We start from the raw sequence: 144,179 nt of genomic DNA on the forward strand, positions 1-144,179 counted from the left end.
CATGGACAATATCTAATCTTGCAATTGGAAATGTTTGGCATTCATATGCAGTTCCAGAGCTCCCCTAAGACTTTGGTATGAAAATTAACACATGTCCCAACTATAGGTTTCAGTGGTGTTAAATGATGGAGCGGAGGGCTGATAGCATCACAGATCTTTATCTGATGGGTTCCAGCATCCCCTCACTGCATGTGGTAGAATTAGGTTCTTATACAATACCATCTACTAAGGCCAGGATTCCTAATCTCTGGGGCTGGCTATCACATCCCTTGGAGTGAGTTACACTTCCCTCCATCCAAGGAAGGCAACTAGAAGATAGATCCCTCGAATTATATAGAGAAGAACCAAAAAAAGGGAAATTGAACTGTGCAGGCACGGCCTATCTGTAACCGTAATAGATATTAGAACAGTACAAGCCAGTTGCTAACAGCAAGATTTGCTCTCGCAGTAAATTCTCAACTATCAGTCTGTCCCTAGCCTTCAATTGCCAAGTTAAAAGTGGAATTCTCTAGGAGAGATAATTGAACACAAACTTTTCTACATCTCCTGACAAAGGTTGGCATTTGGCCATGTTGCTGACTGAGGCTACACCCACACTGCAGAAATAATGCAGTTTGGCACTGCTTTTACTATCATGGCTCCATCCTATGGAAATCTTGGGATTTGTAATTTGTTGTGGCACCAGAGCTCTCTGACAGAAAAGGCTAAATATCTCACAAAGCTACAAATTCCAGTATTCCATAACATTGAGCCATGGCAGTTAAAATGGTGTCAAATTGCATTAATTTTGCCCTGTAGATGCAGTCAAGCATTCTAGAAGCCATACGCCTGGTGTTGTGGCCATAGCCACTACAAGCTCTTTCCTTGATGGCAGTATATTCAGCATTTGTTAATACAGTGCGCCCGCATTATATGCGGGCATGCTTTACGTGGACTTGAGAGTACACGCTCAAGCCGCAGGGGGTGCGCGGGGCGGAACATTCCATTCAAATGACCCATGGCGCCCTGCACACTCCTGCATTGCTGCGCCACTGCGCACGAGCCCCATTCAAATGAATGGGGCTCGAGCATATGCAAAATTAGCCTTACGCATGTTCAATCCTGGATAAAGGTGGAATTGTGACTGAAACCATCAAGAGTCCCTGACACTCAATGTAGACATTTCTGAACTACGGGAACTAGGCTGTCTTGCCATGTGAGATGTGAGGGTTGGTGGAAACTGCTGGAAACGGTCTGTGTAGACATTCCCCTGGATTGCTGTTGCCATCTTTCCTTGCCAAGGTTGGGAAAAGTTACCTTTTTGACTTTTAACTCCCAGAATCTCTGAGGCAGCATGATCATAGCTCAAAGAAGCATCATTGCCAAGCTTTGTTCCATGCACCTTCTCCACAAATGTGCACCAACCCTTGGACTTCCAGTCTCACTAAGAAGTTGGACCACTAGAGGACCACAGAACAGAGCAAAGATACTATTGCCTAGAAGAAAGGCTTGAAATGGAGCAGACGGCATCTTAATTTATAAGTGACCTTTACAATCCCTCTTAATGGGTATGGAAACAATCTCAGCTCACAAGGCTCATATGGACAGCTGGCACTGTGTATATTGTCTAGGTTCTGAAGAATCCGAGATGCCAAAAGATTCAAACATACAGATCAGGAAAAATAGTTTTCAAAATGATAATTGATCAAAGTAGAATCCTCCTGAAACCCAAAGCAGATGTGCAGCATGATTAACGATTCCATCTGACATGTTGGAGAGATTATGAATAAGACTGATGTTGGAAAAGAAGAGAATAATCTTCTGAGAGAATCCAGAGCGATTAAGAATTTTTTTTGCAGATGAAGTATATCAGAAGAGAGGCTTTTAATTTCCTTTTCACATTGCTTCAATGCCTTGTACATGTCACACAACAGAAATCTAAAAGTCAGAGGAATCCTGCTCATGGTTGCAAGGGTGCCGTTCTGTGCCAGACCACGATTTGCTTTAGCCCAGCTATCACAGTGCAGTCAATGAAAAAGGTGGGGGAGAGTATCTCAGTTTCCTTCCATTCACCCTAGCATAAAGAGGGGAATGAGCTAATTTTGCAGACCTATCAGGAGTCTTTTGACCCTCAAAATCCCCAGTTATTCCCAGTACACCCCTACACTGCCTTGTTTTGACAGACAATGCTGGCAAAAGATGTGTACAAAAGCTTGCCACTACTATATTCTGGAACATCCAGCACTGCAGGGCTTTCATTGGTTCATCTCCTTCCCCCCTAAAGATACATAGAGGGAGAACCATGGTGAATGGAGAGAAGAAAGGTGTTTCAAAGAGGATGTGCCACTACTGAAAAGGCCCTGGTTTTGGATGCCAGTCTAACCACCTCATTTTAGAAAGTGGGCCGTATATCTACTTGAAACAGGAGATATCACCCTATTTGTAGCTCAGCTGAGCCTGATGCTTAGTGAAATATGTGACCACCTTCCCCTCACCCGCAGGTGCCTTTCAGCAAGGTCACTTTTTCTGGAATCTTATTGGTGTCTTACACATGTATATATTTCGCTATGGAGTTGTTCATACAATCCTATTATGCATGATGCACATGTTCATGGCACATAGTTATACATTGCATGTGGATGCACATTACACGTGGATGTGCATTACTCATTGTGTGTAGATGTACATATGGTTGTGCATTCCATTGTACATTTGGTTTCTAAGATCAGTTGCACAATATTGCCATTTAACATAAGGTCTGTGTAGCACAATTAATGTGTAACTCCACCTGCAGAGATTTACTCTATGCAACTGCAGTGTAGAATCTTGGTCATTGTTGACAGTACCAGCAACCAAGCCAGCTCTGCAGTCTCTCTGGCATCTGTCCTAGAAGGCATTGCACTCCTACTGAAGGAGTAGGTCCATAGCTTATGAGTATTCTTAGATCCATCCCTGTCACTGGAGGCCCAGTGTGCTTGGCACCAATTTCAACTAGTGTGCCAGCTATGGCCTTTTCAGGACAGAGATAACCCAGCCACAATAGACCATGCACTGGTAACCTCCTGATTAGACTACTGCAATGTGCTCTATGTGGGGCTGCCCTTGAAGAAGACCTTGAAGCTGCAGCTAGTGCAAAGTGCAGCAGACTAACTGTTGAATGGAATACCATATAGAACACATATAATGCCAGTCTTAAGAGAATTGCACTGGTTGCCAATATATTCCCTATCTGAATTCAAGGCAGTTTGATAACATTTTACACTCTAAGCAGCTTGGGACCTTGATGCTTGAGGGAGCACCGCTGTTGCAATTCACACTGGGAAGTGCGAAATTGTGTAACTGATTAGCAGTCCAGAGGTCGAGAGCCAGCTATCAACCAAAAGCTGGGAAAGTGGTACATTTTAAAAGCATCTGAGAAAGTGGGATGGCAGAGGGTTAACTGGGGCCATTCCTGCCAATCTGTAAGAGCTGAAGCATGTGTAATTCTCACCTTGAGATTCTTCCCCCTTGCCTGAATGAGACCGGCCAGGCTATAAGAACTGGGAACACAAGTCCTGATCCCTTCATCCCAGGTTTGTTACTCTCTGTCAATGGGCAGAACTGCTGCTGTTGTGTGCCTTCATGTCATTTCTGACTAATGGAGACCCCAAGGTGAACATATCATGGGGTTTTCTTGGCAAGATTTGTTCACAAGATGTTTGCCATTGCCTTCCCCTGAGGTTGAGAGAGTGTGACTTGCCCAGGGTCACCTAGTGGGTTTCCATAGCTCAGCAGGATAGTTTCAAAAAGAGGTTAAAAGTCTCTCTCCCTCTGGAAGTGCCTTACTGACTCAGGAAGCATTCCTGCCCCAGCTTAACACTGTGGCTACCCATGAGTTGCTGGTTAATGGAAAACCAAGGAGAGGTAAAGAATGTTGTGCATTCTCTCTCACACACACACCCTGGTCTGTCTGAGTTGGAGCTGCAGGAAACAGATTTTCAGTCAAACTGTTGAGAAACCATCCTGGGGGAATCCCAAAATGAGTTATTCCTACTGAACGGCTGTTCCTGTTTTTAAAAATTATACTCCTTTTCTGAATGCAAGGTCCTTAGTCTAACGTTAAGCAAGTCTGGATCTGGTAATTGTCTGGATGAGAATGTGGAAGAACTGCCTAGAGTTCTATGACTGCAAGTTGCTTCTCATCCTCCCCCGCGCGCCCCCCCCCCCCATGCTTCATTTTCTTTCCTACCTCAATTTTCACTACATAGTTGTATTTAAGTTGCACTGGAATACCCTGGATCCCTAAGTCATTAACTTTGTTATCCCTTTGTTCCCTGTAAGCTATTTCTTCCCTGTACCATGATGGAGGAAAAGTGAGATATAAAAGTAGTAGTACTTGTTGTTGTGTGCCTTCAAGTCATTTCCAATTTATGGTGACCCTAAGACAAAATTATCAAAGGGTTTTTTTGGCAAGATTTGTTCAGAGGAAGTTTGCCATTCCCCTGAGCCTCACCCTGAGGCTGAGAGCCCACTCAATTTGTACATTGGTAAATAGGGTTTCCCCCCTCCAGAAATAGGACAGGCCATGTTAGTCCATAAGAGCAAAAACAACAAAGGTAGCTAGCCTCTGTCCCCTTAAAGACTAAGCAGTTTAGGATAGCATAAGCTTACCTGGACTTGAGTTCACTTTGTCAGAGGTAATACAAAACCAAACCAAGCAAGGAATAATTGCTCCTCACGGAGAAATAAAGCTTGCAAGTGACTGTCATGGAACATCATAGGGTGGATCTACACTGCAGAAATAATGTAGTTTGACACCACTTTAAATGCTGTAGATCCAGCGTATGGAAACCTGGTATTTGATGTTTTACAAGGTCTTTGGCCTTCTCTGCTCAAGCATGCTAGTGCCTCATAAAACTAGAAATCCCAGGATTCTGTAAGATGGAGACAGGGCAGTGAAAGTGATATCAAATTGCACAATTGCTACGGTATAGATGCACTCTTAGTGTTCCAGAAACGGAAGAACATTAAGGTATAGGCAATTGTTAGATGTAACCATGGTGGCTGGTGGCTTCCGTATCACTAGAGCAGCGAATTCACTCCAGGTTTTAGTCCCAAATGTAAAGGTATTCCCAAGAGGCTGATCCCTAACATCCAAATAAGTTCAGAACCTTGGACAGCTCCTTTAAAGTTCAACTGGCAAGGGAGAAACCACCCACAAGTAGTTGTGGCTACAGCAAAGCTACTGAATGACTGGAACTTAAATCACTGTTGACTAACCACGTTCCCACTGATTTGATGGATCTAGTCCAACTGAAATTAACAATTAGAGTGGAGTGGCAATCATGCAGACCTCCACATGGACTGCAAGCCTTCTATTTCTAACAACCCTGACCAGCAGAGCCAGTAGTGACAGATGGTGGTGCATGATTCCCATCAGTGAATTCATGAGATATTTCATGTGGACACTATATTTTACTTCTGGAGTTATCTACCTGTGATGTTCTCCCTGTCCATTACATAGGAATGTGACATTGTGAACCAGCAACTTGGAAAGCTATTGGTTGTTTATGCCTTCAAGTAGTTTCCAGCTTATGGTGACCCTATGTAGTCCACCATACTGGCTTGAACTAAAATTACCATAAAACCTGATATTGCTCAGGTTGTTGGCTGGCTCTTATGTGAGTTATAGGCCAACACATCTGAAGAGCTCCAAGTTTCTCAAACCTGGTCTAAGCAATAAATTTTTCTATAGAGTGATCCTTCCCACTTCTCTTTCTTCCCTCGACACACTCCGACACATGCAAAGTTTTTGAAATGTAGGGTGTTCCTGCTCTCTAAAAGTCTGTTCATTGTACCTTTCCAAATCTCTTCTGGAGAGGCTGAGTAGATACTGCTATTTTCATTCTATCCCTTCCTCATCCAAAAAGAAATGTGCATGTTTAACTATAGGGCATACATATATCACTTGGGTCTAGTAAGACCTAATATCCAAGCATTATTCTACATTCTGAGCCCCAAAGCCTCAATTTCGATTCCTGCTTTGATGGGCTTCCAACTGCAACCATCTGCCAAATTGATTCAGCATATTATAATCAGACTTAAGGAACTGCCTTCGAGGATCAATAAACTCTGAGGAAGAAGAAACTAGTTAACATATAATAAGGACAGACACAGTTTTATAGAGTAGTTGGACTGATTTGGAACTGCTACTACCACAGTTAATTTACCCCCTCTCTCTTCCGTCCTACTGTCTTTGTAAGAAAGGCCATACGAAACCTTGACTTTGGGCAGACTTACTAAAAGATTGTTTTATCACAACTCAAAGAAATTAAAATCAGATGTAGGCAGAATTTGGGAAAGGTTTTTTTAAAAAAACTGTCCATGCTGTTTGGGGGATTTTGAGAGTTGTAGTGCAATCTCCATCTCTGCATCTTTTCCCTCCAATGTCTTTCCTAACCAAAGTAAAAAACAATTTTTAACAACACAGGAGCAGAGTGACCAGATAGTCTTCTTTACTAGGACCTTTCCTATATTTCAACCTTGTGTCCAGGAGGAATTCCAAAATGTCATTCATTTTGAGCATGGATGATTCTGGAGGCCAGGGTTCGATTCCCTGCTTGGTTATGAAACCCACTGAGTGATGGGCAAGTCACATGCTCTCAGCCTCAGGAGAAAGCTGAGAGCATGTGACTTGCCCATGTGACTCTTCTGGACAAATCTTGTAAGAAAACCTCATGATAGTTTTGCCTTAGGGTCGCCATGTCAGAAATAACCTGAAGGCACACAACAACGGCAACAAAGAGGCCCACTGAGTAATACCATATTTTTTGTGCCCCTTTGAGAAATGCATCTACTTGACAGCCTGCCAACATGGCAAATAGGGGAACAGGATGGATCTTGTCTGCAATAGCATATAAGACTTTCCCCCAGAGTTCAGAGTGCATTTGTTTTCCAGAGGGGAAAAAGAACAGCAACATATCAGGCAATGGGCTGCTTGAGGACACAGTGCAAATGTGGAAAGGGTTTTTCCCCTTAATTTCGGCACAACGGACCAATGAAAGGAATAATTTAAACGTAGATTCAGTCTAGGGTTTGTTGCTAGTAAAGAACAATTTTAAGCATTTGTCTTGATTAGAGTTCTGTAAGTACAGTCAGCCCTCCACATTTGCAGGTTTCATACTTGCGGTTTTGATTATTCACGACTTTGTAACTGCTGATTAATAAAGTCAACCTCTTCACCTCCCCTCCTCCTTACCTTTCCTCCCAGCCAACCAAAGCCAATACCATGTATTCTCCAGCTTTGCCAAACTTTGCATCCTCCTCATTTCCAAAAACCTTCCATTTGAATCCAAAGTTTGCAGCCACCCTGGGAGGACCCAACTTCTCTCCCTTCCTCCCCTCCTCCTGGCCAAACAAAAACAACACCATACCTTCCCTTTGTGGTAATGGCTGCAAACATCGGATTCAAAGTGGAAAGACTTTAGAAATAAGGAGGATGAAAAGTTTGTCAAAGTGGAAAATATACAGTGTTGCTTTTATCTGGCTGGGAGAAGGTGGGTTCTTTGCAGCTGTGGCTGCTAACATCAGATTGAAAGTGGAAGCACTTTGGAAATGTGGGGAAGGCTATGTGTTTCATGGTTGCAAAGAGAGTCATGGTTGGTGCTCTTGGTGAGAGAGGATTCTATCATTCATGTTGGGGGGTAACATATTCATGTTTTTTCCACTTTTGCAGGGGTCCTTGGCCCCTAACCCCCAAAGATGTGGAGGGGTGACTGTATATTGTAAGCCAACGTGGCATTTTTAACAAAGGTAAGTTCATCAGAAAAGTACAGGTGAGTACATAATAAAATGCAGTATAGGTAACATAGCTGTAAATGAACCATATGAAATGAATTTATATTTATTTTGGGATGTCCTACGTTTTTCTCGAATGGCCTACATTTTGTGGTGCCTTGGCCTCCTTTGCAGTTATAACATCTGGTCACCCTGTATGGGAGCCTTGTCCTCTTTGGCATGGAGCCACCCTACTTTCAAGTTAACGGATATAGCTGGAGTAGGCAATTTTGGCCTGAATGATGCTAGGTTATGGCTCTCATCAGCCCTAGATAGCACAGCTGGTGGTGAGGGGAGTTGCAGTCCAACATCTGGCGAGCCCCAAGCGGCCTGACCCTGAAGTGTAGGCCTGCCTTGTTGAATACCGAATTCTGAAAAGGTTGAACCAGCCAGGGATACTCAACAGCTGCTATGATCATGTGCCGTGGCTCTAACATGACCTCACTTAGCTTGATAAATTAACACAGTCTTCTGAGGCTTTCTTAAGAGAGCAGCACCAGCAGGAGGATACTTATGAGTGATGTAAGTACACTTTATTCCACACGCTTATTTATGTAGGCAGCGGATTCTGAGAGTGTATTTATGGCGTGGACAAATTTGGCTTAGCCACTTGGAACTTTGCACTTTCTTTCAAATAATCACTGGAATTATCACATTAGTTTTGGAAGATGATATGAGTGAAACTGACAGATTGAAGTCCAGAGGGCTTAGGCGGCTTAATATTATCCCAAAACTTATCCCTACCAAATGTTTTCAAATTGACATCACAGGCTTCTGGATTGTGCACTATTGGCACTTAGTTGTAAGCAGAGTTTTAGAAATGGAAAATCAAACCAACAGTTACCTAACCGTTTGACTTGATCTATGCAATAAATTTTAAACTTTTTTTTTCAAGGCTCTCGTAAAAACAACTTACTCAGTTCAGTTGTTGCATACTCGGTTGTTGTTTTTCTCCTGCAACAAGACACACTTCTCTGCAAATTAAATGGAGCATCAGCTTCACCATTTCTCCTCTAAAAAATCAAAGTGTGATTTTTTTTTAAAAAAAAAACATTGTCCTGGGACTAATCTACACATAAATGTATTATGTGAACTGTTGATTTTCACACATTTGCATTGGCGCTTAATTGTCTTCACTTTCCTGTGCAAATTCACATCTATTCCCCTTACCACCGAAAATGCACAGCCATGCATACTGATACGAAACGGACAGATGGTCACGTTTGATAGTACGCCTTCTCGTGAATACATTGGTAAAAATCACGATATCTTTTTCTGCAGTTTGAGGAGTTTTTCGCTTTCCGCCCCAGCAAAAAGCCTAAATTCCTCCAAATCACATGTGGAGGGATCACAGTTTTTAATTGTGTAGACAAGCCACTACAGTTTGACCATTGTAGAAATACAACACTGGACTAGTTGAGACTTTGGAGTGATCCAAAGGTTGGACAGGTCTCAGAGGCTAGGGGTTCTTCCCCCATACTCAAGGTGTGGGGGAGATATCACGATAAGAGCACTGCCTTGAAAGGCAAAGAATATGGCTCAGGTCCAGGCTATTTGGCAGCCCATATCTCTCTGTATGAGCTGGCCCAGGCTTTGAGATCATTAGGAGAGACCCTTCTCTCAGTCCCACTACCATCACAAGCATGATTGCTGGGGTCACCAAGGAGGGCTTTCTTGGTGGCTGCTCCTTTGGAACTCCCTACTCAGGAATGCCAGAATGGTCCCCACCTTGTTGTCAGAGCCCCAAAGAGACAGCGACAAGGTGGCCACCATGTTCCCACCACCACTGTCACTCCTTTTTTAAGGGGCTGGGGTGCCCTGAAGAGACGAGTAGTGGTGGCAGTGGGTGTGTGTGGAGGAGTGGAGCTCTCTTGACAGAGGTGGATAAATATCTCACAAAGCTACAGATCCCAGAATTCCACAGCATTAAGCCATGGCAGTTAAAGCAGTGTCAAACTGCATTACAGTGGGTCATTGGTATCTGCTAGAGTTTGGTTCCAGGACACCCCAGGGATACCAAAAGCCATGGGTGTTCAAGCCTCATTAAATACAATGGAGAATAAAATGGTGTTTCCTCATAAAATAGTAAAATAAAAGTGTTTTTTTAAAATTATAATTAAAAAAAATTTTTTTCAGGCCCTGGATGCTTGATTCTGGATATAGAGGGCTGAATCAGTTTCTGCAATGCAGGCTGGATCTGAGTTTCTCTCTTCCTCATTTTTACCACCGCTGCTACTACATCATCCACCTGGCCTACTTAAGTCTTCACCACCCCTGCCAAACAGAAGTTCCCTTCATGAGGAACCACCTGGGCTGGTGGTAGTCTAGCTCTGGCCCAGCCCTGCACCACTTCCCCAGCCAGGCAATGAGTTGGTGGAGGATCAACACAGCACTTAAGCAGGGCTTGGAGGGAGCAAGATGAGATGGTGGCAATAAATATGAGCCATCAGGGTAGGGGTGGCTACACTGAGGGGAGCCCACCACAATTAGGAGGATGGTCCTAGTTTTCCTCTTGGAAATGTTGAAGAGTATGTGTTCCATCTAATAACCAACAGCAAAATCTCTCTGGGCACCTTCTATGAAAAATCCAGTCTACTTTCATGATAGAGTAGCTCAGGCAGTGGAAGAAATAGGTCCTCATTTAATTCATTATAAGAACTGTGGAGCCCTGAAAATTTCACAGCATGTGAACTTTTAATTGCCGCCCCGCATTTTTACAACCAGAGGGCTGACACTCTTCAAATCCAAGTACCCCTTATTTGTGTCTCTCGAGTGAGTGGACCAAAAATGTAGTACTGCAAAGGAAACCCCTCACTGCACAATTGTCTGATATTATCTTTTGGGAAACCAGATCCAAACATCTGTGACATTCTTCAAAGGAGATTTCATCTCAACATGCTGATTTGGATGCAGGAACTGGAGTTGGACTCTACAGCAGATTATTACTCAGTGTTTGCCAGAGACTGTCCTCTTTATAGCTTCAGTGTAAGGGGCGTAGGCATGTGAAGTGGGGAGAGATTTTAATATTTATACTTTTGCAGGCAGGGTTCTCCTAATATTCAACTTTTTAGAGATGAAAATGCAAACATGCCTACCAATCTGAAGAAGTTGTGCCTCTCAGCACAAGTTAATCAGTAGAAGCCTTGATTGTTTGAGGCTGTATCTGCATTGCAGAAATAATCCAGTTTAACACCACTTTGGCTGCCATGGCTCAAAGCTATGGAATTCTGGGAATTGTAGTTTTGTAAGAAATTTAGTCTTCTGTGTCAGAGAGCTCTGGTGTCACAACAAACAATTTCCAAAATTCCACAGAATTGTGCCATGGCAGTTAAAGTGGTATCAAACTGGATTCTTTCTGCAGTGCTGACACAAGCTATGACTCTGGGAGACCAGGTGTGAATCTCCACTTGGATGTGGAAACCCACTGGGTGACGTTGGGCAAGTCACACTGTCTCAGAGTCAGAGGAAAGCAAAGATTTCTGAAAAAAGCTTGCCTAGAAAACCCTATGGTTAGGGTCACCTTAGGATCACTGTTAATTGGAAACAACTTGAAGACACTCAACAATAAGAACATGGCAAACATTTGTACAAGTTTAAACTTTGGCTTCTTTTAGGAAATTGTTGTTTTTGGTCTATTTTGCATGGAAATGGATATGAAACAAACTTTTAAATATTATAGGTACTCTTTGTTAAATGTTTGTTTCATTTGAATAGTGAGCAAAATCATCAATATTTTGCTCTCTTTCAATATGGTACCTCTATTGCCATGTTTGAAATTCATCCATTCTGGTGAAAGAAATACTTAAAATCTACTCTGCTTTTCATAGATTTTATTCTAACATGTTGTACCCTGCATAGATCCTTAAGGAGAAGTGGGAAAGAAATAATAATAATAATAATAATAATAATAATGGCTTTCAGAACTATAATGCTAAACTTAAGAGCCTTTAGTCCTCAATTTTTTGAACTGTTGGCACCTCAAATAATTGGACCCCGCTGCAAATGCTTTCTGTTCAAAATCTGTTTAAGTTAAATACTTAATTTTTAAGAACTTTATTTCTACTTATTTGTTGCTTCTTTGATTTTAAAAATTGTACCTTGACACCTGAGGGAACATGCTACAAAAGAGCAAAGCATGGCATGTGTATAACGTTTTACCAAACTTAACACTAAGTTGACTGGACTCCCAACAGGTGAACATCCCTCACTACAGTACTTTTTGGCTCTGTCATTTTGTCCAAATCCCCCATTTCGGTTTTCAAAACGTTCAACAGCGTCCGAGAACTTTCCAAGATCTTCTCATACGCTAGTTCTGTTTCAGCAAGAATTTTATCAAGTTCCTTCTGGGCAGTGATTTTCCACGCTAAGCGTTCACAAACACAGGCCAATTGTTTTGTCAGCATCTCAAGTTCCTCCTGGACTTTCTTCTTCTCCTCTTCCTCTTCCTGGATTTGCTTGTTTAGTTCTTCTCTTTGCAAGTACATCTCCTCTACAAATTTCACAAGCTCGTTATTATAGCTTTGCAGAACAGCCCCTTGGTGGGTCATCTTCTTGGCTCCTTCCTTCCAAGGAAGAGGAAATGTCTTTTCTTTGACTAGATGTGATCCTCACCACTCAAAAGTCCTGTTTATAATTTAAAGAAGAAAAGAACCATCCTTTAGCAATGCCATGTTACGCCAGAAGAGGCACAATGGTGGCTACATCTATACTGCAGAATTAAAACAGTTTGCACCGCTTTAACTGCCATAGAATTTTGGGATTTGTAGTTGTATGAACTATTTACCCTTCTCTGTCAGAGAACTTTGGTGTCACAACAAATTACAAATCCCAATATTCCATAGAATGGAGCCATGGCAATTAAAGCAGTGTTATTGATGTTGTTGTGTGCCTTCAAGTCATTTCCAACTTATAGTGACCCAAAGGCAAACCTATTATGTGGTTTTCTTGGCAAGTTTCTTTGGGGAGGGGGGGTTTGCCACTGCCACCTTCTGAGACCGAGAGACTATGACTTGCCCAAGGTCACCCAGTGGGTTTCATGGCTGAGCCAGGATTTGAACCCTGGTTTCCAGAGTCTTCGTCCAACATGCAAACTACTGCACCAAAATTTCATTAATTCTGTAGTGTGGCAGCAGCCGGAAACACAGCTCAATAAGTGAGGATTGCAATGCAGTTAAGAGAACTGCAGGCATGCCTCAGTTAGCAAAGCATCAGCTACCTTCACCATGCGAAAAAAAGTCATAGATGTTTGTCGGGCTATCCAAATGGAAATCTTAAGAAAGAAAATTTCATCCCTGGGTACATTTTGGAAGAAGCCTCCAAGTGCTCGCTAAGAGATTTAAATTTTATTGTTTTACTTATGCAAAGCTCACGTGACCTGGTTGTTTCATTTCACATGTGCATATCATTAGATTTGAATAAAACATTTGCTGAAACATGTTGGGGTTGTGTTCTTTTTTAAATGGTGCATCTCTATTCTCTGCATGTTATTTCTGCCTCTAGGACTGAATTTCCTATTAAAATAGTCCCAGAAACATGTGGTTCATTCTGTAGTCTGAGACACATCCAAGAATCGGATTTTATCACTGCTTGAATTTTGTTTAGTTCAACGTGAGAAAGATTGTGGTCTCTTAATGACAAGGCTTTAGCTGCTGATATTTTAAGCAGGGGTGGGCCCCATGACCTCACAAAAGAGGGGGAATCTAGTCCCCAAACATTTCAGTAGCATGCCTTGCATTGCTGTCCCTAGGCAGCGTTCAGAGCAAAAACCTGGTATGCATCTGTCTGTATAAAACAGTTGGTCACACCTCCTTTTGCCCCACATCACCCAACCCACTAAACCTACAGCAAATGCTAGGAATGTGCGCCAAAAATAATGTTGCTGTCTTTTCTTGCTTCGCCTGTTCCCAGAAAATCTATGGGCTGTTACAGGAGGGGAGGGAATTGCTCCTCAAATGAATTTTTTCTTCTGTCCCCAAATGTTTAGCATTACAGAAAAGAGACAGTGAACATTGCTCATATCTAGAGCTGTTATATTTGTTGTGTTTGCATTCCCTTGGTAACTTTGTCTGTCCCTTTTCTTTGGGTGCATAAACTTTTATTTAAATGCCATTAGTTTTATATTACAGTGGGCTCTTGGTATCTGACCCCCTGTGGATACCCAAATCCATGGGTACTGAGTTCCTATGGAATACAATGGCATATTAAAATGGTGTCCTTTATATAAAATGGCAAAACCAAGATCTCCTTTTTGGAATATATATCTTTTTGGAATATTTTCAAGCTGTGGATGCTTGATTCTGAGGAAGGTGGATCAATGGATAACTGTACTGCAATGCAAGAAATTTGGGAACTGAAAGGAAATTTCATGGTGGAGGAGGGCATAAATCCTATTTGGTGGGGCAATGCCTTCATTTTGTCACTCCATGTGAGAATCTGCCAAGTCTTCTTCCCATTACATTTCAATATAACATGCAAACCATGTGCCTTCAAGTCATTCACTTTCCATTCTTATTTTTCTTGCCTGCTTTCTTGCAACACCTTTGCGCGACCAAGGGAGCTGACCAAATGGCTCAATAAAGACACTATAACTATATGGCTTTGGGAAAGGATGCAAAGGATATGCATGAGTGGACAAAAGAATGTGTACATATGCAGTTGCAGCGATGAAAGTACCTATTTTTGAAATCCACTGAAAACAACTTGCCTTCTTGATCCTTGCCCTTCGTGGCTGGCCGTCCGGGGGGGCGGGGGCAGGAGGCGATGACTTGAGGATATTCTAGAGATATCGTCAATGCATCCCTTAGGGAAGGACATGTTCCATCCTGTTTGAAGGAAGCAGCGGTCAGGCCACTCCTGAAAAGACCTTCCCTTGACCCCCTGGAAATGAACAGCTATAGGCCAGTTTCCTATCTACCTTTTTGAGCAAAGTGATTGAGAGGGCAGTTGCTCTTCAGCTCCAGGTTGTCTTGGAGGAAACCATTTATCTAGATCCCTTTCAAACTGGCTTTAGGACAGGATATGGAGTTGAGACTGCCATGATTGCCTTAGCTGATGACCTTCGGCTGGGCATTGACAGGGGCAGTGTGACCTGGTTGGTGTTACTGGACCTCTCAGCAGCCTTTGACACAATAGGCCATGACATCCTCTTGGAACGCCTGAGAAAGTGAGGAACTGGAGGCAATGCACTGCAAAGGTTCCGTTTCTTCCTCTTGGGCAGATTCCAGAGGGTGATGCTCGGGGACAGTGACTCAGGTAAAAAAGGAGCTCTGCTATAACCACTGCCTGCTTTTAATGCTTATTTTAAAGTATGTTTTAATTCTGTACTGTTTATGTGTTGTTTTGGGGGTAGGGGTGAGAAATTGGGATATGAGTTTGTACTGTTTTAACTTGTAAGTTGACCCAATTGTGTTGCACAGAAAGGATTATTATTATTATTATTATTCACGTATGCACATCTATAAGGAATGCAAAAGTGTGTGTACACATGTATCGGAGCTGTTGGTATGTGTGTGCAAATGAAGAATTTTGTTTAAGAGCAAATAAATGTATGTATGTGAATGTGGGTGAAACAGGTGCACTAAACAGGTAAAGGATGGACTCTTTGTTTCTGTTCATTGAATCTGTTCTGTGATAGAGCCATCAATCTCTGCATTTATATGCTAACTTGCAGCTGGAAATACACCTATCTCATCTGACGCTGGAAAACAAATCTGGTCAGACTCTCAAGTGTGAATCACATAGCCAATATGAATGCAGTCTGAGGCTGCTACCACACTACAGAATTAATGCAGTTTGACACTGTTTTCACTGCCATCACTCCATCCTATAATATCCTGGGTTTTGTAGTTTGTTGTGGAACCAGAACAAACAGAGAAGGCTAAACATCTCACAAAACTACAAGTTCTAAAAGTCCATAGCACTGGGCCATGGCAGTCAAAGTGGTGTCAAACTTGATTATTTCTGCAATGCGGAGGCACCCATTGAAAACCCTTCATGCGTAGAACTCTGACGCTTGCTGTTTGCATTCCCTTGGTCCCTTTGCTGGCTCCTCCTCTTTGGGGGCCTGAGCTCTATTTCTGAATGCTCATCTGAAGTTTTAGCAATGCATTTAGTTCTGGGACTGAAGGGAAATTCCACAGAGAGGCATAATTCTTATTTTTTGGGGAGGGGGCAATGCTTTTGTCTAAATACTAAAAATATTCATAGAAATACAAATCCATGCTTCTTAATCATGCACAAAATGGAGGACCTTTTGGGATTCTTCCTGGAGAGAAGGTTGAAATGGAGGGCATGTGGAGAAGAGAGGGAGAGAAAGGGGGGGAAGCAAGTGTGGCTAGCAAGAGCATGGCGAAGACTAGGAGGAGGACATCTCCCACAACACCAGCACCACCAGCACCACCAGGTCCTTCCAGGCAGAAAGGCCCTGCTTCGGGTGGGAGGAAGCCTTGGGCGACCCCAGCAAGCCAGCCCTCCAAAGGGGCTGCAAAGAAGCAGCAGCAGCAGCAGCAGCTGTCTCCACTGCCTCCTCCTTCCAAAAGGAAGGCGGTGGAAAGTGGGGCTGGAGCAGCCCCGAAAGGCAATGGTGCTGGAGGTGGGGAAGAGTGGTGCCCCCTGGCACTGGGGTCCCAGAGGGAGCGTTGGATCCAGTTCCAGAAGCGCCAAGGGGTCAGCTGCGAGGAGGCGGCCAAACTCTTGCTGGACACTTTTGAATACCGAGGGCTGGTGAAACACACAGGTGGCTGCCACTGCGGAGCCGTCCGCTTCGAGGTTTGGGCTTCGGATACCCTCCATATCTTTGACTGCAACTGCAGCATTTGTGTCAAGAAGCAAAATAAGCATTTCATTGTTCCTGCCTCACATTTCAAGCTGCTGAAGGGTGCTGACAATCTCACCACTTACGCCTTCAACACCCGCCGTGCCCAGCATACCTTTTGCAAGACCTGTGGCGTCCAGAGCTTTTACACGCCCCGCTCTAATCCAGACGGCTATGGAATTGCTCCGCACTGCCTGGACGAGGGCACCGTGAGCAGCGCCACTGTGGAGACCTTCGATGGCAAAGAGTGGGAAAAGGCTGTGAACGCTCATCCTACAATCAAGAACATGTCGAAACCAAGAGACACCTGATCCCAGCATCGTAGGTACTCCAAGATATCCATCTGGAAAGCAAATTTCTGTTCCAGACATGTTTAGGAAATAAAGGCTGTATTTTTGTAAGATTAAAAAAAAAAAAAAAAGAAAAAAAAGAAAAAAAAGAAATGGAGGGCATGTCTTGGAAAAGGCAGGTGGCCAGACATCCTCCTTTTCCAGGACATAGCCTACATTTAGCCTTCTTGTTCAGAAGGAATTCCAAAATGTCCTCCATGTGGCACTTGACTAAGGAGCATGGATTTACATCTGAGTGTTCTTAGCTTTTCTTTTCTGCCCAGTTGGATTCCAAAACATCCTCCATTTTGAGCATGACTTAAAAATCATGGACTTACGTTTTTATGGGTGTTTTTAGGGTTTTATCATTTTATCCGCACTTTTTCTTGAAGGTCCTCCATTTTGCGGTGCCTTGTTCTCCTTGGTGGTTATTAGGACCATCTGGGCTGGGAAAGTGTGCATGAAAGGAAGGAGGACAGCGTGTACAGGAAAAAGCAGGGTGACCCGGTGCCCTCCTTTTCCAGGACGTGTCCTACATTTCAAGCTTTCTCTCCCGGAGGAAATCCCCAAACGTCCTCCATTTGGAGCATCCCTTATTATTATGATTGAGTTTCATTTATATAGCGCTGTAAATTTACACAGCGCTGTACATGCAGTCAGTTAAAATAGATAAAACAAACCTGCCTGTGGCATACATTCTACGAAGATAATTAAATATAATATAATACATATTAATTCATGTCAACATTCAAACAATAAAAAATAGCAGATAAAAATTAAAACAACAAATTAAAATAACACTGGATAACAATCATGTGATGTTTGGGAATTTATATGAGTGTTTTCAGGTCTTAATTTTTGGAATGTCCTCCATTTTGTTCCTCGAAGGTCCTCCACTTTGCGGTGTCTTGTCCTTCCCTCCTTGGCAGTTAATAGGGACTTTCGTCAGCTTGCCCTGGACAGAAGGTGGAAATGTAGGACATGTCCTGGAAAAGGAGGACCCCTGGTCACACTGTCTCAGCTTTACTCTCCCAATGCAAGGTGAGAGAGGGAGGGAAAAAGGGCTCTTTGACAGCCCCAGAATAGCCTTCTCCTCCTTCCAAGTGACTCCCAGAATAGCTGCCTTGTTGCCACCCTTCACTTAGAAGTTGGAACTGGGGGCGGGCCTAGAGGGGGCGTGGCCCCGACCAGCCATTCAACGCCGTCGGGGGAGACTGCAGAAACACAATCAGGCACAGCTGGAAGAAAGGGGCGGGGCATATCCTGCGCCTGCGCAGTGCCAAAACTGAGGCCGCCCTCATGGTCGTTGCCCTTCTTTCCGCCCTTATAGCCATCCCAAGCCTGCGCACTCCTTACCGACCCACTCTCCACCCCTGTGGGATGCTGGGATTTGTAGTCTTGAGAGGTATTTCCCCCTAGGTGAGCACTGAACCTAGGTTGCAACAGCAATGCAGGATTAATCCAGTTTTACACGGTTTTAAATGCCATGGCTAAAGGTTAGGGAATGCTGGGATTTGTATCCAGGGCTGCAGTCACACTGGAGAGATAACCCGGTTTGGGACCGCTTTAACTCTTTGTCTGGTTCTGTGCTATGGAATTCTGGGAGTTGGAGTTTGTTGTGGGGCCCAGAGCGGAGCTCCGCTCCGCTCTGGGCCCACAACAATCTCCAACTCCCAGAATTCCATAGATTTAAGCAAGAAAAAGAGTTAAAGCGGTCCCAAACCGGGTTATCTCTCCAGTGTGGATGCAGTCTATAACTCTAAACCGCCGTCCATACCGAAACCTTCACTCCTCCATCCTCACTCTTCCTTAATTCGTCTCTCGCTTCGGGAAGCTGCGGCTTCGTCGGCGTCAGAACGGGTTCGAACCGGAACGAGATCCGAAGAGAAGCCTCTCCGTCGACCAATCAGAACAGAGGAACCGCCCCCTCCATTCGGCGAGCCTTTTTTTTTCCGTTACGGAAATGGCCGACGGTGCTCGCGCGGTTCTCATTCTCTGCCTCCGGATCTAACCGAAGCTGAGGAGGTCTGTTTCGGAGAGAGCCGATGTTTCTCCGAAAGCGAGGCGGAAACCACCGATGTTTGCCGAAGGTTGGAGCCTCGCACGAAACATACGAAATCCTCCGCGACAGGAAAAGGTTGGTTTCCGTCAAGTAACGGAAATTGCCGATGTTTACCGAAGAATGGTGCTTCGGAAGAAGTATCCTCGGCAAGTGACGGAAGTCGCCGATGTTTGCCGAAGATTGGCGCCTCAGAAGAAGGGCTTATAAATAAATCCCCAGAGGGAGGTTTCCGTCGAGTGACGGAAATCACCGATATTTCCCGAAGATTGGTCCCAGAAGAAAAGCTATAAATCCCCAGAGAAAGGGAGTTAGGTAGGTTTCCGGCGAGTGACGGAAACCGCCGATGTTCCCCGAAGAATGTTCCCTCAGAATAAGGGCTTATAAATCTCGAGAAAGGGAGAGAGGTTATTTTCCGGCGAGTGACGGAAATTACCGATGTTTTCCGAAGGTTGGTCCCTCAGAAGAAGGGCTTATGAATCCCCTACAAAAGGGGAGGGGCGAGTGACGGAAACCGCCGATCTCCCCCGAAGCGTCGTGGAGGCAAAAGGCGGGACGCCGTCGTCGTCGATAGCGCTGGGAAAGAGGAAGGAGGTGATTTGCTTCTCTTCCCTTTTTTTTCTCGTCTCCAGAAAAAGTGGGCGGAGCTTCGACGGAAAGAGCCGAGAGGAGCCGAAGCCTAGCGAACGCCGCCTGAGTTGCCCGGATGTAGTTGGACGGCGGTGGTAGTATTGGGAGCAGCGACTGTGAGGGAGAAGGAGAGGAAGAGGAAGAGGAGGAGGAGGAGGCGGCAGCGGAGGGAGGGAGGGAGGGAAGGAAGGAGGGACGCCGCCGCCGTCGTCGGTGCTAGGCTCTGTGTGCGAGTCCTGCGGCGGTTCGTCGTTTGCGGGGCGGCGATGGGCCCGTGAGCGCCGCCGCTTCCCCTCAGAGCCGAGCCGCCCCGCCTCCTCCTCCTCCTCTTCCTCCCCTTCCCCGTCCCTTCGGCGGCTCCCGTGCCCCGGCCGCGCCCTCCTCCTCCTCCTCCTCCTCCTGGTCCCCTCAGTCTCCCTCTCACAGGCCGGGCATTGATGGTAATGTATGCGAGGAAACAGCAAAGACTCAACGATGGGTAAATAGAGCCCCCTCCCTCCCCCCCTCCCTCTCCCCCAACGGCCGGTAACGGCCTCTCGGCAACGCCTGTCTCAACCCTCTCTTCTCTTTTCTCCTCCTCAGCTGTCACGACCGCAAGGGGGACTCGCAGCCCTACCAGGTATAACCACCACGGAGGCAGCGGCGGCGGCGGCGGCGGAGGAGAGTGGGAGGAGGAGGAGGAGGAGGAGGGCCAACAGAGCTACGCGAGCGCAGGCTCCGGCCGACGCTGTAGGCCGCGCAGGGCCCGAACGCTTCCTAAGACTCGGCCGAAGGAAGGAGGGGGCGCCGGCGGCCCTTTCTCTTCCTCCTCCTTCTCTTCCTCCTTGTTCTTGGCCCCGAAGCCTAAACGGAGCCAAGGCTCGGAGGAAGCCAGAGGCCTAGGCCTCAGATTGGGCCTCGGTCGTTGGAGGGGAGGAACGGCCGCGGCATTGTTGTTTTCGCTTCACATTTAGGCTGCGTCCACTCTGGGGAGATAACTCGGTTTGGAATCGCTTTAACTTGTTGTCTGGCTCATTGCTGTGGAATTCTGGGAGTTGGAGTTTGTTGTGGGGCCCACAACAAACTCCAACTCCCAGAATTCCACAGCAAAGAGCCAGAAAAAGAGTCAAAAGCAGTTTTAGGGTCCCATGATATTAGGGTCTCCCTCCCTGTGATAGAGGCCTTAGGTTCATCCTAAGTCAGGAAGGACTTGGAGGCACACAAAAGACACACACACACACACAAAACGTGCTGGAAAGGATCCCACACACACAAAAAATGCTTCTTGGCTCCCCCTTTTTAAGAGAGGAAACATAAGCCGGATCAGATCACGGCCATGGCTTGCAGTGAACAAGTCTGGAAGAGAATTGGTTCTTCGATCCCCTTCCTGTCTTAAATTGGGAGTAAAAATAATAAAAAACCAGGTACCTGTGAAGATAATTGGGAACAGTGGGAGGAGGTGCAAAAAATCGAACAAGCAAACTAAATTGGGGTTGTTTGACTATTGAATTCTTAGCCCTAAGTGAGTATATAAAGGGGATTTTTGACAGTCCATCGAATGTAAACACGCACCACACAGAGGCTGGTGTCCTGAAGTCGAGGAGGTGAGAATAGCTGCTGGCCAATATGCTTACAGAGTGGTGTTTTCCGTAGGACACAGGGGCTGTTGCTGTTAAATAAATGCACAGCGGTTGTAAGACATGCACGTTGCATCCCCATGACTCTTGGGCAACTGTTAGTCCCTCTTAGGAATTGGTAGTTTCAGGAAAAATACACCACAGCTAGCCTTGTTTCACAGAGGTCCTACTGAGTAAAATCCTGACACCTCTGTGCTTTGTGTAAGATAGCACACAGTGGGAGGTGATTATATGGTCTCTGGAACCAGTATAAAACTCCCCATGCACTTTGCATTTTTGTTTACACACTTTAGTGTAACACTGAGGCATTTTTCATAGCAACTTTTGCTTTTTTTGCAAAGGAAGGAATGCTATTGTACTGCATTTGTATTGTATAATGCCTTCTAAAATAATAAATAGCCGTTACCCAACAGGCACCTACACAGGGCAATTGCCATTAACACTGATACTGGTAATAGTATTTAGATACTTTAGAAGGTAATTGGAGTTGAAGAAAAGCATGTTCAGCTAATTATATTTTGAGTAAGTCCCAGTGTTAGTGTATGGATGAAAGGCTCACTGTTGCCATTGTGTGTGCTCATTCATTTCCAGCGTATGGTGACCCTTAGGTGAACTTACCATGGGGTTTGCTTGACAAGAATTGTTCAGAGAGGGTTGGCTTTTGCCCTTTTGAGGCTGAGAGAATGTAACTTGCCCACGGTCACCCAGTGGGTTTCCATGGCCAAAAGGGGAATTGGACCCTGGCCTCCAGAACTGAGTCTAAGGCTGAAACTGCTACATGAGTGGTTCCCAGCTGCTGCAGTACACCATTGCTGGCTTTCTGAAAGAGCTGCCTGTTATTCAGTTGGTAAAATGGTATCACATTAGATTGGCTCTGTACAGTTGGGAAACTGGTAATGAGGTGGTGGTTTACAGGTTGTTTTGAACTGCAGCTCTGCCATGCTGCAGTTTTGAAACAGATATTTCAAAAGCAATTGGGAATAATAATAATAATAATAATAGATTTATTTCTAGCCGGCCCAATCATGAAGAATCCGGGCGGGAATAGTTTGGTATACAGTTGTTCAAGTGGTGGTGAGCGTTAAAAATTTGATGAGGCTGACATAGTCCCTTTGCAGTTGCCAAAGTAGTTTTTTGGGTATAAGTGGTAGTTTATTTAACTGACATTATAGGAATAAAAATCTGTAGATGAAAAATATTGGTTATACATTCTTGTCTGCTCCCAGGACACAGCTTAAATTTCTGTATTTGTCTTGTACTTTCTTGCAGGCTCTTAAATACTCATCAAAGAGTCACCCCAGTGGTGGTGATCATCGGCATGAGAAGATGCGAGACACCACAGATCCTTCACCACCAAATAAAATGTTGCGGCGCTCTGATAGTCCTGAAAACAAATATGGTGACAGCACTGGACACAGTAAAGCTAAAAGCATGCATACTCACAGAGTTAGAGAGAGGGATGGTGGTGAGTTAATCTTAACTGAATTTTATTCAAAATACTACTAGCTTGCAATGCATGCTTCAGAATAAAGCACATCATTCCCCAACAGTATTTCAGTCATTACACTGCCAAAAGGAAATACATGGATAACATTTTTTGTTCATTTGTTCTATTTTCTTAGATCGCTGTAACTAGATGTTTGGCTTTTTCGTATGTTACAAATAGAAGACCTCCTAAATAATTAGCCCAGGATTAAACAAGTCATAGTGTTTTCTTTCAATTCTCCATGTCATTTTGTTGTGTGTAACGTATTTCATTTACACATACTTCTTTGCAAAAGTTGGAATCACTAGTGATTATCTAAATTCATTAATGGTAATGATCAGTTACTTTCTACTGTTAGCTGATCAGTTACACAGAGGTCATACCAACATGGGCCATTCTAAAACTATTAGCATTCTTTAAAATTTATTGAAGGTAGGTTTAAAAATATTTCTTTTTTGAAAGTGGAAAGCTGTGATTTTAACTACCTTACAATCTCCAATTTTTTGTTGCTAACTTTTACTGAAATCTGGTTAAGTTTGCTCAAATCTGTTTTAACCTTTACATAGAAAGTGTTGTAGCTTTCCCTTTCTGCACTAGTGTGCGACATGACATAAACCAATATACAGCACATGAGATCCCATCATCCTTATTGGGTTGAGCAGTGGTGGTTCATGAATTGTGCTGCAGGGCTGTCTCTGAAATAGTGGTGGAAACCCCATTCTTAGCTTGGTCCATGAACTGCTTGTACATTTGGGCCTGATATCTGTCCACCTATTTGGAAAGAAAGGGTCTGGAATTAGATGCCTCTTCAATCACTTGACATCGTGGTAGGATTTGTGGGTAAATAGATCCTCTTATCTAGAACAGTGGTCCCCAAACTGTACCCTTTAAGAGATTTTAGACTTCAGCTCCCAGAAGCCTCAGTCATGTTGGCCAATAGTCTAGGATTTTGGGAGCTGAAGTCCAAAATCCTTTAAAGAGCACAGATTGGGGACCACTGATCTAGAAGATGCAAGTGTTGTAACTAGTGTTTTGTAGATTGGGCACTCCATTCTTATTAACATCTCTGCCTAAATTTGCTTGATTTCTCAATTTTTTTGTGAGAAGGAGGACAATCAGTTTTCAGACTTTTCATTGATAACAAGATTTATTTTTTAAAGTATATCCTGCATTTATTGTAAGTAACCACAGTATAGTGTGAATCTGATTTCATTTCAGGCATATGTATTTTAAAACACAACACTCATTTTGTTCCTTTGGTTAGAAAAGCAATCAGACATTTTGAACATATGTTCAGTTTTGTAATAGAACTGCAGTAAATCTTTTAAAAGTGTTTGGTCAGACTAAGGGCCTGAATAGATGGGCCAAAAAAGCCGGCTTCCATGCAGTTCGGGGGCATGGTGATTAGATGCCGCACGCCCCCAAGACACACAGAAGACTAGCTGAAGCGTTCAGCTTTTAGGTTATTTTACAGCCTAATATAAAACACTTTAGAGATGGCACCAATACTTCTCATTTTTTTGCCCTCCAGGTGTTGTGGACCCAGCTCCTAGAATCTTTGACCCTCAGCTATGCTAAGGGTTTCAGGAAGTGAAGAAAAAACATCTGAAGGGTCAGAGCTGAAGAACTAACATAGGGGCAATCCAGACCGCCCCAAAGGGACAGGCTGGAGGCGCCCAGTTTCCCTCCGGAGGGACTGCAGCAGCCAAAGTGCGTGGCATCCCTCTGGACCAAAAAGAACCCGGAAAAAACGGTTTCTTTTTGGCACATCGGGACAACATCACCAGTGCCCCATTGGTGCACTGTGATGCTTCCAAGATGCAAGCGTGGCACCTGGCGGTGTGGATGTGGTGCCTCGCTTTCACCACGCACGCAAACCACGTGTGGACAGGACCATGTAAAGAGGGCGCTGTCCATACATATTAGGGTAGAGTGTGCGGTTGCCACACGCTCTGGAACCCTAATTTTGGTGCCAGCACGGTGCCTTCGGCCCGTCAGTTTCGGGCCATAATATTGTAGATTAGGGTTGAGGCTGCTAGGTTCAGTGTGTTGTAAATTTGGAAACTTCTTAATGGTGCAGGATGAAAACACTGCTTTCTATTTTGGATGTGCGTTTCTGTTTATATAGTGCAGTTGCAGAAATCACGTGCCCTTCAGATTTTGTCAGGCTACAAGTCCCAGCAGCCTTGGAAGCATTGCCAGTGGTGAGAAATGCTGGGAATTATAATTCAAGAAGGACTCATGATTCTCACCCTGATGTAGTACAGTCAGCTCTCTATATCCACAGATCCTTTAGCCGTGGATTCAACTGCCCACAGCTTGAACATATTTATAAATATATAAATTCCAAAAAGCAAACCTTGATTTTGTTATTTTATGTGGGGACACTATTTTACCATGCCATTGCATTTAATAGGATTTGAGCATCCATGGGACGTGTCTTGAAACAAAAGCCTGGCAGGTACCAAGAGCCCCCTGTGACATCCATATATACATAGTATTTTGCAAAGAATGATAAGATAATTGCCTATTTTAAGGGATTTACATTCTAGACAGCAGACACAAGAGACAAAATGGGGAAGGAAGTGGGAAATTGAGGTAGGGCTAATACAGGAGAAATATAAATCTGTATGTTCTGGGGCTTGTAGTAGTGTGTGAGACCAGAAGTTGTTCTACAAGAGACAATGTAATAACCAAAAAACCTGATCACATTCTACTTCTGAGACTGTTCACAACAATTCTCTTTAGGTAAGATCATGGAATAGTGATGTTTGGCACCTGTATTTACACTACTGGAAGTGTATTATTGGAACCTTAAAGTAGTAATGTGTTATTACTTTGAGAAGGCAGTATACTGCTATTAGCCTGCAAATAGAGTAATTATCCCTTCTTATATGTTGGGAAATTTGAGGAAAATCTGCTGGTCTGCAAAAGAGCTTTGTAAACCTGGGGTCATTTTAGAAATTATAGGAAAGTTTGGTGCCCTCCATGTCTCCACCCTAATGTTAGCTTTAGCTGATCAGAACAAAGTTACTGTAGCTTGTAGTGAACTATGACTTAAGGGTCCAAAATCACTGCAGAAACAATCCAGTTTGAGACCTCTTTAAGTGCCCTGGCTCAGTGCTAGGGAATTCCAGGAAATGTAGTTTGTTGTGACACCAAAGCTCTCTGTGTCTCACAAAACTACAGTTCACAGAATTCCCTAGCATTGAGCCAGGGCAGTTAAAGTGGTCTCAATCTAGATTATTTCTGCAGTGTGTTTTGGACCCAAATTGCTGGAATAAAAATATTTGTCAAATTCTTTTTAAAATAAGAGCAGCTTACTTGAGCGGCATTATAATACAATAGAATATAAAACTGGGGAGATGGATTTTAGAACGTCTACAGTTGTCTTGTACCTTGCTGGGCTAAATAACTTCTTAGGAAGTTATTTATCATTGATGCCAAACCCAACATTCAGGACTGTTGCGCTTGAAAAAAACAGGTATGCTGCCATGCCTTACTTGATGGAAGAGTGAGGTAAAATGGATTTAAAAAATTAAAGTACACTTTTAATAGAAGTAACCATCATATTAACAAAGGTCTGTGAAGTAGCAGGTGTCTGACATGTTTTGCTATACTTACTGAAGTATTCTACAGATAATTGGCTAATGAATGTTTCATAAGGTGGGCTACTTAAGTTTGGTATTTTTCCCCTCAAAAAGATAATTTGTTGTCTTTACTGAAAGGACAAGAAGCCTTTCTTTTTTCCCCCTTTTTAAAAAAATATATTTTATTTCATTATCTGCATCCTCCTTAGTTGTCTTTGTATTTACAATCTGTTACATCATAATATCTTTAAACCTATCTAATACATTGTCTTATCCTAACTAAATTCTTTCTTCTTGTATAGTCCCCTTACTCTTTTCTTTTCATTTCTTTCTTTCTTTTTTTCCGGTTCATGACACATGTTCTTCCCTTCTTATTATCTTCTTCTTTCTTCTTTTATTTCTTTCTCTTTTTTCTATATAAAAGTTACAATTAGAAATATGTAGACTTGGATTATAACCAGAAAAAAGGGTCCTAGATTGAGAGAAAAAATAGGGAAAGCAGTAGAGGAGAGGGAAAGAAAAATAGCTAGAAAAAGGAAGGAGGGGGAGGAAAAGGTAAGAAGTCTCTTTCAACCAGGGGGCTGAATTCAGTTTTTGGATAAATTTTTGGCTTTGTGTATATGATTTCCATCTTTTAGAAAAAGGTAAAATACATATAAAAAGTGGGAAGCCACTAAAGAGTGGTGTGGGGAAAACAGTCATGTAGGGAGGCCTAGTAGAGCAGAATTCAGACCCTAAGGTCCCCTGCCTTTGTTTTACTAAGCGTTGTCATGGGGCTGATTTTAGGGCTCCCGAGGGCTGGGCATCCATACACGCCCAGCCTTTCTAGCGGAGCCTGTGTGCCATCTTGCCAGCACCCCACCGCATGGGGTGGGCAATGATGACGTGCGGGTGTCTGCATGCCCAAATGGAAGTAGTGGCGGTGGCAATGCGTGCAAGCGCCATTATAGTTTTTCTAAAAAGGAGCCACTCTAGGCGGCTTTTTAGGGCGCGTGTTGATGCTGTGCTATGGGGTAGGCGTGGCGCCGACAAGGGACAGAAAGGAGTGCCATGGAGGTGCCCGTCTTTTTCGACCCAAAGTTGTATTATAGTACAGCTGAACCTGTTTTCGCTTTCTGTATTTCGTACACTTTGCAGATAATGATAGTCAACCTAATCTAATTATTTTCCAGCTGTTCTGATGAAGAATCAATTAGAATGGGGATGTATTTGAGATATATGTGCCTCTCAAAGGTCACATTTGGCTGTTTCACCAGCAAAGGTCTATCTTACTGTAGGGGAATAGTGTTATTTTCTCAGTGGTATGGTGCCACGGTTCAGTTTTGGGTTCCATGTGTGTCCACCTGCACCTTCCTCTAAAGCTGCTGCTTTTCATAGCAGAGCTGTCAGGCTCTTTAATACTGGAATAGCACAGATGAGAGGATAAGCTATCTGTACCTGCTATCACTTCTGCTGTGGTGCATTTCTATCACATGCCAGCAGAGTCATGGACCCCTAGTATTGGCTCTTACAGATATCTTTTCACACAGATCTACATTTTATTGGTCATCCAAAACATTAGTGACATCTCCTGTTTTTTTATTAAAAGAAAAAAAACACAAGATAGCCAAGAGTTCAATACAAGAAAATGCCAGTATATCGTATCACCTTAATGTTTGTACTTCTCTCCTAATGCTCACTTTGAGAAAAAATTAATGTATTGTGTGAGGCTAGGCTAGTGTCATCTTGCTTCCATAATTGATACATAAATAAGTGCAAAGAAAAACATGTCCATCTTGATAAATTCAGTAGAAGTTATGGAGAGTCAATTCATTTTAGTTTTTGAAAAAAATACTAGGAACAAGTGGGTTTTGATTTACATTAGGGTTGCCTTCCTGGACTTCCAGTGTAAATTGAGTTTGACATAAATGTGGTGAGCCAGTTCCATAAAAAGTCATTGGAGACCAGGGGGATATGTTCTGACAGAGGCGAAGTACAACAGTTAGTGGCTTTACTCAGTCCATCACCATTCTAAAAAAGGACTGAAGGATAAAACATCAGAACTTACTGTATATACTCATGTATAAGTCTAGAAATTTTGATCAAAAAACTGACCCAAAAAGCCTAGATTGACTTACCCATAGGTCAAAGTACTGTATTTTAACACTTACTTTAAAAAAGGAACCATCCCTTGGTGAAAGGCAAGAGTGTCATCTGTCCTGGAGGCACTGACCCCATTTTATTCTCTATCCATCCAGCCTTTAGGATGAGCACAAACAGTTATGCTTGCTGGAATTTTCTAAGTTCTTTGGCATCGATGTCCTTTGCTTCATCCTTTACATCTTTTGTTACATACCTCTAACTTCTACCCTCTACTTATCCATGCATCATATCAAAAGCCATAATTTTGGCCCTAAAACCTGTCTTGAGGTCATGAGGTCGACTCATTGTTGAGTATATACGGTAACCTTTTCCAGGTTAGAGAAATGTGCAGGTGTTGTCCAGAGCACCAGAGGAGGCAGGGATTTCTGATCCCAGGAGGGTTTGGCTGGGATGAGTTGGCTTGCCATTAGTTGACAGGTCTTCTTCACAGGAGCACACAGATGGAAAACAACTAGTAAGAATGGTCTTCTTCTGCTGTGCCTTCTCCAGCATGCTTCCAAGGTTGAGGAAGTACATAAGGAGAGAAAAGGGGGCAGCACATCTCCTGCTGTGTCTTTTGCAGCAGGTGCAGAAGACATAAGGGGAAGAGAGCTCATTTGTTGCTGTGTTCTTTCCAGCAGGCTTTCCACATAAAAAAAGCAGTTGCTTCTCCCCACCCCCAAAACCAAAAACTCTTAAGATTCCAGTTTCTTCCTGCCCCTCACACACCTTCTAAACAGGCAAATAAAACCTTTCAGCAACACCAAGATTGCAGTTGCTTTCTTTCTCCACCTTCTCCAACCTAGGCAGGTGAAAGAGAAGCAGCCACCTTTACATAATGCTCAGAACTCATATGTCAAAACTCTAAAAAGCTTTGCTTTCTTGCCTCATCCTTCTCATTCTCTTTCCTCTTTCTCTTTGCTTTTTTGCCTTGCTCAACTCCACAGGCATGCTCAAAGACCTGTGCATTGTGGGTGCGGCATTTATTTACTGGTTTGTTTATTTCAGGGAAAAGGTGAAATTGAATTGCCATCAATCAAGGCAACATAAATTGAGAGACTCCTGTAGAAGGAATACAATATAAGGGACACTCATGCCTTCCAAGAAAATTCCGTAGCCTACGGATTTTATCCTAATAATTTTTTAAAAATTGCAATCATTCAGTAATGTGATTTAAACAGTTTGCATATTAGTTGAACCTCATTTAGAATTGAGACATTTGTGACAGATTTCTGAAATTTTCTTATAATAAATTGTTAAACCTTCTCCCAGCCCTAGAGGTATGTCCAGTGGGATCTGCAGCAGGTCTTGATAACTTTTGTGGGCTTTTTATTGTTCAGTAATTAGAAAAGACATCCTTGATCTTTTTCTAAGAGTGCTGTTTGTGACTGCAACTACAACTGCTACTGAGATATTTAGGGGGTCTTTGAAAGGGCTATACAATTAAGAAACGCAAAAGAAATTAATAGAATGGCTGATCATGAGGGGAGGTGCACAGGCACATGGGATGCTATATTTAGAGCATGGGTGGTAATTATGCAGACTGGGCTGTGTGTACCTCTCTAAAATCTGCTTTTGTGGACCCTTCACCTCACCTTTCTTTTTGAGGTGAAAAATGGGGGGGGGGGACAGCTTCAGTAAGGCATGGGGACTCTCTCCCCACCCTCATACTTGCCTAATTTTCTTTTGCTAGATGGGCCGTTCTGGCTCCTAGAGGGACCTGAAACCAGAAAAAATAGTCCCCAGATTTATTCATTCATGTTTCAGAGCTTGAATACTGTACTTTATGAAAAATCTTAATTACAATTCTTGACCCATATAACTAGGAGGGATGCTCACCTCATTTTCCCTGGTTATTTTTTCATGATAATGTATATGTACTAAACTTGATACATCTGGAAATACTTTTGTCAGAATGTGGCCATTCTTTATCAATTTTTTTAAGGAATTGCAGCTACAACCATATACCTGTTTATCTTTTCCTAAGCCTCGTTGCACTCAGTAGGACTTAATATAATCCTGAACATTCAAAAGTTACCAGTGATTTGACTTTGCTCTTGCTGGAATATTTTAAACTATATTTTTCTATCAGGAAATGCTTTCAACACTTTCAGTTGAAACACTTAGTTACCAGATCAGCTGACAAATTTAGAGTAGAAGCTAATCTCATGAAAAGGCTAAAAGCATTGAATCTAGGGAATCACCCTGTCACTGAAAATTGCAATGTAGATATTAGGGAGTTGATACACATGAGATTGAATTTCTGAGGCAGCTAATGCTCTCATATTTTCCTTATCAAAGTATTTGTAGAAACGGAATTTAAAGGGCCCTTTGTAACAGTAACTATTTTTTTCTGATCTTGGAAAATACTAAAACCTGGTATTCATCTGTTCCAAACCTATTTTTCTGGATTTAGTCTAGCACAAACGCTTGTTCGCTTGAGCCCCTCTTTTAACTAGCAGGACCCCTTAAAGTTTGATCCTGCAGGACTCCAGGTTGAAAAGTGTTAGATACTTGAGTTTTTCACTAGCCTCAGGGCAACAGCCTGTATTGAGTGCCTGTGCCTGGATTATTGCCCATGCAAGCTAGGGGCTACCTCCCCTATACTGGAAGCAATGGGCTCACTAGGAACTTGCTAGGATGGGTCTGAGGACTTGGGCTTCAGTAAAGTTGCTGGTTCAAACTAAAGTAGCCCCACTGAATCTGTTGAAATGAAGTGTTGATTTACAAAGTTCCCATTGATTGAGAGAGTGGGTCTACTCTGGGTGGGGTGAACAATTTGATTTAGGCCATAGACCTCAGAAGTAGTGAATTCTTCATTGAGAGAAGGAATGATTCATAGTTCCCTTGATAATGCAGTAGTGTGGCCTTTGATAAAGAAGTTAACACAGATTCTCTTTCAGATTCTTGCCCTTTTTAATGGAGATAATCCTGGTTATAGTGATGATGTGCACTAGGAAAAAGGGTGCAGTCTTACTAGTTCAAATGGCTCTCACAGTGGCTTTTGATACCGTGGCATCTTTCTGGACCACATCCATTTTAGGTTTAAAAGTGACTATTTTGTAATACAGTGGGAACTCTCCTTATGTGGGGGATCCGTTCCGGATCCCCCCGCATAAGGGAAAATCCACCTATGCTCAAGCCCCATAGGAAATAATGGGGTGTGTGCATGTGATGGTGTGGTATGCACGCACCATTGTTGTACTCCCTGCGCGGTTTCCGCATAAGCTGGAAGCTGCAGAAAATGTGTCCGCGCATAGCATGGGTGCACTATAGTTCTAATAATTCATGGATGTATGGTCCCATAGACTGTATTGCAGCTTTTTCTTTTGCTCACAGTGTATTTCAGAATTGTATCTTGGCTCCAATGCAGTTTAACTTCTCCCTGAAACCATTGGGAGACGTCATCTGAAGTTTTGGGATGCGCTATGAAGATCTAGGGAAGGGGGAAAGTCCAGCAAATCTTCTCTCCCTTGGAGGCCTGGACCATGGCAGATGGACAGGAGGGAGGACCATTCTTCTTACTCTGATTAGGTTTGATGGAGCTGGCCTGCCCTTATCTCCCTCTGGATGATGGATGGAGGGAAGGCCTTCTATTCAGGCAAGGCCTAATGGAGCTGGCTTGCCTTTCTCTCACTCTGGCCTGCCAGCAGCCCCAACTGCCTGCCCCTCTTGGCTGTGCTGAGGGCCCTCAGGCAGCTCTTGACCTGGGCTCTCAAGGCTCCCTTGGCTGCATGGTGGGAGGCAGATGCCATTTTGCCTGGGCTCCCCTCCTCCCCAGCATCTCCCCTGCCTTCCATGAACAAAAGTAGCAGGAGGAGGAGAAGAGAGGCTGGGAAAGGACTTGAAGGCACCCAAAAACGACAAGAAAGTGGCCAGCCTCGGGACCACAACGTCTGTTCCAAGCAGTTTCTCTGCTCGAGGCCTAGTTTAATTAGATCTATTGATATTACTGGTAAATATGCAGAAGGAGACCCGCTGTAGCTGTTAGAATACTTCAGTTCAGTTAAACAGAATTGATTACTGTGCTTGATCTCAGATGTACCTCTAACTATATGGAAAACATATTTGGTTTACATTTAAAGGACACAGCATTCTATATCCTTTGATCTTTTTGATTTAATCTTTTTGAAACGTGAAAGTCACAGCAAATTTTGCCAGTCCAGTTTTTGAAGTAAATTTCATAGTATAAAGATTCTTGTTTGACAGAGGTTTGCTGCTACGTATACTGTAAAGTGATGTGAATGTCTGCAATCTAAATTAATCTACTTTGGTAGTTTGGGCTTTTAGCAATATGAGTGACAATATTCATCCTGTTCTGGACAGGATCTTCCTCTGAAGAAGTAGGTGTGTAGGTTGGGGTATACTTGGTCTTACGTTTTCCTTAGATGTGCATATATCAGTTAACACAGTTACTCATTCACCTGCTGAGACATTTCCCATTGAAGGTAGACACGGTGCTTCCAGACTTGATTATTTTAATGCTGTCTGCATTGTTTTGCATTTGAAAACAATCGGGGGAAAAATCACTCAGAATGAAATAATGTTGTCAGTCTGGTATTTAGCATCTGAACATCAATGAATGTGTCCTTAGTCTTATTTGTTGTTGTTAACTTCCCTCAAGTTGATCTTGATCCATGGCGACCCTGCTGATGAGACATCTCCAAGACCCTCTGTCCTCCACTGCTGTGCTCAACTGTGCCCATTCTGCTTCTCCAGAATTCTGTTCTGTTTTGTTCTGACAGTAGTCTCTTGTCCTGAGTACAGATTCTTCATCAAGAACCAGATTCCTCAGTCATGCTTGCACTAGATTGGGGCACTCTTTTGCAAGTGCTGGTGCTAACCTTCCACAATTTGATGCCCCCAAATGTTTAAGACAACAACATACATTAGCCAGGAAATATGGATACTTGTGGGAGGATGGAATTAGGGATGAACAATTTCCTCCCCTAAGGACAGGTTTTAGGTTTTTGCAGTGGATAAATTGGAAATTTGTAGGGGGAGGGCATTGAAAAGAAACTTGAATCTAAATTCTTGGGTTTTTTTAGTGCGTGTAAGGTTTTATGTGTTTGGAATGCCAGAAAATGTATAGTGTGAAGGCTTGTATATGACTTTCTACAGAGTTAGAGAACGATAACATACTGTAGACATGTACAACACTCAAATCCAAGATGTATTTCTGCAACTAGTGGATTCTGCTATGATCATGTGAGGAAGTTACTGGTGTGGATACGGGAGGTTAATTGCTTGTGGTAATAATACACTGTTAGAGTTCAATGTATTCAGTGCTATATATGGCATCCAAATACACTGATAGATTTGGTCTTAGGAATACACTGTACTTTGTTACAAAATTGTGCTTTCTGTTTTCATTTCCCTCTATTTTTTTAGTAGATTTGCTTGTCCCAAACTAAGGATCTTATAATTTTAAATTTCATAAATACACAAAATAGCACAATTGGCTATGATAACTGAGTTATGAACAAAGGATTTTATGTTGCTAAAATTATTATAAGCTCTTGGTATCCATAGATTCTTTATCCATGGATTCAGCTGGATTCTTTATCCACGGCTTGAAAATATTTAAAAATATATATAAATGACAAAAAGTAAGGAACACCACTTTACTCTGCTATTGTATTTAATGGGACTTCAGTATCCACAGAGTTTGGTATCCACACAGGGTCCTGGAACCAAACCCCAAGGATACTGAGGGTCCACTGTTATTTAGGTTTATATGAAAATAAACTTTGCCTACATTTTAATTTCCCCCAAAAGTTTTTTTCCCCCTGGAGAAACAGGAAATGGTTTTTCCTCTGAGTTCATCTTTTTGGAAAGTTTCACATCTCTATGTAAGCCTAGTCAATCTAACTTTTAAACAGAAAAAGTTGTCAGGATTTGGGACTGAGACTGACTTGGTCAGATTGTTAGATAACCGGTACTTGAGACTGGATGGGGGAATCATGCTACCATGAATTCTGTTGACCATTTGACAAATTTTGATGTCATTGTCTGAATAAAAAAAAAAAAATGATCCTCATTTTTTCAGCAATCCTGGACCACTTGGTTTGATTGGGCATTGCAGTGCTTCAGACCTTTTCTGTTGGGTTATATCCAGAAAGTGGTGCTTAAGGAATTCCTGTTCAACACCATGACTTTTAGATATAATGTTTGACATCATGACCATGACTTTTGGCATACAGTATCCCAAAAGGTTCCATTTTGTCAAGCAGATTGTACAGTATCCACATGAAGCTATTAGGAGACTTTGGCGGGATGCAGACCGCCCTTTTCCCCAACGGACCGGGGCCTTAGCTGCCACAATGGCAGCCCTGGAGGCCCCGATCCACTGCTTTTCCAGGCCTTGGGGAAGTGGCAAAAGGCTTCCAGAATTTAAACTATTCTTTCCCAGCATGCATTAAAATGTTTGAATAGATGTCAATATACTCCTGTAAGCTTTAATAGAATTAACTATGAAATCTGCCTTTTGTTGGGTGATAGTATTGGAACTTACTTACATTTATGATTAAAATGTCCAACTGTGAATGAAGACTGGATAATGGTGTTCGACCCTATTGGCTGAGTGAGTTGTCGGTATATTAAATTCTGTGGAAAACTTTTATTATCTGTCTATACCAATAAAACTAAGAATCTGCAATAGCAAACATTTCATTTCTACTAAAGGCAGCTCATATAGATACTGTTGTGAAGTAGAAGTTCTGAAAAAGCCTGTATATTGACTCAAGGCAGGTTGCTTGGATAGAGAATTTAACTTGCATTTTAAAAAAGGCAAGGATCTGGACAAGAGGGTACATTCTGGGAAACATGGCTTCATTTTAGTCTGTTTGTAAAGATAAATAGTCAGTCTTCTGGCAGGATTTTTTTAAAAATAAATTGTCCAACTTATAATACCTGTTTTGAGGGGGAAAATGAGATTACTATGTAATACCTTAAAAGATACTGAGAATATATTTTAGAATAATTTTGGGCCTATACAGACCGGCACTTTTGTGTCGGACTGTGGGCGGAGTTGGGGCACAGCGTCTACTTGGCTTGCGCCATCATGACTCCTGTCTGGTGCTGTATCCACATGATGCAGCACCGAAGAGGTATCATAAAGCCGTGCCACCACGGCTATGGCACCCCTTGGAGGGCACAAAAAGGAGCAGTTTTTTGTGGCTCCTTTTTGCACTCTCCAGAGGCCGGATTGGGGCCACACAGTGAGGTTTCTGTGGCCCCGATCAAGCCAGTAAAGGGGCGGCTGCATGCTATCCATCTGTACAGCCTCTTTATGTCTTCTCTGTGGACATGGTTTCTTTTGTTAATGTGTCATTGTAAAATTAAATAAAATTAATTTAAAAAACAGAAGTAAAGTATTGCTGGTAATTCAGTAAGTGAAGCATATGGGAACTGACCTTATTGAAGTTGTGCTATCTTAATCCTGAAATAGCTGCATATTCCTTTCTGGGACCAATTAAAGGTGTTGGTTTTAATTTTTAAAGTGTTAAAATAGCATGAGGTCCCTCTGTCCAAGGGAATGCCCATCTCATTTTGAAAATTTCTGGACATTAGCTTTTTCAGGAGAGGTCCTCTTAAGAGAACCATCAACTACAGAGTCCTGCTTGATGAGCATGAAAAAAGGCTGTTGCAGGATGCTAAAAAAGATGGTCTTTTATTAGGTAAGAATAACCAGGCCTCTTAAGAAATATGCAGGAGAACAGCTTTGCAATGTAGGAAACATTTTTTAAAAATCAGAGCTTAAATAAAGAAATGGCCTATTTTCTATTCTAATACATATTTTAGTGTTTTCAGGAGTTCCTTTCCCTTTAACCTAGATATACCTATATGCCCTTGAAGGTTATCTCTACCCTTTCTACTATCTACTTAGAAGATTTTAAAAAACCTTCTGGTCATTATTCATGTACTTTAATTCTGTTTGCAAGTGATTTAGAGTTTGGCTCAGAAATTTCTGTAGCTTTGATTAAAAGTGAGTATGTACCAGCAACAAGCAATATAGAAATAAATTAATGCAGTTAGGTAATTAGATGTTAAATATTTATGTATTGTCCTCCTGTGGTTGTTATATGAAGAAGGCCTTTAGAGCATCTCCAAGCCAAACTTGTAAAAAGAGCTTCTTAGCAAATAAAAGATAGTATTTTCAGCATCCTTAGATGTGATTCCTTTTTCTTCATGGATTTTAATTGAACCCTTTCTAGCCTTTGCACTTTTTTCTTGCCTGATAGGCACACAGAAGGCTTTTCTCCTTTTTGCTCCCAGACTGTAGAATGTACTTCCACAGAGTCACCTCCTACTTGCTGCTTTTAGCAAGTGAGAGGATACATCATTTCAAAGTACCATATATACTCAACTATGTTGCCCTCATGTATAAGTTGAGAGGACATTTGGATTTTCCATTTTATTATAGATTTTGATATGACCCATGTATAAGTCAAGGGTGAAATTTAGAGGATGTAACAAAGGAAGTAAAGGATGAGGGAAACGAAAATGAAGCCAAAGCACACTGCTGTTTTCCTACCCAGACATTCAAAAAGGCTAGAAGTGCAGGGGAAAGAGTAGAGGGGTTTGGTGCTTCTTTTAGGTTTTCCAAGGATGGACTATGCTCTTACCTTTTGCCACTCTATTCAGAAAAGGGGATGGTTCCTTTTTAAATAAGAGATAAGGTACATTGACACGTGGATAAGTCGACCCAAGTTTTTTGGATCTATTTTTTACTAAAATTTCTGGACATATACATGAATATATAAAGTAGCCTGTTAAAATTGTTTTGATGGTTACTGATTGTTACAATGATCTTATTGCTTCATTTGCTTTTAATCAGTTTTAATTATGTTTATTAACTGAATAATTTTTCAGTGATTAAAAATAAAAATAATTCCATATCATGCCCATGTATATATTGGGAAAACAATTAGGGAATTGTGGGATAATAGTGGGTGCTGAAGAAGTTAAGCAGCCTTTAGTTAAGGCTGCTATCAGCAATGGGTAGCCGTTTTGTCTAGTATTTGAATCTTCACCAGGCAAGGTGATAACTGCTTTGTGAGGCTTGCAGCATGATCTTGTTCAGAGCTGGCTACATTTAAATGGTTTTATGCAACTGAACATGTTGAAGAATTGAGCTATTAGTATAGCCCATGCATGTTGGCAGCCCTTGCTTGTTAGATATGTATGTGAAGAGTGTTTGAACCTTGAACTTATTGCAGCAGTAGTAAAACAGAAGAGAGCAGTAAAACATTCCAACTCATGGGATGTGTTTACAGGAGAGGATGTGCTCATCTTTTTATGCTGAGGCACTATTTATTTATTTTTCAAATATTATTTTATTACAATTCAGGAAGTGTATAAAATGTCAACATAAAAACAGCAATGATTGTTTAACAGATTAATAACAAAATAAGAAATCAATAATGATATGGATATGATAATGCTGAAGATGGGTATTGATCTGCCTTCAAAGCAGATAAAAAGTACTTGGAGGAAATCTTGAAATATTATCAATTAATAATTTGCTCAAAATTTGGGTCTTCTGCACTTCTTTAACTACACAAATCAATAATTTACCCATGAAATTGTAATTTTGACATATTTTTTACATTTCCATTGAGTCATTTTTATTTCTGTATTTTAGAAGCCATTTGAGGGTAACTCTCACAAAGTGTAGTCTTTGAATGTTGATTCAGCTCTGTTTAGTGGAACTTATTGTGAAGAGAACTAAAATAGGATTTCGTCCTCAGTGAGACAACCGCCTTAATTCTGAACAGACAAAATTATGAATACATCGATTACTAGAGATCCGAAAACTGCTGTCCCCAGAAATGGTACATGGAAAGCATTTTTTCAAAGTAAAGGATAGGAGTGGATTGATAGCAAGCCCTTTATATCTGCTGGAGTTTCATTCCATGACCCTCCGTGGAAACCACAGATCGTGGATGCTTAAGTCCTGTCATATACAATAGGGTAGTAAAATGATGTCCCTTATATAAAAGGGAACAATCAAGGTGTGCTTTGGGAATGGTTTGTTTGAATATTTTCATGATATGGATGGTGGAATCTGAGGATGCACAATCCATGGACAGGAAGGGTTAACTGTATTTGGATAGAATCAGTGAAACAGCAAATTAAGGATTGGCAGCATGTTTGTATATAAAGTAACACTTGCACAGGAACTATACTTTTTCAGTGACACAGATTAACTTGACATAAATTGTATAGTGCCAATTTTAAGTTAGTTGCTGGTCAAATCACTGTTTTCTGCTGTTAAGTTTTCTTTCAGCGTAAAGTAAAGGAGCATATACCAACAGTTGTGTTCCAGATTTTCTTAAATGAAGCTAGTTTGGCTTTTGAAATTGAGCCGATATAGTTGCTTTGATGGATTGTCTTTGCTGGGTTATAGAAAGTGGGTCTGAAATTCTCTTGAATTTCCAGGACTTCTAAAAAAGGAAAACTCTTAGGATCATGGAAAACAATGTAATCATTGGATATTATTCTGTGTTATCTTTTCAAGTTAATAAAAGGAACCCTTTTTTTAAAAGTAGCTTAGATTATATGTAAAAGATTCTGCTAGTAGATTTCTGCTTTGTTCTATGGCCTGCTGGAAGGTCTCATTTCTTCTTCTATACATCCTAATACCTATGTGAAATAGCTAGAAGTGGCTGTTTGGAAGATGTTAATGTATATAGATTGATGCACAGTTCCAGTTTATTAGTAACTCCCAGTCTCAGGAAGAAGTGGAAGTTCTGAACTGTTAGGTAGCAGTTTAGGTTACATGAGGATAAAGGATGAAGCATACTCCAAAGTTGAAGGGAACATTGTTTTGAAATGCTTGATGATTTAGCCCATTTTGGGGAGGGGGATGGCATTTCCATTGAAGGTAGCTGGGTACTCTCAAGTCTTGTCTCAAAGGATGCCTGAAATATAACAAAAATCATGGAAGGATCACATGGCAGAATGTTTCCCCACCACTTGGGGAAATTTGAAACTGCTGCTATCACAGTACCATACTGGCCCATAAATAAGTTGACTTGGGACTTTGGAGTCAATTTGGGGGCATAATTTTTTAGATTTATAGACGAACATATATGGTAAGCCTACTTACTCATACTACTGTGCTAGTATAGGTGTTGTGAACAGTACTGTTCCTTCTTGCGATGTAGAATAACTTGAAGATCCCATGCTGTGGCTACTCCAAATGCTAGTGCCAGCTTTTGGGTTCACTGGTTAAACAGTTTCTCACATGTAGGTGAAGAAAACAGATTTGGCATGCTCACGGCTGCACTTCCATTAAGTTCTATCGTCTTTAACATGGCCACTCTGTCACTGGGGACAAAGAGGGCTGTCCCTAATGGCAGTGTGGCCATGTGTGCGCACCATCCATTGTCCCTAATGGTGGTGCGGCTGCGTGCATGCATTGCCATTGGGGAAAACAGAACTTGAGCATTTGCGGATTTTGATATCCATGGGGGGCGAGTACTGACTGTACTTATTTCTAGATAAAAAATTATTTACTTTGTAATATTGTCAGTTCTGTTAGTATATTTTGAAAAGAAGCTAGATTTGTTGATATTAAAAGATTATATAGGAAACGTTCTTTGCATTGAGAGAAATCAATACCAATCATTTGAGAAAAATCATTTCTCTCACAAGTGGATATTTTAAAAATAGAAGAGAAGCACTTCTTGTTATTGCTTTTAATTGTCCTTGAGTTAACAACTCATGGCGACCCTGTGGATAAGGTATCCCTGACCCTGTATCTTCCACTGCTCTGCTTAGGTACTGCAGATTCAGGCCCTTGAGCTCTCTGCCATCTAATGTATAGCCTACTACCTTTCCTAGCATTTAATTGTCTTTCCTAATGAGTTATGCCTTGTCATCATGTATCCAATGTACAAAATTCTCACCTTCGCCATTTTGGCTTCCAGGAAGAGTTTAGGCTTAATCTGTTCTAGAAACCATTTGTTTTGTCATTTTGGCCATTATCCCCAGCATCGTTTTCAGCACCACATTTCAAATGAGTTGACTTTCTTCCTATCCACTTTCTTCACTTCTACATACATATTTGGTATTTTAAAAGACCTGAATGTATTTGTGAGGTTTAATGGATATTTAGAGGGTTTTGTAAATGTATGTTATTTCCCTGGATTTTGGATATTGATTATTACAATACTACAGTTACTTGAATAAAAATACTAGTTTTAGGATGTGATCAAGTTTTGTACAGCAGAGAATATTGTGAATGCAAGTAGCTGGAATTGGGTTAAAAATAGTAATCTAGAATTGAGAAAGGTCATTTATTATGTCACTTGTTCTTGTTTTGATGACTCAGCATATGCTTTAGTGTTGGTGAATAGTTCAGACCAGTAATAGTGCTATAAATCCAGTAATAGTGCTGCAGTGTGAGTTTACTGTGTTTGTTTGCTTCTGTTACTGTGCTTAATTGTTTAGTAGTTTTTTTTAATCAGAATGATGACTGTTCAGTTCAATATTGAAGAGGAAAAATAAGGAATAAGTTACTTACAGTAAATATATATTTGTCATAGCTTACTTATCAAAAGATTCTGCTAGCTCTTAAGAAATGAACTCTTAAGTTGTATTTAAGGGCAAGCCCATTGACATTAAAGTGACTTAAATCAGCCAGCTGACTTGAGTGAGCCTACTCTTAAGTACGAGTAAGTCTTGATCCAGTTCAGAGTTGATAAATATTGCAATGCATGTAGACCTTTACCTAGTACAATCTCTTCTAATTGTTGCTATGCTTCATAGGTGCTGCATTCATACTATAGAAACAATTCAGTTCCACACTGCTTTAACTGACCTGGCTCAATGCTGTGGAATTCTGGTCTTGGTAGTTTTGTGAGACATTTAGCCTCCTCTGTCAGAGAGAGCTCTGGTGCCACAACAAACTACAAACCCTGAACCCCCCATAGCATGGAGCCATGACAATTAAAGTGGGGCCAAACTTGATTATTTGTGCAGTGCAGATGCAGCTGGAGTCAATGCAAATCTGCCCATATTAACTTGGAAGCAAGTTCAGTTGTGTTTGATGTTTTTAACTCTCTAGTAAGAAAAGTGGGGAGACAAGCTCCACAAGCTTTGAAATGCTCATTTGTTCATTTGTTTTAAAAAGCCCAGCATGTTTCGTCCTCAATGAGGTAAGGCCTTCTTTGGGGCCTTCAGCAGAATACATTGGAGTTGAGAAGTCTCCAAAACTCAGGACCATTTGTTTTATAGTTAGTGGTCCTGTGTTTTGGAGAGCGTTTTCTGCTTTTAATATCCTTTTCAGTACTCTCTTCTTTACTTCTCTAGTAAGCATATTTAGGATTGCAGATGATATGCAATAAAATATTCAGAACAGTACTAATTTGAGTTGAAACTGATGAACATTTTGTCAGTTACTGCTTAAATATAGCTTGATTTATTTGATAACGTTGCTGGACATGTTTACAACTAGTAAGGTATTTGTCAGAATTTGTTTTTTTATATGCATTGTGAAAATCCTTTGTCTTTTTGATGGATCAGAAAAAACACCCACGTGGGTGGTGATCTTTAAAGGCTAATAGGAGACCAACTGTTGATGTTGTTGGCTCTAGCATAGAGCCATTGAATCAATGAGATTTACCCATTTGTTGACTCACCATCCAACAGTTGATTGAAATTGCTTGACTTATTGGGACTAATAGTATGCTAGCCTGTATCTTTTGTTTCTTTGCAAATGTACTTGTAAGTACTGTATTTTCTGGCGTATAAGACTACTTTTTAACCCAGGAAAATCTTTTCAAAAGTTGGGGGTCATCTTATACTCCGGGTGTCATCTTATAGGGCAGATGCTGAAACATCTGAGCTGGACTGGAGAATCTGCAGTCGCCGCATATGGAACTGAAGGGCGTGGAGCAAGCTGCAGGCATCCGGGACGCCCGGGATATGGGGGGGGGGGGGGAAGCCATGTTTGCAATACTGCTCTTGAAGACAAGGGGGGCTAGGCAGGCAGGGAGAGCTAACCAATCCAAGCAGGCTTTGTATACAACAAGTTTTCCTGCTAAGTATCTGCATGTCATAAGCATTTGAATTAAAATTACCATATTGAAATCAAATCTGATGTTTTTTTAATTTTTATTTGGTGTGTGTTGGAAGAGGGGTAGTCTTATACGGCGAGTATATCCCAAACTCTATATTTTAACTGGAAAAGTTGGGGGTCGTCTTATACGCCCAGTCGTCTTATACGCCAGAAAATACGGTATTCATTCTTTTTTAATTTTACTCATACTTGCATGCAATGCAGACAAGCAGAATTGATAAAAATCAGTGATTTTTTAAAATTAAAAACTGGGTTTTTTTTAAAGCAGCTTATAAATTTTCTTGAAGCAATTGGAAAAGAAATACCTTGATCAAAGATACCATAATGAATACAGTGGGTTCATGGTATCCACTGGGGTTTCGTTACAGGTTTACTCCCCACCCCCTGGTAGATACCAGAAGCTGTGAATGCTTAAGTCCTATTAAATACAGTGGCATAGCAAAATGGTGTCCCTTATATAAACTGGTAACGTCAAGGTTTGCTTTTTTGAATTTATATATATTTTTAATATTTGCAAACTGTGGATGGTTGACTACTTGGATAAAGGGACCATGGATACAGAGGGTCAACTCTATTATGTATACAACTTATAATTATATTTTATTAAAATTTTAACAGTTTATGAAAATACTGTATATACTCATGTATACGTCTAGAAATTTTAGTCAAACAAATTGACCCCAAAAACACGGGTTGACTTATCCACAGATTAATGTTAAGTACTGTACTTTAACATCTATCAAAAAGGAATCATCCCCTTTTTCTGAGTAGAGTGGTAAAAGGCAAGAACTTAGTCCATCCTGTGAGCGCCTAAAAGATGCACCAGCCCCCTCTACTCTTTCTACTGTGACACCACTTCTGGCCTTTTTGAATGTGTGGGTGGGAAAACAGTGGCCATGGAAGCACTTTTGCACTTCCCCTCAAAGGAGTGCCAAGAGGAATTGGGCTTTGAAGGATATGAATGAGATATTTGTTTATGTATGTAAGCTTTTCTGGGTTAAAATCAGGCAAAGTACTTACCACATTAAAGTTAAAGGCTATAATCACTGCTAACTTAGTTGCCATTTTCTTTGCTTTGCCTTTTCATCCTTTTTGATGTGTATATTTTCTTAGCCGAGCACATGACTCGTTTCTTTGCCCACACCTCACACAGCCACCATTTACTGTAGTTTCCTCCTCATCCATCCAGCCTTTAGGGTGAGCACAAACAGTTATGCCTGCCGGAATTTTGTAAGTTCTTTTGCATTGTTTTCCTTTTCTTAATCCTTTACACCCTTGGTTACATGTGCTTAAGTTTTACTATTTACTTATCCATGGGTTATATCAAAATCTATCATTCTGGTCTTAAAACCTGACCTTGAGATCGATTTATAGTTGAATATATACGGTAGATTATTAGCTGATCAGTCCTATTCTGTAGGTGGTGTGCTCTCTCTCTCTCTCTCTCTCTCTTTCCTTCTCTTGTCTGTAAGTGAAAAGATAAAGTAGGTCAATGAATAGTCAATTTGAATAAGTGGAGTACATTGAAAAGCAAGGAAGAGTCTGAATGTAAATGGAAGGGGTTCACATTTTTGATGAATTGAAAATTAATCGGAAAACAATTCAGAATAATTAGTATGTCCTTCTAATGGAACCTCTAATTCTGAATATATACTAAGGCTATATTAAACAATTATGTACTTCGGCTAAAAATGATTCCTAATTATCCATTCCTCACTAGTGATTTAAAATGATTTAGTTCATTAAAACTGAGCTCTTCAGGAAAGTGATTTAAATCAATTTGATTTAAAGCAGACCAACCCTGTCAATAATCCTCATTTTTTTGTCAGGGCTATAGAGTTGGTACACCAAGGTCCTAAACCCACTGCAGAAATAATCCAGGTTGAGACCACTTCAACTGCCTTGACTCAGTGCTAGGGAATTCTGGGAACTGTAGTTTGTAGTGGCACCACAGCTCTCTCTGACAGACAAGGCTAAATGTCTCACAAAACTACAGTTTCCAGAATTGCCTTGCATTTACCATAGTTAAGTTATAGCACAGGATATTTTATCACCAAATCATGAATAATAAGGCTAGATTGATAAAACATAAATATATTTATTATAAGTTTTTATTTGTGAAGCCAGAGTCAGTATTTTTCTGCTGACTCCAACTCTACCCAGAATTGCTTCTGACTCTGCAGCCCTGCCCTTTTTTTACTCTGTTTGAAATCTTACATTGTTCCCTTAGTTTTATTTAATCGTGGCTATAGATTTCTGTCCCAAACTACCATGACAGTTTTGATTTTTTGAAAGACTTTGGATGATTGCAGTTTTTCTGTTGCAGTCAAAGTTTTCTGGTATCAGTTCTGTTTTACTACTTGGGGCATTTGATATTTAAACTTCTTAGTTATTTATTAAAATATTTATACCCTGCCCTATATTAAAAAACTGAGGGTGACATACAAAAAAGATTTAAAACAAGTTACTAAATTTAAAAATGAAATAAATATATTAAAAATATGTAAAACTGCAGTAATAAGTGAAAAACAGATTTGAATTATTATTTGGGATGTGTTATTGAGGCCAAATGCTTTGAAGTATAACTTCATAGGATTGTTTCAGCAAAATTGTGTCAGCTGAGATGATGTGCACATGTACATCTTAGAAAATTAAGTGTACACCTTGCTGAGTTTTAGTCTAATTTAGGAGTTTATCTCATGGCTTAAAAACCCAACTTACCCCTGCCACATTGAAGTCTCTTTCGGGATAAAGTTGGGTATCATCATACGCAAAATTCCACCAATGCCACTGCCTGGCTGAATCCTAGCTAACGTCTGGCTAGAAGCCAAGCTCAACCAGCCTCTTTTCAAACCCAGGAAGCTCCCGGCTTTGCAAATTGGCCAGCTGAGTACAGCTTTTAGACGGGATTCAGCTGGATGGTGGTAGCAGTGGCATTTTGCACGATACCTGGCTTTATCCCAAAAGAGACTTCATCCTGGCAGGGGTAAGTAGGGAGTTTTAAGCCATGCGATAAACTCCCTAATACTGTAATAATGGGAGGAGCACTGTTACAAGTAGGTGGTCTTTTCACAGTTGACTATGTGATGATATTGGGAAAGGTATTTCTCTCTCCTTTCTTTCCATGTCCAACTCTAAACACACATGATAGTGTGTACAATTTACACTGCTGCATCTATTAAAGCTGCAAAATTTAATAATGCAGATGTCCTGCTTCATTCTTCATGTGTGAATTGTACACTTCATACAGATTAATGAGAAGTCAAGACTAGAAAGAAGCTTGATAGAAATTTAATGTATAAAGGAAGAAAGTTTCTTTTATATATTGGTACGTGCTGCTTTGAAACATCTGAAGTTTATATTTTTAGTTGAAACCGGAGAGCTCCAAGTTCGTAATGATGTTTTTCTGGAATTGTAACAGTTATGGGACTTTCCTCTTATCCTCAAAATAAAGAACATTGTGTGTTTCAAAAGTGGTGAAGGTGGAGTATGTAAATAGAAATACTAGTTTGTGGTTGTGGCGGACAGACACATTTCTACCTGAATTATATTTTAAAACCAAGAGCTGTATTTCATGATCCTGCTAACCAGTGTCTTAACACTGAATAATACCCAGAATCTTCAGCTATGTAACAGTACACAACGTCATCTGTCTGGACTTCAAGTTCAGACATAGACAACTGTACACAGCATGGATGTCTCTTAAATATATTTTCTAAAGCAGCTCAAAAATTTTGTAGATATGTCATACTGATGCTCTCATTCCTTAACTTATTTTTAAAATACCTGCCACCTTTAAAGCCCTACATGGCCTGAGTTACTTACGGGGACGCATCTCCCGATATAATCCGCTCCGCACTCTTAGAACAAGGGAGAAGAATTTGCTAGAGCTAACAACAACTAAATTTACTTTGACTTCCCAAAGAGCATTTAGCATAGCTGCCCCAAGATTGTGGAATGGTCTCCCGGAAGAGATCCCGTCTTACCACCTCCCTGGAAACTTTCAAGGGGGCAGTTAAGATGGAGCTCTTCCGGCGAGCATACCCACCTGATCTCATGTGAAACTTAGATCCACTTCCCTGTACAGGATGAGAGTATTCCGCCCCACCATTGCTTGTGAAATCCTGGTTTTATTGCAATGTTAATTGCTATTTTTGCATTTTATGAACCTGTTTGTATTATTTGCATAACTGTATTATACTTTATATTATGCTGTAATCCTGCCTTGATCCACCCTGGAGAGGCAGAAAATTATAAATAAATTATTATTATTATTATTATTATTATTAAAATGTCTAAAAGGAATCATTTAAAAAAACATTTACTACAAAGTTGGAGAGTGTAATAGAGATGGGATTACACTAAGTATGAATAACAGAGAATAAATGACAAAGAAAATGACAGCTTGTCTGGTATGTGGTGCATCTGACTAGTCCTGAATCAAATTCAGTTTAGATTAAGTGGGCATGGATTCACTTTTTTGAGATTTGTAAATGAAAGCTTTATTTTAATGTTTGGCTACTTTTATTTTGAACAAGGGTGCTTTTTTTTTTAAGGAGTATTGTAGAATTGCAGTAAGGATCTAGTGAAATGATTGCTGTTTCTATCCCTTTAAAATGTGCTTTAGTTTACAACAGTTACAAGGGAATGTGCTAGTGTTAGATTTTTCTGTCCCAGAAAAAAAATTGCCAGTAACATTTATTCACTGAACTTTTCAGAACTGGGAGGGAAAGTTTGATATACACTTGTCCCTCCACATTCACTGGGGTTACGGGCACAGGATTCCCATGAATATGGAAAAAATGCAAATAACAAAAACACTGTGGTTTTACCTGAGAGAACACCTCTCAAGGAATCACTAGGTCCTCCTGTGCAACTCTGTGGTCAACATCTGAGAGACATTGACAATATAAGTGCTCTGGAGGAGCTACAAATGCCTAGTGGAATGTTCTCTCTAGGAATAAATAAATATAAAAGTGAGAAAAAGACTAAAAAAATACTTTTAGATACATGTGCCACTTAAAAAGCGAGATTATCCTTACACATCATCTATAATACACATTTATTGCTATTTTATTTATTTAGTGTAATTATATACTGCTCTTCAGCCACAAAGGTTCTCAGAGCAGTTTACAGATTGTTAACTTGACAGTTCCCTGCCCTTAGATTTATAGTCTAAAAAGACATGACATAAAAGGAGAAGGGGATCAAGTCCTACAGATACTGCTGGTTCATCTCCCCTCCAAGGTGACAGTTGGAATGGAGGGAGGGCCATTCATCTGTCAAAGACATGTTACCCCAATATCTAAAAGCTTTGGGAAGGAATAAGAAATTCCACTTTAGTTGCTATATGTACAACTCTGCTAGGTCTATACATATGTACATATAAGGAGTTACATTTGTGTATGGTACAACTGATGTAGTCAATCAATCTTCTTTATATCCTTTATAAAGTAGCCTTTGTAAAGGGAACTCTTGAAAATAGCACTTGTAATTCTTGGTATTTAGCCCCTTTTCCAGGCCTTTATTGCTTTGACTTCATGATCCAAGTTGTCTTGGTTGTTGCATTTCCACCAGTTGTTCCTCAGCAAAACTGGAGACTACTGATCCTGTTATATAGGCCCAAAACACACTGCACACTAGGGAATCCTGGGAATTGTAGTTTATTGTGGCACTAGAGCTCTGACAGAGAAGGCTAAATGTCTCCCAAATCTACAGTTCGCAGAATTCCCTAGCACTGAGCCAGAGCGCTTAAAGCGGTCTCAAACTGGATTATTTCTGCAGTGTGTTTTGGACCATAGTAAGCTTCATGAAGGAAAACACAGGCCTGTTACAGACTGCCAAAATAAAGCTGCTTCTGGTCTCTTTGGAGGTATGCTGTTTAAATGATGCATGCATCCAAAGAATCCGGAAGCTGCACCAAAGCTGCACTCCAGTGCTTAGGAATGGAGTGTGGCTTTGGCATGACCTCTGGACTCTTAGGACCCATGCATCATTTAAATAACATACCTCCAAAGAGACCCGAAGCAGCTTTATTTTGGCAGTCTGTAACAGGCCACAGTTCACATTTAGATGCAATATTCATGTCTGAAGTCTTCAATATGATCTTCAGTCTGATAGCAGACTTACCAAAATGGCACATAGGTTTCAGACAATAACAGTTGAAAGCTACTGGGAGAGGAAAGTAATCTGAGGGATGGAGTTAAAGGGCTGCCCCTCCCACCTATTAATGGGGTTGTTGGGGGGCATCATAGCAAAGAGGTGCCTGAGGCACCAGTGATTGCAACCTCACGCATATGGGAAGGCCACAGTAGTCTGAGCCTTATAGTTTCTCAGCTGGAGTAGAATGTTGAACGAAAAGTCAACACATAGGTAGCCCCCACTGATTTTATTTATTTTTATTTAGGTATTTATATCCCGCCCTTCAGCCCTAATGGCTATCAGGGCGGCTTACATTTATTATTATTTTTAACCAGACAGTCCCCTGCCCGCAGGCTTACAATCTAAAAGACACGACACAAAAGGAGAAGGGAATGGTGAGGGGGGAGGGGATCAGGTCCAGCATTCTTCTCTCCCTCTGAGGCCCGGACCAAGGCAGATGGACCGAAGGGAGGACTCTGCTTCTTCCAGGCAGGACTGGTGGAGCTAGCCTGCCTCTCTCCCCTTCAAGATGGTGGCTGAAGGGAGGGCTTGTCTTCTTCCAGGCAAGGCAGTTGGACCTCGCCTGCCCCTCTCTCTCCCTTCAAGATGGTGGCTGAAGGGAGGGCTTGTCTTCTTCCAGGCAAGGCAGTTGGACCTCGCCTGCCCCTCTCTCTCCCTTCAAGATGGTGGCTGAAGGGAGGGCTTGTCTTCTTCCAGGCAAGGCAGTTGGACCTCGCCTGCCCCTCTCTCTCCCTTCAAGATGGTGGCTGAAGGGAGGGCTTGTCTTCTTCCAGGCAAGGCAGTTGGACCTTGCCTGCCCCTCTCTCTCCCTTCAAGAAAACAATGAAACAGATTACAGATTCAGTGGGTCTGCTCTAGTTGAGACTAATAAGATAATTTAGGTCAGTATCTCAAGTTCTGACAGATATGCAGATTTGCTTTGAAGGCTGTTTTTGCATATCAGAAAAGGGGCAAGTCCAGCATATTCGAAGCTGTGCACTTCTGTTTCTAGTAGTAAGTATCTTGTCACATTAATTGTTAATAGATAAGGTTAGCCATCCATTTTACTAGATGTATGTGTGTATCTTGCCAGGATATAATACATCATTGATATATAAAACTGTAAACTATAAAACTAAGCTGTAGTCATGCTTTTGTTAGAATCAATATCTGTAAGATCTGTTATTCCTCAAATAGTGAATTTGCTTCCAGATGGGTGGGGGGTAGAGGGTGTAAAGCAAGAGTAGGTAGATTTCAGATGTGGGACTACTTTGTACTACAAACTTGAAACTCTCCAGCCAGATTGTTAGGCACAAGGGCATATGTCAAACACCAAGACACAAGGTACCTTTCAGGAATATGTGATCCGTACCAAAACTAAGTGTTTTACTCAAAAATCTACTCCTGGTCCCACTACCCCCATGTGTTCTGTTTTGGGTGGGTGGAGGCTTTTTAGGTTGTTGCGGCTGTTAGACATTTGAAAGTTAGAAACTTGCAAATCACCCAGGGATCTAACAGTGGATTCTCATCTGTTTTCTGTCCATCCCTGGCCTAAAGGGGCCAGACATTTGTCCCTATGTGGATGTCACCTGAGAAAGGGAAGAAAATGGAGTACAAGTTGAGAGAACTTGAAGCACACAATTTTAGAGCTTTTTGAGAAGAAATTGTACGGTTCTGAGGGAAAAGAGGGGGGAAATTGTCTACTTGTGAATCTAATAGTTTATAGTGAATATTCTGGAAGGGAGATATAATGGCTTGATATGATAATAAAAAAGACTACGTTATATGTGTCTTTTTCTTGAAGCTGGGGGAAAAACACTTCAGACTTAGGATACTAAATATGGAGCAAAAGTTAAGTCTTTTTAATGCAGGACAAGAGGTGGGAACCCCATATCGGTTCTTGGCAATATGAAAACAGGCCAGAACCAATTCCAAATTTTGGGCCTAAGTATTGTAAACAGCATACAAGAAGCCCAGGGGGAACTGGGATTTATAAGTAATGTAGACAAGCATCTTGAGAGTCCAGAACAGTACTAGAAGTATTCTGTCCTATGCTAACAAGAGCACTGAACAAGAGCATTCCTGGGAACTGAGACATAGATATACAATACAGTATAACATTTGCTGGCCGTTTCCGATTCTTAACATTAACTTGGAACTTAACAGTTTGGGGTGGGGGTGAGTTTACCTAACTTGAAAATTACTGACTTATTTTCACATTATAGTGCTTCCTGGACTATGCATCTGCCTGCAGATTGTTCCACAATTTATTTTGTTTAATTCGGAAGATGAATGGATCTGAGTCAGGTGTATTCGAATCTTGGCCTTTTGAGTGTCATCAATTTGTTATCCAGTGTTTTGATACTTAGATGTAATGATTATTTGGTTCAGCTTTTTGTAGCTCTTCTTCTTCTTAGGGTCTTATTGAGTTTTTTTATTAGGGTTTGCTGACATGATTATCTAACAAATTCAGGCTTTTGAAATGAACTGAAAAGAACTTACTGTTTTCCCATTTTGAGGGGCATGTATAAAAATTTCAACTTTGTATATTTCTGCTTCAACAGAATTTTTTAATAATTAACATTTCTTGAACTGTTCTAGTTTAACTTACAAGATGTTATAAAATAATAGATGGTGTCCTCTGGGATAGCATATGTTTTAGAAGTCTTCCTGTTTTAAGAAAGGCAAATGAAAACAAAAGGCAGATTTTTATAGCAACTGAATAGCCTCTTTTGTAATCTGCTTAATTAACCTCACCTGTCCTTGTATTAAATATTAGTGCATTACATGCATAGGATCGTAATGCAAGTCAGCTTGGAAGAGAGTTTTGTTTAGTCCACTGTTACTTACTCTCATATAAATGTATGTAGTCGTAGCTATAGGATGATCCTAAATACCCTAGTCCAGATATATATTAACAATTACTTGCTTTGGTCACTTGTAAAGGTCTGTGGCTTATATTTAGTTAGCCTATCTCCTTTTCAATGAGTATCAGCTTTCTAAGCTAATTTTTCTTCCATTGAAAGTTATTCATGGTTGTGTTACTTCATGATCTCAGCAGAAGATTATGAAAATTAATACATGGCTTTCTCCCCCAGGGACCAGTTACTCTCCACAAGAAAATTCTCATAACCACAGTGCTCTTCATAGCTCAAATTCACACTCTTCAAATCCTAGCAATAATCCAAGCAAAACATCTGATGCAGTAAGTATAGATGCTGAATTTACCAGTTCTTCTAACCTTAATGTGCTATTATACAGACAGTGTCTGTACATTTCTAAAAATCAGAAGTTTCACTTCTGTCTAGTTGTGGGTAATAGATCTCTATAGAGCTTTGATGGTGAACCTATGGCACGTGACACCATTTTGCCAGTTATGGGCCAGGGATAACCTGTGGCATGTGATGCCATTTTGCCAGGCACAGGTCAGGGAGAAGGAGGAACAGGAACACACATGCCTTTTCCTCTGCCTCCCTGCTGTTTCCTGGCCTCCAGCTGTTTCTCCAAGACAGCTGGAAGCTGGAAAGTGGCGCTAGGGAGAAGGAGCCACAGGTGAGTACCTCTGGCTCCTCCCGGCCTTTAGCTGCCTCTCAGAGACAGCTGGAGGCCTTAAAAGGGGTGGGGGGAGCAGGGGTCACCAGCACGTGCCAGTTGCTCCATCCCAGAGACCTTTCCCGGCCTCCAGCTCCCTCTGGGGGAACAGCTGGGCATCAGGAAAGGTCTGGGAAGAGGAGTTCCGGGTGTCTGTTCTCCTCTCCATGGACCTTTCCTGACCCCCAGCTGTCTCTTAGAGACAGCTGGAGGCTGGGGGAAGGGGAGGAGGAGGAGGAGTAACTGGTAACCACCTGTTGCCTCCTCCTGGACCTTCCCTGGCTTTTAGCTGTCTCTTGGAGACAGCTGGAGGCTGTGAAAAGGGAGGGGGAGGGGGAGAGGAGTGACTGGTGCATGCCAGTTGCTCCTTCTCAGAGACCTTTCCCTGCCTGCAGCTCCCTCTGGAGGGACAGCTGGGGCTCAGGAAAGGTATGGGGGGAGGAGGACCAGGTGCATTCCCACTCCTCCTCCTCCCCATGGACCTTTCCTGACCCCCAGCTCCCTCCAGAGGGGCAGCTGGAGGTCAGGAAAGGTCCAGGAGGAGGACCGGGAGCATGCCCACTCCCCCTCCTCCCCATGGACCTTTCCTGACTCCCAGCTGTCTCTCAGAGACGGCTGGAGGTCAGGCAAAGGGGGGAAGAAGTCCCACCCCAGAAGCCCCAACTTTGGAGGGTGAAAGCTCTGCCCCCAGCACACAGCCCCACCTCCAGAGGGCAGAAGCCCTGCCCCGGTATGCTGTCCAAAAAAGGTCTGCCATCACTGCAATAGAGCAAGATTGTTCATGATGTGTTCCAGGGAACTTGCACTGTTCAGTATTGAATTTCAAATGTTACTGTATGTGGGCCCAAAACAGACAGGCCAAAATGAACAGTTTCTGGCCGCTTTGGGAGTGTGGTGATGCAGTTGGATGCCACTGACAAAAGGAGTGACAAATCCATTCCTTGCCAGCAGCTCGTTTGGGACTGCAGCAGTGGCCTGCTTTTAGAGTGGCCCATCCAGTTTCCGCGGTCCTGGGTCATTCAGGGCCTGATTGTGACTGAAGAGGCCAGAGGCCACTCCCAGCCACTTGTCAGTTTCACCCTGTGGGCCACATATGTTGCATGAAGTTGCAATCTCACATAGCATTGTTAACTCATTATGAAAATGTTAACACAATGTATGCATTGTACGCTACTAAATTGCTTTGATGATAATGTTTTCAGTGAAATGTACGTTAACGTTGAATATTCAGGATATATTTTTTTAATCTGTTGATTCTATCACTGTTATTTTTTTTCTCTTAAGTCTTATGATTCTGCAGATGACTGGTCTGAGCACATTAGTTCTTCTGGCAAAAAATATTACTATAATTGCCGAACAGAAGTTTCACAGTGGGAAAAACCAAAAGAATGGCTTGAAAGGTAATTATTGAGTACCATAGGTATAATGTACTATGGTGCATTGGTATGATTTTAACTGTTTGCTTGTTTCCTCACTCTAGAGAGCAGAGACAAAAAGAAGCAAGTAAAATGTCTGTCAACAGTTTCCCAAAAGACAGAGACTACAGAAGAGAGGTGATGCAGGCAACTGCTGCTAGTGGGTTTTCTAGTGGAAGTATGTATGCTTTTATAAATCACCTTGTTGCCTACCCGTTTTGATTCCCTATCCCCCAGTGCTTTTACTTCAAACAAGCATTCCAAATACATAGGCCTCCCCCCCCCCCCATTCAGCTCTGATTATTGCATACCGTAGATACTAAATAACTCTTGTGATTTCTTTTTTTTACCATGAATTGCATGCTACCTAGCATCTTCTTTTGCTCTTTTTACTTTTAAATGTGTTAAAGCTAGAGGTTTTACACATGTAATCTGTATTTTGTAGGTTTGCTAAATAGAATATGCATAAAACATAATAAACTACTTTTTAAGCTTGAATGTGCAAACAGATGTATGATAAAGGATTGATTTTCAGTTCTCTTTTCTAAGCATGGGTTAAGACCCTGGATTGTTTTTGATATTTTATTTTATCCCTTTTAAACTGCAAGTTTCAATTTTTTTTGTATAATTTTGTCTAATTCATTTTCTGTGAATCACTAGCATGTTAGCCTCGTTAAAGAATACTGAACACTAAATCTTTCTTTCTTTCTTTCTTTCTTTCTTTCTTTCTTTCTTTCTTTCATCCTGTGGTCCTTTACTGCATTTGTGTTGTTATAGTAGTTGCAGTGTATTTTAAGTTAGAACACAAATTATGTTGACTTTTGCAAGTTTAAGTACAGGGTGTATTTGAATTTTGTGTTCTGTCGTTACCTTCTTTACTAAACAATTTTTTAAAAAGTACAGAACCAAGCACTGAAATTCTTTGACTTACCTATATGATGATGCTAGATATATTTGAGAATATAAGGATGTCAGAAAAGTTCATTTTGGTGGAAGCATTGCAACATCAAAATACTTTTTTGGGGGGGAAATTGTAGCTAGATAGAAAAGGTTTTATTTGAATGGTATTGGCAATTGGTCAATGTTAGATGTCTAACTTGGTCTTTTCTGTTTCTTATTGCAACATTGTGAATGATAAACAAAAGTGGAAGAGAAGCATTCCAGTGATGCCGCTAATATGCTCCCACAGAATATTTTGTCTCAGACAAGCAGACACAACGACAGAGACTACAGACTGCCAAGAACAGAGACTCACAGTAGTTCTACTCCAGTACAGCATCCCATTAAAACTGTGGTACATCCATCTGCTACCCCAAGTTCTGTTCCTCCTAGCCCATTTCCTCTACAGTCTGATCACCAGCCAAAGAAATCGTTCGATGCAAATGGGGCATCTTCCTTATCAAAACTGCCTACACCCACCTCTTCCATCCCTTCACAGAAAACAGAGAGAAAAGGTTTGTCAGCTAAATACTACTCTGCTGGTTCTTCTTTCATGTTGTTGAAGTAATTGGATTATGTAATTTTTAACCATGAATTTACTGCTAGAGTCAGCCCTCCACATTTGTGGGAGTTGTGGGGAGCAGGACCCAGTTACAATAGAAAAACCACAAATATCTCTGGATGGGGCACCACCACCACTGCTGCTGCTGCCATGGTCCCCAGGAATCTTTTTCTGGCCCCAACGCAGGGCCTTCCACCTGCCCATCCTCCTTGCTGCTCTCTTCTGTGGCCTGGGCACATGCGGAAGCATTGTGTGCAGCAGTGGAAGGTGCCCACGAGGGTGACAGGGAGGCCACTAGGGGCTCAAAAGGAGCTCCTATTCTGTCAGGCGCCACTTCCCCTTTCCCCCTCCAGGGTGTCTGATAGAAGGGAGAGACCAGAACTAGATGGTTGGGTGGCCAGGCGGAGCACAGCAGTGCTGAGGGTAGTGTAAGGACAGATGGATAAAATTTAGATTTAGGCTTACTGGCTAGTGGTAACAGGAAGGTGGGCTCACCTAGCAGGAGAGTGGTGGCAGCCTGGAGTAGGCTGTTTGTTTAGTAGCTGGGCAGCAGCAGCAACAAAGAGCTCTCAGGCATCTCCTGCATTATGTATCCAGCTACCCACCCATCTATCAATTCATTCACTGTCCTCAGCCAAACTATTAAATAATCAAATCCACATTAATTAAATAGCTGCCTTTTATTGTTGAATTATTTATTCTCATCTCTTCGCTGAGACCCATAGATCTTATTGAAAGTGACTTGTTCAAGGCAGTACAACTAAATTTTTCTAATTTCTCAACTTTCTGGTTCCTCATTACTTGTGCCCTCTCAGATACTGTTTCAGAGAACCCTTTGACACTCAGGATTGGCTTTAGTGGGTATTGAGCCTGTGTTGTATTGAGGAGCCAGGAAATCTAGTTATGCAGCATCAGTTCTGTTTTTCTATCACTGGATCCTGTAATAAGTGTCTATAGGAAGACAGTGGTGGACACTTGAAATCATGATATGGAGACAATACAATAAACAGAGGTCTATAGGAGGTTTGGCTGGTGTGCATGGCTTAAACACTCCTGCTCACAGCATCAGCAGGTAAATAATAGATCTTTCCCTTTATGGTTTATTATGTCGTTTGAACATGTGCTTTTTTATGACTGCATGTATCTCCCCATGTTAAACACATGCTGTTGACAGACAGTAGGAAATAGTTATCTCCCAAGGTTTCTTTTAAACAGTAGTAGAACATTTAAACAAGTGAAGAGATCTGTATTGTGCTGGTTCACTTAACTTTTTTACATCACAGTTTTTAATCTTTCAGTCCAGTAATGGCTAAAGGTGCAATTACCAACAGAAATGTATGTCTAAATGGTTCAAATGTTTTGACAGCCCCTTGTGTCTGTTTGTTTTTGCATAGAGGTGCAAAGTTTTGGGAGGAAGAATTCTATCAGTTTTTTTAAGTCCTGAAATTAGGAAAAAACTACAACATGCAAATGTTGGAAGAAAATGAATTAAAATTTGTTAAACAGCCTTCCCCAGCATGGTCAATGGCCAGTGGGAAATGTGGGGAGCAGACTGCGTTTGATAAAGCTGTACTTCCTTTCAGAATGATAATAAAGCTATAAAGCAGATTAAAAAAATTGAATATGTTACAAGCAGTCTCTTGGTTCTATCCAGCAACGTCCTTCCCTTAGTAGAATAGTAACATTGGCAGATTGAATTCCATCTGCTTCCCTTCACCCCGTAGACCCTGAATGTCCCCAGAACTGCTCAAGGGTTGGGCATTTCCTGAATAACTTGAAACTCAGGTAAAAGTTCAGAAACAGAATATGTGGATATTTGTGGTATTGATTGAAGAGAGCTTAATGGAGTTGCACTATTTCAGTAATAAGCGTTATTTACTGTGATACTGCAAGATATTTCTAACAAAGATGGACAGCTAACTTTTTCTATCTACAATTAACTTTCCTAAAAATAATAGAACAATGTGAATGTAACTACTATATATACAGTCATCCCTCCATATTTGCGGATTTGATTATTCACGGATTTCATTAATACGTTCTCTCTAGGACTGTCTAAGTCCTCCAGTGCAACTCTGTGGTCAACTTTAACTAAAAGTTGCACTGAAAGGCCATTTGTAGCCACTCTAGTGCCATTCTATGGTCAGTGTATGTTGCACATTGACCACAGAGTTGCACTGGAGGACCTAGAGTCTCCTAGAGAGGTGTCCTCTCAGGTAAAAACAGTGTTTTTGTTTTTGCGGTTTTTCCATATTCACGGGGGTCTTGTTCCCCTAACCCTAGCGAATATGGAGGGACAACGGTATACGCAACTATAAGTCGACTGCATGTATAAGTTGAGGGCAGGTTAAGTGGCCAAAATTGTGGATTTTGATATGACCCGTAGATAAGTTGAGGGTAAAGTGTAAGGATATGTAACAAAGGATATAAAGGATGAAGCAAAGAAAAACAGTGCTAAAGAACTTAACCAAATTCCAGCAAACATACCTGTGCTCACCCTAAAAGCTGGGTGGATGAAGAGGGAACTACTACTGCTGTTTTCCCACCCAGGTGTTCAACAGCCAGAAATGATGCCCTGGCAAAGAGTGTAGAGAGGGACAGTGCTTGTCTTAGGTTCTCCTGGGATGGACTAAGTTCTCACCTTTTGCCACTCAACTCAGAGAAGGGAATGTTTCCTCTTTTTGATAAGAATTAAATGACAGTACTTTTATTGACCCATGAATAAGTTAACCCAGGTTTTGGGGGTCAATTTTTGACTAAAATTTCTAGACTTATACGTGAATATATACAGTAATACCCTTTCCTTGTTTTGCTGATTAAGTATATTAAGAACATGGTATGCTTATTTCTGAATTTGGACTTTAAATAAAAGTTTGTATGTGGTAATGCTGAAACATACATACAGTGCGCCCCGTCATACGCGATCGCGCTTTAGCGGCTTTCAGCATATGCTGAAGACTGGGGAGGAACGGGCGGCGCATCCCATAGGGATTAATAGGGCGCATGCCTATGGCGTGCGCCACCACACCACCTCGTGCACGAGCCCCATTCATTTAAATGAGGCTCGAGCATAGGTGGTATTTGTTTTACGCGGGTGAGTCTGGAATGGATCCCCTGCGTAAACAAAGGGCGTGCTGTACACTTCCTAAACTTAGATAAGGAAGTTTTGTTTTATTACTACACTGTTGATAGCTTTTATTTTCAGATGTTATTGTTTATATTTTCCAAACTAGCAAAAACTTTATGTTTCAGCATTACCACATACAAACATTTATTTAAAGTCTAAATTCTGCTCCATTAATAAATGTTTTATCTTTTTAGGATGACTACAAAGAAGTTTAGCAAGATGTTTTTGTCTAAATCCAGGATCTACATTACCAGATATACTAGTGTATAGGTCAAAGGCACTAGAATTAGGGATTTTAATATGACTCATGGATAAGTTGAGTATCAAACATAGTGGCACGTAACAAAGGATGTAAAGGACAAAACAAGGAAACAATGCCAAAGAACTTAGATAATTCTAGTAGGCATAACTGTGCTCACCCTAAAGCAGTGATGGCATATCTTTTAGGGATGAGTGTCCAAACTCAAAGGTGTTCAGGTATCTGGGTGGGACTTCCACCTTCCGGGGGCAGGACATCTGGGGGTGGGACTTCCCCAGAGAAGCTAATTGCCAGTTGGGGGGGGGGGAGAAGAGGAATGTGCACCTGTTCCTCCTCTTCCCCCACTGTCCTGGGAAGGCACAGGAGGGTGGAGGAAGAGGAGGAACACGTACATGCCCTTTCCTCCTCCTGCCCTCCCCTCTCTCTGTATGCTCTCCAAAATGGCTTCGCATGCCCTCTCTGGCACATGTGCCATAGGTTCGCCATCATTCCCCTAAAGGCTGGATAGATAGAGGGAACTACGGTGAACAGTGGTTGTGGGGGAAGCAACCAAGGGCATGTGGGACTATGAAAACGCACACATGCTTAAAAGGATGAAAAGACAAAGCAAAAAAAGTGGTGACTACATGAGCAGTGATTATAATGTAAAGTTGAAGACTTTCATGGCTGGCATCCAAAGTTTTTTGTGGGTTTTTCGGGCTATGTGGCCATGTAGAAGAGTTTTTTCCTGATGTTTCGCCAGCATCTGTGGCATCTTTTGCAGACCTTCCCACCTTGAGGCCTGCCATTAGCAACAGAACAATAGACATGCAAATCACTCCTGCCTTTCCAGGTCACACAATATATATATGTGTGTGTGTATATATATATATATATATATGTGTGTGTGTGTGTGTGTGTGTGTGTGTGTGTGTGTGTGTATATATATCCAACTCCTTTCCAGGCAAGCATTCTCTGAAGATGCCAGCCACAGATGCTGGCAAAATGTCAGGAAGAAACTTCTAGAACATGGCCACATAGCCTGAAAAATCCACAAAAACTAGTGATTATAACCTTTAATTTTAATGTGACTTTGCCTGATTTTAACCCAGGAAAGCTGAAAAATATACACAAATGTTCTACTCAAATCCTCCAAAGCCTGATTCCTCTAAATGGTCCTTTGAAAGAAAGCTCCAAGGAGCTGCCACCACTGTCATTTTCCTGCTAAAAATTCAAAAGGGCTAGAAGTCACGTCACGACAGAAAGAGTAGAGGGAAATTTGTTCTTTTATGTTCTCAGGATGGACTAAGGTCTTTCCTTTTGCCACTACTCAGAGAAGGGGGTGGTTCCTTTTTTGATAAAGTACTGTAGTTGCATTGACCCATGGATAAGTCAACAAAGGTTGTTTGGCGTCAATTTTTGACTAAAATTTCTGGGCTTATACTTGAGTATATATAGTAATTTTAAATTATTTTATTAAATATTGTTTATGTTGAATTTTAGTGTTTTGTTTTTATTATTGCTTTTTTATTTTCAGCTAAAATTGCACTCTGTGATATTTTATTAGATGCTTTGATTGCTAAGAAGGCAATAATGGAAAGTATAAAAACAAGTTATTTTAAAATAAACATGGGAAGGAAAACAGTTTGTCACAGTGTCTTGTACTAAAATGTATTTATTATTGATAAAAGATTAGTGAATGGATTATATTAAAAAGGAGGTAGCACAAATCTTTCATTGTTTCAGAATCTGTGTCTATGGACAAGTCTGTATCCCACTCATGCACAACACCTTCCACATCGTCTGCTTCTGGGCTGAATCCAGGTTGTGCACCAACTTCATCTGCTTCTGCAGTCCCTGTTTCGCCTGTTTCACAGTCACCAATTCCTCCGCTTCTTCAGGATCCAAACCTCCTTCGACAGTTAATACCTGCCCTACAAGCCACCTTGCAGCTTAATAATTCTAGTGTAGATACATCCAAAATAAATGAAGGTAAATAAAGTGTCCTATCTGTCATATCAAAATATTACAGTGAGTGTGCTTCATACGTGGCTTCCAGCATATGCTGGAAGCCGCGCTGGAAGAAGCTGCGCCGCGCCCCGGAAGAAGCAGTAGCGCATGTCCACAAGCCCCATTATCTTTAATAAGGCTTGAGCATCTGCGTAATTTCCCTTACGTGAGGGGGGAGTCTGGAATAGATCCCCCACATAAGGGAAGGGACCACTGTATATTAAGTAAAGAGGCTTAGTGCCTTCTATATGGGGGCAATTTTTAAAAGATTGAATCAAGTCAGTAAATCAGCATATAAGATTGAATCTAAGTGCCAGTTTAACTAAATTATTTTGTGTTGTGCTCACTTCCTATTGTTATTTGCAAGCATATACTGTATAACCATTTATGAAGTGGTGTGGGAAAGTCAGCTATCCAAATGAGAAGTAGCAAATGTGTTAGGGTGCATAGGGTGTCCCCATGTTCTGATTTCCTTGGAAATGCTACCTGTCTCTTCTCTTTTCCTCCTGGTTTATTACCAGTCATGGAGAGCAACTGGCTTCCCGGGCCATTTATCTTTTATCTTCTTCCAGAGTAGAATCTATTAACAGTCAACTGCACAAAAGGTGACATAAGGAGAGGAAGAAAGAATTGTGTTAGTGTGTTGAGTGGTTATGTGGCAATATTATATTGGCTGCTAAAAAGTTGCATAGATATACAATATATTGTTGCTTCAGTTTCAGAGAATGAGATTGATAACCTTAATATATCATTAGTTCTTACAGCTGCTGTAACACAAGCTTCTCTGCAATCTATACTCCATAAAATTCTCACTGCTGGACCATCTGCTTTTAATATAACTTCCCTGATTTCTCAAGCAGCACAACTTTCCACACAAGGTATTTTGGAAGTTTCTTGTTGCAATCTAGAATTTTTTAAAGAGTCCTGTGGTGGTGGGTTGCTGATATCTGATGAGTCTGTAGTATTTATTTTTATTTATATCCCACCTTTCTCCCAAAATGAGATTCGAGGCAGCAGAATGCTTCAAGACATTCAAGGCAAGAAGTAAATGCTTTTAGACCAACATAGCATAAACAATATCACGCCAATGAAATTGGGGTGGAATTTGTGGAATGAACTGTTCAGTAAACAAAGCCCTTGCTGTTAATTTACTGAAGCCATTTTTTTTACACTAGATACATTTTGTTAGATTAACCTACATGCATGAGCATATGTTTGACCTTAATACTTCTATTCACTGTCCACATTCAGAGCCTGAATATATTGTAATAACACAGTTAATAGTTATGTAATTAAGGCTATTTTTTTTAACCTCTGGAAAGGTAAAATAGACCATTTAGATCTCTACTTGCAGTGTGCTCAGGTAATTAGAATTCAGTGGAGACACCTAGAAAGTAGTCATGAGCAGAAAATCATTCTGATGGAAATTTAGTGTTTTGTGTTTTCTGTCTCAGAAACATGTAAGGTACCATGGTTGGTATATCTTGGAGTTAATTTTTTATGAACTGCTGTCTTTATGATACGCTTGTTGGACATATATATTTGCCAATATCGTATCCACCTGGAGACCTATATTCACTTCTGTCTGTTGTTTTATTCCTTGTTGAAGAGAGGACTCAAACCACCTGTTCTGTTGCATGTGCAACTTGACTGTTCAGGTTTTTTAATATATCTCGGACTGTTTGTTAGTGCTAAACCTCAATTTTACTCATGTAAAAGCTCGACTCAGGCTTGCATCCTTCTGAGGTCGCTAAAATGAGTACCCAGACTGTTGGGGGCAAATTAGCTTACTTGCTAATTAGCTTATTTGCTGTTCACCGCTATGTTCTTTGGAATAGCGGTATATAAATAAAACATATTATTATTATTATTATTATTATTTAGCAATACCATTTTGATATTACTGTCAGTCACTGTGAGACCCAAGTATATATCTGCTTATACGGATTCTACTCATACAGATAGTTATCTTGTATACAGGGTCAGATTTACATTGTGCCAAGTGAAACATTTTAATCATTGCAGCTGAGTAGATGTTATTTAGACTAACCCCTATGGTTAGTTAAAGACACTCCATGGCAGTTAAAGTTTTTATCCCTCAGCTTTCACAGACAATATTGGTACTGTAAAATATTTTTTTCTATTTTGCTGATGCTATGTATGCTGTCTCTTCATTCCTTTCAGACTTCCTTTCATAAAAGTGTTTTATGTAGATTTAGGTAGATTCATTAAAAATCTATAATGGTTTTATTCACAGCTCAGCCATCTAATCAGTCCCCAATGTCTTTAACATCGGATGCTTCATCACCAAGGTCATATGTATCTCCAAGGATAAGCACGCCTCAGACTAACACAGTTCCTCTGAAACCTTTGATAAATACACCCCCTGTATCATCACAGCCAAAGGTAAGTTTTTAATTCGTTTTGATGATAGTCACAACACTATATTTCTATTGAATGTTAACATACTGTATATACTCATGTATAAGTCTAGAAATTTTAGTAAAAAAATTGACCCAAAAAATCCTAGGTCGACTTATCCATGGGTCAAATGTAAATATTAGACTTTACAAGAGATCATGTGTTGATTTGGAAGTAATTCATCTTAGATCCCAAGCTGCTTAGTTTGTTCCCAAGCTGAGAAAAAGAGAGACAGAGAAGATCCTTGTAGTCTTGAATGCAGCTAGATATCTTGTTTATTTGCATATTCATGGACATTCATCACTGCACATGTACCTCAGTGCCCATTTGTAATTCAAAGCCTTGTCTTGGGGATCTCGGGTATTCACCAAGGTGATGATTCCCCTTGTGGCTCACCTCAGATTTCAGGGCACCTGTATCTTCCCATACCTAATTGATACCCTCCTAAAATCTCACACACTTTCAGGGGCTCAACAAGTCTTGACAGTTACACTGACAGTGCTCCAGAACCACACCTTTGTGTTCGATGAACAAAAGCGTAATCTTGTTCCAGTCCAGAGGCTAGTCTGTTTAGGTGCCCTCATAGACAGAGGAAAAGGGTGCATTGCTTCCTCTCCAGAGAGAATAGAAAAGATCATAAAGGAAGTTGTCCTTTTTTGAAAAAGATGTCAGAAGACTTTATGGCACTGACACATTTTCTAGGCCTGATGGTCTTTTGATGATCTTTAACTCACACCACTGCAGTGGCTCCTCTGACCCTTTTAGATATTCATAGCAGCACTTCATCACATTAAAGTTTATCTAACTGTGGAGGTTTGGGGGCTCTTCCTCAGGTAGACAGACACTCTCAGCCTCTCCCTTGGAGTCCCCCTCCAAGACAAATACCAGCCTCCTGAGTTAGGGGCTCATTTCAAAGGCCTCTCAGCTCAGGGGTTTGAACTCAAGCAGATGAGACACACAGCATAATAATAATAATAATAATAATAATAATAATTATTATTATTATTATTATTATTATTATTTATAACCCGCCTCTCCCTGTGTTGGATCAAGGTGGGTAACAGCATATAAAAGAGAAAACAGTAAAATCAGTTGGCTAGAGTTTCATGTCATCAGGTTGGCTTTCTTTCACTTTCAGCAAGACTTCAAAGGGTGGCATGTACTTGTACACATGGAGAAGATAGCAAAATCTTACCTGTCAAGACAGGATGGTGGTTGTTCCCCTTCCCTTTACACTGAATATCACCAAATCCTTTCCTGGGTACAGAGAAGTGTCTAGCTTCCAGGCATAGTTCTTCTGTCAGGATATATGAGTCCACTTGGAAAGCTTTTCTCAGATGGACTTGGAGGAATTCAATTTCTCTTTGCATTGCAGGAGTGAAGGAGGTCCTAGACTTCTTACAAGTGGATCTTAACCTAGGACTCAATCCCAGCACCTTACGATGGCAAATTGCAGCCATAGCCTACACTTTATCAACCAACCAGAACCATCCTTCCTCTGATGACCCACATGTAAAGAGGCTTTTAAGAGGAGCTTTGTTCCTTAGCCCTTCAATCATCTTGGGATCTCTAAAAGTTGTTAGAAACCCTTTCCAGATTGTCGTTAGAACCCTTAAAGACTGCTCCACTTCCAGTCCTGTCCATCAAGATGGTTTTCCTTGTAGCAGTCATATCAGCAAGAAGGGTCTCAGAATTGGCAGCCTTTTCAATGGACCCCTCCTACTGTAAATTTGATTCTTATTCAGTCTCTCTGGCTTGATAGTTAAGGTAAATTGCACCTTTTCACCATATGCAGCCGGTAGAGTTACCCTCCTTCTGGCCTCACCCAGTTTTCCCTCTAGAAAGGCAATGGCACAGCCTGGATGTTAGGATGGCCCTGAAGCTGAACATCAGATGTACTAGGTCCTTTAGGAAAATTGAATCATTGTCTCTTTTTTGCCTACTTCCTTGGGCAAGAAAGTTACCTCATCTACTCTAACTCAGTGGTTCAAGGCTTGTATCTTCTTAGCCTATGAATACTTTGACCTCTTTAAACCTCAAAATGTGACTAGCTAGCAGGTCAGCCCCCACCTCGGGTGCATTCTCAACTTATGCCTCCTTGGAGGACATTCCCCAACATGTTCCTGATGATGATGAACCAAGAGGAAGCCTTCCCCCGAAGATCTTAAAACTTGGGCGGCAGGTTCATCTAGGGAAGTACAGTCTTTCTCACCTCTCCAAGGATCCTGCCCATATTCCTAGGCTGTAGAAATTGAAATATATCCAATAACACAGGATAAGTAAGAGGCAAGATTAAATCCAACTGGATCTGTATTGATCACAGCATCCAAGTTGTAGTCAAATCGAGTTATTTTATCTGCAAAGTGTCATGCAGATTCTTCACGTTGAGCTTCTAGGTGGTCTGTCTGCTGCTCTTGTTGGGCTGAGCATGAAAGATGCCTGACCACTCAAGACAGCTCTGCCAGGTGACACTGCAGATGCAATTGTATCTTAAAAGGCTTTCTTTGCTGCCCTCATCACCATGGCTTAGGTTTTCCAGTGGGCTCTAGCCAGTGTTTGGTTGGACTCACTCTTGAGTTTTCCACCATTGGTATTCTAGTCTCTGACCCATTTATTTCACCACCAGCTCCTTAGTAAACGAGGGAGCACACTTGGCTCTACTTAATGGGAGGGGATCGTGTCCATTGTTCTGGCCACTCCTTGTCGAGAAATCAGCAAAGGCTTTAACAGGATTTTAGTAATTTATGGGGGAAAAGCAGTGGCTTTAATTTTTGGTGTTTTTTTTTACTGAGATTAGTTTGATTATGTAAAAATGGGTAAGATGTAATCCTACAGCTGGTATTTGCTCACCTGAAGGGGTGTATAAAGTGGTATAAATGCTGTTCTCAAGGGAGAGAGATCTACTACGGGGCTCCACAGTGCACCACCCAAGTTCCTCTCCCCTAGTACACCTACAAATGGCTACATGCCTGTAAATCCCTGACAGGCAGAGGGGCCAAAATAGGGCATTTTGGATGCGTTTGAATAATATGCATGATTATAAAATCTGTAATTCTGCCACTTCAAATAAAGGGTCCCGAACTGCCAATTCTGGTTCTGACATAGTAATTTTCCTTTTATTAGAGTCACCAGGAGGATTTTTAACTTTGACTTCTGGAGGGAAATAAGATAGGAGATGGTCATGGTTCCACTACAAAATCTTACCACCATCACTATGAAAGGCTGGTTGTGTGATTGTGTGAGCCAGTAGTCTTCATTCAGATTTTAGTCGTGAACTCAGTGGGTAATCTGGCCTCTTTTCAGCCTGGTAGCACTGACCTGCTTTACAGCATTGTTGGAAGCATTTCTTTTATTTATAGAAATTAGTGATGGAATGTGTGCTGGGTTAACGTTTGTACAACATGTTAATTATAGTCAAAGTGCTGCATACATGCTTTGGATTCCTGTATTATTACTTTCTTCTTTTTCTGGTATCATATGTGAGAGGTACAAGAAATATCCCAGTTTTGATCCTAATTGATAAGGACGTTAGTTTATCTTGAGTAATACAATAATCTATTCAAATTTTGAAATTTTAGGTTACTACTTCAGGTGTTAAGCAAGGACCAGTTTCACAGTCAGCATCTCAGCAGCCAGTGATTGCTGACAAACAGCAAGGTCATGAACCTGCTTCTCCTCGAAGTCTTCAGCGTTCTGGGTAAGTGTTAAATTGCTTTTGAGTTTTGATTGTACTGTACACTGTTAGCAAATGTTGATTTTTTTTAGTGACTCAATTTGAATTGCATGCTCTTTCATCTACAAATAGATCTAACCTAGGATTTTTCCTTTCAAAGTGGCAAGTGCATTGCAGTCTCATGATTTGATCTAGGGTCAGAGTGGGATTTTTCCTTTCTTCCCTCTGTCCTTCAGCCCTCTACTTAGAATCATAGAATCATAGAATCGTAGAGTTGGAAGAGACCACTAGGGCCATCCAGTCCAACCCCCCTGCCATGCAGGAAATCCAAATCAAAGCATCCCTGACAGATGGCCATCCAGCCTCTGTTTAAAGACCTCCAAGGAAGGAGACTCTATCACCTTCCGAGGAAGTGCATTCCACTGTCGAACAGCCCTTACTGTCAGGAAGTTCCTCCTAATGTTCAGGTGGAATCTCTTTTCCTGTAGCTTGCATCCATTGTTCCGGGTCCTGTTCTCTGGAGCAGCAGAGAACAAGCTTGCTCCCTCCTCAATATGACATCCTTTCAAATATTTAAACAGGGCTATCATATCACCTCTTAACCTTCTTTTCTCCAGGCTAAACATCCCCAGCTCCCTAAGTCGTTCCTCATAGGGCATGGTTTCCAGACCCTTCACCATTTTTGTCGCCCTCCTTTGGACACGCTCCAGTTTCTCAATGTCCTTTCTGAATTGTGGCGCCCAGAACTGGACACAATATTCTAGGTGGGGCCTGACCAAAGCAGAATACAGTGGCACTATTACTTCTCTTGATCTAGACAATATACTTCTATTGATGCAGCCTAAAATAGCATTGGCCTTTTTAGCTGCCGCATCACACTGTTCACTCATGTTCAACTTGTGGTCCACTTGGACTCCTAGATCCCTTTCACACGTAGTTTCATTCAGCCAGGTGTCACCCATCCTATATCTGTGCATTTTGTTTTTCCGCCCCAAGTGCAATACCTTACATTTCTCTGTGTTGAATTTCATTTTGTTAGCCTTGGCCCAGCTTTCTAGTCTATTCAGGTCATTTTGAATGTTGATCCTGTCCTCTGGGGTATTAGCTATTCCCCCTAATTTGGTGTCATCTGCAAATTTCATAAGTATGCTCCCAATTCTGTCATCCAGGTCATTGATAAAGATGTTGAATAACACTGGGCCCAGGACAGAGCCCTGTGGGACTCCACTGGTCACTTCTCTCCAGGATGAAAAGGAGCCATTGTTGAGCACCCTTTGGGTTCGGCCGGTCAACCAATTACAGATCCATTTAACAGTTCCTTTGTCTAGCCCACATTTTACAAGCTTGTTTGCAAGAATGTCATGGGAAACCTTGTCAAAGGCCTTACTGAAATCAAGATATACTATATCCACAGCATTCCCTTCATCTACCAGCTGGTAATTTTATCAAAGAAAGAGATTAGATTTGTCTGGCATGACTTGTTTCTCTGAAACCCATGTTGACTTTTTGTGATTATGGCATTGCCTTCTAGATGTTCACAGACTCTCTGTTTAATGATCTGCTCCAGAATCTTTCCTAGAACTGATGTCAGACTAACTGGACGATAATTGTTGGGATCCTCTTTTTTCCCCTTTTTGAAGATGGGGACAACGTTTGCCCTTCGCCAGTCTGCTGGGATCTCTCCTGTTCTCCAGGAGTTCTCAAATATGATTGCCAATGGCTCCGATATTACTTTTGCCAGTTCCTTTAATACCCTTGGATGGAGTTCATCTGGTCCCGGAGACTTAAATTCATTTAGATTAACAAGGTGTTCCTCTACTTTGCCATCTTCTCCACGCAGTGGCACTACCGTTTCCTTCTTCTTCCTCTTGCTGCGGACATATCCAAAAAAGCCCTTTTTATTGTTCTTAACCTCTCTAGCAAGCCTGAGTTCATTCTGCGCTTTAGCTTTTCTGACTTTACCCCTACACATGCCTGCTATTTCTTTGAATTCCTTTTTCGTGATTTCCCCTTTTTCCATTTCTTATACATGTTCCGTTTCAAACTTAGCTCGGTTGAAAGTTCCTTAGTCATCCATCCTGGTTTCTTGAGACACCTCCCGTTTTTCTTTCTCACTGGAACTGTTTGAAATTGTGCCTTCAGGATCTCCCTTTTGAGAAAGTCCCATCCGTCCTGAACTCCTTTATCTTTTAGTATTTCTGACCATGGAATCGCCCTCAATACTTGAGGATGTATATGGTTTATGAATTCAGTGCAACCTATTGAGCCTAAAATGCCTCAAAAGTGCTGGTAAACATAAAGCTGAATCATTATGTACAATTAAGACATGGTATTGTGACACACTTTGTAAAATTCCTTACATTGTTCTGAAAGCTGTATGTTAACATTTGCAATGATCAGATTGAATGTGCGGTTTTACAAATGCTGTTTCAGAAATATGCCTGATGCTGTTTAAGATGAAATTTAAGAGCAGCTTCCTTGATTGTGAAATCATTCTAAATTTTGAATGGAAGGATATCTGTATTTTTGTTAAGACCTGTTCGTCAAGCTTGACATATGATTTGGGTTGGCATGGTTCTGGATTATTCTTCAGGTACCATTGATCTTAAATATTGATCAGCATTTTGTCAAACATTACATGTTATTTCTTACAACTTTTTAGAAGTACCGTATATACTCGACTATAAGTTGAAACATTTATGCCCCAAAATCATGGGTAGACTTATGTACGGGGCAATGAGTTAATGCTAATAAATTTCTTGAAAGAAAAAGTGCCCACCTTTCTCTGTAGCCTTGTAATGGATTCCTGTTTGAAGCCTCGGCACACACTCCTCCTCTCTCCCTCTGTGTGTGCGTCTATTTCCCTCTCAGCTAACAAAGTGCTGCTGAGGAAAGGAACACACAGAAAGTATGCCCTGGCTTGTACCCCATTTTGCCTGGAAGTCCTGGGGGAGAAAAGCAGAGAGAGAGAAAGGTCTATCCTCTATTTTTGCAAGCCCTGAACCTTGGAGTCCTGGGGGTGAAAAGCAGAGAGAGAGAAAGTTCTGTCCTCTATTTTTGCAAGCTCTGAACCTTGGAGTCCTGGGGGTGAAAGGCAGAGAGAGAGAAAAGTCTGTCCTCCTTTTCGCAAGCCATGAGCCTTGGAGATGCTCCTGGTAAGGGGAAGTGTGCGTGTGTGCGTGCGTGCTGAGGTATGTTTCCCCTTTTCCATGCTGAGACTGATGCTTGGGAGAGGTCCAGAGAAGGCGATATAGGGAGGGAAGTGGTGCTTTGATTCCCCCCCCCCCCCTCTTTAGATCTTTTGTAACATCCTCCAGCGTTTGCCTCTCAACTTATCCACGGGTCATATCAAAGTCCATCCAAAAACTGCCCTCGACTTATACATGCGGTTGACTTATACATGAGTATATATGCTAGTTGTTGGCATGAAAATTAACATTCAAGTGAAACAAAGATGATGCTAAAATTGAAATCGAAATTCTTCTTAGCCTGGCTAGTCAAAACTAAGACACTGTACTGTCCTTAGAATTATTTGTTCTTCTTCGTACTCTGTGACTCACACAAATGTGTTGTTTTACACCTACTCAGTGCATCATTTGGAAGCTTCTACAGAATTACCTGAGCTTTTTGCTGGTAGCCCTGCCCACCTCCAGCAGCCCTATATTGGGACTTTCCCACTGAAATTGCCAGTTCCTTTTTGTCCACCTTTTAAGCATCGATAGGAACCAGATTCTTCAATCTATTTCTCGTCAGGTCTTCTTCATCCCATTTGTCCTGCGGATATTATCTGTTAGTATGGTGGTGGTTGTTAAATTGGTGTTCAAGGCCACAGTCACTCTCAGGGCTATTGTCTCTTGCTGGCATATTTTAAAAAGTGCATATCCTGTAGTGCTGAGATCCCAGAATAGTATGGACACTTGAAGTGTCTCCCCTACCTTGATGAAGCTCATGTGGTTGCCTCTTGTGCCCATTGTACAATATGTATGCCTCAAGCAAGAGTGAATAGAGTTGCTTTTGAAAGCCTCCTTGTATGAACAGGCCCCAAGATTGCAGGTGCCACTTAGTTGCCCCTCCACATTGATTATTATGGCATCTTCAGAGAGAGCTTCTAAGTCCACTTCTGCTGTAGTACCTATGGCTGTCTCCTCCATATGCATCGCTGTTGCCATTTCATCACCTGTGATGTAAAGCCTTATTAAAATGTAATTCCAAGAAGGTGTTGTCTTTGTATTGTGGGTGTGAGTGTATATATATGTGCGTGTATTTAAAAAGGTACATTTTGTATGCAAATGATAAATAAAGAAGAGTATTTTAAGTATTTTTCAATAAATCTTAATACTTCATGTTTTTGTGCAAATTGTTCAGCATAGAACACTGTTTCTTTAACGTGCAGTTTCGCAGTGCATAGTTAGGAATATATGTTGTTATTACAGCATATACTTGACTGTAAATTGAGAAATTTTAGTCTAAAAGTTACAGTATATACTTGTGTATACGTCAAAAAATGTAGGGCAAAAATTAACCCCAGAAACAGTCAACTTATACATGGGTCAATATGATAGGAAGAAGGGCGAGCCTTCATTCTCCTTGAGCCTCTTCCCAGCCAAGCTGCCTCCACAGGGAAAGCCCAGCTGTAGAGACGCTGAGAAGGGCGCCAGGCTGCCTCCTGAAGTCTGACTCTTGACTTATTCACAGATCATACCAATATCCATAATTTTGGGCCCAAAAGCTGACCTCAACTTACAGATGAGGTCAACTTATAGTCAAGTATATATGATGATCTTAAAAACTTGGGCTGACTTATCCATGGGTCATTGCTGGAATAGGAGTCAAGGGCAGCCTGTTCAGATGGGAAGGGGGGCGGGAGGAAGGGAGGAAGCCAAGACTGCTGAAAAGGCCCTAGAGCTTCCCTTTACACATGTCAAGCCAGAAGGTGTTTTCTGATTTGCTTTTGGATGTTTCGTTCCCTCAGGTCCCTCCCTCACAGCCCACCATGGGGCAATCGCTCAGGATGTTAAAGAAGCAACTTATACAGTGCATTTCTTATCCCAGTGTTAAAAATTTCCTTTACATCCTCTTGTTTCATGCCCCTAAGTTTTAAACTTGACTTATCTATGGGTCATAGCCAATTCCTTAGTTTTGAGCCCAAAATCTGGCCTTGATTTACTCATGAGATTGACTTATGCTCAAGTATATACAGTTGTTGCCACATCCAAACATGGAAGGTTTTTTGTTTCTGAGGCCTGTTCCAGACTGCCAAAATAAAGCTGCTTTGGGTCTCTTTGGAGGTATGCTGTTTAAATGATGCATGCATCCTAAGAATCCGGAAGCTGCACCAAAGCTGCACTCCAGTGCTTAGGAATGGAGTGTGGCTTTGGCGCGACCTCTGGACTCTTAGGACCCATGCATCATTTAAATAGCATACCTCCAAAGAGACCCGAAGCAGCTTTATTTTGGCAGTCTGTAACAGGCCTTAATTTTGTAGTGAATTTTACGAGGATGATTACAAAGGAAGGGGGAAGTACATATTATTATAAAGGTTACCCTGCACTGCTACAGCATCAAGCAAAACGTGTGTCAGTTCTGGAATTGACCACTACAGTAGTCATGTGAATTCGGTGTGTTCTAAAATCTGCTGTTGTTTGCTCCTTCCTGCTGTTTTTGTCCACTTTCTTTCTTGCTGTGTGCCTTAGAGTCATTCCTGACCTGTCGCAACTCCAAGGTCTATCACAGGGGTTTCTTGACAAGAGTTGTTCAGAGGGGCTGTCCTTTGCCTTTCTCTGAGTCTGAGAGAGTTGGACTTGCCCAGTGGGTTTCAATGACTGAGCGAGGATTTGAACCCTTGCTTCCAGAGTTGTAGTCCAATGCTCAAACTACAGTGCTGGCTCTTTGTTTATTACTGTGATTGAGTTATGATAATTAGTGGCTTAATAATACCTGGTTTAGTAAGTCCTAGTTTGCACAAGCTTTATGTATTGTACCCTCAAATCCAAGCCCTTACCTCCTCTTAAAAAAACTCTTGTCTACAGTAGGTAGTTTCTTATACTGTATTGTTTTCATCCATTATCCTCAGTGGAAGCAATCACTTCCCTTTGGCTGAACAGTATGTTATGTGTTGGTGGTTTGTGTGTACAGCGTAAAAACTAAGAGAACTTGGAGGACAGAGAGTAGATACTGAACCCTTTTCCACACAATTTCTTCTTGCCACAATATACCAATGAATGAATAATACAAATAGACCCTTTTCTCTTAGTTGCAATTATTCCCTGTCTGTATTTTATTGAAAAATCATAGAATCATAGAATCGTAGAGTTGGAAGAGACCGCAAGGGCCATCCAGTCCAACCGCCTGCAATGCAGGAAATCTGAATCAAAGCATCCCCGACAGATGGCCATAAGAGACTCTTACTGAGGGTATCTCTGCTGACGGTGCTCTGATTGTAGCTTAATTTTGGAATTTGGGTTAAATGCAAGGATATGCAAAAAATACTTTTGATAGAGTGGGTCCTTGATATCCACGGGGGCTTGGTTCCAGGATTCCCTCCTGGATCCAAAACCCTGTGAACACACAAGTTCCATTATATACAATAGCATAGTAAAATGATGTCCATTATGTAAAATGACAAAATCAAGATTTGCTTTTTGGAAGGGGGGGCATTTTCCAGCTGTGGGTAGGTTTTTATATATTTAAATCAAGGTAGGCAGCTCAGACTATTTTCAGTTTATGTCAGTTTTATATGCCTTCATTTGTATGCTGATTTTATCTAATTTCTGCAAAATTGGCTGAGTTTTAAAACAATCTGCACCAAAATCATATTTATCTTCACATTTTATGGCAAGACATGAAAGTTTGTACATTTTAAAAACAAGGAACAGCGTTGTAAAATTTAGAGATTTGCTGAATCAGGATTGCCCCATTCTGATGCGCATATTAGTTCAGTTACAAGAGTGTAGTTTGTGGAAGTTTTTATTCACAAGAGAAATGGAAGCTGTAGAGCCAAATTGTTGCACATCCATGGATTTGGAAATGAGATTTTAAAAATGCCTGGACTTCACATTTTAAAAAGGGCTTGTTCAGCAGCCATTAACCATAGTTTTCCAATTTGATCCTCCACATTTGCAGTCTTGACTTTTGTGGGTTTGATTATTTGCGTAATATGTCCTCTCTAGGAATCTCTCCAGTACAACTCTGCCAGAAGTTGACCATAGAGTTGTGCTGGAGAACCTAGAAGTTCCTAGAGAAAGCACTTGTCTAGGCATTTGTAGGTCCTCCAGCCTGATTCTGTGATCAACCTCTGGCAGGTGTTGACTGTAGTGCTGCAGAAGAGGACCTGGAGATTCCTAGAGAGGTGTTCTTTTAGGTAAAGAGAATAGTGGTTTTTTTAATTTGTGGTTTTTCCACATTCACTGGTCTTTCACCCCTAACCCCAGAGAATGTGAAGTGACCACTGTACAGTCAGCCCTCTGTTTTCGCAGGGGATCTTTTCCGGGACAAACCCCCCCACACATGTGAAAACAAACTCACAGATGAATGGGGACATGTGCCTGTGTGCAGCTGTGCGCCTTGGGCGTGCACCCCATTTTAACCCGTTTGCTTCTTGCGAGTAATCAAGGGTTGGGGATCTGAAGTCCACGAAAACGGAGGGGCAACTGTAATTAGATATTCTGTTAGCTATTCGAGGCTTCTGGATTGTTAATTCATGGAAAGAGACTATGTGTGCATGCAGTACTGCTTGGCTTATTAAACCAGGTTTTAACTGTCTATCTGAACAAAACCAATGAATGTTTTCCCATCTGATTCAGTGTTATTTACTTTTGTTTGTTCTTACATACTTGTTTCTTTGTTAACTTGCATTGTGAATTGTCATGATATTTTGAAAGCTTGTTGATTGAGCTGCTCTCAGTTTTGTTCTGTTAAGTATGTGTCCAATCTTTGCATCAAATGGTACACAAGGTAGAATTGTACCATTTGTTATTTCTTGAGAGGAATACTCATTTTCAAGACAATTTTTATTTGGCATAGGTGTCTGTGGATTGCAGCATCTGTTGAAGTAGGTTACAGTGCATGAAAATTTAACAACAAATAAAGTTTATTAGTCTTTAAAGTGATAACAAGGCTTCATTTATTTTTGAGTACTACTTATATAGCTGTACCCAGAGTTTGAAGTGATGTTTAATTTGCCTTAGTCTTTGACAGCTTACCCACTTTTTACATCAGAAGAACTACCAACTATGTTCTGTGCAAGGGAATAGCTTCCATACATCTTAAAACAGGATATACCACAGCAGTATGGATTCTTTACTCTACGCATACAGACATTGCCGATATTTCGACGCCTGTTTTTTTATTACTGTATATTATTATTATTATTATTATTATTATTATTATTAACCTTTACTAGTCTATATGTTGAAAAAATTGTGCCCAAAAATTGACCCCAACTTATACAGGGATCAGTACGATATCAAGCCTCTCCTTGGCCCACCTGTCTCCCAAGGGGACAGCCAGGCTGCAGAAGAGGAGGAAGGGAAGGCATTCATTCCTCAAGCCTCTCCTTGCTTGCCTTTCCCCTTGGGAGGCAGCCAGGCTGGGGAAGAGGCTAGATGTAATTTATATCCTGCACTTTCTGTATAGGATTTATTTTTCACTGCTTCTTCTTTATTATTTGTTTGTTTGTTTGTTTATTTTTCTTGCAGTAGTCAGAGAAGTCCATCTCCTGGTCCAAATCATACCTCCAGTACAAGTGCTTCAAATACGACAGCACCACAGAATGCATCTGCACGACCTACATGTTCATTAACACCCACATTAGCGGCACATTTCAATGAAAATCTTATAAAGCATGTCCAAGGATGGCCTGCAGATCATGCAGAAAAGCAGGTGAGTGCACATTCGGCAATGTTAGTGTCCTGTTTCAGATTGCCTCTCTCAGGTCATGTTTACATTCTAGTGGTCCTTTAAAAAGTAACGTTTAAGGCATCTTGCACTTCCATTGCTGGAGATGGATCAGTTGACTGTTGTAGTGCATGAGTGTTGCAGTTGAGTAGCTGGAGAGGGTGGAGAAAGTATTTTTCATTATATGATGCTTTAAAATGTGCCTTTAGTTGTTATCCAGGAATTTTTCCCATCCTAATCCAGTAATTCAGAGAAGGATTACATAACATTGGCTTTATAATTTTCTAGTTGCTGAATTGCTAGAATCAGTTGCCCTGAGTAGCCGGAACTGTCTGACTGGGAAATTCTGTGTCCCTTTCTTCCCATACATTAAAGAATTACCAGCCTTGTAAGGCAGAAATTGAAAGAGTACTATATGCACAGTCCACAAAGCACTATACTGTATTTCCAGGTCCTTAGGGCTCTTCTCTCACTTTGGTGGGAGGGTGTGAAGGGAGCAGATAGCAGGACCAGTCATTGCTTCTACTTTCTTTGAAGCCAAGAGCCTCTTTGTCCACAGTGAGAAATAAGCAACTGGAGCAGGGGTTGAGTGAGTGCCTTTGTAATCTCTATTTGCAGGGCTGCATTAGAGCTCCTGAATTTTATATTGGCAACCCTTTGAGGTTTTTGTTTGAGGTTAAGAGGGAGAGAGAGTGCCTATTTGCATCAAGATTCAACCATTTTTTTCTAGGCTAGACTGCACAAACTGTGGATTATTAATATTAGAATACTTTTTTTCTGAAACATGGATAAATAAATAGGAGGGAGAGCATAGGTAGAAAATCTGTGTCTCTTTTAGGCATCTGTGTTTATTTCTTTTTCTTGTTTTTCATTGATGAAACATGCTATTTTGGCAACTTAATGTTTTATTTATTCCTTTAACTTCAGATGATTTCCAATGCCCTAGGGTGGCATTAGGCATTACATTCTGGTTTTAGTCACATTTTTACAGCCCCAGAATCTACACCAGTAAGTTTAATCAGTGTAAACTCATAATAGGAGGGCAGTACTTCTATCTTTTATTTCACATTTTATGGTTTCTTGGTCAGTCATACATTATTAGGGCTTTGGTTTAAGTTTTGATGCACTTTGATTTTTCTTAGAAGACACTCAGCCTATAGCTACTGAACTATTAAAGAAACACTCCAAATTGCTCTCTTATATATTAGGAGCCCATGATAGGTTTGCCTTAGGGTCGCCATAAGTCAGAAATGAATTGAAGGCACACGAAAACAACAAACCATTATTTACATTATATTTAGTTAATTAAAATTTCAGTTTTGGGGGACACCAAATGTTCACCCTCTCCTCCTAGAAAGGCCAAAGTAGATAATTCACTTCAGAAGTAATCATTTTTATAATTACGGTATGCCTAAACAGAGAGACACTCCTTAAGGGGTCTACCTAGATGGTGGGAGGGGGAGGCCAATATCATAATGAACATAGTTCTATTTAATTTTGTTGTAGTAGTTGTGCCTTCAGTTTTATATAGGCCATAGAAAACATCTCACTTTTTCAGTAGGTATCCCAAATATATTGAATAAGTAGGATAAGTCCATGTTATTGCCATATAATTTGACTGTGAATTTGCAGGCAACAAGTTGTTAGAGTTTTCCCACATGTTAATGTTATAAGATCCTTTCACCATCACATACAGTAATACTGTTGTTTGCAAATGCTCCAAAAATGAATCTAACTTTTAACTCTGTTTTAGGCATCAAGATTACGTGAAGAAGCTCATAACATGGGGAGTGTACACATGTCTGAAATTTGTACTGAATTAAAAAACTTAAGATCTTTAGTTCGAGTATGTGAAATTCAAGCAACTTTGCGTGAGCAAAGGTGAGACTTTATTCTAGATTCAACATTCCAGTATCCCAAAACATTCATCTGTTTTTTTTTGTTTGTTGTTGTTTGTTGTTGTTTTTAGTTTTATAACTTTGCTAAACATAAATAGTTACTGAGCTACATTCCCAAGTGTCAGTCAGGAGCTAAAAACTGTGACAACATTACATACAGGATGATAATGACTTAAACAGGCATAATACCTCCCTCCACAGCCATTGAACTACTGAAGGTACCCTTGTGTGCTCCTGGATCTTGAACAATTATTTAGCCCATTATGTGTACCATTAAGGTAGGTCAGCCATTTCTAGGCCCAGAAATTTTGTCTTTTTTTAAAGAAAAAAAGCATACAAAACTGTTTCACAGTATTACACATCAACTTGATGTAACTTCATAATAAACTAAAAATATTCATGTTGTTTGGTAAAGTACTAATTTTGGTATGAAAATGCTAATCTAAGAATAGCTAATTATTTTCTTTTCCTTTGTAGGATACTATTTTTGAGACAACAAATTAAAGAACTTGAAAAACTAAAGAATCAGAATTCCTTCATGGTGTGAAAAGTTGTGAATAATTGCACATGAGTTTTGAGTACAAGAACTGTAAAACTGGTTGCCCAGTCTTAACAATTTTGAGCTGCAATGAGTAGACTTTGGACCGTTGAGTTGGGCAAAAGAAAATGACATGGGAAAGGGGACAGGAGGGGTGTCATTCAGGGGAAGGATACAAGGAAGATTTGTAAAACCCTTGAAATGTAGATTTCTTGTAGATGTATTCTTCACGTTGTAAATATGTTTTGTAGAGTGAAGCCATGGGAAGCCATGTGTATCAGAGCTTAGACATCCAAAACTAATCAATGCTGAGGTGGCTAAATACCTAGCCTTTTACATGTAAACCTGTCTGCAAAATTAGCTCTCTTTTTTTAGTTAATTTATCATTCAGAAATCTTGCATTTCCTAAAATACAATGCAAGCGCCAGGCGATCTATGTCTCAAGGCTGCGACAGTTTGAAACAGTTTGGGTAATGTACAAAATATCATGAAACAACTGTTTCCACACTTGCACCGAATCAAGAGCAGTGCTTTTCCATTTCTGTTTTACAGAGCAGTGTTTTCATTTTCTGTGTTCATTTCCCCCTTAAAATCCTAGGTCTGATCTTATCAGTTTTTTTTTTTAATTCTTCTAATTTCCTCCTTTCTTAAGGCACTGTTGCTATGGCACTTTTCTATAATCTTTTCATTCCTGTGTACAGTAGCTTACAATTGCAGTGATTGAGCATAACCCACTTGTTTGTATAAATTATTGAAATGTATTTCCATTTGCACCCTGTAAGAATGGACTGGTAGTACTGCGGGGCATGTGTGCTGAAAGTACATCCCTTTCTCAGATTATAAGGAAACAGCCCAATGAACATGTCGACATGATTGTGGGAGGGAAAGAAAAAGAAAAAAGCTAGTCAGATGTGAATTGTATCTGTTGTAATAAACATGTTTAAAACAAAGAAACACTGGTTTTCATTTTCCTTTGGTCAGTACATATTAGAATTTGAACTCTTTGGGGATTCTTTATCAGAGCTATTCTTGTTGAATACTTTTGTATTGAAAATAAATCCTCGAGGGAGGTTTTGTTTTTAAAAAAAGTAATTAGAAAATTGTGTATAAAATATTTAATGACATTCAACAAGGATCAGTGACACCTCCCAAACATATGTCATATGTTAACTCCTGGTTTTACCTGTCTTGCTATTATGACATTTCATTTCAAAGGATGTTTGTGTTGTAGCTAACTGTTCAAGTCTGGTGCTGACTGCTGTTCTTAGCCATCACAAAACGCTGAATTTGTGTAATTGGAGTATCTCACTGTTTGAAAATGGTGAGAAAGCTCAGCTTTGTATATTGTTTCCTAAAGTATATTAAAAATAAAAAAGAAACTATTGCTACTACAAAATAAACTTGGGTTTTCTTTGCAAAAAGCTGTTAGTCATAACGACACAACAGGTCCTTGTACATTGCTAAAATTTGCCAAGTTAGAACCTAGTTACTGTGGAAAGATTGATGTATTGTGCAACCCTGCTTTGCTACTGCTGCTCTTGATAATTTGATTTTAACTTATTTAATATGCTGAAATCTTATACACAACTTTTGTAGGGCTGGTTTTGACTCTTATGTATGTCTCCTAATTTTGCCCATGTAGCTGTTCCCCTAGGGACGCGGTGTCTCAAGTGGTTAAGATGCTGACTCTGTTGATTGATGGGCAGGTTGGCAGTTCAAGGCCCAGGTGCTGCGTAAAGGGGTGAGCTTCCATCACTGGTCCCAACCTCTGCCAACCTAGCAGTTTGGAAGCATACAAATGCAAATAGATAAATAAGCACCGCTTAGGTGGGAAGGTAAACAGCGTTCTGTGCAGTTATGTTGACCACATGATCACAGCGTAGTCTCTGACAACGTTGGTTCTTTGAGATGAGCACCGCCTCCTGCTGTCGGACACGACTTGACAACCTTTGTCAACAGAGAATACCTTTACCTTTAGCTGTTCTCCTGTGTTGTTAATTACCCTGTGCCTACACTTTTTGTCTTTACTGTTATAGTCAGCCCTCCATATCCACGGATTCCTTATACATAGATTCAACCATCCACAGCTTGAAAAGATTCAAAACTAATATAAATTTGAAGAAGCAAACCTTGATTTTGCCACATATTATAAGGGACATCCTTTTACTGCCCCACTGTATTTAATGAGACTTGAGCATCTGAAGATTTTGGTATCCATGGGGGCTTCAGGAACCAAGCCCCAGCAGATAACAGGGGACCATTGTACAACTTGCATAATGTGACATTCATGAAATCTCTGGAAAATGGTAACTTCTTTCCCTGCTTTTTTGGTACTTCATACAGTACTGTGTATGGTGAAAATGGTATTTATTAGTACTGTACTGGTAAGATTTCAGGATAATTTTAGTCTTGTGACTATCCACTACATCAAGTCCTTTGTAATATATTGGGTCCTAAACAGAAAGATTCTTCCTTGACTGTCAGATGAAGACTTTAAAAAAATTTATTGTCACAGGGAAAGAGTAAGTAGTAACAAAATCAGTCCCATGGAAAGAGGAAGCAGTAGTGGAGGTCTTCATCACAGTGTCCGAGAAGTAGCGGGGCAGCTGTGGAATTTTGACTATATAACATATATCGTATATAACATATAAAACATATCCATTGCTCTAGAACCTCTGGATCATTCTGAAAGAACTGAACTGATAATTGGTGGAGGGAAAACCTTTTGGATGAAGCTGCTTTAGACATTGCCTCTCAGTCCTGGGGTTGGGGCCCTCTCCAATTCTAATTGCTCTCTTTCCCACAACAAGAAGAGAAATTCGCAAAGAAGACACAGCTTTTGTTTTTATTAGATGTGTATGGGGGGGGGGGATACACCATTGCACTGATGATTTATCTGTCCTCTTCCTGAGTCTTTGATAATCACAAAAGATTCTAGAAACTAATGAGATGAATAGGGCTAACTTGTTTTTAAAAGGCATATACACTTGCCATCCATTGGGTGGGAAACATAACCTTTCATCTGCAAGAGCCCCCCAGTTCTGCTTCCCACACACAACATGGCTCATCTAGGAATCAGTGCTGGAGAGATCTGCAAGGTCAGCTAGGATGCAGATACTTGCAGTTCTAAAGCCAGAAGGGTCTAGACTAATATTCCTTGCCTGCTAGCAGGCTTTAACAGCAATCCCCATCCCCACTGCTGTATTGTGTATGTTATGTTGCTCATTCAGAGTTTCATGAGTAACCAACTAGCCTGAATCTCTGAATCATTCACTGTTCCAAACCCTAGTGTACACATGGGTAACCACCCGGAAAGCATGCAAATGCAAAGTACAAGTCTGACACCTAGAGGCTAGTGAAAGATGCTTTGAAAGACGACACTGCAAGCAGAGAGCAGCTGCTGATTCTGTTCTATGGTGTTGAGAAAAGCACTTCTGTATTCCTTGCCAAAGAAGGAATTTTTTGAAATTCACAGGGTTGCCATAAGTTGACAGGTGACTTGCCAGGACATGCACACAAACGTTGTTCTATCAGGAGGCAGGAACTGGAAATGAAAAAGCTACTCCTTGGCTACAGATATCACATTGCTGGGGTTGCAACCTAGGACATAGCTGTAAAAGAGTTTTGTCTGGGCATGTTAAGTTAAAAAACAAAACCTTCAGTTATTTTCAGGGACAAGCCATCAAGAAACAATTGAGATACAATTATTGAAATAATAGTACACGAGGCAGATAATTAAAGACTACAGTAAATGTCCATTTGCTGTATCTTACGCTGGCTAAGCCTTTGCCATTCTTATACCCAAATGAGGATATCCTGCCTTTCTCCCTAAATGAAATTCAAGGTGGCTTACAATAATTTAAAAAGCATACAACTAAAACATTAATTACAAAAGTTAACAAATAATTAAATCATACTAATATCAAAACAAACACATTTTTATCATTTATGTCCTCTTAAAGACCTCTATTAAGTACTATTAAGACCGGTACTTGTCCATCCTGCCACTATGTTACCATGGTTTGCATTTCTATTACATTTAGAAAAGCAAACCCTATGTGTGCAAGTGAGTATGTGAGTCTGTCTATTTAGGCTGCAGTCTGTGCATCTGAAAAAGTGGGCTATAATCCACAAAAGCCTGTGATGAAATAAACCGATTAGTCTTAAAGGTGCTCAAATGCTGCTTTTCCTTTTTTTAAATACTGCATCTCAGGATCTTAAGCTGCAGCCTACTCAAAAACCTTTGTTCCACGTATACTGGACTAAGTAAGGGCTTAGTGATTTGGTGAATTTTTGTTGCTGCCATTTTTCAAACATTTTCATACATTCTTCAAACATATGATTTGATTATATCCAATTGTAGCTGATTTGCGAGGAATGGGTTATTATCCCTATTAACCTTGGAGTGGAGCAATCTTTGAATTTTGCAATGGAACAAATCCTGTTAAATTATATATCTACTATGTATACATTATGTAATGGTCAGCAGAAATTGATCCCTTATGCCCCTTTCGTGCCTTTTTGTTTTTAAAAATTGGAGGAAAAAGTAGCCACAACAAGCTAATGTGGTTGATGTTGTGAGAAAGGGCACAGTCCACTAGATGGCAGTAGGCTACAAGAGGAGAAATTTATACAACTCTGCTTCTGCTTGTTGTGTGCTTTGAAGTTGTTTGTTGTGTGCCTTCAAGGGTCATTTTGACAACCCTAAGGTTAGTACTTGGATGGAAGACTGGCAATGAGGGAGCCATCAGGCAGACCCAGCAACATCAGGGACTGCCTGAAGGAAGAGGCCCCTCCCTCCTCAACTGTCATCTCGGCCTCAGAGGGAGCCAGCAGGCAGACCAGCAACATCTTGGACTGCCTGAAGGATGAGACTTCTCCCTCCTTTAACTGTATTTTTATTGTATTAACGATTTTACTGTACACCGCTATGATCATCGCGGAATAGCGGTCTATAAATAAAACATATTATTATTATTATTATTAATGAATGCCAGGTGCTGTACGCTAAATTTCAGAGGAAGAAACTGGCAAGACCAGTACTTAAGTATTCCTTGCCTAAGAAAACACTATGAAATGCATGGGGTCACCATAAGTCAACAGGTGACTTGAAGGCGCATACGCACACATACATAAAGCAAACCTATCATGGGATTTCCTTTTTTCAGAAGGGTTTTTGCCATTGCCCTCCTCTGAGACTGAAAGAATGTGACTTGCCCACACTCTCTTCATTACAGTATAGATCTCCTTCCAGTTTCCTAGTTGCGTTGCCAAGACTCACAAGAATTGTATAACCTGCAGAAAAAAAGAGTTTATAGGAAAACAACTATTGTGTATGTGTGGGGTTCTTCAGAACACCTGGCTTCAATATGTGTGGACACTTAGAATGGAAATGAGAGGATAGGGCAGGAGAGCCCTTTGCCCAAACCAGCAAAATGTCTTCACTGCCCTTCTTGGCTGCCTTCTGTTGCCAGAGAAACCTAGCCACAGAATGCAGCTTTAGCTGGCCTGCAAGCATCCCTTTAGCTGGTACAAGGTGAAAGTTGGAGAACCTGAGAGTGTCTTTGGCCTTTGATCCTGAAACCTATTGTATGTTCTGGTGGCACAGTGGTTAAATGCCTGTACTGCAGCCACAAGGTTGTTGTTGCTACTTTTATTTTATAGAGTGCCATAGGCTTTACACAGCAGTTTACAAAGCAAATCAATCCAAAAGCAGATAAAAGCCTGCCTATGGCATGCAATCTAACCAACAATGAGGAGAGATAAAATTAATAAAATAAGATTATACTAAAATTACCCAGTATGATAAATCAGGGCAAATTAATACAAATAATTGATGATAAAATCATAAAATCGTGATGTTAAGACCAGAGTTGATCGGTTGTGAGTTCGATCCCAGGGTTCCAAGGTTGACTCAGCTTTCCATCCCTTTGTAGGTCAGTAAAATGAGTACCCAGTTTGTTGGGGCCAACTGGTTTATAGATTATAAACCGCTTAGACCTAGACCAACTATATTGTCTTATTAAACACCATTTTGCACACAACTTATTTAAAGAAATTATTCCAGGCAATTGAATTCTATGCAGGCAGAATTTCTCTAGTTAGTTACAGTCTCTCAATCAGAGTACTAAAGTATGGACCAAAGGAAACCCAAAGACAGAAAACCCACCTGCAGTTGTTACCTGGTTTGGATGCTGAACTATAAAGGAACAAGAGAAATCCACTCCATATTCAGAGCCTGGTAATAGTGTTAAGCAAACACATTAGCACTGGTGTTAACTTGGGGGAAAAGACTAAGAGTATTCATTTATATTATAAAATTAATCCATTGCCTTAAGACTTAGTAATACAGTAGTGGCAAGTAACTTTTAAATTTTAGAAGGTAAATTTAAATGACTAAAATGGCCAAAATGGTCAAAGTCCCCTCCCAAATGACCCCACAGTACTGAATGAAAGTAATGTGAAGTGTAACTAACAAGTCAAAATATTAATAAGATTGATATCGGAAACAACTAAAATAGTAATTTTTAAAACTTTTAAAATTGTAAGAAAATATGGGTAATGCATCAATTCTCTAAAAACTAATTTCAGGCTCTAGAAAATGTTACCTTCATGCTCAGAGGAAAGCGAGAAAGTGTTGCATGAATGTGGTGGTGTGGTCCATGTGGTTCATTATTATGTAGATAGATAGGCTTTTAGAGAATTTGATTCATAATATGGCGGGTTGGTTCAATAAAGGTGGGTGTACAACAGCCAGTGTGGTATAGTGGTTTGAATGTTGCACTATGACTCCGAATACCAGGGTTCAAATCCCGCTGAGCCGTGAAACAACACTGGGTGACCTTGGACAAGTCACATTCTCTCAGCCTCAGAAGATGGCAATGGCAAACCCGTTCTGAAGAAACTTGTCAAGAAAACTGTATAGAATCATAGAGCTGGAACAGACCCCAAGGGCCATCCAGTCTAACTCTCTGCCATGCAGGAACTCACAATCAAAGTACCCCTGACAGATGTCCATCCAGCCTCGGAGACTCCACCACTCTCCAAGGGAGTGTCCTTCACTGTCAAATAGCTCTTACTGTCAGGAAGTTCCTCCTAATGTTGAGGTGGAATCTCTTTTCCTGTGGCTTGCATCCATTGTTCTGGATCCTATTCTCTGGAGCATCAGCAAACAAGTTTGCTCCCTCCTCAATATGACATCCCTTCAAATACTTAAACAGGGCTTTCGTATTAACCTCTTATCCTTCTCTTCTCCAGGCTAAATTTGCCCAGCTGCCTAAGTTGCTCCTCATAGGGCATGGTGTCAAGTCAGAAACAAAGGCACACAACAACAAGGGTGGGCGTATATATTTTCAAGTCACCTGTCAATTTATATAGTGACCCCATGAGTTTCATAGGTTATTCTTAAGCAAGGAATACTGAGAGGTAGTTTGCCATTGCCTTCCTCTGAAATATAACCTACAGCACCTGGTATTTATTGGCAGTCTCCTATCCAAATACTAACCACAGCTAACCCTGCTTAGCTTCCAAGATCAGACAGAATATCATCACAGTATAGTGTTGGATTTTGCACCCATGCTATCTCACTTCCTACCACTAGAGGCCACAAAGGAACCATGACAGAACCTGCCATTCCTTCGCTATCCAAATAGTGCTGAATGTAAGGGTCAATGCAGATGATGAAAACAATCCAGGATGAACCCACATTGAATCTTTTGTTGTTCACATGCATTTTGAATGCATTTTATTAAGTTGTGGTGTGTGTGTGCGCCAAAAAACCGACCTGACCTGAGATAATTACTATCAGGATTTTCTCCCTGAGTTTTTTAAAAAACATTTGCATTATCTGTAGTGTGAATAACCAATGCAAATAGAACTTGGATAAAACTTTGCATGCCTTGAATGTGTTTCGAACACATTTGCATTGTCGACTCCATCTTTATTTGAGTGTTGACACGTCTGAATGACCACTTAGAGAACTGAAAAGCCAGGATACGCAGCAGTAGAGCGGACCCTGAACCCCCATGGCAGGCTACCCAGGTTTGCCGAGCATCATTATAAGTCATGGTTCTTCCAGTTTTAAAATCAGCTAGTATTTATCATTGATTCTTACTGCCTTTGCTAATATGAATTGCAGCTAATATACCAAGGAAGCAAAAACAGTGAGCAGAGAAGTTCTGAGTACAGGACCTCAGTGCCCAATGACTTGTGATGCAGTAAGTAACATGGTGACTGACTCTTTTGGAGACAGGGTGAAATGTAAGACGTGACAAAATAACAGTTAAAAACACACATAAATTAAGGCTTTTTAGTCATGCTCAAAATGGAGAAAGTTTTGGAATTCCTCCTGGACAAAAGGTTGAACTGTGGGACATGTCTTGGAAAAGGAAGAGCTCTGACCACCCTGTTTGGAGATGTGTTTTTTTTTTATTCTACTTCCTGACTTTGGTTTTCACTTTCAACTGGCCATTGGGAGCTCTGAATGTGATGATGATATGGAGGAGAAAGAAGTGGGTTTGCCCTTTCACTTCTCACCTTTTCCCCAACTGCACCAAAAACAAGAATCTTTCATCTCAGCCCCTGCTGGGGGGTTAATAGCAGGGAAATGCGATGGTGTTGTGATAGACCAAACAACAGCACAATGGTTTGTCCAGAACTTAAGAAGAAAGGCGAAATGAGTACTTGGACATGAACCTCATTGGGTGAACCTGTGCCAGGCACTAAGCCTCACTCTCCTCATAAATAACAGCTACAGCCTCTGAGAAAGTAGACTGGAGTCTACGAAAGCTCATGCTGCCAACTTCTTTCAGTTAGGGGTTGTAAAGGCCACCCTTTTAGCACCAGGTTGGGGGTCGCAGCAACCGCACGCTGCGGTCCCGAACTCACTTTTCCATGGTGCAAAAAGGAGCTGTAGAAAGTGGCTCCTTTCTATGCAGCGGAAAGGGCACCATAGCTGTTGACACAGCGGTTTTTAGGCGCTTCTTTGGCGCTGCATCATCTAGATGCAGCGCCAGAGGAGCACTGTGACACCACCTTCTGTGTGTTCTGGCATGTGGCATCATGCCAGCTTGGGTATGGAGTTGAGGTGTGCGTTGTGTGGACGCCACACCCTGACTACACACCCAGGCCAGCCTTAATGGCCAGTCTGTACAGCCTGTTAGTCTCAAAGATACTACTAGATCTCTCTCAATATAGATAGCAGCTGTTAGGATAGAGGAAAGGAGTGTGTGTGTGTGTGTGTGATATTGTGTCCCATGTGCTCCTTAGAGGAAGTGTGGAATTAAGACATGAGTGGGATAAATTCTGGCTGTGGATGATAGTTGTATTCCCACATACCTGAAGAAGTAAGCATTTAAGGGGAAATTGTTGTAAATATTAGTAGAGTCTCAAAGTCTCTCTTATCTGGAAATTTGAATTACTCCCAAATCCAAAATGGTCCATATGATTGGCTGAGATAGTGACACCTTTGCTTTCTGACGGCTCAGTGTCCACAAACTTTGTTTCATGCATAAAATTATTTAGAATACTATGCATAAAATTACCTTTGGGCTATGTGTATAAGGTGCATACGAAACATAAAAATGAATTCCAAGTTTAGACTTTGGTACCATCTCCAAGATATTCCATTATGTACATAGAAATATTCCAAAATCTTGGTGGGGGGGGGGGCATCCAAAATGTAAAACACTTCTGGTCCTAAGCATTTAGGATAAGGGAGGCTCAACCTGTAGTTGTATTAAATAGCATTTCTGTTATTACAGTAATACTATAACAAGAGCATTTTGTTGTTGTGTGTCTCCAAGTCATTTCTGACATATGGTGACCCTAAAAAAAAAAGGGGGGGGGTTATCTTGTGGTTTTCTTGGCAAGATTTGTTCAATTGAGGTTTGTGCTTGCCTTCCTCTGAGGCTGAGAACATGTGACTGACTTCATCTAGGTCTCCCAGTTGATTTCATGGCCAAGCTGGGAATTGAACCCTGGCCCCCAGAGACGTAGCCCACTGCTCAAACCACTACGCCACACCGGCTCTTACATCATCATTATTGTTGTTCTTGTTCTTATTGTAATAGTACAAAAACAGCACTACATTGTCATTATCAGTGTTGCTGTTGCCATCATCATCATCATCTCTCAGATACACTGTCTACCAGTGAGCCCTTAGTTTCCACTGTGGTTTAATACCAGGATAGCCCATAGATAACAAAATGGTTCAAGTCCCATTCAGTATAACTGAGTAGTAGAATGCCATCTTTTGTATCAAATGGCAAAATCAAGCTTTGCTTTTTAGAATTTATATTTTATTTTAATATTTTCAAGTCATGGATAAAGAATCTGTGGATATAGAGGGCCGATTGTAATGACTGACTGACTGATTGGAGTCTATTTATTATTTATTTTATTTCCATCCCACCTTTCTCTTTGGACCATCAAGGATTTGGATTCTGTCCAAGCCTCTAGGAATGGGTGAGGTACCCTCGCACCACGTGTCGCATGCTCCAAGCAGGGTCACGTTTTGTAACTGTGTTGTTGCAATCTTATCTATGGCCATTGCATTTGGATGCTTTGCCCATCTATTTGGGATTGCTCAGGCAGCACTGACCGCTACTTGGAACCAGTTGTTTTCTTTTCTCAATAATTTCCTCTTCTTCCTCCTAAGATGTACATTTTCCCAGCTGTTACCAACTGGACATTTGGCCCACTGAAAATGATTTGCCCCCAAGATTTCAGGGTTGCATCTGCACTGACCAAATAACACAGTTTGACACCACTTTGAACTGCCATGGCTCCATGCCTGGAATCCTGCAATGGATGGTTTTGTGAGACATCTAGTACTTCTCTGTCAGAGAGTTTTGGTGCTTCCACAAACTACAAATCCCAGGATGCCATCACATGGAGCCATGGCAGTTAAAGCGGTGTCAAACTGAGTTATTTGTGCAGTGCAGATGCAGCCAGGGAGTCAGTGAGCTGTCTTTGGATACCTCAAAATGAAACTATGCTGCTGGTCTAAGAGAGTGAGGTGGGAGCCTTTGGATCATAGGAAGAGAGAGTTATATGGGCCTGAGTCAGAAGCTTTTCTTTCTTTCTTTCTTTCTTTCTTTCTTTCTTTCTTTCTTTCTTTCTTTCTTCCCTTTCTTCCTTGAGGGATGATGCTAAGCAGACCGGGAGCTGGCGCCTCAGCCTCATTACCTCCAATTACGATAATAGTCGCCTTAGCTCTTCCCTGGGGGGCAGGAGTCTGGGTGCATTTCTTTCCCCCCTCCAGAAGTAGGGAGGAGTGAATCTTTCTTTCTTTCTTTCTTTCTTTCTTTCTTTCTTTCTTTCTTTCTTTCTTTCTCTTCTCCAACACTTTGCAATATTGATCCACCCCGCCAAGGAGAACAAATGTAGACAGGCCTCTCCATCATCTTTCCCTTGAGCCCAGCTACTTGGTCGACTTCCTTATCGATCAAAGAAAAAAAGAGACAGATCCTTCACAGATCTTGGCTTTTGACCACACTCCCTATCTTCCCCAACTGCTGCAGGGCCTCTCTGGTGGTGCTGGACAGGGATAATGGGGAGTGTAGTGGAACACACCAGGAAGGCTCCAGATGGAGGAAGGATCTGCTGAGGACTGATGGACTGATTTACACTATCAAATCATCCTCTAACAAAAGTTCTTGGCTTGGCGCAGAGTATATTTTTTAATAAAATAATAAAATACTATTATCATACCGTAAAGCACTGATAAAAACAAAACAGCAGGCTATAAGATCAAGGGAAAGAAAACTCTGCAGAGATCATCCAGGTTGACACCACTTGAACTGCCATGGCTCGATGCTGTGGAATCTTGGAAATTGTAGTTTTGTGAGACATTTAGCCTTCTCTGCCAGAGAGGTCTGGTGCCACGACAAACTACAATTCCCAGCATTCCCATAGCACTGGACCATGGCAGTTAAAGTGATGACAACCTGGATTATTTCTGCCAGTCAGATGCAACCTTACTGGGGTGTTTGGTATGTCTGCATTCAAGGTCCAAAACACACTGCAGAAATAATCCAGTCTGAGACCACTTTACCTGCCCTGGATCAATGCTAGAGAATTGCGGGAACTGTAGTTTTGTGAGACATTTAACCTTCCCTGTCAGAGAGCTCTGGTGCCACAATAAACTACAATTTCCAGGATTCCCCAGCATTGAGCCAGGGTCATTAAAGTGGTCTCAAACTGGATTATTTCTGCAGTGTGTTTTGGACCGAAGGCTCCCTGAGAAAGGAGATTCCCCCCCCCCCTTCTATTTCCAGCTATCCTTTCCCCAGTTGGATCAGTTGCCACCACACTGGAAGGAGCAGCCTTTTCTTTGTGCTTAAATGCAGGGTTATCACCTACCTGGTGAATTTACCATAATCAAGACTCGAGGGCCCAAGTTTGTGTTTTCCTCCTTCTTCCCAATACCCTGTTCCTTTTGTGCCATGTCTTTTATATTGCTACTTTGGGGACAAAGATAATCTTCTGCCTATAAACTACTCTAGGAGAATCGAGTGGTGAAGTGCATGGTACAAAGTTTGCTTTTTTTAAGGAATAAATAATGTTAGGTGTTTTTTGGGGGGGGGCAGCCTTCTGTTATTGTAATTAAATTTTAATCTCATTCTTCCTCTAAGGAGTTTAGGGCAGTGCACCTGGTTTCTCCCTCCCCACACATTCCATTTATCCTCACAATCAATGTTGCTACCATCTGCCACTATCCCACTCAGCTTTCCTGTCGCCTCTAAATGAAGATGTAATCCCTACCATAGCAAGGGGGACTGACAGATTTTCCGAGCATCAATGTATTATTATGAGCAAGGGGGAGGAATGCCTCCTGTGGGTCCCCTGTGTCCCTTTGTTGTTGTTGTGTGCCTTCAAGTCATTTCTGACTTATGGTGACTCTAAGGCAAACCTATCATGGGGGTTTCTTGGCAAGATTTGTTCAGAAGAGGTTTGCCATGGTCATCCTCTGAGGCTGAGAGACTGTGACTTGCTCAAGGTCATCCAGTCGGTTTCATGGCTGAGCTGGGAATCCAACCCTGCTCTCCAGAATCGTCACAATGGCTCTCCTTCTGTCCCTTGGGGCTCCGAAATACAACCCTCGAAGCCCCTTCCAAGATACTAGACAGTTGCAACTTTTCTCTTCAACAGTCTGAATAATGTTAAACCTTAATAATGGTCTACTTAGGGAATTTGAGATCTTGGATGTAATCTGCTGGACAGGATCAATGGATCACGGAAGCTCTGGAGATGGTTGTACCACTATTTATTTACTCACTATGAATCAGAGATGCATAGAAAATGAACAGTCAGAACAAGGTGACCAGATGTCATCACCACAAAGGAGGACAAGGCAAGCACAATGTAGGACATTCAAGAAAAATGGAGGACATTACAAAAGAAAAGCTAAAAACATTATATATATATATATATATATATATATATATATATATATATATATATATTCATGCTTCTTAGTCGCACTCATAATGGCGGTTGTTTTGGAATTCCTCCTAGACAGAAGGTTGAAATGTAGGAAATGTCCTGGAAAAAGAGGACAAAAGTGTGCATGTGAGTCCCTCTTTCTCCCTCAATCTCTCTCTCTTACACAGACACACACAGACACACACAGACACACACAGACACACACACACACACACACACACACTGCACAATTATAGCAAAACTTGGATACTACTTTAACAGCCTTGGCTCCATCCTATAGACTCCTGAGATTTGTGACATACACCTACTTTTCTACTGCAACTTCCTGAACTGTACTAGAGCTTTCTAGCAGCGAGGTCTATGTCCCTCAGCAAACTACAAATCCCAAGATTCCATAGGATGGAGCAATATCCTTTAAAGTGGTAACCAATCCAAGGGATAGGTGGATAGCATGGACACCCACTACCTATGGTCTATGATGGCCAGATTCTAAGTGTATTCTTGTATGACTTCTAAGTGAACAGAAGTTGAGAAGACAATGTGAAATTAAATAAGGGCTGTGATCAGGGGCAGGCAAAGTGTGGCCCTTGAGAGGTAGATGAACTGCAGCTCCCATGACTGCCAGCCAATTTAGTCAGTAGTAATGAATAATGGAGAGCCAGCTTTGAGTGTTGGACTATGACTCTGGAGACCAGAGTTTAATTCTTGGCTCAGCCATGAAACCCACTGGCTGACCTTGGGCAAGTCACACTCTCTCAACCTCAAGGGAAGGCAATAGCAAACCTCCTCTGAACAAATCTTGTCAAGAAGAAACCATGATGGGGCCACAATAAGTCAGAAACAACCTGAAGGCACACAATAACAAAACGAATAATGGGAGCTATGGTTTAGCAACAACTGGAGGGGTGCACCTTCCCCACACCTGCTCTATGGACACTGAACCCAGCGAGTCAATATGCATTACATGCACGGGCTGAACAAGATCGGGGTAGTTTTTCCCCCCATAAGAGCTCATTTATACATTCAGCAGGAGCAAACCCCCACACTTCAGGCTTTTTCACACCCAAGGCAAACTGTAAACATGAAACATTTCAAAGATTTCCTTTCTTGGAATGCAATTTTTCAGCATTTAGGGCTCCAGAAAAAGAATCATTTGCTTACTGTCTGCTGAATGATTGCTTTGATAGGCTAATGTGAATCAGCTAGTTACAATAGAAGTCATCATTGCTTGCTGATAAAATCTGAGCATTATGTTGCAATACAAGCAGAGGGAGACAAATGCTGAATTTGCATTGGCAGAAATGCAAGTGACTTCTTGGCAGCCGTGGCTAAAATAATCATCAAGTGAGCAAAGGTGGAAGTGATGGAAGGTGCACATTCTTCAGAAGCCATTTCCTTCTTAATTTGATGTAGGAATAGCATATTTTCCAACATTTCACAAATGAAAAGTGGGACATATGTGGCCAAGCAACCTCAAAGTGTGGTGAATACGGCAAATATTATTAATGAGGAAGAACACACAAGCTGGAAGAGACTGCAGCAGTTTGCTTTTGCCTGAAACTACAGGGAAGGACAAGATTCTGTCCCTTCCTCTCCTCTCCTCTCCCCACTGCTGAGTTAATTAAATGCAAACTTCTTTTGCACTTTGTATTCAGCTTCCTGCAATTGGAGTAAGCTGAGAACAAATGAGGAAAGTGGAAGGTGCAGAGAGAAAATGGGACGTTTTAAAAGCAGCTGAAAAAGCAGGACAGAGGATTAATGGTCCTTGCCAAACCAGGACTATTGGAAGGCATGGAATAGTATAATACAGATATTGCTTATAAGGATGTATATTCTCCTTATTGTTCTCACAGCAAGGCCAGTAAATAAATAAATACAGTTGAACAATTCAGTTCACAATAATGACTATAACAGATAGGTAACTATATTCATCTATTTCCCCTTGTATTGCCTCCAGCTAGAGGATTCATTGGCAGATACACATCCATCTTTCAGAGCAGTCAACCCAGAAAGCAATGCAAGCAAGTTACCGGGAGCTTGGATTTTCTTTTGAACCAGCCTGTTGGGAGGGTTCCTTTCCCCCTTATTTTCCTGTAATTGCTGGGTGGCTGTGCCTGAAGCCTGTCATGGGATGAATTCCTTCTAAACTGCATTCTTACTATGAGTTCAGGACCGAAATGCAGGGTCAAACTACTTTCTCGGGGGACTGCTGCAGGCTCCTCTTGAAAAGCCTGTGCTCCAAGTTTCTCCAGCACTGTTTCTCCAGGCTATTGCTTTGAATTTGGGTTTGTTGGTGGGAAAGGAGAACAGTGTGTGTGTGTGTATGTGACAAGCCTTTGGATGTATTCTGAGTCAGCTACATAGTCATTACAAGTTAAGTCTCTGGGCTGCTCTCTTTAACCGTTGTAACAGACACATCTTGATGCCTCAGGCCTCTGCCTGATGCTTCTTTGGAGTTATTATCTTGCATTCCTTTGGGCCACCGAACATGTCATTAGTGCTGCTTAATGCAAGCATTACTTTCTGCTTTCTTTCTTCCCTTCTTGCAAATAGCGTCTGTCCATTGTTGGTTTATCTCTCAGGCAGATGCTCCAATGTGCCTTGACTGCAGAAATAGTTGTTGTTATTGTGTGTCTTCAAGTCATTTTCTGACTTATGACAACCCTATCATGAAGTTTTCTTGGCAAGAGATTCATGCAAAGGGAGTTTGCCTTTGCCTTCGTCTGAGGCTCAGAGAACATCTTAGGGGTAGCTGTGTTGGCCATATGGCAAATACAATAACATCCAAACAAGGCCAAAATAAAGCTACTTTGGGTCAGGAAAAAAATCTTCTAGAACATGGCCACATAGCCCGAAAAACCCACAAAAAACTACTTTGGGTCACTTTGGAAGTATGCTGTTTAAATGATGCATGTGTCCTAAGAGTCCGGAAGCCATGCCAAAGCCACGCTTAGGACTGGAGCGTGGCTTTGGCGCAGCTTATGGACTCTTAGGATACATGCATAATTTAAACCGCATACCTCCAAAGTGACCTGAAGCAGCTTTATTTTGGCCTGTCTGTATGGGCCCAAAGATACCTTTAATGGACCAACCAAAATGCACAATTACATGTTGCAAGCTTTCGAAGACACGCTGGCTTCTTCAGGCAAACAGGAGAAAGAAATTGAAGATGTTAGTCATAGGCCTGCATTTTCTGTTTCCATAGCTGAATATTGGTCCAAACCCTGGTCTCTGGAGTTGTAGTCCAACTCTCAGACCACTTCCTCATGCTGGATGCCAACACCAAAAATATTGGGTACTATTCATACAACCATCCTTCCAAAAAAGCAAACGGCCAGTTTACCTTCACAGCAAGTCTAGCGGAAGGATTCGGGTAAAGGACAGTGACTGACTCAAAGTAAACCAAGCCAGAGGGTGTTCAGCTCTATACATGTGTGCATGACAGTGGTAGGTGAGAATTTAGGTTGGTTCATTTCCAAAATATTGCCATTCATTTCCAAAATATTGACATTTTCTGCATAAATTAAAATTTCTGCATAAATTAAGAGGGAAAGATTTGATTTGATTTTAAAAACTGATATATGGGGAGGGGGAGAGCAGCACTGGCAGGTTCATTAGCTAGAAAGCTAGAAAACTTTCAGAGTTTTGCTCTCACAGTTCTGGGTTTGAGTCTTTATGAGTTTCTGCCATGTTCGTGGGGCTGAATTAGGGCCACTTCCACTTTTTTCTGAGCAGCTCTGTTTCTAACAGCTATGTAGCAGGTAGCTATAACATGATCTTCACCATGTTTGGCAAAGTTCAAAGAGATAGCCATGTTAGTCTGGAAAGTCAGTGTACAAAGGCATCTTGTAGCACCTTCGAGACTAACTGAAAGAAGTTGATAGCATGAACTTTCATAGACTTGAGCTCTATGAATCTGGCCAGTGCAGACAGGTGAGAATTTTGTTCAGTTTTGGTAAAGAGTCAATAAAATTCACAAAAGTCTCCATACACTAGACAGAAAGAATTTGGGAGATTTTTTAAAAAAGAAAAAACAAATGAGTTGGAAAGAAAATGAAACTGATGGATTTTCTATTTATATCATCAGTTTGACAGCTATTGAAAAGCAACATTCCATGTCAGCTGCTGTGTTTGTTTGCTTTTTAAATCACTGTTGGTGAGCCCATTAGGACACTGTATGGTCTGGTAATAATGCTTTGTTTGAAGTCAATGTTGCAATGGAACAAGAAATCCGAACAAGAGAGCATATGGTACTGGTGGAGTGGCTTGTCATGAATTGAGACAACCAGGTGGTAGGAAACCCTGCATCAGCTTATGCCACAGTTTCTATGTGGCCAGATGGTCATCTAAGTAGGATGAGATATGCTGGTCAGTGTGCTGTTATTACAGCTACTGTGAGTGCTTTAGTGTTAGTTTAACTGCTACTGAAATTTGTAATTTGGTGAGGCACAGATGCTAGAAAGCCCTAGTCCTGTAGGACAGGAGAATTTGCTAGATTTCACTGTGATTCTCAAACTCTGACATGCCAGGTAGTTTGGACTTTAACTCCCAGAATACCAAACCATTGGCCAAGATGACTGAGGCTTCTGGGAGCTGAAGTCCAAAACACCAGGAGGACCAGAGTTTGGCAATCATTGCAGCAGAGCATAGCGTGGAATCATGGACTTTTTCACATTGCACAATTATGATTCCACTTTTACCCAAGTTCTACTGCCTCATTAAACTATGAACCCCAGAATTCCATAAAATGTCACCATGGCAGTTAAAGCCGGACCATAGTGTTATAATTCTGTAGTGTGAAAGGGTCCCTGGACTGCTGAAATGGCATGAAATGACTAAACCTGAGTGTTATAGCTGTACTCTGTAGATGTTACAGAAAGTCAGTCTTGTGGGTGCTGGAACCTGACACAGCTCAGTGATGCATTAGTGGTCTTCGGCTCTCTGTGTGATAGTTGTAACAAACAAGGGTTTAGTCCATGTGAGGTAGAGACTGAGGGTGAACTACTGAGGTCTTCTTATTCACATATTTCCCCCTTTCTTACTCACCATCTACCTACTGGAACAGACGTTAGTCATCTGTGCAGGAAGATCCTAAAGGATGTCAAGGAATTTTCTTCTCCTGTGATTTTAAAGAAAAGAACAGCTATCAAGGATGGTTTTGCTAAGATGTATCTTCTTCTATTCCTAATGAAGTGACCCTCTTTGAAGGTAACAGTACTACTGCATATTTAGTAAGTATACGGTACTTTAGATGGTTTTCTAAGCCTGAATTCTATAGACTCTGACCTGGAGTAAGCCCTAATGAACAATAGGAGATTTGCTTTGGAGTAAATGGTATGAGAGCTAGCATGGTTTAGTGGTTTGAGGGTGTTGTACTATGACTCTGTAGACTAAGGTTTGAATCCCCACTCAGCCATGGAAACCCACAAGGTGACTTTGAACAAGTCACACTCGCTCAGCTTCATAGGATGGCAATGGCAAACCCTCTCTGAAGAAACTTGCCAAGAAAAACCCATTATAGGTTCGCCTTAGGATTGCCATATAATGGAAATGACGTGAAGGCACACAACAACAACAACAACAACAAAGATAGCTATGAATAGGTTACTATGATTTTGCAATCTTGGGTGGGAAAAAAAATCCACAAGGGCTGCATCTGCACGGGAGATATAAACCAGTTTGAAACCACTTTAACTGTCTTGGTTCAATGCTATGGAATTCTGGTAGGGACACTTAGCTGTCACTGTCAGAGAGCCATGGTGTGAAAGCAAACTACAGTTTCCCAAATTCCACAGCCTTAAGCCACATCAGTTAAAGTGGTTTCAAACTGGATTATTTCTGCAATGCAGATGCAGCCCGCACTGCACTCTCTAAAAGAAATCATTTCTTGTGTCACAGCAGTATCGAGAGAAGAAATCTGCAGTAACCATAAAACCAGATACCCCCGGACTGCCTGATTGTGTACAGTTGTCTCAGTAAATCTAGAATAGTAGTGTAACAAACTGTGGAAAGATAGGAAAGAAGGAAGAAAAGAAAAGAAAAGAAAGGAAAAACAAAAAGAAAAGAAGAGGCAAGAGTAATCCTGCCGCCTGGGTTGGTGAGAGAGTTGTTCCTTAATAAATGAATTAGCATCTCAGAAAGGAGATCGCTTTGGGGCTGATATTGATCAGGCAGAGCCTGTGTGTTTGCCTGGGACTGTTTGGGGGGATAATTGAGTGTCAGTCTCTGTCTCTGTCGTCTCACTGGCGCCTGGTGCTTTTGCATTTGCTAATTCTCACTAACTGTCTTCTGCCGGCTACTCCTGGTGCAACCATATCCTTGGCTCCTGCTGGTCAAATCGTCCGTCTGACTAGGGCTTTATTGATCATTGGGAGTGGGGGAAATACACAGTGGGGGGAATAGCTCACTCCCAGGAAAGGACTTTACCTTGAGTGACCAGATGTCCTAACCGCAAAGGAGAATAAGGCCCTGCAAAATGTTGGGCGCTCAAGAAAAATGTAGGGACATTATCAAATAAAAGCTAAAACCACTAATATTAATTTTATATTAGGATATGGTTTATTTACAGCTGTCTTACCTATACTGTCTTTACTTATGTACTCAGTCATATTGTTCAGGCTGAACCTATCTTTATTCAAACGCCTTGTTGGCTTGCAATATACAGTGGGCCCTTAGCATCTGTTGGGGTTTGGTTCCAGGACCCTTGTGAAGACCAAGATCTGTGGATGCTCAAGTCTCATTAAATACATAGTGAAATGGTGTCCCCTCTATAAAATGGTAAAAATCAAGGTTTGCTTTTGGGAATTTCTATTTTTTGGGAATGTTTTCAATCCGTGGATGCTTGAATCCGTGGATAAAAAAAATAAATCTGTGTATATGGAGGCCCAACTGTATAAATTCATTTCGTATAGTTTATTTACAGCTACATGACACATATAGTTGGCACTTCCTATTCATGGATTCTTTATCCACAGTTCATCCACCCAGGGTTTGAAAATATTTAAAATGATATAAATTTCAAAACAGCAAACCTTTATTTTGCCATTTTATATAAAGGACACCATTTTATTATGCCATTGTATTTAATGGGACTTGAGCACCCATGGATCTGGGTATTCACAGGGGCTCCTGGAACCAAACTCCAGTGGATACAAAGGGCCCACTGTATTGTATTTTATTATATACTCAACCATATTTTTCTCATCCTATCTTTGTTAAAATGCTTCGTTGGCTTACAATATACTTACTGAACTCTCAGCAAGACAAATGGTTAAAACTGTCCTTTGCTAGCAACAAACTCTTGAGTGAATCTACATTTAAATTATTCCTTTCATTTGTCCATTGTGCTGAAATGAAGAGAGAGAAAAAAACCTTTCAACATTTGCACTTCCAACATTTGCACTGTGTCCTCAAGCAGCCCATTGCCTAATACATTTGCTGTCTTTTTCCTCTCCAAGGAACAAATGTGTCCTGAGCTCTGGGTGCAAGTCTTCTCTGCTGCTGCTTCTCCTGGAAGAAAGAACATCCTCTCCCCTCATTTCTAGTGAGGACAGGCTGCCAAGCAGATGACTTTCTTGAACAGCAAATGGGGTGTTGCTCAATGGGCTTCTGAGGCTGCATCCGCACTGCAGAAATAATCTGGTTTGACACCACTTTAAGTGTCATGGCTCAATGCGATGGAATTCTGGGAACTGTAGTGTGTTGTGGTACAACAGCAAAGCTTGGGCAAGTCACCTTTGGCAAGTCACACTCTCTCAGCCTCCGAGGATGGCCATGGCAAACCCCTTTTGAGGAAACTTGTCAAGAAAACCCCATGATAAGTTCGCCTTAGAGTTGCCATAAGTCAGGAAAACTACTTGAGGGTAAACAACAACAACAACAAATACCTTCTTTGTCCTTTTAAATGGATACGTAGTTTTAACTGATGTTGTGTATGTGTCATTTGCTGCTGTTCTCTGTCTTGATCCATGGGGAGAGGCAGGTAAGAAATATAATAATAATAATAATAATAATAATAATAAGTTGTTGCGTTCTTTTCAAGTTGTTTCTGACTTATGGCAACCCTAAGGCAAATCTAGCACAGGGTTTTCATAGCAAGATTTGTTCAGAGGAGGTTTGCCATTGCCTGTCCCTGAGGCTGAGAGAGTTGACTTGGCCAAGGTCTCCCAGCGGGTTTCATGGCCAAGTGGGGATCCATATTCTAATATACTATTAGATATTACTTCTGGAAAGGCAGGATATAAAATAAATAAATAAATAAATAAACATTAAAACAATATAATAATTATTATAATTATAAAATATAGTTATATATAATTATAACTCAAAACATGGATTATATATATATATATATATATATATATATATATATATACACACACACACACACACGCACACACTCTTAAAATAAAAATGATAATAATAACAATAATAATAATAATTTATTCTTAATACTAGATATATATCCTTCTGGGAAGGTGGGATATAAAATAGATAAATATTAAAACAGCATTATAATTATATAATTATAATTATAAAATATAGTTTTTTATATATAATATTTATAACTCAAAACATGGATAAATAATAATAAAAATAATTTCTTTGCCTCCTCTCCTCATGGATCCAAAGTCACAGCACAAAACTCAAACCACTGTGGCACAACTGTAGTAATAATAATAATAATAATAATAATAAAAATAATCAATATTGTATTATTATTATTATTATTATTTTCCTTGAGTCACAGCCCAACACTCAAACTACTGTGCCACACTGGCTACAACAAGAACAACAACAACACATTATTGTTATTATTATTGTTTGTTTGTTGTTGTTGTTTTGCCTTTGCCTTTCCTCCTCCTCCTCCTCCTCCTCTTCCTCCTCCCTGGAGGAACCGAAGACACGCCCCTTCTTCTCGACCACGCCCCTTCTTCTCGACCACGCCCCTTCTTCTCGACCACGCCCCATCGCTTGCCAATTGGCTCTGGGTCGGAGTGACGCGAGCCGCCATCCTATGAGCGGGCGCGAGGGGCGGTCCGAGGCGGTCCGGGCTGCTGGGCGGCGGCTCTATTTACAGAGCGAGCGCGGGCGCCGAGGAGGGAGGACGTGTGTCTTTGGCTCTCTCCGCGTCGCAGCGCCAGGGGCTTCGGAGGCGGAGGAGGGCGGGCGGCAGCGGATGCCCTTCCCGGGCGGCGGTGAAGGAGGGCGGCTGAGCTGAGCGGAGCTGAGCGGCGCGGGAGGGTTAAATGGATCGCCGCTCCAGCTTCCTCTTCCTCTGGCTGCAACTGGAACTCTGCGCCATGGCCATCCTCCTGACCAAAGGTGGGTCTCTCAGCTGAAGCCCAGAGCTTGGGGGGATTCTGGGTGCTGCAGTCCTTTCTCATTGTAACCTTTCCCCCAGGTTTCCTGGATATATCTTTATATATATATATATCTCAATATTGTTCTGAGAACTGCTACCTCATTGTAACCCCCAGGTTTGCTGGTTGGGGGATTCTGGGGGTTGCAGTCCTCCTCCACAAATTGGCCATGTGTTGGGGATGCTTTGATGTATATTCCTTCTTGATGGCCCTTGAAGTCTCTTCCATCTTTGGTCCTGTGAGCTCTCTGGGGGATTCTGGGAGCTGCAGTCCCCCCACCGTCGAAAAAAGAAAACTCTCCCCTCTTCATAAAACCAGGCGACCAAAGAGTCAATTGAAACAAATGAAGAAGGAAAGGAGGAAATGTCTGTTTGCATTGTAGGGAATGAAGGAAGGTGGATCCTTGGCTGGGAAGGCAAAGAAGAAGAAGGTTCCTCGATAGTTCTTAGAGAGCAAAGTGAGATGAGCAGCCAGTGAGGGAAGGCGGCCTGGGTGCAATTTCTGCCCATCCATCCCTCCGCCTTCTGCATGTACATCTTCCCTTCCTTTTTCTTTGCAGGCAAGAGCATCTTTCTCCAGTGTGTGTTGTGTGCCTTCAAATCGTTTCTGACTGCAACCCTATCATGGGGTTTTCTTGGCAAGATTTGTTCAGCCATTGCGTTTCCTTGAGGCTGAGAGAGTGTGACTTGACCAAGGACACCCATTGGGTTCCATGACAGAGTGGGAATCGAACCCTGGTCTCCAAAGTCTCAAACCATTATGTGGGGATGGCAGCCTTGTCATTAGCGCTTGCCACCTTCCTGGGATACATAACTCGCACTCAGCTCCTCTGAGTAGCAAGGATTAGCTCCAGATCAGTGCACCCACAGGCGCGCATGGGGACTTCTCATCTGCATTGCAGAAATAATGCACTTTGACACCGCTTTGCAATCCTGGGAAATTTTACTTTGTGGCGGCACCAGAGCTCTCTGACAGGGGAGGCTAAGGATCTCGTGCAACTACAAATCCCAGCCTTCCATAGCATGGAGCCATGACAGTGTTGTCAAACTGCATTAATTCTGCAGTGCAGATGAGGCCTAATTCTCAGTCACTTTTCTCTTAGATTTCCCTCTTGCCAGCATTTCTGCTGTGCTTAGTTGATCCCCATCATCTGAGAGAAAGGTCAGATGTCACACTCTCTCAGCCTCAGGGGAAGGCAGTGGCATCTGGTTGAATTTTGAGAGGAGGAAAGTCAGGATTGGCTTGCAGGGCAAGGCAATTTGGCTTGAGTGGATAAGTGAAGATTTAAGGCAGAGGGTTGGGAGCCAGACCAAGGGAAGCAGGAACTTTAAGCCTTCCTGTGACGCTTTTATTTTTGGGTCAGGGGAGGTTCACACAAACTTCTTTCCTCTCTTTCTTTGAGAAGCGATTGTGTGCAAGATGCAGGCATGGAGAGTTTCAGAAGAGGGCACTGCTTTGCGGTCTGAGATTTAAGGACCTAGATCAGAGAAGCTGGGGAGGATGCATTCAGGATAAAACTCAGACTGAGGAAGCTTTCACACTGCACCATTGTAGAGCAACGATTCCACTTTTAACTGCCCTCGCTGCATCCTGAGGGATCTGCAGTTTTGTTGTAATTATGTGCCTTCAAGTCGTTTCCAATTGGCCAACCTATCGCAGGGTTTTCTTGGCATGTTTCTTCAGAGGGGGTTTGCCATTGCCATCCTCTGAAGCTGAGAGAATGTGACTTGCCCAGGGTCACCCATTGGGTGTCCACGTCCAAGGCTCAAACCACTGCACCATGCTGGCTCCCATCTGTAACTTGGAATGTCTTTTTATCCGCCAAAAAGCTTTTGCAGCTCAGCAAACTACCGTACAAATTTCAATATTCCATAGGATGTTGCTTGTGGCAATTACAGGAAAATCATAGTGGTAGAATTGTGTACTGTGGTGTGGAAGGGCCCTAAATCCCAGTCTAAACCAGGCGGGACAGAACTGGATTACTCAAGTGCTTTTGAACCCCAGGAATTTGAAAAGTTTCAGTGGTTGGGGACAGAGGCTGATAGCCGTGACACTTCTCTGAGAGGCATGTATGCCTAGATCTGAAGTGTGTAGGACTGCAACTATAAACAGGTGAGTGCTGTTGGACGATTGCTCCCAGTTAGTCCCATTGGATTGACTTCAGAGTGAGCTGGCATGGCAGTTTGTGCATTGGACTATGACTCTGGAGACCTGAGTCTTAATCCCTCTCAGCTATGGATACCCACTGGGTGACTCTGGGCTAGTCACAGTCTCTCATCCTCAGGAGATGGCAATGGCAAACCCCATCTGGGGAAACTTGCCAAGAAAACTCCATGATAGGATTGCCGTAAGTCAGAAGTGACTTGAAGGCACACAACAAGAATAAATACACTTGAGAAACAGCATAGTGTAGTGGTTTGAGGACTGGACCAGGGTTCGAATCCCCACTCTGCCATGGAAACCTACTGGGTGACAAGTCATACACTCTCAGCCTCAGGAATGCAACCCCCTTCTGAATAAATCTTGCCAAGAATCCCTTTAGATAGGAGGCACACAAGAACAACAAAATACACTTAGAGGTGCAGCGTTATCTGAATTGTGGAGGTAGGGATTTTCCCACAAAGGTGGGCCATTGGGAGAAGGAGCTGTGGCACAACAAATATATCATTTTAAGACCCTGGACCTAATGGTTTTATGCCCCCTCTCAATCCCATTTACACAGCCTAGTATATTTTATTTGGAAATGCAGGCTAACGTTGACTCATCCTTGTGCCGGCTTCGCAACTGCCTCCTCGATGTTGATTTGGGTGAATAAGTGTGACAGAGGTCCAAAACACACGGCAGAAATCATCCAATTCGAGAACACTTTTAACTGCTCTGGCTCAGTGCTAGGGAATTCTGGGAACTGTAGTTTTGTGAGACACTTGGCCTCCTCTGACAGAGAGCTCTGGTGCCACAAAAAACCCTACAATTGCCAGGATTCCTTAGCACTGAGCCAGGGCAGTTAAAGTGATCTCAAATTGGATTATTTTTGCAGTATGTTTTGGACCAGTTTCCCATTCCCTATTAAAACAAAAGAAATCCTATCTCATGTGCAGTTTTGCAGTTTAAGTCCAATTGACACTGCTTTAACTGCCATGGCTCCATGCTATGGAGGTATAGTTTGGAGAGACTCATAGCCTTTTCTGTCAGAGATCTCTGATGCCATTGTTGTTGCTTTTGTCCCGTTCGTTTCCAGCTTATTCTGACGCTAAGGTGAAACTATTTTCTTGGCAAGATTGGTTCAGAGCAGATTTGCCATTGTCTTCTCCTGAGGCTGAGAGTGTGTGACATCCTCAAGCCACCCAGTGGGTTTCATGGCCCAGCTGTCAATCGAACCCTGGTTGCCAGAGCCTAGTCCAGCACTCAGCCACGCTGCTGCACTGGTGCCATAACAAACTACAAATCCGTATATCCCATAGAATGGAGTTGTGGCGGTTAAAGCAGTGTCAGACTGCATTATTTCTGCAGTGCAGAGAGGGGCGTCGAATGTGGCCAGGTAAAAATACCTTATACCTCAGGCAAAGGAGAGAGGGATGAATGGCTCCAAGTTTTTGCTTCATTTTCCTCAGCAAGGAAGTGAAGCAGGGCCAGGCCATTTTTTGCCTTTTTGCCACCTCCCAAATGGGCTGGTGGAGGCTGTAGGGTTACCTGGAGATCCCAGGCAGGGAAGCCCAGTAGCCGCCCGCTGTGTGCCCCCACAGCTTCCCTGGGCCATTCCTGCCCTCCGCTCCCCTGCCAGGCTGGGGCTGCCCCCCTCCTTTCTTCCTGGCGCACTCCATGCGCTGGGCCTGGGCCCTCGCTGCCTTTGAAGCGCACTGCCAAAGCTTTGTGAGCGTGTCAGGTTTCCTCCTGGGCCCAGCCTCACAGGCCAGAACAAGCTCGCCTCTTCTTGGAAGTGGCGCTGCTGCTTGGGTTTCCTTCCCCTTTCTTCCCTTCTTATTTCTCTTTCTTTCTTTCTTTCTTTCTTTCTTTCTTTCTTTCTTCCCTCTTTCTATTTCCTTTTTTCCTTCCTTCCTCCCCCCTGTTCTTTTCCTCTCTCCCTCCTTTCTCCATCCTATCTCCTTTCCTTTCTTCCTCTTCTTTTCCTCTTTCCCTCCCTCTTCCTTCCTATCTTCTTTTTTCCCTTTTTTCCTTTTTATTTCCTCCCTCTCTTTCCTTTCTCCTTTCTTTTCTTCCCTCCCTCCTTTCTCCTTCCTATCTCCTTCTTTGCTCCTTCCTTCCTTCCTTCCTTCCTTCCTTCCTTCCTTCCCTCCCTCCCTCCCTCCCTCCCTCCCTCCCTCCCTCCCATTCCTTTCCTTAAATCTTCCTTCCTTCCTTTCCTTTCTTTCTTCTTTTCCTCCTTTCCTCCCTCCCCCTCCCTTTTTCCTATCTCCTTTTTTCCTTTCTCCCTCCCTCTTCTTCTTATTTTCTTCCCCTTCTTCCTTCCTTCCTTCCTTCCTTCCTTCCTTCCTTCCTCCCTCCCTCCCTCCCTCCCTCCCTCCCTCCCTCCCTCTTCCTTCCCTTTTTTCCTTCCTTCCTTCCACTCTGCCCCTTGTCTGGCTTCACTGATGTTAAGGCAGACCTTGGGGGCAAGTGGTTGTCAAAATGTTTTTGTTAGGCTGCCTATAATGCCCTTCAGAAAGGTTCCAGCCCAGGTCCTCACACATCACAGACGCAGATATGTTTCCATCTCCAGAAATTTAGGAAGAAAACACACTTCACATCCAAAATCCTCACAATACCTTTATGAGGCAAGCAAAAATGCATAAAATATATGTTGCAAGCTTTTGAAGCTCCGCTGGTTTCATCATCATGCAAAGGTGTTAACAGATAGTGTTGTGGTATGCATTCAGGTAGTTTCCGGCTGATGATAACCCTATCTTGGGGTTTTCTTGGCAGGTTTCTTCGGAGAGTGATTGCCATTGCCATCCTTTGGGGCTGAGAGTGTGACTTGCTCAAGGTCACACAGTGGGTTTCCATCAAATCATACAGGAGATGTTGTTGATGAGGTTCAGAGTATGAAGGGTTATCTACGCAAGGCAGGCCACTCCTTCTCCTGGCCATGTGGTACTAGGAGACAAAGCCTTTTAAAGTCCAGGAAATAAAATTTAAATTCTATTAGCAACACAAACCTTTGAGATCCAGGACGTCTCAGCCCTTTGTGAGGCTGCAAACCTCTTTATTAGGCAGGGAACGCTGAATAATTAAAAAAGCCTCCATGCCTTTGGAAAAGTATTCTTCCCTGTTACCAAAGTGGAGTTGCAGAAAGAGCCGTGCTTCTTGTCTCTAGTGTTTCTCTGGCACAGCACAGAAAAGTTAACTTTTTGGAGTTATACGTCCCCCAATTCCACCATGCCTGTAGTCCCCAAAAGTAACATTTCCAAATGCAGTGGACTGAAAGAGAATAAGTCCATCTTTATGGAACATGCCAAACTGCAGGACTAATTTGGAGACATAGGTTGCATCTGCACTGCAGAGATCATCCAGTTTGAAACCCGTTTAACTGCCATGGATCGATGTTGTCAAATCCGGTGAATTATAGTACTATGAGACATTTAGCCTTCTCTATCAAACAGCTTTGTGCCACTGTGTACTACAAATCCCAGGACTCCATCTCATTTGCACCATGGCAGGTAAAATGGCAGTTAACCATGGTGTCAAGTGGATTATTTTTGCAGTGCGGATGCAGTCATAGCCTGTTAATCTGAAACATCACTATGCAAAGGGATCTTGTCACATCTTTGACATTGTGAGAAAGTAGATGCAGCATAAACTTTCATAGACTTTATCTGCATCTGAGGAAGTAGGCCACATCTGCAAGAGTTTATGCTACAGCTTCTTTTGAACAGTTAATCTCAAAAGTGCTACAAGATCCCTTTGCATAAAGGATTAATGCTGATCTTTTCCGTGGCATTACATTAGCTATCTCCTTCAAGCTGCAATTTTGGGAGTGCTTGCTTGGTGTGAAATCAGGGTGGCCTCCTTTTGAGTAGATGTACTCAAGGGATGCTTCCACGCTGCAGAAATAATCTAGTTTGACACCATTGCTTAATGCTGTGGAAATAGTAGTTTGTAGTTTGTTGCGTCACCCGAGCTCTCTGACAGAGAAGGCTAAACATCTCACAAAACTACAAACCCCAGAATTCCATAGCATTGAGCTGTGGCAGTTACAGTGGTCTCAAGCTGGATTATTTCTGTAGTGTGGATAAAGCCAAGGTTAGGTTGTGTGCCTCCCAACAACCTTCGGAGGTTGATATAACTCTGGAGGCCAGGGTTTGATTCCCAACTCAGTCCTGAAACGCACAGGGTGACCTTGGGCAAGTCACACACTCTCAGCCTCAGGGGAAGGCCATGGCAAACCTCTGAACCAATCTTGTCAAGAAATCTCCATGGCCTTAGGTTGGTTCGCCAGGGTTACCATAAATCAAAAATGACTTGAAGGAACACAGCAGCAACAAAACAACAGATCCCCCAAATACTACTAGATGTGCCACTAATCTCCCTGTTTCACTTGTTTTGATTGGATGCTTTGATATGAAGTTTTCTTAACAGCTAAAACAGGGAGATTGATAGTTCACATCTAGTAATACAGTGGGCTCTTGTTATCCGCTATGGTTTGGTTCCAGGACCCCTGTGGATAACAAAATTTGTGGATGTTCAAGTCCCATTGAATCCAGTAGCATGACAAAATGGTGTCTCTTATATAAAATGGAAAATCAAGGTTTGCTTTTTGGAATTTATGCTTTTTCTGAATATTTTCAAGCTGCGGATGCTTGGATCCGTGGATAAAAAACCCACGGATAAGGAGGGCAGACTGTAGTGGGGGAAGTGAAACATTTTATTCTTAATTTTCAGTTAACAATTCTTAATTGTTTAACCCCAAAGAGGGGGAAAACTCCATTTTTCCTCTGCTTGAGAATAAAAAGTAACTAGGAAAGGGAGAAAAAAAGAGATGGGATGGGTGGGGGAAGCGTTCCCATAATTGCCACGTTTTCCTGGAGAGGGAGGTTAAAGGATAAGCTAGCAGAGTGCTGATGTGCTCCAGTATTTATTTATTTTGGAAGGAAGGGTGTAATTAACCCCAAATAACAGCCCTTGAAGCCAGCGGAGGGAAGTCTTCTGGCCCCATCAAAGAGGGGCAGAGAAGGGAGTGACGGAGAGTAATGTGCAGTTTCAGATACTGAAACTATGTGTCTGATAATGATATAATTAGGGGATCACAGACTTCTGGCTGCTGTCGACTTCAAAAAGCTTTGAGAGCAGCCTGCAGTCTCTCCTGTAGCCACCTTGACTAAAAGCAGACTTTTTTTTTAATAGCTACATACAGTAACAAGAAAGAGGAGGGGGAACAGAAAGGGGCATTGTTCACTGTTTGAACATACCCAGTACCCTCTCTGGCCTTTTTTGCATCATTCAGGAAGGAACTTTTTATGAATCGACAGAAATAAAGTTGCTTTCAGGAAAAAAAGCAAAAGAAAAAAAGAAATACAATAACACAAAACCCTCCATTCTGTTCCACTGGAAGGGTCCGAAATGTGGCTCTAATTAAAATGGGGTTGGAAGGACCTGATGACGAGTCCGTCGTGTTTTGTTTATAGGACTGTCTCGGGTTGGGAAAAGATAGAATTTTAAGCAGGGTCGGATGAACGGCCGAAAGAGAAACATAGCTTTATGGTTTGTTTCCTCTGTTTGTTAATCTCCAAGATAGAGCAGGGGGTAGGTATGTGGAATCCTCCCATCCCAAGTATTTTTGTATTTATCCTTAACTTCAGGGCTTGGAAAATTACTTTTCTGAACGACAACTCCCAGAATCCTTTGCTATTATGGCCTCCCAAGCTGGGAAAGTTACTTTTCTGAATGACAGTTCCCAGAATCCTTTGCTATTATGACCTTCCAAGCCTGAAAAGTTACTTTTCTGAATGACAGCTCCCAGAATCCCTTGCTAGTATGACCTCCCAGGCTTGGAAAGTTACTTTTCTGAATGACAGTTCCCAGAATCCTTGCTATTATGTCCTCCTAAGCTTTGCATATCATGCTGTGACTGTAAGGCAATCACTATCACAATCAAGTTATTAGAGAATATTTGCTTAAATGACTTTTCTGTAGATACTTTAAGGAGAGGAGAAGATGCTGGTTTGAGAGTATCCAGAATGATCCATTTCATTTAAAGTTTTTTTAAAAATCACTGGATGACCAAATGCATGAAAAAGTGTTTGCATTTTTTAAAAGCCTGGTGAAAGATTTTAGGCCCAGTGAAATGTTTTCTGTCAAACTGGTTCTCCAAATGTTTAAGCTTTGGAACTTCATAATTCTTCAAAGGGAAAGAGCTTTCAGGATTTGCTTCTTTTTCTCCCCTCTATGTGCGTGCATGAACATATGTATGCACACACATGTGAGCACACAGAAAAAGATATTGACTTATAGGCAAGGTATCATTTGGCATTGATTAAAGCACAGCAAGAACCTCTATGCTTAACTGCAGCAACATTACAGGGAAAAGTGAACTTAAGGTGGTCTGGAAAAAGATATCACATAGAAGTGTCTTCCTCACCATGCACAGTAAAATTGTGTCTTTTCACAATATAATAGTTCCTATTTTGTCATGGGTGTTTGAGAAGACATGCCAGGGAAACCCTGATATGTATGCCTTAGGGTCGCCATAAGTCAAGGAGGCAAACAGCAACAATCTAGAAAAAAACATGGGTCTCCTTGTATAGTAAAATGAATACATTTCTTTTTGAAGAATGTAAAATGAAGATGTTTTTATGAAGGGAACTTTATTAAAGTAAAAAAAAAAGTACTTAAAGCTTTTTTTTGCGGTTTCCTATTAGTATTGTATTTCATACAAACAGTAGAGCATTTTGAGTCTAAATGTTTACTCTGTTTGACCACATGATGGATTGTGTGTATGTGTGTGTGGGGAGGGGAGGGGAGGGGAGGGGAGAGAGGGGGTGTTGGTGGGGGAAGGAGGGTTCAGTCTTGCTATTGTCCCCTTTCCTCCCATTTATGAGCTTCCATTTCAGATGAAAGAAGTTGATTTTGGCAGGTAGACTCCCCTGATTGTAAATACAAGAGTCCCTTCTTTATAATAAAGACCTCTGCATGAGAGGTTCTATTTCCGGGAAGAATACGCTGTGGAAATTCAGATACGTGGTACTAATGCAGAGCCTGGAAAAAACCTACTCATTGAACTACAACTGCCAGAAAGATGAAGCCAGCTGGACATTCTGGAATAAGAGATTCTGGGAACTATTGTCCAGAAAAGTAAAGTTTCTAAAATCTGCTTGTTAACAACAGTTGCCGTTATACCTGGAGCTATTGTGTGAAAGAGAATATTAAATCAGATCAGGGATAGATGGCCAGAGTGAGCCCAAACATTGTCCCAGGTTCCTGTGGCTTCAGGCCCCATTTCTAGAAGAAGGGGCTTAATTCCCTCTCCTGCAAGGCTTCAGGAACACTAATTCACTGTTTAAATAGGTCACCGTTTAAATAAATCACCATTTCACACTCTAATAAACCAGTTTTTCAAAACTAGAACTGGATTTCTGATTACTTCTAGTTTTGAGGTTATTATTTTTGAAGTATTTTGGGGGAGTCCATGTGGCTACCAGAAGTTCCTAATAGAGAAGTAGCCCTGTGGAATCTTGGGATTTGTTGTTTGTTGTGGCTCTAGAGCTTTCTGCCAGAGTAGGCGGAATCTCTCACAAAACTACAAATCCCAGAATTCCATAGCATTGAATCATAGCAGTTACTTGAGTATCAAATTGTAGTGTGGCATCAGCTGTAATCCTGTAATGGAGTTAACGTTTCCCCCCTGATTCTGAGCATCATCTTTATATGAGACTTCAGTTCAGGATTTTATAAGGTATTGGCTAAAGCTCTTAACTCTTGCCCCCACAGTTATAAACAATTCCATCACTTCAATTAAATATGTATGCATGATAGAATTAAAGTATGTTTTTGTTTATTTGCTTGCATGTTAATGCGTTGCTGAAAGCCATATAACATGTCCCCCCCCCCAACTTTGCAGAAACTAGAATGTTATAGGTAACATAATAGGGAACATCTGCCACATAAAACAGCAGACTTGCAGAAATGGCTAATGGGGAGGCACTGCAGCCTTCACTACAAAGACTTAGTACACAGTTGGTTGCCTTAATAGATTTTGCTGAGAAAAATTAGGAAGAAGTAACCTGATCCCTGTAGTATATTTTTATTTTATTAAAATATGTATATCTTCTCCTGTATCAGGAGATCTCAGGGTCATAACATGACCTAAATCGAATTCTAAATCCCAAAGAGAATTGACCCACTGGATCTGTATGTCTACATTTGCATAAAGTCCATTCATTCAATGGGTTTGTTCTAGCTGTGACTAATGTTTGATTTTAGCCCTATAAAACAACAACGTGAAATGATTCAGCAGGAAAACCAATATTGTTACTTTAGCTCTGTATTGGAAGCTTACCATAGCTTCCATGTTTTGGTTAATGCATGTAATATCTCTGCATCTCCTTCATACACTCCTTTCTGACATAAATCATGTGCACTGTGTGCATTTTTTGCACCATGTTGAGCAGACTTTCCCAGTATTATGCCTGCCAGAGGTTTTGCATTGAAATTGCCAGTATTCCTGGTCATTGGTCATCCTCAGGCTTGATGCTGATGGGCTTGAGTTCCAAAATGTCTGGAGAGCACAAGGTTGAGGAAATGTTGTACATAGATTTCTTCACACATCTATCCCATCCATTCTCCAAGGCTGCTGTTGTTGTGTGTCTTTAAGTTGTTTCTGACTTATGGCGAGCCTAAGGTGATTCTATCACAGGGTTTTCTTGGCACATTCCTGTAGAGGGGATTTGCCGTTGCCATCCTCTCAGGCTGAGAGTGTTACTTGCCCAAGGTCACCCAATGGGTTCTTATGGTAAAGCTAGGATTCAAACCCTAGTCTCCAGACTCACAATGCTCAAACCAGTATGCCACGCTGGCTCTCATTCTCCAGGGTGCTCTACTACATTACATGTTCTGGTGGCAGAAAATCTCCAGATGGGGAGAGAGATTTGTGGTGGTATTGTTGCCATCACATGGAATCATTTTGTAGAGATCTTGTAGCACCTTTGAGACTAACTGAAAAAAAGAAGTTGGCAGCATGAGCTTTCATAGACTTAAGTCAGCTTCCTCAGATAGACTTACGTCTATGAAAGCTCATGCTGCCAACTTCTTTCTTTCAGTTAGTCTCAGAGGTGCTAAAAGAATCTGTCTACATACCAGTTCCACAGGCTAACATGGCTATATCTTCGAATGGAATCATTTTGTGACCATAACTATATCACAACAGTGGGTGCTTATGCTTTTTAACCATCATTTGTCCCATGATTGTACTTGGATAGCAAACTGCTTCTCTGTTGCTGCAGAACTATGTACTGTCTGACTAAGCATGGTGTTGTTCCAACATTCTCTCTGCTTGTATCACCTGCAGCTATAAGTAGAGGAATTCTGTTACTCAGCTTGGCATACATATACTTACCCTAATGCCAGTCAGTGATGCTGTGAATTTGATAGCTATTGTCATCAGTATTGGAGGCCTTTAGTGGTAGTTTGTATAAAATGAGATGGCTATGATGGAACTTCCAGTGCTAACTTGGCTGATCCTTTCTTCTTTTGCAGGTGAAATTAGATGCTACTGTGATGCTGCACACTGCGTTGCCACAGGCTACATGTGCAAATCTGAGCTCAATGCTTGCTTCTCAAGACTGCTTGACCCCCAGAACAGCCATTCTCCACTCACTCATGGCTGCTTGGACTCTCTTTCAAGCACTTCAGAGATCTGTCAAGCTAACCTGGCGCAAAACCACTCTGGTACTACAATACCCACATTGGAGTGTTGTCATGAAGACATGTGCAATTATAGAGGGCTATATGATGTCCTCTCTCCTTCCAGAGGAGAGCTTTCAGGTGAGTGGAACTCCCCTCTGAAACATTGGCAGGCTTATTTTCAACAACCAAAACCTTGCCTGTCTGCAAACATTAATAATTTGGGTCTTGATTGTAATTAAGTATGTTAGGGTGGTGGGAAGCATGTGGCTAGACAGATCTCTGCCAAATGGCTTTTACATCAGCATTAACATGAGACAAAAGCATTTTCCTTTCCCTCTAACAGGGCTGGTGTTTTGCCAGGGAAGCTTATTTAGGGAGAGGCCCTTGCTCAAAAATATGGCCCAATCTGGACTGGGAAAAATAAAAGTATTAGAATGCACAAATGAAATTTATTGAAGCCTCTTAAATTTTAATGGATGGGTTGGTGGGGGGGAAATGGCATTTTTAATTTAAAACTGTGGCTGTTCATTAAACTTACTCTGCCCAAGATGAAATAGTTAAATCAAGGAGAGGAAAGATGAAAGACATCTCTCCCATTTTACTTGGCACCCAGCATACTTAAAGCGGAAGTTGGAAAATAAACTTTTTTCCAACTACAGCTCCCAGAATACCCCAGCTACCACAATCATTTGCCAAGATGGTTGAGAGATTTTAAGAGCTGTAGTTCCAGAGATAACTTTTTAAAGTTCTGCTTAAATGTATGCAGAGTATTCAGCTGATTCAACAGAATTGGTGGTGCGACTCTACTGATATCTTGCATAAAATGACTTCTCTGACACTGGGTGTATCTGTTGAATTGAAAAGGGTGGGACTAGTGTATCCAAAATATAAAAGTAGATGTTTTGTTGGGTGGGTGGCTGGATCTGTCTTAGTGATATATGATTCTGCAGAATGCCTCTGATTATGTCAACCTTGGAACGCCCTGTTCCCCCCCCACCCCAGCATGTACTGGCATAGCCAAATATAAAATGGGACAAGACTCCTGCACTTTTAATGTGCAAAAGCAGGAGTTTACTTTTGCAAATAGCTTGGCTTGGAAAACTATACCTTCAATCCCTTCCTCCTTTTACATCAATATTAAAGGCACAAGAGCCTTTCACATCCTCACATCCAACCACCCTAGAGTGCAATCTCTTCTGCATCTCTGTTTATTCATGTCACACAGCTTTTGATTTTAGATCTGTGCATCCTGATGTTTACTCTAGGAAAATCATGAACAAAAATATAAAGCTTAAAATGTGTTATCTTAGTGTTATGCCCTCTACAGTTTTGCTAACCCTAACCTAATTCAGATCTTTTCATAACAATAGCTGAGTCATTATGGCATAGTGATTACAATGTTGGTCTGGTGTGTGGGAGATCCAGGCTGTAGTCCTCACAAAGCCACAAAACCCACTATCTGAGCTTTGACCATCCATGGCCTCTTAGCCTGATCTACCTCAAAGAATTATTAGTGTGGTGGGTGCGAGACAGAAGCCATGCACAGAAGACATAACATGTAATTTTTAAAAATGATCACAATTGATCATCTTTTGGCATTTAGAGGAAACAAAATAACATTATTAGGAAAATATTGTACCATTAATTTTAAAGAGATGTAAGCACCTTTGGCCATGGAAATGGGCTCCTATTTGCCACAGCATCTCTAACCATAGCGATAAAACTGGTTGGACATGCTGGGTGAGGCATCTGGGAGCTGAGGGCTAAAACATCCAGAGGGCCAAGGGTTCCCCATGTTTGCTACAACATGAGTTAACATTGATAGTGTAGCCTAAGCAGATTGCTGGGCTAAAGTGAGTAGAGGGAAATGGTAAGGGGTGACTCCTGGTGAAATAAAGTAATAATTGTTGCTAGTATTGTTAATATTCATGTAGTTCTTTGGACCAGCTGAAGTTTCTGAATGCTCTCCAAAGACAGACCCACATACAGCATGTTAACCATAATCCAAATGGGATGTAAGTGTCATTATAGCTAGATACAGCATCCCTGGGAACTGCCTCCAGTTTTAGCCAAATTATGCCTTAATCCTCTCTCCTCACCCCAAGGTGATAATTTTAGAAAGAGGGGCTTCACTTGAACTTGAACTCTCCCCTTCCTAAATTCTAACATTAGCTTCTGAATGATGCATTGAGAGCTGAACCACCTTTAAAAATTTAATGCCTTTATAAAGCAGAATAAAATATAATACTATGCAGTACAAATGTAAAATCACTGTTCTTAAAATTATCCATAAATAATTCTAAAATGTATTAAAACTTCAAAGAAGGCACTTACTATGCAAATGTCAGAATCTTTTTTGAAAATAATAAAACTGATAATGTCCTGTTACAAGTAGCGGCCTATCCAACATCTCTTAATGGGGGAGAGGGGTAGGGAGTGAGTCACATTATTAAGTGAGCTAAGTGACAGTGTCTTTTCAATGCCTGGAATAAGTAGTTGCCAACAATGTACAGTAGGTATCTGTTTGGGTTTGTTTCCAGGACTACCCATGGATACCTAAAACTGTGATGCTCAAGTCCCATTATATACAGTGGCATAGTAAAATTGTGTCCCTTATATAAATTGGCTAAATCAAGTTTGCTTACTGGATTTTTTTTTTGGGGGGGGGTATTTTAAAGCCGTGGATGGTTGAATCCAAGGAATAAAAAAAAAATCAGTGGATACAAAGGGACAACTGTAGTTATCTATAACAAGTAATTTTGGTGGAAAGAGAGTAATGAAGTCACATTTGAAAAGTAATATAACATGTGACACTTCAGAGTTTTATAAAAATGTATTTTGGTCACTTTACAATATTTTAAGAGGAATTTTGACAGGACTCCCCCTCCACTTGAGTTATTGGTTCTTAACATTGTAACAGGTAACAACAGTGAATTATTTTATAATTTATAATGGAAATGGCATATTTTTATAGAATAATCCTGAAAGGTTTGATCTCCAAAGCAAAAGAACAACAAAAAACCATTCCTTATCTCCCCCCTCTTTTTTTTCTTCCAGGACAAGGAAGCAGATACCAGCATGATAACAGCAGGAACCTTATCACAAAGGTTCAGGAGCTCACCTCCTCAAAAGAACTCTGGTTCAGAGCTGCTGTCATTGCTGTCCCCATTGCCGGTGGACTGATCTTGGTGCTCCTCATTATGTTGGCTTTGCGTATGCTTAGGAGCGAAAACAAGAGACTGCAAGACCAGAGGCAGCAAATGCTCTCCCGACTGCACTACAGCTTTCATGGGCATCATTCCAAAAAAGGACAGGTGGCCAAGCTGGACTTGGAATGCATGGTGCCAGTGACAGGTCACGAGAACTGCTGCATGACCTGTGACAAGATGCGACAGCCAGACCTCAGCAATGACAAAATACTCTCACTAGTTCACTGGGGAATGTATGGTGGGCATGGAAAGCTGGAGTTTGTGTGATCACTTCTTTTTTTGTTTGTTTGCTTGTTTGTATGTATAATTTGTTGGTAAAATTACTAGGAAATCTTTTCAAAGGCCTTTGGGTTCTGCTGGACAGGAGCACTTTATTAAAAGGAGGGGAGGGGACCTACAGTCATTAAATCATTTTAAAGAAAACAAAGGACTGCTGCAGATTGAACCTTGGATATGTCTTCTGAAGGATTCCAAAAGTTACTTACCTTATTTGCACAGAGTAAATACACTCAAATGTATTGTTTGCTTTAAAATTATGAAAGCAAAAATGAGAAGTTATACACACTGTTACCAGGGTCATCTGAACTGTAGGGAGATGGGAATTGAGTTATACTATTAAAATTGTATGCAAGTTCTGATGTAAAGATTTTTTAAAAATACATATTATATATATATATATATATATATATTTGTCTGAACCCTATTTGTGGTTTTGTGTAACAAAGCACTGTGGTATAGAAGAGTTAGCTTAAAGTTTCCTTTCAGGTCAGGGTTCATACAATGCGAGTCAAAGAATTCAACCCTGTAAATACACAAGTATGTGCACACCAACACAAGAATTTGTACCCTTCCTTTGTTAGCTTTTTTTCTTAGACCATTCCAGATGGTTTTCTTCTGCCACCAACTAATTTTGTTGCTGTAAAGGCAAACAACTTCTTAGTTTCACCCATTGTTTTTCTAAAAGGCATAACTAGCTATCTTTAATAATTGTAAAAGGTGTCACTTTCAACTTTTGCATACTACTAAATAACCATGCTAGCCTGCTGTTAGGCAGCTGGAAATAAAGTGAGTTCTGTACTTCCAAGGGCCACTTTTAGCCTTAGACAATAGGCCAGAGCACCCAGCCTTCCTGCCATGTTTGTGAATGACTGAGATTGGTATCAGTTGGCATTTTAACAAGATTGGGCAAGCTCTGGGGAATGTGTGCCAGAGGTGGCAATCAGAGCCCTCTCTGTGGGCACACGCACCATCATCCCAACACAGACTTCACTAGAGTTTGTCATTAGAAATCCAGAGGGATGTGGCACTTTGCAATAAATAAGTGGGTTTTGGGTTGCAGTTTGGGCACTTGGTCTCTAAAAGGTTCACCACCACTGCTCTAGAGAGTCATATTCTCCCCCCAGAGATCCTGGCAGGGCCATTCCAGCCTATCCAAAGGAAACAGGAAATGACCAGAAGGTCCCTTCTGTTTTGAAAACAGAAGAAAAACACTTGGTTCAGCATCTCCAATTTATTTTTGTGAAATCAAGCTTTGGGAGGGCTACATTGCTTTTGAGCAGAACTGAATCTTGTATGGCTGTGATGCTTTTATTTCTTTTGAGTGGGGATACAAATTCTTGTTTGGGAACTCCCTTTTGGAGTGTCCTAAGGGCTACAAAAATGTTCTTGGAAGCCTGCATGATTCCTGCAGTGAGGGTACCAAGGTTCATTGTGTGGGTTTCTTGACTGTGTAAAGTTTGATTTGGGATACTTAGGTTCAAATCCCCGTGCTTACCATAAAACTCATATGTTGACCTTGGGCAGATCTATACATACCAGAATACTTTGGGGATGCCTGCAGAATATTTTGGCCCTGAATCCCCACCTTACCTTTCTTTTGCTGCAGTTTTTCAACTCTCATACTGAACATGTGGCTGCCTTTGCACATGGTCCCTATTCATTACCTAGCACTGCAGCTGCAGTGCTGGGTGCTTTATTCTTACCTAAGGTCAGCCTGTTGCCACAGTGATGGCACTGGACAGTTTGTGGGGATCACATGTGAAATCGTGCAGCAAAAGATGAATTATTTAAATGCAGGTTAGGAGGAGGACGCTCCAAATTCAGTGCAGGTGTCATGAAGACAGTCTGCATCCAATTTGGGATTTTGGCCCTGGGTCATGTAAACATGATTCAGCATCTTGGGGGATGGGAGTTAAGGGTGATTTGTCCATGCAGACAAGTTCCTTGACTCATTTTCCTTGAGCATTACTTTGTGGTATTTGGAAAGCTGAACTGCAGAAAAAAGGAAGTATGCCAACTTGATCATCTTGGAAGAAATATGAGATAAAAACAAATCTTGAAAGTATTCCTTAACAAGCTGATGAAGATGAATTGCCTTTTCCAAGCATGTATGATACGGAGTCCAATGTAATTGTAGTGCAATGTGTAGAAAGTACTTATGCTTGAACAAGGCAAGGACTCAAATTTTCAATGATCACAGTTCCAGGTTTGTCTATTTACTATGCTGCTCCATTCCTGTCTCATACAGTTCCAGGTGTGTCTCATCCTTGAGGAACAAGGAGTGTAGGAACAAAGGGCAAAACATATTACCACACCTTGCAGAAGTGTCTACTAGTGCAAAATCACAATTGGATACAACTCATTAATGTGAAATATACTGTGCATTTTCATTTTTACTTACAAATGCATCTGGAAAGAAATTTTTTTGAAAGGAAGCATGTGTACTGGTTTAAATGTTGGACCAGGACACTAGCAGACCAGAGCTGAATCCCTGCCAAGCCATGAAAACCTACTGGGTGACCTTGGGCAAGTCACACACTCTCAGCCTCAGGAAGGCAGAAGCAACCCCACTTTGAACAAATTCTTGCAAGAAAACCCTGTGATAGGCTCACCTTAGGGTCACCATAAGCTAAAAATGACTTCAAGGTACACAACAAGAAGTCATTTAAATTTCAGTGGGATTTCTTCCTAGATAACAGTTCATAGGATTGCAGTCTTGCTCTTCCGCCTATGCTGTTTCATTATCAACAATATTAGGTATAGGGGGGCTTATGGAGCTTTTCCTAACCTGATTGTCTTCTAGATGTTTTGGAGTTCAGCTTCCATGATCCCTCACTATAGGACACATTGGTTAAGGCTGATGGGAATGAAGTCCACAACATCTGGAGAGTATTAGGTTAAGGAAGGATGTTGCATTATGTATGATACCCCTCCTACGTCTGCAGATGTAGAAATGCAGATAGCACCAATACCTTCAGAGCAGGGGAGTCATATGCTGCTCAGACGTTATAGGGCTAGAACTCCCAGCATTCCTGACAACTGGCAGTTTTGGTTCAGACTGCTAGGATGTACAGTCCAAAGTTAAGAGCAATCCAGAATTGGCTGGGACAATTTATCTAAATTTCTTCCACTTGTGGAGCTCATGCATCTGAGGAAGTAGACTCAAGTCTCACGCTACTATGAGTTAGTGTCAAAGGTACTACAAAATCTCTGCATACAGGTATAGGAATAGTGAGGCGTTCCAGATGATTTTTGGACTGCATCTCCCAACAGTTCAGTGGTGATGAATGGTGAAAGCTGCACACAATAACATTTCAAGGGACATACAGTTCCCATCCCTTCCATAAAGAAATGCTAACTTAGATTTGGACTGTAAATGCAAGCGGAATGTACTCATATCTATTTCTTTATAAATATTTGTTAACTTCCTTACTTCCAAATAGATCCCAGGGCAAGTGTATAAAGATGGGAATAAATCAGTGTAAAAAGCAAGGCAATAAAACAATTACAACAAACAAGAAGCCAATAATAATATAGAAACCCACAGGCAGAAGCAACATTAATTTTTTTAAATCCCTGGACCAATAAAGTCTTGCCCTGCTAAACAAGGCATCATAATGCTGATGCCAAGTATACTTTTCTGGTGATGGTGTTGCAGTGTCATGGTGTTACACAGCCCTTTGTTTCTCTCGAGAAATTCCTAAGACTTTCTAAGTCCTAAGAAATTCCTAAATTCCTAAAGAGGGGCTTCGGGTTGTTTTGTGCATTCAAGATGATTCCAGCCTACGTGACCCTAAAGCAAGCTTGTCACTGGGTTTTCTTGGCAAGATTTGTTCAGAGGGGGCTTGTGTTAGCTTCTTCTGAGACTGAGTGAGACTTGCCCAAAGTCCCCCAGTAAGTTTTCATGGGGATTCGAACCCAGGATTCCCAGAGCCCTAATCCTGTACTCAAACCACTGTACCACACTGGGTCGCCTTCAGGTACTTGGAATAAATATGAGGACTTCATGCATTCCAGTTTGTATTAAAGATTTGTGTTCCCTGGCATATGAAGTAACTGTATGGGCCTGATGCATAGAAAATAAATCATGCTTTTTCTACTGAGATCAATACAGCAAGACTAAGGCCCAGTACTTACAGGCCCTTTGCGACGCCCTCGTCACGTGCTAAGGTTGCCTGTGGCCAGAGCGCCCACACGCCCCACAACCCTAGCATGTGACGAGGGCGTAACAATGACAGTGCCCTGTATACATGGGCACTGCCATTGTTATGTAAGTGCTGGGCAGCGTCCGCACGGTGCTGCATGGTGCTTACATATCCAGTGCGCCAGTGGCGCACTTGTTATGCCGCTGCCATGGCTTTACAAGAACCCGGTTTTCACGGGTTCTTTTTCTGCTGGCGGGAAGCCGCGTGGTTGGGCGGCTGCAGCTTTCATCCGGAGGAAAAATAGGTGCTGGCAGGCCGCCCTTTTTGGGTGGTCTGTACCGCACCACAGTTTTTGTAAACCAGAGCTGGGAGTGGGTGGGCTTATATTTCCCTTGAACTATTTTATAAGCATTCAGAAGACTGGACCTGTATTTCTGTCTTATCGGCCTTAGAAATGGGGCTACATGCTCATTTCTGATGTTTTGATCCAGTACAGGAGACCTGAGGGAAGAACAATGCTACATTTTCATTAATGGAATACATCAAGCCTTTTTATTCATTGTGTGCACAAATGTCTGTTATGACTGGCAGCAGCTCTATGGGATTTTAGGCAGATCCCCCTGCCATCGTTTGCTATGTATTCCCTTTAATCGGAGATGCTGGTGGGTTGAACTTGTATCCTTCTGAATTCAGAACACATACTCTGGAGCTATTTCTTCACGTCTGCTTTCTAATATGCCAGTCCTGCATAGGTATATTAAAGAGCTGGTCCTTTGTTGTTACATACTTTCACAATGATTGACTTATGGCAACCCTGTCATTGTTTTTAACTGCTGCCAAGTTGACTTTGACTTATGGTGAGCCTATGAATGAGAAACCTCCAAGTTACCCTGTCATCAGCAGCCCTGCTCTGCTCTTGCAGACTCAGGGCTGTGGCTTCCTTGACTGAATCTAGCCATCTGTAAAGTTGTCTTTCTCTTTTCCTACTGCCTTTTACCTTATCGAGCATTATTGTCTTTTCTAGTGATTCACATCTTATGATATATCCAAAGTACCACAGTCACAGTTTAGTCATGTTGGCTTCTAAAGAGAGTTCAAGCTTGAATTGTTCTAGGACTCATTTATATGTTTTTTAGTAGTCTACAGTATCTGTAGAACTCTCTCCAGCACCACATTTCAAATTAGTTGATTTTCTTCAGTATCTGGCATCCAGCTTTCACAACTGTACGCAGAAATTGGAGATATAGTATGATTGCCTGGGCAATCCTCTTTTTAGTATTCAAAGATATGTATTAACATGTCAGGATCTTTTCTATTTCCTTCTAAGTGGCCCTTTCAAATCCTCATCTTCTGCTTTCTTGACTGAAGACTCTATTTTCATTAATTAATTTATTTTATTTATGGTATTTATACCCCACCGTTCAGCCCTTAATGACTGAGCTTGAGTATGAAAAATCTTAAACTATTTCAATGTCTTCATAATCTGCTTTAAAGTTATGTAAATCATATGTGGTCATTATTTTTAATGTTCAGCTATAAATTTGCCTTTGCAATTTATTTCTTTACTGCTTTCAGTAATCGTTCTGAGTCTTTGATCTTTTCTACTAGTAGTATGGTGTCTTCTGCATATCATAAATTGTTGATGTTCCTTCCTCCAATTTTCATACTTCCTTCTTCTAATTCTAGTCCTGTTTTACATATGATATATTCAGCATATAAAATAAAATAGTAATAAAATGCAGCCTTGCCTGACCCACTTGCCAATTGGAAATCATTCCATTTCTGTGTTCAGTGTGCCTGCGCCATACGTGGGTGCGCCATACGCAGCCTTGAGCATATGCGCTCAAGCTGCGGCGTGCGCGCGGGGTGGAAGGGGCGGCGTATCCCATTCAATTGAATGGGCACGCGTGCCCGTTGCGCCCTGTGCGCGCCTGCGCCGCCGCGCACGAGCCCCATTGTTTCCAATGGGGCTCGAGCATAGGCGGAATTCGCCTTACGCGGAGGGATCCGGAACGGATCCCCCGCGTAAGGCGAGGACGGACTGTATTCTGTCCTCATGGTAGCTTCTTGTCTTGAGTACAAGCTACACATCAGGACAAACAAAATATTGTGGCACACTCATTTCTTTCAGAGAGATCCATAGTTTTTCATAATCTGTAAAATACAGGGTAATTTGCATTTGATATTCTTTGTTCATTTCATTATCCAATGGATGTTTGCAGTAGATCCCTAGTGCCCCTTCCTTTCCTGAACCCAGCTTGGACACTGGCATATATTTACATATATGTAAAAGGGTTGTGGAATTTTGAGCATCACTTGGTTTACATAGGAGATTAATGCAATAGTCCTGTGGTTATTGCAACCCCTGGTGTCCCTTTCTTGGGAACTGGAATATTTATTGAGTATTTCCAATCTGTGGATAATTTTTTTTCTTCATATTAATTGACAGGTTTTAGTTAGAACTAGAGTAGATTCTGTCTCTGTATCTTGAAGCAGCTCTGTCGGTATGCTGTACGTTCTTGTGATTTATTTCTTCCAAATGCCCTGAGTGCAATTTCCACTTCACTTTCTCAAATTGTAGGTTCATCTTCAGATGATTCTTCTTGAATGAATCTGCCATCTGTTCATCTCTTTTATATAGTTCTTCAGGGTATTGTTTCCCTCATCTTTTTGATTGTACTTGGTCAAGTAATGCTGGTCATATAGCATCACCACTCTTGGTTTAAATTTCCCTTTGAATTTTTAGATCTTGTGGAACAGGTCTCTTTTCCTTTTTTGTTATCATCTTTTATTTCTCTGCATTGATTATTATAACACTTCTCTTTGTCCCTGTCCACAAGTCACTGAACAGCTGCATCCATGATTCTGACCCTATTTCTGTCAACTTTTACTTTTGTTTCTTGTTTCTCCTTAAATGCTTGAAAAGTTTCATCTGTCAGCCACTGAGGCTTTGCTTTCTTTTTGACTGCAGATGCCTAAACAGAGAGAGACTACTTAAGGGGTCAACAAAGATAGTGAGGGAAAATCCAATATTAGAATGATCATAGTTCAGTTTAATTTTGTTGTTGTTGGTGGTTTTGGTGTGTACCTTCCAAGTTGTTTCCAATTTATGGCAACCCTAAGGCCTATTATGGAATTTTCTTGGCAAGATTTGTTTAGAGGAGATTTGCCATTGCCTTCCTCTAAGGCTGAGAATGTGTGACTTGTCCAAGGTCATCCAGTGGGTTTCCATGGCAGACAGCAAATCCTAATCCAAAATTCAAACCAAAACAAGACATCTCTGCTTGAGTTAGGCTTAGACGCCTTAATATCCAAAGTACCTTCTTTGCATTATCTGAGAAGTACAATTTCTTTGTAAGATGGCAAAGGTTGCCAGCATTGCCTCTTACCTTGTTTAATTGATTCTCTTAAACACATTGCTATTGAATGTATTTGAACATTCAATAATTGCCCTATTGAACATATGTATCCTATTTATTTATTACATCTGCCTCCCACTTTCCCTCCAATAAACTCAAAGGGACATACATGATTCCTTCTTCCCACTTTATTCTCACAACAACCCTGTGAGGTAGATCAGACTAAGAGACAGTGGCAGGCCAAAGATCACCCAGTGAGTTTCATGGCTGAATTGGGATCTGAACTTCAGTCACCAAGGATCACACCCAAATTCTAACCACTAGACCTGGATGCCATTGTGAGTGCATGAGCTCTCATTTACCCACCTGAAATCTTGACACAGGAAAGGTTAAAAGAGATAGTAAACTGCCCAGTACTGGAAAATATTTAATAAATAATAATAATATAATAATAAATTTTTATTTGTATACCACTATTCCTGGGTAGATCATAGCAGTTCACAACATACAAAAATAATACAGTGAAATAACAACATATATCCCCAGTAACATCCAACAATCTTCCCGCACCAATTAAAACTTCAGAATACAACCTAAAACATTACATCATAAAACCATTAAAAAAAAAACCAATACAAACAATAGCTGGATCGAACAAATGTGCATCAAGGGAAGGAAGGATGGTATAATTAAGGAACATGGGGGAAAGCTTGTCGGAAAAGATAGGTCTTCAAATTTTTCCTAAACAAGTCTATAGAGGTGACCGAGCGGAGCTCATCGGGCAGAGAGTTCCAAATCTGTGGGGTGAGATAGAAAATGCCCTTTGAGAAGATGAGATGTATCTCGACTTAGGAACTCTTAACAGATTCTTCCCGCCCGACCTGAGAGTGCGGGGCGAACTGTATGGGGAGAGGAGGTCCTCCAAGTACCCTGGGCCCAAGCCATTTAGGACTTTATAGGTGATAACCAACACCTTGTATTGCACTCGGAAGCGAATGGGCAGCCAATGTAGATCTTGTAAAATAGGTGTTATATGACTGGTCCTGGAGGATCCAGTGACCAATCTTGCTGCCGTGTTCTGAACCAATTGTAGCTTCCGAGTTTGGTACAAGGGTTTCCCCATGTAGAGCGCATTACAGAAATCTAACCGAGAGGTTACCAGAGCATGTACCACCGTTTCAAGGTCCCTCCGGCCCAGGTAGGGTCGCAGCTGGCGTATCAGTCGAAGCTGGTAACAGGTGCTCCTGACCGTCGTGTCCACCTGAGATATCAGGTGGAGCGATGAATCCAGAAGCACCCTCAAACTGCGAACTCAGTCCTTCATGGGGAGCGTGACCCCGTTCAGGACAGGTGGACAAACCTCCTTCCCCGGGCCCGGGGAACCTATCACGAGTACTTCCGTTTTCTCTGGATTCAAGCTGAGTCTGTTTTCCCTCATCCAGCCCATTACTGACTCCAAGCAGGCATTCAGAGGAGAGATGCCATCCCTAGTTACTGAATCAGTCAGAGACACAGAGAAACATATTTGAGTGTCATCAGTGTACTGATAACACCGCGCCCCGTGTCTCCAGATGATCTCTCCCAGCGGTTTCATGTAAATGTTAAATAGCACAGGGGACAAAATCGCTCCTTGAGGGACACCCGATGTTAGTTCCCTCTTATCAGAGCGACAGTCCCCCAGCTGCACCATCTGGAATCTGCCCAAGAGGTAGGAATGGAACCACTGGAGCATAGTGCCCCCGATACCTAACTCCCTCAAGCATTCCAGAAGGATACCATGGTCGATGGTATCGAAAGCCGCTGAGATGTCCAAGAGCACTAACAGGGACACGCTACCCCTGTCCATGCCCAGGCAGAGATCATCGACTAAGGCGACCATGGCAGTCTCAACTCCATAGCCTGCCCGGAAGCCGGTTTGAAATGGGTCTAGAAAATCCGTTTCATCCAAGAGTGCCTGGAGCTGGAAGGCAACCGCTCTCTCGATCACCTTCCCTAGAAAAGGCAGCAGCAAAACAGGCCGATAGTTAATCCGATTCAGGGAGTCTAGGGAGGGCTTTTTAAGCAGGGGTTTAACAACTGCAGTTTTTAAGTTAGATGGAAACCGTCCTTCCATAAAAGATGAATTAATAAAACGGCGCAACATAATGGCATTTAGAAGGCCAGTCAACAAATACTTTCAGGGATGGATATGAAAACTCTTGTTTTAAACCAAGTACATTCTGTTACTTATAGCAGCTTGAAATACCCGGATTAAAAAAAAAAGTACCTGTACAGAAAAGTAAGAGCCAACATGACTCTTTTAAATCTCCTCTGCATAAATCTTACCAAGAAAACCCCATGATAGGGTCTCCTTAGGGGATCACCATAGGTCAGAATGAAACAACTTGAAGGCACACAACAACAACAAAGCCTATTTATGAAGGTGTAAATCTCAATCAGAATTCCCAATAATATTAATGTCTATTTTATGAATAAAATTATTGCTCAGTTGACGAGTAGGAGAACAACAAGTGTGCTTTCAAAACCCACCAAAAGTCATCAATATGTGAAGGAAACCCAGCGTGATGGGGGGAAGCATGTGTGTCTGAGGAGGGGGTGAAATCTTTTTTGCTCTTTGCCTTAAAGCCAAAGGAAGCAAAGACTTCACTCCTGAGCCTTGGGGACTGGATTCTGATCTGTTACATATGAATTAATCTGGACCAAATTGATTGGATTTGGCAGCTGTAAATATTGGAATAAGTAAAGATAGCTAGCCAGCCCCAGATTCGCCACCCAGATAAGTCTGCCCAGTGTCCTGGCTACCAGAGGAGGCTGCTTGCTTTCAAAGCTCCCTGCTCAGCCTGTAATCATCCAATATTGAAACCAGATTTGAAAGCCCTTTGGAGGAAGGGAACTTTGAGATTTCCAAAGCAGATGCATTTGGCATTTCAGGAGAAGGTCACCCCCCCTGTGGTGCAAGGACTTTTTAATAGAAGCAGTTAAGCAGGAGTCAAGAAGAGACATACAATGGCTGGGGAGATTTGGAATCACTAGCCTTAAAAAAGAGCCTGCAAGCCTTATTACTTTGGGAAAGTGGGTGGTGCCATAGGTAGAAGCAAGACAGGAATGCAAAACAGGTCATATTCCCCAAGACTTTATGTTCATTTAGAACAGAGCCTGTTCCCAAGTAGGTGTAGCCTAAAAATCAAAGTGCTAGAAACTTATCTAACAGCACACTTCTACCTATTCAGAGGAAAAGTGTCCAAATCCCATGCAGAAGCAGGATTTAAGACCCAGAAGAGACCCCCCCCCCCCCCGCAAAAGCAGGTTGTTTTTCAGACATATTGGGGTTAATGAGCATTAAGCCAGACAGAAAGTCAACTAAATGCCCTGCTTTTTACTTTCGGGATTTTCCGAAAGCAAAAAGCAGAGTGTTTTGTTGACTTTCTGTCCAGGTTAATGTTGGGTTAATGCTCATTAACCACTTTTTGTCCTGTTTAATGTCAGACATTGAAAATCAATCCGCTTTTGTGGTTTTTTTCCAGTTTAAATCCTGTTTTTGTATGAGATCCCACCCATGTGATAAATTCCTATGTCTGCTCACAAGTAGGCACCTGTGTTTTCTATGGGAACTTGGATCATTTTCTGTTGCTGTTATGTGCTTTCCAGTTGTGTTAGACTTATGGCAACCCTAAAGCGACCCTATCAAGGGGTTTTATTGGCAGAATTTATTCAGAGGGGATTTGCCCTTGCCTTCCTTTGAGGCTGAGAGAGCATGGCTATACTACACTATGTGTAAATTGAATGTGTTACAACATCCACATTAATTATGGCTGCTATGATGTTGCAACACATCACAACATAAAGGCATCCATTGCATGATGGCAGCCAAGGGAGTGCCTGATGACTTTGTCCTGATGCTCAATGTACACTCGGGCATTCCTTGATGGGTATCCAGACACCAGCTAGAAAGTGCTGGAGCACAACAGAAGCACCTGATGTGCATCATAAGTGGCGGATGCATATTGAAGCACTCTTTCCAGTGCCTGAATGCACATCTTTGCAATTCATTAACAGGGTTTCATATTCCTGCAATGTAGCTACAGATTTGTAAAGTTACAAAATGTACACAGTGATGTAGGATCCCATCCACTGTTATCAAATTTATTTTGTTTACTTATTTGTTGTTGTTGTGTGCCTTCAAGTCATTTGCAACTTATTGCAACCTTAAGGTGAATCTATCATGTTTGGGGGGGGGGGTGTTGCAAGATTTGTTCAGAGTAGGTTTGCCATTGCTTTCCCCTGGGGCTGAGAAACCATCACTTGCCCAAGATCACCCTGTGGGTTTTATGGTTGAGTGGGGAATTGAACCTTGGTCACCAGAGTTATAGTCCAACACTCAAACCAGTATGCCATGCTGGGTGAGTTATCTTTCTCTGTCTAGGTATCTATCATCTATCATCTGCCTAACTATCTATCTGTCCTCCCATTCATCTATCCCTCTGTCGATTTATGCATCCATCCATCCATCCAAACATCCAACCACATGCGCGCGCGCACACACACACACACACACCGGCAAGAATTTGCATCACTATTGTGTAGTAGGAATCTCTGAATGTGGAGTTACACATTGATTGTATTACATGACCCTTGGGTTGAATGGCAAGGACACACAATCAAAAATGCAACAGGATGCCCAACCAAATATGCAAATGAACATGAAACAGTGTGCACAACCAAATGCATCTTCATGTGCAGTGCCATCATCTGTGAAGTCTCACTTCTGTGAAGTTGATCTGAAGGAAGGCATTCAGTTCATTGGAAGATGGGACAAAAATGTGCAACCTCTTCAGTAAGGAAACTTAAACCTAAGTTAAGACACCAGTAGGAACCTGGCCTATCAATTAGAAAAGGACAAATAGAGGCTTGAGTAAGCTGAACAAGAATATGTGATAAGTGAATGATCCGAGATAGGCTAAACATTTAGTTGGAAGTGTCAGTTTGCTTAGTTACATAATTAGGAGTGTAAAGGAACATTAGTGTTTTTATCGACCCAGTTGTGCCATCACCTTCTGTCGTTTCTCCATCACTGCCCCCTATGGAATCCTGGGGTTTGTAGTTTGGTGAGGCACTAGAGTTCCCTGGCTGAGAGTTCTAAAGACTCCCCTTCAACTGCAAATACCAGGATTCCATAGGATGTATTCATGGTAGATAAAGTAGGATATAGTGCTATAACTGTGTAGTGTGAAAGGGCCTCTACAGTGTGCAAAATGGAAAGCTGTGTTGTGCACTGTATGGGCCATTCATTTCATCTGTATCCATTTCTGTGAGGTATGCTTTGAGTAGTCAAAGAATTCCCATACCTTGGATCAATGCTGATCATAATGGCAACTGCAGTCAAGAAATAACAGGACTGGGATTGCGAAGGGTAGCTATGAAAGAACTGGGCAAGATCATAAAGTGTAAAGACATAACTCTGAAAACCAAACTAAGGAGAGTCCAAGCCATTGTTTTTCCCATCACTATGTATGGCTGTGAGAGGTGAACAATGAAGAAAGCTGACAGAAAGAAAATAAACTCTTTTCAGATGTGGTTCTGGAGAAGAGTGCTGAGGATACAGCCAAGAAGACAAACAAATGGGTTCTAGAAGAGATCAAGCCCAAACTAACCGTGGGAGTCAAGATTATCAAATAGAGGCTGTCATATTTTACTCATGTCATGGGAAAAAATGAATTATTAGAAAAGACAAAGATGCTAGGAAAGGTGGAAGACAGTAGAAATGGCAAGTGGTTAGACTTGATCAGGGTGGCCATGGGCCTGAGCTTGCAGGACTTGAGCAGAGACGTTGAGGACAGGGTGGCTTGGAAATGTCTCATCTGCAGGGTCGCCATGGGTTGAAGTTGACTTGAAGGCAATTAAGAGTTAAAATTGTTTTATTTAATATATGAAGAGAAGAAATTGAGAAGAGTCTATTAAAATAATAATTGCAATAATGAATAAGTTAAATATAAGTCAAAAGGTGGGAAGGAGGAAGTCAACTTTTTTTAATAATTAGATTGTAATGTTATGCAATTGTGGTTGTTATGGTATGAATCGATATTTTGGTGAGGGAATGTTGTTTTTATGTGTGTTGGAAGGTTTGGTTTATTTTGTTTGTCTTTTTCTTCCTACTTTTTTAAAAATACAGTATATTTTGGTGATGGTGGTGATGGAGGTGGTATTATTATTGTTAATTCAACTTAGTGTTGTACCCCACTTTCTTTTCTTCTTTATATGTATTGTCTCTTCTTTATATGTATGTATAAGATTTGCTTTTCTTTTAATATTATAAAATATTTTTAAAAAGAACAAATGCTAGAGACCAGATGAATCCATGCATGAACACATTTGAGGAATGGACCTTAATCTAGGAGGATATGAAGTGTGAGTTCCACCCTGAAGAATGATAACCAGAGAAGCACAGCACTTCCCCGTGACTTGAGATCTGGCAACGCTACTATGTGAGTCTGAGATGGGAGCAAGGGATTGAGCTGCAGCTGCCTCCTACATGACAAAAACCCTGCTGTTGCCATCTTGTCCCTAATTTGCAGTTTTGTTGCCAGGGCAACCAAGTCACAAACATTACCAGGCTGAGCCCCACACTGCGCTGATGCTTACATACATTCTCCCATAGCTCTGTGAGCATGTGCACCAGGCCAAAGAAAGTGCTGTGGCATCAGTGTTTTGGCTGTGAGGTCTAGGAAAGTACTTGATAACTCCTGTTCATTGATGCCAGGCCCACTTTTACCTCTGTGAGGTCATGACAAGATTTGGGCTGCATTCACACTGTGGGAATAATGCAATTTGACACCACTTTAACTGCCATAGCTCAGTGCTATGGAATTTGTGATCTGTCGTTTTTGTGAGATAATTAATCTTTTTGGTCAGAGAGCTCTGGTAACACAACAGAATACAAATCCCAGGATGCCAGAGGATGGAGCCATGACAGTTAAAGTAATGTCAAACTGTATTATTTCAGCAGTGTGGATTCAGCCTAGGTAGTGGGCAAAAGAAAAGTTTTGTATATGTGGGATTGCTCAAGACCACAGGGGAATCCAAGTTGTTTTGCAGTGTGAGGTGAAAGACAAGATGGCATGGCACCCTTCCCTTGCCATTCCATGCATATATCACTCACTGGATTGCTAACTAGGGCTCCCAGACTGAACATTGGAGGGAGATCCTGTACCTTTAATGGTTGTGTAGAAGAAGGAATTTCAGCAGGTGTTGCTTAGCACACAATCAGGAAATAAGCAACACCTGCTGAAATTCCCGCTTCTATTCAACCATTAAAGTATCATATAATCCTAGAGTTGGAAGAGGCTCCAAGGTACCATCCAATCCAATTCCATTCTGTCATGTAGGAAGACACAACCAATGCACCCTCCAGTCTCTGTTTAAAAACCTCCAAAGAAGGACACTCCTCCACACTCTGAATTGGGTTGATGTAAGTCGGAAACTACTTGAAGGTACACAACAAGAACAACAGCAACAAAAATATGACAGAGGGTTTGTCCACATGGCCTAAAAGAAACGTTTCCACCCCATTCCCTCATTAACCTGTTTAGGTGATGCACAGGGCCAAAACAGGCAGAATATGGGCTCAATCCACAGTCAGGGCAATTCTCCAACATAAAAAGAATCATAGAATCATCAAGTTGGGAGAGACCACAAGGGTGAACCCACTGCTATGCAGGAACTCTCAATCAAAGCATACCTGACAGATGGCCATCCAGCCTCTGTTTAAAGACCTCCAAGGAAAGTCCTCTTTTAGTCCAGATCAGGCTGGAGACTTGAGAGGATCCCCTTGGTGCGCAGATTGTGTGTTGCAGTGTGGGGATGAGGGGAACAGTATCCACTAACCAATTCTTGCCTTTAACTTCAACCTTTCAGCACTTTCACTTATGAGTTTATGCAGTTCCTCTGGTGCCATTCTTTTTGCAGGCATGCCAGTCAATTGCACATTGAGTGCACAATAGCAAAGCAATACCATCAGTACCGTACACCAGTGCAAGTTGATCACATAAGTGCACATTCGCATAACGCTGTGTATGGACAGTCCTGTTGGTGTCAGCCCATTCTGGCTGGATACACAGACTACTTGTCCTCCTCAGGGATCCAGAAGTGCCGACAATAAATCAGGTTTTCCCATCAGTGTGGATGCAACAGGAATGTGAGAGAGTGTGAGTGAATGTGAATGTGAGAGAATGTGGTGAAGTGAGGAATGTGAGAAAGAAATGTGAGTTAGAATTAGTTCGAGTCAGTCAGGATTTAGATGTATCAGATAAATACACTTGGCCCTCCATATCCATTAATTCCTTATCCATGGCTTCAAGCATCCATGCCTTGATTTTGCTATTTTATATAAAGGGACTCTGTTTTATTATGCCATTATACTTAACGGCATTTATATATTTATATATAGCGGCATTTATATACGCTACCATACTGATGGTAGCCTGTTTAACTTAAGCCGCCTGAGGTCCCGCACTAAGACTCTAAACTATCTAATAATAATAATAATTTGTTTTATTTATATACTACTATTCCAAAGATCATAGCGGTGAACAGCAAGTAAGCTAATTAGCAAGTAAGCTAATTTGCCCCCAAAAGTCTGGGTACTCATTTTAGCGACCTCAGAAGGATGCAAGCCTGAGTCGAGCTTGGGCCCTTTTGCTGGTCTTGAACTTGCAACCTTGTGGTTTTGAGTGAATGGCTGCAGTACAGGCATTTAACCACTGCGCCACCAGGGCTCCATCTAGTCCGTGAGCTGCTTTTTGCTGATGATGCTGCCCTCGTTGCCCATACGGAAGCAGCTCTGTAGCGCCTAACATCTTGTTTTGCAACAGCTGCAGAGCTCTTTGGACTGGAAGTCAGTCTGAAGAAAACGGAAGTTCTCTACCAGCCGGCACCTCTGGAAGAACACTACCATCCCCACATCACTGTAGGCACATCTGTGCTTAAGTCCGTCCAGCAGTTCACCTACCTGAGAAGCATCATCTCCTCAGACGCCAAGATTGATAAAGAGCGATCACAGATTAGCAAAGGCATATAGTGCATTCGGAAGGCTTCATAAAAGGGTCTGGAGTAACAAACACTTGAGGCGAAGCACAAAAATCAGTGTGTATAGAGCCATTGTACTGTCTATTCTCCTTTATGGGTCTGAAACATGGGTCACCTATCGCCAGCACCTACGGCTCCTTGCTTTCATCAGCGCTGTTTACGCACAATTCTAAATATACCCTGGACCGACTATGTGATGAATCTTGCTGTCCTTGAGCAAGCAGGGATCACCAGCATTGAGGCCATGCTATTGAGAACGCAGCTGGGCAGGACACATTTCTAGGATGAAGGACCATCGCCTCTCAAAAATGGCATTCTATGGTGAACTCCCCATGGGTCAGCATAAGAGGGGTGCCCCAAAGAAGAGATACAAGGACTCCCTGAAACAACATCTCAGGCTTGGCCAAATTGATCACCAACAATGGTCCGCCCTGGCCTCACATCGGGAAGCATGGAGACGCACTGTCCATGATGCTGCCGCCTTTTTCGAAAGCTCACGGCGAACAAGTCTCAAAGAGAAATGACAACACAGAAAGAACCACAACCCGGAAACATCACCCAAGGAGACTTTCCGCTGTGCTTTCTGCAACTGGACTTGTTTGTCCTGGATCGGCCTTTTTAGTCACCAACGTGCTTGTACAAAGCGCGGGATGAGTCTTCCTGAATCTTCGTTCACGAAGCAAAGCCCGAGAGACTTAATGGGATTTGAGCATCCATGGATTTTGGTATCCATGGGGGGGGGGGAGGTCCTAAGGAGACCAAGGGCCACAGTAATCTTTTACTGTTTGTTGAGCTTCTGTTTAATAAATTAATTTATGTAATAGGCATTTGTGCCTCTGAGAATGCAATAAGAATATTATCAGTGTGGATAAGTTCAGGCATGCATTATCTCTGGTGGCAGCCGTGATTCAATGATGGTGGTGCTCAGTGGTAAGATTATACAAATAAAGCCTTGCACAGAAACCATGATGGTGTCTGGAAGATCCCACATGTGGTGCCATAGGAGTGGGACAGACGGATAATCCTCACCGTTGATGGTAGAAGTGGGATAAATGGAAGCCCACACAGAAATAAATGCTAGGCTCCATTTGGTTGTTGGAAAGTAATGGCTCACATGTCAGTGGGGTGAGAAATCCACTCCATGTTTTGGTCTGATCTCTACAGAAGCTATCAGTCACCATTGATGGGAAGCCTTCTGAAAAATTGGAAGCGTCTCCTATTTGTGGGGCAATAGGTGAAGTACACAGGCTATGGAGTGTGTTTCTATTCAGTTTCTAGCATAGACCATATCATTAGGGTGCTTTTAATTGGACTACCTTTGGCCAGTCACGCTTTCACGGCTTAATCTACCTCTGAGGATTGTTTCTGAAGATGAAGTGGGATAATCCCACATATGGGATAATCCCACATATGCTCAGGGGAAGACTGGAAAATAAATGTGACGGATGCTGATGATCCAAAATACACATGTTATGTATGCCCTCTCTCTCTGGCTTTGCTTCGCGAATGAAGATTCATTGTATGCAGCCATACAATAAAAGTAAAAACAAGCACTTGGTGAAATCAAAGCGCTGATAAAATAATAAAAGGGGCAATGTAGAACGGGCCAAATATATTTTTTGGTATTTAAATGAGGGCTGAATTTGGACCCTGGACTTCAAGGGCAGCATAAGAAGATTAACTCCTGAAGAACAAAGAGCTGTTGTCACAAAGGGGCCTTAGTAATGAAAGCCAGCCCAAGAGAATGGATGTGTCTGAGGTAAGCAGAATTCTCACATTATTGAATTTTTGAAATAGTTTCCCTTGAGGCATCAGTGGATTCCCTTTTTGTCAGTGTGCCTGTTCATAAATTGTAAGCAGTGGGGCTCTTCTCATTTTAGCTCTAGGGTTTCATTAGTAACAGGGAAGGCTGAATCAAGCAGTTTATGAAATTGCCATTTTTTTAATGAAGAGAAAAAGGGGGGTTGGAGAGCAGGAGGGGGAAGGAGTCAGCAGATTAAGGTTATCTCTCTTGGGGGAGTCTGCTGTCTCCAGCAATATGAATCCTGGCTCCCTCCAAATAAACAAACACTGTCTTCTCTTTTGTTTTACCCCTAGACTTTGTTTCCAGCTCTCATAATCCTGGTGGAGGAAAGCCTGAAGTAAAACAAACAGCTGATAAAAGAAGCAATGAGAATGAGAGCACTGCAGAAGTTATACTGGTTTGGTCAACCTTTAAAAAAGGATTCAGTTGACTTTTTCAGAAGCAACTCATTATTACCTAGGCCTGCATTTTTAGTTGCACAATTTATGAGCATGAGTTTATGTTTGGCATATAGGCCAGGCACCATCAACCAGGTAACATGGGGTTATATCCAGACAGTGAAAATAATCCCAGTAGAATGTGGGTTGAATCTTTGCTATTCACATACATTTCAAATGCAACCAATTAAGTTTGGGGGGGGGGCCTGTCAAAACCCCAAGTAATCCTGGATAATTGATCTCAGGTTTTCCCCCCTGAATTTTCCTAAATGATTTGCATTATCAGCTGTGTGAATAACTGACGCAAATAGACCCAGGATAAACCGGGATGAAACTCTACATGCCTTGAATGTGTTTCAAATATATCCCCATCATCGACTCCATCTTTTCTCACAGTATTGACACATATGAGCAACAGAACTTGCACAGATGTGGTTCTGATTTAAAAAATAGCGTGAAAAACAAAACTGGAATGCATAGGTGACATTATTCACAAAGTCATGCTAACAAAAACAACTCTGAATAACCCATAAATCTGTTTCTATAGTGGAAGATTGGGTCGCCTGCTCTTGACCTGCAATATATGGGTGTGGAGTGTTTTTGGGTGTTGTGTGCCTTCAAGTTGTTTCTGATTTATAGCGATCCTGTCACAGGTTTTTTTTGGCAAGATTTGTTTGGCGGGGTTGCCTTTGCCTCCCTTTGAGACTGAGAGAGTGTGGCTTGCCATGGTCACCCAGGCTGAGCAGGATTTTCAAGCCTGGTCTCCAGAATTTAGTCAATACATATACAGGAATAGAGACTGGAATCCTGTTAGTGACTTGCACTGGCGTTAATACAGTTATGTAAGTGGTTCCACTAGAGGTTACTCAAGTGTGGCATTCTCTTTTGGGTCATGCAAGCAGAGTTTTGTCATTGTAACCATTGTGCCAGTGGTTACATTGTCTAGGAAGTTTCCAGGTCTCTCCATTTTACTTGGTGAGTGGCTATGTGGCTATACAATGCGTGAGTGGGATGTATTGCCATCCATGGTACGACTGGTTCTGCAACACTTCAGTCCAGCATAGAATAAGTCTGGTGTAGTTTCTTTGGTGAAGAGCCAGCATGGCAAAGTGGTTTGGGTGTTGGACTAGGACTCTGGAGACCAGGGTTTGATTCCCCTCTCAGTCATGAAACCCACTGGGCAACATTGGGCAAGTCACATGCTTTCAGCCTCAGAGGAAGGCAAAGGCAAACCTCTCTGAACAAATTTTGCCAAGAAAACTGGTTATAAATTCCTCCTTAGGCTCTCTCTAAGTCGGAAAGGACTTGGAGGCACACAACAACAACAAAGTTACTTTGGTGGGAAATGACAATGAGCAACAGGACTGCAGCGGGAACATTAAATGAGCCAGGCCTTTGGTTTGATCCAACAAATATGCTTATCATGTTTTTAAGGGTCGGGCCTGCAGGAGCATCCAAGTAGATAAATGGATGGAACAAGACCGGGTGCTCTGTGGGTAGCAAGGGGTTTCCTCCTTTTCTCCTGTGGCTGGTTCTGCTGTACGCAATGCATAAGTCTGCACATGGGTCCTACTATAGCCTCACAGGGTCTTAGGTTTGTACATGGGAGTTTCCCCATCACTTCCCCATTATTCCACCTTCCACCACTCTCTCCTTTGAGGCAAAGGCAGCACAGGAGAGGATATTTGGAGGAAGCTGTATACATGCATATTGCTCTTTCACATGAATGTGAAGCACTGTTGAGGGAATGATGGCACATTGTCATTGATACCTGCAAAGGCCTCAGAACATAAATGAGTCAAAAATAGTACTGGATCTGTGCAAAAGATCTTGATCTGTGCCAAAATTAACTCTCTTTGGGGCTGTACAGACCAATACTTTGTGCCAGCCTGTACGCGCGGTGAGGGCTGAACGTCTGCATGCTCAAAGCCCTTATCATGCCGCCCAGCCGCCATTATGACGTGTGCTCGTCCACATGGCTCGTGCCATGATGACACACACGCGTAGCACTCAAACGGTGCTGCTCAGAAGGGGCATCATGGCGCTGCACTGCAGCGCTTATGATGCCCCTTCTGGGATGCAAAAAGAAGCACTTTTTCTGAGCTTCTTTTTGCTCCCTCCAGAGGCTGAAGCGTGTGGTTGCCACAGCCTCCATCTGGGGCAAAAAGGGGCAGTGTTGAGCTGCCCATATGTACAGCCCCTTTATCTTGGGCACAGTCTTTCCTAATGCTAAAGGGATGGCAAATATTTCAGTACAGGACTACTTTCCTGGGTAATGAGGCATATACAGCAACAATATATGAAAACTTGTTCATCAGTTTATCCTCGCCATTCTGGTGGTGGAGATGCAGTGGTGATGAATGTCTGGCCATTCATCTCTTGTCATCTGTCTATCCAAAAGTATCGACTCTATTGTTTCTGCTAATAAAAGGTCCATAGAAGCAATCTCCTTCCCCCAAAATAGTTTAAACACAGTGGAAACAGTTTAAAGAGAGTAAAAACATGAACAGAACAATATGATCAAAAAACAAGGAACAGCTAGAGAGAGAGAAAGAATTTTCACATCAAAGCCTATGTGAAACAAAACAAAATGAAATATTTAATTTGAGATTGTAATAGGATGGGCAGGGACGTAGTCAAGGGGGGGTCCGTGGGTTCCGGACCCCCCCTTCTGTTAGATACAATAAATGGTGTGTGCCGCTGCACCGCCGCACCCAAGCCCCATTATAATGGTGGCACTTAGTCTGGACCCCCCCTTCCCAAAATCCTGGCTACGTCCCTGGGATGGGGTCAACAAAATCTATTTAGGGAGGGAGTTGCATAACATGGGAACCACAAGTGAGAATGCCTTTTAAGATCTTCAACCTCAGATTAAGTCCCATTGTGGACAGTGGGACTTACCTCTGAGTAAATATGTTATGGATTGCACCATTAGAGATTCTATTACAAAATTAAACCAAACTACATTTCTAGACTGGGCATGACTTAAAGTTGAGAACCCAAATTGCAGTTTATTAAAAGGACTGCATTTCAATCCAATTAGTTTTCGAAACCTTTAGATTTTCCAAAGCATGGTTATATTGCCTGACTTAAACAAATGTTTTGTGTCCTGCCTCCCCCACTCCACCAGCAATAAGATCTCAACACTTTTTATGTGATGCATATATATTGCAGGATTTTGTGAGGGCAAAAAAGTGCAGTGTAACTTCATTTATAGATGAATAGCCGCTGCTGAGGTCACATCTGAAAAATCCAGCTGCTCCACAACTCACACAAATGTAAGTACTGTTTACATAAGGTTGACATTGGCATGACGCTGCAAGGTGGAGTGTACAGTGGTTTTGGCTAACTAAGGTTGGGGTCATGGGGTTGAATTCATGGGGTTTTACTAGAGATGCAATTTTCTTGAGCAGGAAGGAAGAGGAGTGAAGTGAAGGGTACTAAAATACAAGCCTGCAAAATTATATTTGACTTTCTGTGTGTCTTCCCTGGGTAGTTGATATATGCTGTAATGTGACTAGTCTTGCATTCACAAATTCAAAGGAAATGGGAAATGTTTTGTTTCACTGGATAGAGCAGTCCCATTTGAGAACCTAGAATCAACTGTAGGGTGCAAATGGAGTGTTTTTATGAAAACTAGACCACATATTCCCATCCACAACCTTGATGCTTATGTAGGGCTGCCATAATTGTCCACTTTTACCAGGGACAAAATGTAGGACAAATTCAAGACCAAACTGTAGGGCAACTGCAGGACAAAACTCAGCTCAAAATGTAGGACATTTAAGGTCCACCATTTTTCTTCAATGTCCTACATTTTGGGCTGAGTTTTGTCCTGCAGTTGTCCTACAGTTTGGTCTTTAATTTGTTCCACATTTTGTCCCTGGTAAAAGTGGACAATTATGGCAACCCTATGCTTATGGCATTTGTGCATTCCTGTTACTGCAGCTCAACCCTGTGACTTTGGCAGAAGCTTGAAAATCATACCCTCCAACTCTCCTGATTTGGTAGGTGTAGTCCCGATTAATCTTATTTCAACCCACTTTTCCAACTGTTTTTGAAATGTCTCAGTTTCTCTCACCTCCTTCCAGTTTCTCCATTTGTCCTCAGATTACTTCCATCGCTGAAACTGTTCAAACTGCAAAAGTAGTTTGCACTCAGTTAGCAAGGGGGACAAGAGAGAAGTGGGTGTAATCTTGCACTTCCCAAAGACTCAGACAAAGTCAACCTTTTTATTGATCAAAATCACCAAATGAAAAATTTATGCCCATTATTAGCAGTAATTCTCTGAGGTCCTCTTTCAAAGGCTATTCCTTTGGAGGCCAGGTGAACCAGATCAGACTACAAGATGGAACTCTGAACTAGGTCAGGTTTAAGAAGCCATCTTGCATTATCAAAAATGTGTAATATGTTAACTGGGGGTGGTTGATCGCTTCAGTATCATAAAACTGCTCCAGGTTTAATCTGAGTATTAATTATTTATCCAAGGTGCTAAATCTGTTTTGGATACAGGGTTTAGTAGCTTGGATTGCTCTTTTAATATTTGGACTAAAACATTAAATCCATTGTGTAGTCACTCTAACGTGGAAACCAGTTGTGCTCATTAGTTTTTGTTTTGTTTGTTTCTTTGCTATTTAGAAGGCCATTGTAATCTGAGGCCCTAAACAGTAGATTTCTTACTTTGTACCCATCTCATGGTTTGAGAGTTGGATTATGACTCTGGTGATCTAGTTTTCAACCCCCATTCGGCCATGGGAACCCATTAAATGACCTTGGGCAAGTTACAATCTCTCAACCTCAGAGGAGGGTAAAGGCAAACCTTCTCTGAACAAACCTTGCCAAGAAACCACATGATAGGGTCACCTTAGGTCTGAAACGACTTGACAGCTCACAACAACAACAATAACATAGATCTGGCCAAATGGCTACTGGGGAGAAAGTCTTTTTTATGATGGCTTCCCAGCAGTGAAATGTCCATCCTGGATATTTCTACTTCCCATATTTTCTTTTCTAAAAATGGATGTCATATTAAGTCTGTCCCACTCATATGATTTTAAACAGTAACAACTGATATTGGTTGGAGGAAATGGTTGGACTCTTTGTGCTAAAATATTTAATCTGTTTTAAAATATAGTTCTTATTTACTGTGATACTGCAACGTTTGTGAACTACACTGAAAACTACTTCAGTGGCAACAAAGAGGCAAGCAGCCACCAAACCTGCGCAGTGACCACCAGTGCAGGTGAGGGGTTTCTTTTTGGTGGCCTCCAAGATGGGAGACCAGAATGCTTTGTGTCTGGCCCATGGGGCCAAGGGGTGTGACATGCAAGGGGTGAGACGGGAATAATTTTAAGGATTCATCGTCCCCTCACGTGTTATTCTCATGGATTCCAGTGATCCACCCACCTGCTGTCAGTGCAGTGTGAGCATTGCTGGTTGCTTTGGGGCTGGGTAGGATTTATTTTCCCCTTACATATTCCCCCCCCCCCCCCACACCTACTTCATACTGTACCTGATGGGACTTTGACAATTGTCATGTGGTGGGGTGGATAAATAGCTTTCCATTTGGCAAGTAGTGTGAGTGTTTGGGGAGATATTAGATCAGTGTACACCTTGGCACCCCGCTGTGGTGGAGGGCTGGACTCTGGGATTGGCTCCATTGGGGGGTTTGTGAAGAAGTTGACCCTTGGGGCTGATTTGGGGGTTTGCTTTCTCTTATAAAGTTTCAGGACTTGGAGGGAGCCCTTGGTTGTCCAAGATAGCAACCGATCTCTTTGGATTGCCCTATGGGTCTGGTGTTTTACGCAAGGGTTGGTTGGGGAGGTGTTGTAGGTTAACATATGGGCCTCAGCAGGACCTGCATCCGGTTTCTCCTTCCCCCTTTTTGTTGCTCAGTCCAAGGCCTTAAACGTGTATATAGGTTTTAGGTTAATAAAGATGGTCCTTGTTTAACCAAATCGATTGTGTCTGGTCTCATGGTCTCATGGTTGGTCAACGATCTCACAATGTATGCATACAAATAATAGCCAGAAAAAGCCTTTGCTGGCTATTTCTAACAAGGATTACAAAGGAGGCATTGTCATGAATTGGCTCACACCAAAGGCCTATCTAGTCCAACATTTTGTGGTCAATCAGTAGTCAATCAGATACCTAGGTGGAGCCCACCAGCAAGGCACAAACACAACATTACCTTCTGTCTCATGTTCCTCAGCAACTGATGCATAGAATCATCTGCTTTTGACACTAGCAGCCATTCTGACTAGTAGCGATTGTTGGCTAGATCCTCCGTTTTTTTTCAATCCCTTTTAAAAGCCATCCAAGTTGACAGACATCACTATGGATCACAGTAGGGAGTTCCACAGTTTCACCATACACTCTGTGAAGAGGTATTTGCTTTTATCTGTCCTGGATCTCCAACTATTCAGCTTCACTGGATGACCCTGGTTTCATCATGGCTAAATTTAGCAATCTGTAAACCTATTCTCCATACTTTAAAGACAAAGAAAAGACAAGACAAGTGGGAAACATCCTTTTGTACAGTGCTTTACCTTGGAAACATGTATAAAATTATACAGATAAAAGATTTCCCTCCGCTTTTCATTTTAAAAAGTCAACATGTTCTTGTTTGTCTGGTTTCTATCATCTAGACAAAGAAATTAAAATCTTTGTTTTTATGTCACGCCCAACATTGGTCTTTACGAAAAAGCTCATGGCTTCCCCAAGCAACCATGAACGGTAAAACCACCACTTTGATAACAGTTGTGTTCCTGCCTGTTCTAGTATGCCTATGGCTGTGCCAGTTCTATGAAATATTTAGCAATAATAATGTTTAAGACATGCATGCTAAATTTAAGGACTGCCAACATGTGAGACCAAAATATGATAATGTTTGCACCTCTGGGCTAAATAAGAGATGTGTGTTTTGCAGTGAACATTTTGAAATTTCTTTGATTGTGGCCAAATCTGCAGACCTCAAGACAGAGATGAGAAAATTAGTGAAATAACATTATGCTACATTTAAGTTAAACATCTTAAAATCACAAGTTAATTAAATCCACATAGAAAGACGGCATTAAAAAAATTATTTTGATTCTCAACTGCCATTTAAAATGGCATTATATCCATGCTTAGAGTAGGAATTGTTTTCCCTTCTATAACCTCGCTGTTGTTGTTAGGAAGATTATATGAATGTGAAATCTTTTTTGTTGTGTCCCCTGGAGTGTAGCTACACTAAATAGTTATACCATTTTAATGCCACCATTTGCTCTTACTCCATTTTAGAGAATCCTGGGATTTGCAGTTTGGTGAGGTATTTCGAATGTAGTATAGCAGAATGGATTAGTGCTATCTGATGGAGAATTCTGAGTGCCTCATCAAACTATAAATCCCAGGATACCCTACACTAGAGCCACAGGCGTTAAAGTGGTATTAAACTACTATAGATTTCTAGAGTAGATACACTTTCAGTAATAACAAAGGAATGAAATATAGCTAAATAGGCACATATAGCTAATGTTCAACAATGGGGGGGGGGGGCAAATGTCTCATTTCACTGACATGCAAATCAAGGCATGCACCAAAGAGCCTCCTCCAAAATAGCCAGTTTGCATACTGACTTGGAGGTAGTCTGCCCCCAAAAGATTTATCCATCTATTTTTCATGGCTATCATTGGCAATGAATTAAATTCATTCAGGTGTTTCTGTCAATTTTTTATTAACCAAAATGTATTTCATAAGCAGAGGTGTGATAAGTTGCTGATCCCAAGGCTTGCCTCAACTCTTTGACCTTAATGGGATTAGTCCTTGCTAAGTAAACTAATGTATTGAGGATTGTTTCACACAGATGATATTGCTGAAAGATATCAACAGCAGAATGAAACATTTACTTCCAGGAGTAGAATATGCAATAGTAAACCAGATGAAATGACTACTCACATTGAAACAAATCAGTTTGTCTACAGAGCAGAAAAGATGGCAGGTTTAATGGACAAGCTGCTGCCAAAATATTTACTTTTTTTAGCTCTAGGCCATTGCAAAGGCTGCATCTGCACTGCAGAAATAATCCACTTCAACATCACTTTAATTGCCATGGCTCAATGCTATGGAATTTTGGGAATTATAATTTTGTGAGACATTTAGCCAGTTCTGTCATAGAACTTTGGTGCCACAACAAACTGAAATTCCCAGAATTCCATAGCACTGAGCCATGGCAGTTAAAGTGGTGTCAAACTGGATTATTCCTGCAGTGCAAATGCAGCCAAAGAGAAGCTCCTGGGGGCTGGTCTGGCTGTGTAAGATCCTTAAGCACTTGCTCTCCTAGAAGTATGGTGAGAGATCATAAAGATGTATATTTATAGATGTATGATCATAGATCAGACATACAAGATCCTATACAAGATATCAGGACTACATGCTGACATTTCTCTGTGGCGAGGAACTAAAATCGGGCAGGGAGGTAGATTCCCACACTCGCAAGCCTTTTAAGATAACGCCATGGAGATGTCTATCTCTCCTAATGTTACTGGGTTCCTGTGAGGATTTCCGACATAATGTCTCAGCTAGGACCAGGAAAGCAAAATGTATTATAATGATTCCAAAACAACATTCTCAGATATATCCACAACTCCCATCGTCAACTACATCTAGATGGCACTAGGTTGGGAAGGCAGCTCTATGGCTACAGCAGTGAATCTGGTGGCCAAAATATTTTGGAATATTGATTTTAAAGTTACACATTTTCCGGTAACTGCGTTTATGCAGAGTGGCCAGATGTCGTCAAGGCAAAGTAGGGCAAGACACAACAAAATGTAGGCCATTGCAAAATAAAAGATATAAATATAAATATAAATAAATGCTTCTTAGTCAAGCTGAAAATGGAGAACATTTTGGAATTCCTCCTAGACAGAAGGCTGAAATGTAGGATATGTCCAAGAAAAGGAGGATGTCTAGTCACCCTGGGTTTATGGCAATTACAAGTCAGAGACCAAAGGTGGTGAAGTTCATTTTTCCAGTCTGAAGAGCTGCCAGGAATGGCATCAACTCAACTAAATCATACCCTCCTACTGTCTTGAATAGGCAGGTACAATCCCAGTTAATCCTCTTTCATCCCATTTTTCCATCTGCCTTTACAAAGTCCCAGTTTCTCTCTCCTGCTCCCTCCCTCACTCCCTCCCCCTTTGTTAATGGCAAAAGTTATTAATGATGAAGGACACACCAGCTAGAAGAGGCTGCAGCAGTTTGCTTATGCC

At 41.6% G+C, this 144,179-nt stretch overlaps 2 protein-coding genes and 2 pseudogenes across 8 annotated transcripts; 3 read left to right on the forward strand and 1 right to left on the reverse strand.

Moving 5' to 3' along the window:
• Nucleotides 1-10,443: 10,443 nt before the first annotated feature.
• On the reverse strand, nucleotides 10,444-19,589 carry LOC149309997 (microtubule nucleation factor SSNA1 pseudogene; annotated as a pseudogene). 6 transcript variants are annotated; one of them, XR_016281963.1, is made up of 4 exons: nucleotides 18,713-19,389; nucleotides 17,274-17,381; nucleotides 14,498-14,615; nucleotides 10,444-12,417 (listed from the first exon to the last, which is right to left on the reverse strand). The product of XR_016281963.1 is annotated as a microtubule nucleation factor SSNA1 pseudogene, transcript variant X4 (transcript). The 6 variants fall into 6 exon arrangements; XR_016281962.1 differs by lacking the exon at nucleotides 17,274-17,381; XR_016281961.1 differs by lacking the exon at nucleotides 14,498-14,615.
• LOC149309998 (centromere protein V pseudogene) lies at nucleotides 16,138-16,998 on the forward strand (annotated as a pseudogene).
• Nucleotides 19,590-19,835: 246 nt separating the features above from the next.
• On the forward strand, nucleotides 19,836-78,928 carry LOC149309999 (WW domain-containing adapter protein with coiled-coil). Its single transcript, XM_089533442.1, has 14 exons — nucleotides 19,836-20,102; nucleotides 20,207-20,243; nucleotides 22,510-22,705; nucleotides 51,766-51,872; nucleotides 53,543-53,658; nucleotides 53,739-53,851; nucleotides 54,819-55,127; nucleotides 60,286-60,531; nucleotides 61,305-61,427; nucleotides 62,807-62,955; nucleotides 66,549-66,667; nucleotides 75,340-75,523; nucleotides 77,292-77,419; nucleotides 77,914-78,928. Exons 1-14 carry the CDS (start codon nucleotides 20,062-20,064, stop codon nucleotides 77,981-77,983), a joined length of 1,938 nt encoding a protein of 645 aa, XP_089389568.1. The 5' UTR covers nucleotides 19,836-20,061; the 3' UTR covers nucleotides 77,984-78,928.
• A 21,592-nt stretch (nucleotides 78,929-100,520) lies between these two features.
• Nucleotides 100,521-116,504, forward strand: LOC149310000 (BMP and activin membrane-bound inhibitor homolog). The gene is made up of 3 exons (XM_089531435.1): nucleotides 100,521-100,744; nucleotides 112,468-112,755; nucleotides 115,675-116,504. The coding sequence occupies exons 1-3, from the start codon at nucleotides 100,669-100,671 to the stop codon at nucleotides 116,091-116,093; spliced, it is 783 nt and encodes a 260-aa protein (XP_089387561.1). The 5' UTR covers nucleotides 100,521-100,668; the 3' UTR covers nucleotides 116,094-116,504.
• The last annotated feature ends 27,675 nt before the right edge of the window (nucleotides 116,505-144,179 follow it).

The sequence above is a fragment of the Sceloporus occidentalis genome, unplaced genomic scaffold (assembly GCF_023333645.1).
Source record: "Sceloporus occidentalis isolate IW3139 unplaced genomic scaffold, rSceOcc1.0.p SCAF_7, whole genome shotgun sequence".
NCBI classification, from domain to species: domain Eukaryota; kingdom Metazoa; phylum Chordata; class Lepidosauria; order Squamata; family Phrynosomatidae; genus Sceloporus; species Sceloporus occidentalis.

Bases quoted from the DNA above. Each gene is read 5' to 3' on its own strand.
- LOC149309999 (XM_089533442.1), top strand. From the start codon at position 20,062: ATGGTAATGTATGCGAGGAAACAGCAAAGACTCAACGATGG. The intron at 75,524-77,291 runs GTGAGTGCACAT...ACTCTGTTTTAG, and splicing joins CAGATCATGCAGAAAAGCAG to GCATCAAGATTACGTGAAGA. The intron at 77,420-77,913 runs GTGAGACTTTAT...TTTCCTTTGTAG, and splicing joins GCAACTTTGCGTGAGCAAAG to GATACTATTTTTGAGACAAC.
- LOC149310000 (XM_089531435.1), top strand. From the start codon at position 100,669: ATGGATCGCCGCTCCAGCTTCCTCTTCCTCTGGCTGCAACTGGAACTC. The intron at 100,745-112,467 runs GTGGGTCTCTCA...CTTCTTTTGCAG, and splicing joins GGCCATCCTCCTGACCAAAG to GTGAAATTAGATGCTACTGT. The intron at 112,756-115,674 runs GTGAGTGGAACT...TTTTTCTTCCAG, and splicing joins TTCCAGAGGAGAGCTTTCAG to GACAAGGAAGCAGATACCAG.